The sequence below is a fragment of the Homarus americanus genome, unplaced genomic scaffold, assembly GCF_018991925.1.
Source record: "Homarus americanus isolate GMGI-L3 unplaced genomic scaffold, GMGI_Hamer_2.0 scaffold43707, whole genome shotgun sequence".
In the NCBI taxonomy this organism is placed as follows: Eukaryota; Metazoa; Arthropoda; class Malacostraca; order Decapoda; family Nephropidae; genus Homarus; species Homarus americanus.
The window spans coordinates 437240-581418 of record NW_024724449.1 but is presented as its reverse complement, the minus strand read 5'-3'; the positions used below and the strand labels follow the sequence as shown (position 1 = coordinate 581418).

Below are 144179 nucleotides of genomic sequence, written 5' to 3'. Positions count from 1 at the left end.
TCAGTCAGTGAGGGAGTGAGTGAGGAAAACGGAGGTGGGGAAGAGGAGGTGGTGGGGGGAGAGGAGGGAGAGGAGGGAGGAGGAGGTGGGGAAACAGAGGGGGAGGTGGAGGAAGAAGAAGGAAAAAGAGACGGGAAAGAGAACGAGATACTAACAACAGGAAAAACTCGATAATGATAAACAACCGGAAAAACAAGGAATAATTAGGGAAAACTAGAACACCAAAATAACTACATATGACCCCCCCCCTTTCCCCCTCCCTCACCTTCCATGCCGCAAACAAATATATAATACAACAACAACAACAACAACAAACAAACACACATTTACAAACTGTTCAAAGTATAATCCCTTCGACTATGATAATTTCCACCTCATTACCACACAGCTAAACCAGGACTCAGTACATTTAGTCATCTCATAATTCTGTATATATCAAGTGGCTTATAAAACATGATATATATATCTACATAAATATGCAAATTAGTAAGCCAGAACAACATTAAGATATAACATTATTAAAGTAGTCATCTGTGACTTAACCTAACCTAACCTCACCTAGCCTAACCTAGCCTATGTAGCTGACAGCCTCTTCTAAGCAGATTTATAATCCATTAATATCATATATAACACAACTACACTATAGCTGACCCGACCCCTCCTCACCTCGCCCCAAGGCAACCCAACGTTATATAGCTAATGGAGTCTGTCTCTCTCTCTCTCTCTCCATAAAGATCCATCCTCACTCTTTGCTCTACAGACACCAAGTTCGCCGGGAGACGCGACCTGATTAACCCGACAAAGTTACTTCCCCACACGCCAGTCACTTTCTCTTAACTACCATAACCACCCCACACCCACCTACCTACCCACCCACCCACCAACCAGCCAGCCAACCCACCCCACACCCACTCACCTACCCACCCCACCCACACCACCATCAACCAACCCACACACCCCACACCCACCTGCCTACCCACCACCCCACCCACCTACCCCACCCACCCAGCCAGCCCAGCCCCACCCCAACCTTTGCCCATCCCACCCACCAACCAACCCACCCCAACCCACCCACTTTCTCGCCCTCCATCCTTACCTTCCACACTTCCATAAATCAACACCCGGATGATTAGATACACTTCCCACAAGGAATTCTCGACGCGAACGCAAAATTAATAATCTCCTCGGCGCCAAATTACGACTCTTGTCCGACATAAAGGAATGATACTCGCGGACTCCCTACCTAAATCATTAAAACTTTCGCCCTCGCCTCCGTCATCGTCTCCTGCAGCAGCCCGCCCAGCCCGTTGTTCACACGTCCGCACAAGTTTCTGTGAGGACTACAAGCAACCATTAAGACGACCTTCGGGAGAGATGCAAGAGTCAGGACAGAAAGGTGCGCCGGTACAGTATTTCTGGACGAAAGTTCAAGGGGAAGGAAGAGGGATAGAGAAGGAGGGATAGAGGACGAGGGTAAGAGGAATAGAGGAAGGGGGGAAGAGGAATACAGAAGGTCGGGTATAGAAGGAGGGTAAGAGGAACAGAGGAGGAGGGATAGAGGAGGGAGGGATGAATACAGGAGGAGGGTAAGAGGAATAGAAGAGACGGGATAGAGGCAGATGGGAAGAAGAATATAGAAGATAAGATAGAGGAGAAGGGTAAGAGTAATAAAACAGGAGGGATAGAAGCGGATGGGAGGAAGAATAGAGAAAGAGGGGTAGAGGAGACTGCCAATTTATTACGCAGGAAGAAGATAAAGTGATTCTACAACTACACACAATTTGTAGAAGCCAATCCACATGACGCTGTGCCTCAACAATCTCTTATCTCGGAAACTAGTTAAAAATAAACAAAAACATAAATAACAACAAAAATACTAACGGAAGGGACCAACAGTACCCCCGCCCCCCCCCCTCAGTGTTGAGATGGGTGAAGATAATGCCACAGTTATCATGGACAGTGGCAGCAAATTACACCGTTGTTGTCTTTTTACTTTCTACTATTTTTCCTCCATTTTATAACAACAACAACAACAACAACAACAATAATAATAATAATAATAATAATAATAATAATAATAATAATAATAACAACAAAATGTTATCATAAAGAAGATGTGTCATCGATCAAAAGAGGGGAGTAACCCACACAATGGTCTCCTAGATAAGCCGCTATCATGGTTATCTCCACACACACACACACACACACACACACACACACACACCAGAAAACATTTAATCTACTGACAGGTGACGATCGCTTAATAAATCAATTAAAAAAAAACGAAAAAAATATTAACAAACGCCATTTTAATTTCCGCTTACGAAACTTGACTTCCGGGATTTCGTTATCAATTTCCTTTTGTTTGGGTGAAATTTATTAAACTATTTCTCTCGCTTGACGATAAAAGAAAAAATCGATGCTGTTTTATTTTCTCAATATAACATAAATACAATTATTATCCACCAAAAAAGTTACCACATATAAAATAAATCAAGAAGCAGGTGTCGCTATATAGAGGTCCCGACTCCCATTACCGTGTCTATTCATCACACAATATAGAATTAAATCGTTTATAAAAAAAATAATTGACGTGTTCACCTGTCTTGACAACATGAGATTTCTGTAACTGAGAATATGAATTTGATCAAACCCAGCGATTAATGGCACTCAGGTTAGGTTAGGTTAGGTTAGGTTAGGTTAGGTTAGAGGTTATGATTTAGAATCCCAATATTCACCAAAGGAAACCACAAATAAAAGTGTTCAATGGCTCAGGATCCAAATTTGTTCAATCCACTTGGCGTTCAAATAATTCAAATTCTAAATGTTTATCCAAGAACCACTAATAAACGTATTCAAATATTCCTCTCGACAAACTCGGTACTAAAAGCTGTTCAACACGATAAACGAGACATGTTCATCTGTTCACCACTTAAAGATGGCGTCATTAACAACCACACACGCCATTGAGGAGGTACCGCAAGTGGCTAGTTCTGTACATTACCCCCAGATGACCAGGGTAACCGAGGCCTTATTTAGAGGCGCATGAATTTCAAAGGCTTATTTAAACTAACGACAGAATTGTGTAAAACTATTCTTAAATGTGATTTAATTTGCATCTCATTTAAACTTCCGAGCCCCCCTCCCCCCCCACTCCCTCCTCCTCTGAAATTGCCTGAAGTAGAAGATGATATTTGTTCAGAGAGAGAGAGAGAGAGAGAGAGAGAGAGAGAGAGAGAGAGAGAGATACACCACTACCTGAACCATTACGCCCTTAAAATCCGGCCACACGCACACACACACCATTAAACCAATCAGGCCACAGGTCACTGAGAGCACCAATCTCACGACACCATTAAGCCACCATACATGTTGCCTTTAGGCCATTACGTCAATGGGATTAGGCACCTTTTCATATAGCCGCAACAGCACTGGGCATACCATACGCAATACACGCAACAATGTACCATATAGCCATCACACTTGGTTTCCACTATACAGTCACCACACGTGTCACCATACCAGCCACCACATCGTTACCATACAGCCACCATCACCATACAGCCATCACACTTGTCACCACATTATCACCAATATCAAGTCACCGCCACAGCCACCATTAATGCAAGGTCACCATACAGCCACCACACGTGTCACCATACGGCCACCACACGTGTCACCATACAGCCACCACACGTGTCGCCATACAGCCACCACACGCGTCACCATATAGCCACCACGCGTGTCACCATACAGTCACCACCGACCACTATCCCTGTAAGACACACATCATCGGCGACTGTCTCTCTGGTATTGTTTCTCACCTCTCTCTCTCTCTCTCTCTCTCTCTCTCTCTCCTCCACTCTCCATATTTAAAAAGTCTGTAAACAAAATAATAATAATGGGAAGAAGATGAAGATGATGAAGACGACGATGAAAAGAAGACAACAAAGAGAAGATAATGAAGAGAAAACGACAAAGACACGGACGATAATAAAGACAAGCACAGACGAAAAACTAAATAAAAATACTTACAACAAAAACATCAAAACGTAAGATACGATTAAAAAATAAATAGAAAATGAAGAAAAAGAAAAAAACCGGATAATAAAAGTGGAAGTTATGATGATTGAAGAAATGATGATAATGGTGATTGAGGCGAAGATGATGATGATGATGATGAAGTAGTGGCAGAAGAGGAGGAGGAGGAAGTGTAGAAGGAGGAGGAAGAGTAGGTGGAAGGAGAGGAAGAATTAATGGGAAAGGAAGAGTAGAAGGAGTTAAATAGTAATGAAAAGGGAAGAAAAGAAGGAGGAAGAAGGAAGGAAGGAGGAGGAGGAGGAGGGGGGAGAGGCAAAACAAGAAGTAATGAAAAAAGAAGATTAGAAGGAGGAAAAGGTAAAGGAAAGGAAAAGGTGGAAAGAAGAGAAGGATGAAGAAGAATAGAAAGAAGTAAAGGAAAAGGAGTAGGAGGAAGAGAAAGAATAGGAGGAAGAGGAGGAATAGGAGGAAGGAGGAAACAGTAGTGTGGGTGAAGGGAGGGGGGGGAATGTTGGTGTATCTCAGCCAAGGGTTTGTATGATGGAAACCCTGATTTCCATCCTGTAACCCACACCCACAACAACTCAGCCTGCCTCATCCTGTAACCTACACCCACAACAACTCAGCCTGCCTCATCCTGTAACCCACACCAACTCAACCTGCCTCATCCTGTAACCCACACCAACTCAGCCTGCTTCATCCTGTAACCCACACCCACAACAACTCAGCCTGCCTCATCCTGCCTACAAAAATATCAGCGTCCTTCCTTCATCCTGCCTATACAGTATACACCCCGACCTACCTCGCACTGCCCATATATACATCCCAACCTGCCTCATCCTGCCAATACACACCTCGACCTACCTCATCCTGCTCACCACCATAACCATCCTGCCTCTAACTTGCTCACCACCAACATCTCTCACTTCCATGTAAGAGAGAGAGAGAGAGAGAGAGAGAGAGAGAGAGAGAGAGAGAGAGAGAGGATGAAAGAAAGAAAGCAAAGAGAAAGAAAGAAAGAAAGAAAGAGAGAGAGAGAGAAAGAAAGAAAGAAAGAAAGAAAGAAAGAAAGAAATATAACCAAGAGAGGTCAGCCAGTCCAGAAGGAGTGGAGCCCCCCCTCTGCCCAACACACGCCGGGAACCAATATCCCACGCCCAGTTTCCACAGTTCCGCAAGAAAGTTTGTTTACAACGAAGGCTCCGGCGCCGCTGTCACCAGGGCCCATCTGACTAAAAGGGGACCCCCAACGACCGGGTAATACTGAGACGGTGAAGGGCAAGAGATAATGATAATGAGTGGAAGGGGTGCCGAAAGATTAGAGAGAGAGAGAGAGAGAGAGAGAGAGAGAGAGAGAGAGAGAGAGAGAGACGGGCAGATAGACATAAGACAGATAAGATAGAGAGAGAGAGAGACGGGCAGACAGACATAAGACAGATAAGATAGAGAGAGAGGGAGAGAATAAAGAAGAAGAATACAGTGAAAAGAAGAAAAACGCATCTGAAAAGGGAGAGTAAAGGAACAGGTAAGAGCGACAAACGTAACAAAAGAGGGACACAGTGGGAATATTCCAGAGACGGGAGAGAGGAAGAGAAATGGTGAGAAAGAGACAAACACAAAGGCAGGCAAGGGGAAGAGAGAGAGAGAGATGGAAGAAAAGACTGGAAGGGAGGAAGGGGAAAGAAATTAGCCAGATAGGAAGAGGAGGGAGGGAGGGAGAGAAGAAAGAACAAGGTGTGAGAAGGAAAGAAAGAGAGAGGGAGGGAGGAGAGAGAAAAGGATAAATTTTGAAAGTTGGCTACAGGAGTATAAGACACGCGGGGTGAGGGCATGACGGACCCAGTGACCTGCCAGAAAAACAAAAACCGTCAAGACCAGTTCAGGTAATCCAGGATGGTCTTGGAGGGGAGGAAGGGAGACTTGGGAAGAAGAAGTGCTTGGTTGATTAATGGGCTGGAGAGGGGAGGGGAGGGGAGGAATCTTCAAGTGATCCGATGTAAGCAAAGCATTAAATTGTTACTTGTCAGTCAAAGCACAAAACTGGACCCTTAACAACTTGTATTCATTTAACCTAACCTAACCCTTCACCTCACCCCAAGAATATTCCAAAACCTTAACGAGATGTATTCACTTAACCTAACCCGATGTGTTCAGTTAAACCCAACACGAGGACAAGGTTAAGGGGGATGATCCTTGCCACAAGATGCTGTACCTTAATCCTCTGTCTTAACTGGTGCTGAGATTATGTATCCAGTGTGTGTGTGTGTGTGTGTGTGTGTGTGTGTGTGTGTGTGTGTGTGTTACAGTCTCACATTACGAGGAATATTCACCACACGAACTTTTCAGAACATATCCAATATTGTCATCACAAGTAACAGAGTATTACACACACACACACACACACACACACACACACACACACACACACACACACACACACACACACACACACACACACACATACACACACACACACACACACACACACACACACACACATGGCCAAGATTAGACATGATAAAAATAGCACAGCTTAAAGGTACAAAGCGGACTGTGTAACGTTTGCCGCTTATCGCCCGACAGATAACAGCCCAACAGTGTGACACCGCTGGTCTCCCCCGCTGGATCTACTTCAGTATCACTGCATGTGCATTACCGTCTTATTTACACTTAGGCCATGCTTGATGCTGCTTGCGACAGACAGACAGACAGACGGACGAATGGACAGGCTGTAAGTGAGTGAATTGAGAGTCCCAACTCATTCCCCACACCACCCCCCAACACACACACACACACACTGGGAGGACCACTTGGGTGTTCACTTTGATGAAGGTCTTTCTTTTTTTATCTTTCCCAACAACGATTTCCGTTCACGACAAGTGTCTACAGGAGGAGGAGTAAGAGATGGAGGATGAAAAGGAATTCACTGTGCTGGATGGGTAAATTAAGGAAAGGACGCCCCCTTCAACTGAGTGAATGTCTCTCAAAGGGAGTTAGGCTTCCTAGACCAAGGTAGGAGTGTAGGAATCAACAACAAAATAGATCACACAGAGGCTAACAAAAAATCCAACAAAAGGACAAGGAGAGAGTTAACAAGGACAACAGCCGGAGTAGCAGCAGCAGCAGTAGCTACCACCCCAACCACCACCACCACCACCACTACCATCCCCACCACTTGTTCACATATAACCTTTACCTGAGTGGAACGCCTTTTGCCTGCTGTCAACAATGTTCTCCCCTTTCCCTTACCTGCAGTCTGCAACTCAATACATACATACATACACACACACATACATAGTAAATTAAACAGTTACATAAATTCAGATATTTTCCGGGGGATTTATTGATATATTTTAATTGGTTATACGTACAGCGTGGCGCAAAAGACAGGACACGGGCTTGACATCTTTATTCATATGGGTCAGTCTTTACGTTTGTGTCCAACAACATTTTGCATTATGACGAATTTTCGTTTAACTAAGCAATTAAAAAAATATTCATTACAATGGATATCTGTTTGAGCATTTGTTCATATACAGATATTGAGCCTATGTGTTCTGACTTTTGTGCCACCCTGTACGTATAACCAATTAAAAAAAATCAATAAATCCCTGGGGAAAAAATCCGACTTAATTTATTTTACTATTTCAATTAAAATCTGTCAAATGCATCATGGTTATTCACGGGTCGTAAAGGATCGGTGAAAACTGATACATCATACAAGATAATTTGGAGAGAAACGTGTCAAGGGTTGTCGTGTGTAAGTCAGCCACGTCATTAGGGGTCATCTTTCCCTGACACACTATAAGCTTAATTACTACCACAATAAGCCACTAATAACAAAGGCCTTTTGTGTAAACCTTAAACCAAAAAATATAAAATTTCTATTGGCATTTAAACCCTCTATTTTCTCTCGTGGTACGTGACCATAATGAAGGCAATGGTCATGGTGGGTTCCTTACATTACACATCACGAGAATAAATAAATAAGGTTAATATTTACAACAAACTAAAGGAAACACAAACAGTAAAGAATATAAGTTTACTCAGAGGTTAGGTTAGGTTAGGTTAGGTTAGGTTAGGTTAGCATTTGTGCACCCTGTAGGTAAAACATTTCCCCGTGGATGACAGTATAAAAAAAAAGTGCATTACAAGTACCCGGTTCAGTGAGAGAATGAAACACCATCCCCGGGTTTTTTCGACAAATACATCTCATAAAGGTTTAACAATGACAAAATAAATGAGTCAGCAATCTGTTCGTCAATTACCCAAAACCAATATATAGAAATGAGCGTAAAAAAAAAAATATATAAAACAAATAAAATAAAAATAAACAAAATTACCACGCCGCCCAACACTAACTGACACACAATAACAAAGACACAGACGCACAAAATCCGGATGAATGAGCTTTACCCCAAGATAAATTAGTGGGAATTAACACAGACCGAGGTGAGGTAAATTGGGATCTAAGACATTACCTGAGTATTTATGGTCCAAATGTTTTGAAGGGCGATTTAGAACCGGAATTGGAGGAGCGTGAGGGAGCGCGTCTTGCGGGCGGGTGTCGTGGGTGGAGCAGGGAGTGGGTGGGTGGATGGAATGATGTGGGTGGATTTTGCCAATGGGTGAAAAGATAAGCTGCTTTTTGCCAAGATATTTCAGAACAGACTTAAATTACCAGCGCCAGAATATGGGAATATACACGTGGCCTTCGAAATACTGGATACTGTAACATAACTAACCTAAAACGTCACAACAGGACATAAACACAGATTCCAATATACACCGATGACTGACAAACACTTGTACACCGAATTCCACATTACTATAAACCATTCCAGTGAATTCCACACCAGCGGAGATCACAGAACAAAGCCTGATGTTGTACCGCTAGACTACTCCATGGATCAGTGTCCGTACCACACAGCGCCATGGCCGCACGCACGCGGCCGCACGTACGCACATAGCACGCACGCACACACACACACACACACACACACACACACACACACACACACACACACACACACACACACCCCCCAGGATGGAAATGTACCCTCACCACAATGACGAATATACCTGGAGCTGGAGACAGTGGAGGAGAGAAAAGAGACGTATTATAACTTAATCTACCGCTCCTAGTAGTTTTATGGTACCAGTTGTATCGGAAGTGTCTAATCACCAGATATAATTCCTTTATCATAGTGTGGTCTGTACCCAGCACTGAGAGAAAGAGAGAGAGGTGACAAAGAAAAGAAAGATTTAGTGACAGTACACACAAGAACAACGTCAAGATAAGAACTTCCCCGATAGTATAGTGTGTGTGCTTGCTGGTAGGCGGGACGACGAAGTGAGAGTGTGCATATTAAGTAAATATATTCAAGGATATGGTAAAAAAAAAACATCACAAGAGCACCGAGAACGGACGCAAAACGCTCATCTGTTCGGGGCAACGGAGCTGAACGTCCTGACGACCCTGAACAACCTGACGAAGACGACCCTGAACAACCTGACGAAGACGACCCTGAACAACCCGGACGAAGACGACTCTGAACAACTTGACGAAGACGACCTGAACAACCTGACGAAGACGACTCGAACAACCTGACGAAGACGACTCTAAAATGTCCTGACGAAGACGACCTAAACCTGACGAAGACGACCCTGAACAACCTGACGAAGACGACCCTGAACAACCCGACGAAGACGACCCTGAACAACCTGACGAAGACGACCCTGAACAACCTGACGAAGACGACCCTAAACAACCTGGCGAAGACGACCCTAAACAACCTGACGAAGACGACCCTGAACAACCTGATTTCAGAAGACGACCCTGAAACAACCTGATTAAAGATGACCTCAAACAACCTGACGAAGACGACCTCAAAACAACCTGACGGAAGATGACCCTTTAAATCAACCTGATATTTAATCGAAATGAACTTAGATGAAGACGACCCTAAACAACCTGACGAAGACGACCCTGAACAACCTGACGAAGACGACCCTAAACAACCTGACGAAGACGACCCTAAACAACCTGACGAAGACGACCCTAAACAACCTGACGAAGACGACCCTAAACAACCTGACGAAGACGACCCTGAACAACCTGACGAAGACGACCCTAAACATCAGGCTGGTGAAAATAACTCCAAAAACACAAGACCAAAAAATTACAAATAGACTTTCAGATGATAATGTAATGGTGACTTTTGTTAAGGTGAATATGCACAGATAAAGTAAGAGTGAAGTCTACTGCAGCATTCTCTTCTGAGGAGGAAGAGAGAGAATACACTCTGCAGCAGTATGGCCATTTATCTGAGGACGTGGTGTGGCGCACATACACACACACACGTACCCAGACCTGACACAGCACAAACATACACCCACCAAATTCATAAATATGTACACTATCATTTATTTATTTCTCACCTATACACATCCCAACTCCCCCACACATGCAAGCCGCTCATCAGCACGCCTCAAAAAACACCTTGCAATTCAGCCAAGCGCCCTTGTTTATCTGAATAAGTGTATTTAACCCCGAGTGTGTGTGTGTGTGTGTGTGTGTGTGTGTGTCGGGTGAGAAGAGCTGGAGTAAAGGTGTTGTGGTGAGGTTCGGGGGAGAGGTGGGATGACTTGTTGTGGTGGAGGTTGAAGAGTATGGAGAGAGAGGCTTCAGGTGTGAGTTAATGAGAGAGAGGGGGAGAGGGGTGTAAGGAATGAAGGGGTAAGGGGGGTGGAGAGAAGGATGGGGTGAGTCCCAAGCGTGGGGGAGGATAGGGTGGAGAGTAGAGGAGGAATGGTTAGTAAGGGCAGAGAAAGAAGTTGGAGGAGAAGAGAATTGAGAAAAAGGAAACAGTGTTAGAGGAAAAGGAGGGGGGAGGGGGAGGTGAGATGGTGGGGGGGAGAGGGGTGAGAGTGGGAGGGGAGAGGGGGGGAGAGTGGAGGGAGAGTGGAGGGGGAGAGGGGTGAGAGGAGGGGAGAGGGGGTGAGAGTGAGGGAGGGGAGAAGGAGGGGTTGGTTGAGGCTGGGCACTCCAGGCCATAGCTTGAGGAGCCCAGCGTGTAAGCAGTAAGGTGTTAAAAGGAGAGAAGAGGTGAGGGGGGAGGGAGTTACAATAAGAGTGAAATGAAAGAGGGAGGAGAGGGTAGGGAGAGGAGGGTAGGGAGAGAGGGGAGAGGAGGGGAAGGTTGGGAAGGAGAGGAGGGAGAGAGGGAAAGTAGGGTAAATAAGTAGGTGAGAGGAGGGCTTCCCCCCCTCATCACGGCAATTTTTACATTCAAATATGACCAAGCCAAAAACTTTAGATAAATTGATTTCCTTCACAGTTAAAAACACTATCACGTCTGCCACCTTGATATGAAATAAAATGAATAAATAAATAAATAAATAGATAAATCAAAGCAAGTGTTGTGTTTTCAACTATTTCAGCGTCAGCATATCAAAAGTGCTCGATCTTTCCATACACGAGAGAGAGAGAGAGAGAGAGAGAGAGAGAGGAGAGAGAGAGAGAGAGAGGTTTGAAACCAAAGCAGGAGCTGCAAAATCCTCTCTCTCTCTCTCTCTCTCTCTCTCTCTCCTATCCATCTATCTCGTTCCTTTTATACATGACGACCTCCGTTGGCAATGTCGAGAGCCGGGTGGAGGGTGACTCTTCCTACCCTGCCCCCCCCCCACACCCCTCAGATGGCCCTGATTAGGACTTAGGGCCTCCACCTACCCCTCAGATGGCCCTGATTGGGACTTAAGGCCATGGAGACTGTTAGAATAAGGGATAAGGCAGATCAAGGCAGGGGGAAGGGACACCTCTTACACCTAATATTACACGGATCATCACACGGGGGCAGGGAGGGAAGGGGGCAAGGGGATGAGGGCAAGGAGGGGCAGGGGGCAAGGGGGAGGGGGGAAGGGGGCAAGGATGAAGTACTGTACTGTTATATATTGGTGATAATTACTTTTTGACACGATATGACGACAGGGCATTATTATTATTATTATTATTATTATTGGTCTATGAAACATCGATTTAATTCAAACACCGCCATGGCTTGTCCCAGTCCTTATAATTGTCTATTCAGTAATGATGATGACGATGATGATGATGATAGCCCATATGCAGACTAGATAGCTAAATAACAAGATAAAATAAAAAGAGAGAGAGAGAGTTATCAGTTCCAGGTGAGGCTTCAATATTGACTGACTACCTGTGTATTGCCCAGGTGTAGCGATGCAAAATCAATGAGCAATATTCAGTGAGGAGCTTTAAGCCAGTATTACCCGCAGTTAAGGTCACTGCTCAGCGGGGCTCAGGGGAACACCAACACCTGGTTACTGGTGGTGGTGGTAGGTGATGATTGTGGTGGAGGGTGACACCATTACTACCATCACGGACGGTCGCCATAACAACCACCATCAATCACGGACGATTACCATAACAACCACCATCAATCACGGACGGTCACCATAACAACCACCATCAATCACGGACGGTCACCATAACAACCACCACCAATCACGGACGGTCACCATAACAACCACCATCAATCACGGACGGTCACCATAACAACCACCATCAATCACGGACGGTCACCATAACAACCACCATCAATCACGGACGGTTACCATAACAATCACCATCAATCACGGACGGTCACCATAACAACCACCATCAATCACGGACGGTTACCATACACCCAACAGACACACACACACCCAACACACACACTACAGTATTAACTCACCAATAAGTATAGTTTACAAGTTCGGTATACAAGCGACCCCAAGTGACAAAACTGTTAGATCCAAGACGATCCCTTAAACTGCCTCGGCTAGATCCCTAAAGTCGGTAAACTAACTCACAAATACCGATGGTGACTCACTTATGTTCTTGAGAGAGAGAGAGAGAGAGAGAGAGAGAGAGAGAGAGAGAGAGAGGACTCACTCTTCCACCACCTTGTTCGGAATGGGTCTGCAAATACCTGATGAGAGACTACTGGAAGAGCTCTGGGCACTCTTAATATATAGTTGTAATGAAATGAACTGCACACCAAGTAATCATTGACTCTTTCTTGCCGGGGTTAGGTTAGGTTCCTCTGGGCCTGTACCTGAAACATCCTTGACCTTTGACCTACCTCCATACCAAAACACCATTAACCTTCAAGGTGATTTGCCCCAGGATGCTCATGTTTATGTTGAAGGTGATAGACTCAAAATGCTTGATGATGACAACTACCTCCCCACCACTTCCAAGTGGCGGAAGACACCCCCTCTCTCTACGACATTACCATCATCAACCACCGCCTGTGTTTGTATACCTGAATCACCTCTCTTGTAGTTACAATCTCCAACAAACTTCCTGAATCTCAAGTTGGTGAATAGTCAAGTGGGTAATAAAAACACAACACTGCTTTACCTGGATGAGAGCTCCTGTGTGGGGCCCCGATTGTGAGGGAACATTGGACTAGCTAACTACACCGTATACCTTTATCCTAGAGGGAACACCGATCAACCACCACCACCACACTATTAAACTATCCGAGAGGTGATTACTCATTCATACTGGTGGTGCGGTAACTGGTGTCCTTTTTCAGAGTTGTATTACATCTGTCCTCACAACTAGCAGGGGGGGAGGATATCTCATGAAGGAGGGACGGACGAGGTGTTGGTGATTCTCTTGACCCCCCCCCCCAACAACATCATACATATCACTCTGTATAAGGAGTGTAAATGTGTGTGTGTGTGTGTGTGTGTGTGTGTGTGTGTGTGTGTGTGTGTGTGTGTGTGTGTGTGTGTGTGTGTGTGTGTGAGCGCGCGATGATGATTATGAGATGAAGGCCAAACACGTTCTCTCACAGGTGTGTTGATATGGCCCAGGTAAGTCTCCTTGTATGAATGCCTTAACCACTGTCACTATGGATAATGTTTGACGTATAACTCGATAACTGATATAAAGACAGAGTTAGCAAATGACTTCTATGAAAGCATTTACACTTGACTTCATTTCAATACTTTCTTTCAACAAAATACATGATGTAATTTTTAAGTCTCACTTGGCAAGTCTGAGGGGGAGAAGGGTGATGGAGAGGTAGGGGGAAAGGGGTGGGTAGGGAGGGGTAGGGAGGAGGGGCAGGGGAGGAGAGGGGTGAGTAGGGCTAGGGAAAAGGTGGGGTAGAAGGGTGGGTAGGAGGGGTGGGGTAGGGAGGGCAGTGGGAAGAGGGTTAGGGAGGGGAAGGAGGGAGGGGTAGGGAGGGAGAGGGGTAGGAGGAGGACGGGGTAGAGAGGGGTAGAGGGGTGAGGAGGTAGGCATATAAGCAGAGGGATCGATTTGTTCTCCTGGCTAGCGGGAACACAAGACTGACCCGCCAACCTCCTCATGCCCCCCCCTCAGAGTAATAACACATCAAACAAACAAAGGTAAACACAATGAATCACTCATATTCACCCGGTGTAAACATTACTCTGGGGAGACATAAACACACCAGCTATTTTAAGGTTCCTGCTTGTTGACGTTCGTGTGGGTTAGGTTAGGTAAGAGTAGATCAGATTATAGGCAGAAAGGAATACGTTTGGTTAGGTTAGGTTATGGGCAGGAAGGAATACGTGGTTTATATGACCAATGTCGTGCTCTAATACCACAAATGTTTACGTTATGAAGAAAAAATAAACAAAAATAAAACGTAGGTCTGAAATAATCTATTTTTGTAGCGGCAAGAATTAGTCACGAAGATTAAAATCATTTACGCTCTGGAACGGCAAGATTGATTTATTACACACACACGCGCGCGCGCACACACACACACACACACACACACACTTCCTTCTCTAACCCATTCAGATCCTATAATGCAATCCCAATAGCAAATGCATCCCCCCCACCCCTTCGTTGCAAGCCTCCTCAATGTATATGCAATACGGTGGCGTGACCTATTTCCATACTGCAATACCTTCTTTATCCTCCTTCTTTCTTTCTTCCTTCCTTCCTTCCTTCCTTCCTGCTCGCTCCGGCCCAACAAGATTGCCTTCCCTGGTGCCCTGAACAACCGCCACTATCACCAACATCACCACCATTATCACCAACACCACCACTATCAACACCATCAACACCACCATCAACACCACCATCAACACCACCATCAACACCACCCCACACCATTACCAATCCCTCGTCAAAAATTTCAACACTTCTTATTTTTGGTTAATGAGGAGTACAAAGAGGAAAGGAGAACTGAAGAAGCATAGAGGAGACGAGGGAAGAGAAGACTGGCTAGAAGGGAAAGGAGAGAAGGAATGGGAAAGGACTGGATAAAGAAGAGGGACAAGGGTAGGATGTGGAAGGAATGGGATGGGAAGATAAGATAAACGACGGAATGGGGAAGGAAAGGGTGGGAAGATAAGGGGGGTGAGGAGGAAAGAAGGGGGTTGGAATGACTAAAGAGGGAAGGAGAAGGGAAGGGAGATGGAGGAGGCTCAAGGGAGAGGTGGAGAAAAGGTCCAAGGGGAGAAGAGGAGTTAGAAAGGACCAGGGAAAGAGAAGGGACCAAAGGGAGGGAATCAAGAAGGGCCAACAGAGGAGGGAGGGTGAAGAGGGGTGGAATAGGGTCGAGGGCAGAGAAATAGTAAGGCAACATAACAAAATGGCTAAAGAGGAGGGTAAGAGAGAGGAGAGAGAGAAAAGGATGAAGAGAGCTCAAGGGGTGAATGGACGCGGTAGGAGAGAGAGACAGAGAGAGAGAGAGAGAGAGAGAGAGAGAGAGAGAGAGAGAGAGAGAGAGAGAGAGAGAGAGAGAGAGAGAGAGAGAGAGAGAGAGAGAGAGAGAGAGAGAGAGAGAGAGAGAGAGAGAGAGAGAGAGAGCAGTCAACAAGAATGAAAGCGACACACACACACACACACACACACACACACACACACACACACACACACACACACACACACACACACACACCATAGCACCCCAGAGACGGCATCACACTGATGACGCCTGCTTACCTGTGTTCAATGACAGGTAAGGTGGGGTTCTGTACTCCCAGTCCATTGGTTCTGTATTCCAGTCTCTATAGGCTCTGTACTCTAGTCTGTAGATTCTGTACTTTACTCTATAGGCTCTGTAATTTAACCTCTAAGCTCTGTACTTCAGCTTTCAAGATGTGCATCCCAGCAAACAAAGCTCTATCCTATCCCAGAGGCTTTCTAGTGCAGTCTACGTACAAGGCTCTGTAATTTCAGCCTGCTGGTTCTGAAGCTAACCCCAGCCTCAAGACTCATTACTCCAGGCCGTACAGTATAGACTCTCTGCTTCAGCCTCCCACTCAACTCGGCTTACAAACAGCGGTAAGTAATTGAGTACAGTTACGCATGTTTGGTGCTGCTGCTGACCTGCCATCGATTTAGTGGGTCAGTCCGCATCTCACTTACGTCCCCCTATCCCCTCTCCTTCCCCTTCTCTCTTCACCCCTCCCATCCCCTTCTCTCCTCACCCTCCCATCCCCTTCTCCTCCTCACCCCACCCTCCCTCCATCCCCTCTCCTCACCCCACCTCTCCCTCCCATCCCCTTCTCTCCTCACCCCACCTCTCCCTCCCCTTCTCTCTTCACCTCACCTCCACCTCTCCCCTCCCCTCCCCTTCTCTCCTCACCCCTCCAGGTTTTCTCCTTTACTCGTGTTATTCCACTTCCAGATTCTACACGTTGCTGATTTCATAAATCGATCGAAAGACATCAAAACCAACCTAATTAAGAATGACTGACTTAAAAACAACTACATACACACAAACTTCAAAATCTTTAAAAACCTAACCATATTTTTTTTTTTCATGTCCATATTACAAAATTTATTAAACACATTTCTTTTCTTTTGTAGTTACAGATGAAGACCTTCTTTTACAAGTAGTTATTTCAGTCTCATGAACGGAAGACGCCCAAACACACACACAGGAACAGGTTTACGGGAGAGAATAAAACCCTTGAGATAATTCCAAGACAATACAAGGGAGTCCAGTCTGGGAGTTGTTCGCGTGTTATAGTGGTGAGGGAGGGAGAGGAAGGAAGGGGGGAGAGAAGGAGAGGAAGGAAGGAGAGGAAGGAAGGAGAGAGAGAGAGAGAGAGAGAGAGAGAGAGAGAGAGAGAGAGTAACAGGATGTCTGAAGATGTTCCCGGAATCCTGAGTCAGACGGCACAAGACATCAAGGGCAAGAGACCAGACCAGCCGTACCCTGCATCACACACACACACACACACACACACACTCACACACACTGGCTGACTCACTTTTCAACCCCTTCTCACAGTAAATGGTGTTTGCCTGGAGGTTTCCCTAGAATAGCCATGACTTGAAGTGACATTTTCTTACCATCTACCTCCCTCAAGCACCATCTACCTCCCTGAAGCATCATCCAACTCCCTGAAGCACCGGCTACCTCCCTGAAGCACAATCTACCTCCCTGAAGCATCCTCTACCTCCCTGAAGCACCATCTACCTTCCTGAAGCACCATCTACCTTCCTGAAGCACCATCTACCTTCCTGAAGCACCATCTACCTCCCTGAAGCACCCTCTACCTCCCTGAAGCACCATCTACCTCCCTGAAGCACCATCTACCTCCCTGAAGCACCCTGTATCAAACCTTCACCATGTTCAAAACTGTGGAGGCCATTGAACGCCTCCACATGTTGCTAGCCATATGAGAGACGTAACCGAGCATGGAAAATATTTAACTCTTAATTGGGCCATTAGGGTCAAATAATTTATCCGGTGTGTGTGCGTGTGCCGGAGGGGAGGAGGAAGGGGAGGGGGCAGTGTCGTAAGATACCGCTAAATGATGTTATTAAAAGAACCGAGTCGGACATTAATGCTATCGTGTACAAGACATGACTATTACTTATAGCAATACTGTGGGGGCGGTGGGGTGTTGTGGCTGGCTTTTATAGGGACAGTGAGAGTGTGAGAACATTTTTTATTATCACGAGTATAGATCTATATGGTTGTGTGAGAGAGAGAGAGAGAGAGAGAGAGAGAGGTACCCTCGAGAAGAACTCTTGAAACTAGGCGAGTGGCGAGGCTTTTGTTGCAGAGAGGCGAGTACGTGAGGAAGTGTACACGGGTTATGTCACAATAGAGGAACACGAATGCCTCGCCATCCCTTCTTAACACCTAGAGGAGCAGAAGACAGTTCTTAGGTGAAACAACTCTGGCTTATATCAAGGCTGCATCTTTCTTCTGGTCTGTATATCCTCCTCAAGGCCTGCAGGAGCGTACGGTACTCCTCAGCGTGAAGACTTGAGATCTTATCAGTTGATTCTGTCTCCTGGTCGTCCGCATCCATCCCTTCACAAACCCGTAGCATCGTGAGCCGTTTTGAGTACCTCTTTGTTCTGTCATCGTTGTGATATGATAACAAGCCGCTCATTGGTTTCCTATATGTTGGTTAGAAACTAATAACTACGTCATACCAACCAGCACAAGAGAGCAATTTAAGACACTGAACAAGAAATTTCATCATTAGGCCCAATTCATGGTGTGAACTCTCCAGGTGAGACTTTAAGACAATTAACTTTCATCTTACATTGCAGGTAATTCCACAAGACATTAACGCAGTCGTTACCTTAAGTGCGACACGAGGAGACGGGTATACATAAAGAAAAAAATACCCGAAAGCTTTCTATCTAAAGAATTCTCTGTTTCCCCGAGTTACCAAGCGAGGCGAAAAGAGAAGGATTAAAGGACGTTAGTTTCTCGTGTCCTAAAGTTACTCTCCTGTACAGACTCTACTCCTATTGAGTTATTTTCCCAACCTTCAAAGAGGGAAGAAATATAATTAATTGATAGCAGCCACAGTTAGCCAATTTGGGAACTTGCATTTGTTAAAAAAAAATATTTGAGAAATAAATAAATATACCAGTGTGTATTTGTTTGGCCCTTCCAAAATCAACATATTTCTATTTGTTCTCGACGAAATGTATTTGACCCCAGGTCTGATATATATATATATATATATATATATATATATATATATATATATATATATATATATATATATATATATATATATATATATATATATATATATATATATATATATATACTGTATATATATATATAAAATGTGTGTGTGTGGAGAACTACACATACAGGAAAGGCTTACAGACAGACGAAAAATTTGATAGATAAACGCATGGGCAAATACTAAGTTAAAGCGACAAGGCAGGTGCATAAAAAGGTGTGCGCGCACACACAGACAAAGGCATACATCGATACAGCCAACAAGATATATAATTAGAAAAACATAAGGAGACTAATATTGATAAATCCAGCTAAAAACAACCCCCCCGCGGCGTGGTGCTCTGTCAGTGTACAAAGACTGAGCTTTTCAGAACACCGAGGAGTGTCACGCCCCTGACACAGATAACCACAAAATGAGTTCACTCTGAAGGTCGGGGTCAAAATCTTGCTCAGTCACCAGCCAGTGACCACCTCCCCCAGCGGGCATGTGGTCGCCTAACTGCATGTACAATTTCGAACAATAAGTCCACGTACACGTCTGAGACTCCCAATTGTTGGCACTAATCCACGAATTACTTGACTACGCGCAAATGGCGCCGTAGTGTCTCACTTAGGTTTGGCGCAGTTTCGGGAAAGTAGGAGGACTTTAGTTCGTGGTTGTACGGTAGTCGATTCCCTGCTTGTGGCTGACCCGCAGCATGTGTTCGACTCTGCATGAGGACGAGGTCGACTATGCATGTGGTTGAGTCGTTCCCTGTGGATTTAATGCATGTTGTCGGTTCGTTGTTGGTGGTCGATCCGGCTACTGACATCATCACCCCAGGGGACATGTAATGGACCCGTTGCTTTTAAGTCGATGTAGTATAGACTCGACACATGAGAGTAAGTTGTTTGCTGTATGTGACTCACTCATTACTCATGGTGAATCAGGGGGGGGGGGTGATGCAGGGACCCTCCATCTTACTGGAGTTTGTTTAACCCCAGGTTGACCCCACCACCCACATCACTAAATGTCTCCCTCACACCCTCCATCATCATTATTTCTCCCTCACACCCTCCATCACCAGCATGTCTCCCTCACGCCCTCCATCGTTATCAACGTATCTCCCTCACTATCATCAGTACCCCTCCCGGCCGAGGTCACCACTGATACTACACCGTTCTGGACTGGTTGATTGGCACTTCACTTTCAGCGGGATCGAAAAACCAGGCACAGTACTTCAACGTCCCTCCAGTACTGGGAGACGCGACTGTAACACTCACCTTCGTACACATCATAGACACCCCCAAACAAGTGCGTCTGGCATCAGGACTATTTTCACATTTTATCACAGTGATATATGGTAATGATAAAGTATGTATAATAAAAGTAGGACATCAAAGCTAAAGTAAATTTTTCCCCGAGAGAACTGATATTTTACTCATAATAACAAAATCTCCGTACTGTGTCGAGTAGGTATTGTGTTTCTCGACAGTCGACACACACAAGTAACGGGACCTGATGTCTTGAAGCAAGTCCATTCCCTCATATCATCAGAAGCGTAAATGTGTGGGTGAACCGTGACCCCACACACAGTCGACGCCCCACTCAACCTATACGCTCATCCCACAGTGACCTCTTCTGGCCTCACCAAGTCTTGAAACAATAGTCCACTTCCCGTGTCTCACCCACACTGATCTATACCTTCCCAAACATGACTCACCTCCTCCCAAAACATGACTCGCTTAAGCCAACTTTTCACCAATCTCCCCAACATTATTACAGATACTCTCCCTCAACCGAAATTGCATGTCAAAAGAGCAAACGTTAAAACTGTGGTTTGATTAGGACTGAAATGGCCCTCACCCGTCATCCCCCTGTTCTCCTCAACCACCCATCATCCTTTTCCCCCTACCGCCCCTCCCCATCATGAATCACAAGGAAGGGGTGTGTGGGCCGCCAACATGTGAATGGGCCGCCGCCGCCACCAAACATGGCAGGTCGCACGAGTTACGCCGTTAGCGACCAAGGGGCGGAGGGAGGCATAACCTACCAGCCTGGGGAGGGCAGCCATGGTCAACGCTCCCGGCACGAGCTAATGTCGCTGTCGTCCTTACTGCTCCGTGTTGGGTGTGGCCCTCTGACCCCAGCCCTCGCCCTAACTATCCTCTTCCTCCTGCACACTGTGGGGACTCGACGTAATCATAAAGTGAAATATTCAGTCCAGGTCAGAATTATCAACGGGATCACTCTTTCAGCCCCTCCCAGCCTGGAATAAACAGAGTAATGGTAAAATTTTCAGGGATTCTCCACCAGAGAGCGCCGGCATGGAGGAGATTAATGGATTTTATACCAGCGACTAACACTTACACCGCAGGAAACATATTGATCGACGGATGACGAATATTTACGACCAGTTCTGATTCACGATCGTGTTACATCATCAACTTGTATTTACACTAAAATAAATTAAGAAATGAAAGACAGTATATACAAGGTTACAGAAAGGAATAAACGGCGCTCAAGAGAATCAACAGTACAACCAACGGAGCGTAGACACAGCTCAAGAACCAGGTGGCAAAAGAAATTCTGCGTACGCAAGAAACAAACCCGAGTTTCCGCCAGTTTCCGCTCGTCAGAAAAAGTACACAAACCAGTTCTGATCCACCGACCTCCACACCCTCGCCACAACAGCTGGGCCTCACCAACATGTTTGACCCCCTGAGTCTTTACTAAGGCTAGACTAAAACATGTAGTAGTCTTACGACAACCAAGTAACCTAACCTAACCTATCTGCTGCAGCATTGTCGACTCACAACCCCAACGTATACACCATCTGTGACTCACTCCACCCCTCCCCTGGATTACAACACGTACGATCCCCTCCCCTCCCCTCCCCTCTCCCTCCATCTATATTTAACTAAAATACATCATTAATGACATCCAACCAATAATCTAAACAACAGCTGTGTCAAAGTACCAAGCCTGTGAACCCCCTGTTAAGCCTGTGAACCCCTATCAAGCCTGTGAACCCCCTACCAAGCCTGTGAGCCCCACATCAAACCTGTGAGCCCCATATCAAGCCTGTGAACCCCCTACCAAGCCTGTAGGCCCCAGCATCAAACCTGTGAGCCCACATCAAACCTGCTTGAACCCCCTACCAAACCTTTGAACCCCCCTACCAAGCCTGTGAGCCCACATCCAAGCCTGTGAACCCCCTACCAAGCCTGTGAACCCCTACCAGAGTCCGTGAAAACCCCCTTGTCCCACCTGAGCAACAAAATTATCCCTACCAATCAGAGAAATCTAAATAATCAAACACCCCTTAAGTTGAGCCCCGTAAGCGACAAAGTGTGCATCCAGGGAGCCTATTGTATAAGAGGTTCAGATACATGTTACAGATCTCTCTCTCTCTCTCTCTCAAATCTTCCTCCCCCCTCCCTCTCTCAATCTTCCTCCCCCCTCCCTCTCTCTCAATCTTCCTCCCCCCCTCTCTCTCTCTCAATCTTCCTCCCCCCTCCTCTCTCTCCTCAATCTTCCTCCCCCCTCCCCTCTCTCTCCTCAATCTTCCACTCCCCCCCTCTCTCTCTCTCAATCTCCCCCTCCCTCTCTCTCTCAATCTTCCTCCCCCCCTCTCTCTCCTCTCAATCTTCCTCCCCCCCTCCCTCTCTCTCTCTCAATCTTCCCTCCCCCCCTCTCTCTCCTCTCTCTCAATCTTCCTCTAGTGACATACCTTGCTATTCTATCGACTTTTGTTGTTGTTCTGTATTATATCTACGGTGTATTTATGGCTGATTTAAATACAGATTGTTGTTGGTGGCCAGTAGATGGTTTGCCCTCCCAATGCGTGTGTGGCTCTTCCTATGATGGCGATCACGCCATGGTCTGCAAGAAGGGGGGCTTCATATGCATGAGGCATGACGAGGTAAGGGATCTCACAGCAAATATGTTGAAGGAAATCTGCCGGGACGTCATGGTAGAACCGACCCTCCTTCCACTGGATGGTGAGATCTTCCAACACAGGACTTCAAACACATCTAACGAAGCCCGTGTGGACGTCAGTGCTCGAGGATTCTGGACGCGGGGACCAGGGCCGGCGCTACCCACTAGGCGAACTAGGCGATCGCCTAGGGCGCCAACATCTGGGGGCGCCACAAATTCAGGGCAAACTTGGATAAAATTAAAAATGAAGGGAAAACTGTGGTGGACACTGTGGTGGAGCCGTGGAGGGTCGGAGCAGGATGTTAGAAGGGTGGGGGGTCGGAGGGAGGCGAGGGTAGGTAGACGGTAGCCGACTGTGTTTTCTTTTTTAATATTATTCGTTAACCCCCCGGAGGGACTAACCCGGGTCCTTATCTTTGGCGGCCTGGAGAACTGTCGAGCAGTGACCTGAAGGCTGACATCTGAGGAACCCTTCTCCCAACCCCACCATCCCCTCCCCTCCCTTACTGCCAGGGCGGCTGAGCCGCCCCTTCCCTGTCTTTGTCGGGATGAGGCAAGGTTACCTGACCTCTGAAGTTTACGTCAAGGATTTATTGACTTAATGTAATAACAATAATTGGTTATTTGCATGGGTGAAGTAATAAAGCCACAAGATGAAAACAATGTAGTAATGGGTTACTGTACCTACATTAGCTTATCAAAACTTTCAAGGGGGCGCACATCTAAAGGCTTGCCTAGGGCGCCAAATCATCTTGCACCGGCCCTGACGGGGACAGCGAGCTTTCTTCGACATCAGGATTTTTGATCCCATGGCCGCTTGTCACCGTAACCTAGCTCTCGATGCTGCACATAGGAGGAACGAGAACGACAAGAGAAGGGCATATGGAGAGAGAATTCAAAATGTTGATCAAGGCAGTTTCACTCCTCTAGTGTTCACAACCTCTGGTGGGATGGGCCCAAGTGCAAGATGTTTCTACGCCAGACTCGCGGAGTTGATCTCCGAACAGAAGCAGCAGCCCAGAAGTTATGTTACAGCCTGGATGAGATGTCGACTGTCCTTCTCTCTCCTTCGGTCGGCTTTGCTCTGCCTCAGGGGAACGAGAGCTTCTGCCCCTACTCCGACAACTGCTGCAGATATTGACTATGAGGCTACAGTCACTGAATGCCGCATAGATCTCGGCTCAACTAATTTAACACAGATAGGATAGCTTATGTATTAGGATATTTAATATTAAGGTAAATAAATGGTGGCGAAGGTGTGGCTATTGGGGAGGCTGGAGGCCACGTTTATTTAAAAAAAAAAAAAAAAAAAAAAAGTAGTAGTAGTTGTAGTTGTAGTTGTAGTTGTTGTTGTTGTTGTTGTTGTTATTATTATCGTCGCCATTATTCTACTCTCGTCTTTACGGAGAGTTAGTGACCACCATCTTTAACGTCCATCTACAAACTTTTCCTTCACGGTCCGTAACTTTTAAACCAGTGAAGAAAATTTTACCCAAACTTTATACAAATATCAACATTCCTGTTTTGTTTTTGTTTTACTTGGGGAAGAGGAGGGAAGGTGGAGGAGGTAAACATGTATCCCTTCTCGTTTAAACAGTACAACAATATATTTTAGGAGTAATTTTCTAAGGACGTCGCTTTTTTTTTTTACATTCGGTGCAGAAAATCCAAAGATGAATCCTGAACATAATAGGAATGGGCAACGTGTAGGAATTCATGCGGCGATTTTGTTTACACTATAGCCTACAGCTGCTACATAATACCTAAAGTAAACAATATGTGGTAGTCCTTTCTAATATGTGCAAAAGGTAGATAACACGAGGCCATAGCATGTGTTGATTAGATTCATGCCTTCCACTCTTGGTGCACCATAAAGAAGAATTGTTTACTAAATACGGATTATTGACTAAACAGCAACCACAATAAATAAAGGAAAATTTTGAGTGTCTTGACGTATGATTTATTTCAGAATGATATAAACTACAACGTCTACAGGTGTATTAGTTAACGCCAAACGCACAAACAAACAGGAAACGCTGCTAAATCTACACAACCTATGCTTCATGGGCACGCTAGACATGTGCCGGTTGCGTAAGTTGATGTATAGGCTGCGTATACCATCTCGAAGGTTGGATTGGGTTAGGTTAGGTGAAAAAAAAATTATTACAGCCTCATTATGGCCCCATTTGTCCTCAAGGTAAGCACATAGTTACCTTTCTACCCCAGTACTGTGTTGTTACGCTGTGTGTGTGTGTGTGTGTGTCGTACTACCGTAAACAGTCAAATAATGTTTATTTATAATCACAACCACTACTGAAAATCTTGATACAACTACGTCTGAATTCACAAAAAAAGACTTATTCACAAAGAACAGCCCCCAACGATGCAATACGGTCCACCACTACACAATGAAATTTCAAGTTCGGTGAAGGTAAACCCCCGTGATATACAGTGAATGAATCAGTAGAGGTAAAGAGGGCAGGCAAAGAGTAAGAGCGAGATTTATATGAGGGGCTGAGTAAAACAACCTTAGCACGCACTCCTCCTACATCCATGGGTGGTACTCTTGGCTTGGGAACAGTGAGTGAAGCGCGTGCAGGTAGGTAGGTAGGTAAATGAGTCACCTCCCTTACACACACACACAAATTGTAAGTGTTCACCACCTTCCTGAGTCACCTCCTACCCCACACCACCCAACGTCTTCCTCATGCACCTCCTCTCTCTCCCTTCCTACCACCAGTTAAAGGAGTACATTCCGCCCTTGACCTAACTAATATACATATAACATAATACAACCAAACACTTTTATTTTTACTCATACGATCAAACATAAATGAACACATGATTATGCACCCTGAGCTTATTTCACTTAACTGATCACCCTGACGCTACCTGGAGGAGGGGGGGGGGGGAGTTAGGTGAAGTTAGATTATGTAAGATAAAGTTAGGCCAAATTAGGTCAGATTAAGCTACGTGATGTTAAATTAGGTTAAATTCAGTTACGTCATATTAGGTGAAGTTATGTTAGATTACGCCATGTTAGGTTAAGGTTAGGTTAGGTTAGCACTAGGGTGTTTAACCATCATGTGACCCAACAGCGTAAACTTACCATCATCGTCCACATGAGTCAACCTATCAATACGCCCTTTAAAATAACCTTATTCAACCACCAACACTCAACCACATACAGTACCTAACCTACCCAACCAATAGTAGAGGCTCCATACAGCGTCATACACGTCATACAAATTTGATCACTTAAATCAATACTACCGTGTACCCGTGTGACGTCATGCACAGGAACCTCACCACCTGTGACGCCATAAACAAAATACACCCTTGTGACGTCATAAACCGAAACAATAACACCCTTGTGACGTCATAAGCCAATGCAATTATACCCATGTGACGTCATAAACTAACACAACCACATGACGTTATATAGTAATACAAACAAACCTCTGTGACGTCACGTAGTGCCCGACAAACAAACACACACACACAACCATAATGGCAAGTGACGGCATCTGACCTATCTATCCCCGGCGTCAAGGTCAGCTATTAAAATGTCCACACAATCCTAGAATACCACAGATCTCTTTGACCCACAACCCGTGAATTCAAACCGAGACAAATTTTTTTCCGAGTTTCTATAAAAAAAAAAAATATTTACGGTGTCGTGTCTTTTTAAACGCTGGATAAAAATACTTCCCCACCTCACAACAGTATTTCCATATAAAGACTCAGGTGGTTAAGACAGACGTTGGTGTCGACTAAGGTGACTCGTCCACAGTTCTAGTCAGTATAAATGGTTTTAATCAATAACTAACACCGGTTCTATCAACTACATTCGTGAATTTCGTAAGTATCAGATGTCCACGTGTTTAAGCCTTTTTTTCCTAATTACAAAAAACATATGAATAACGACTATACCTCTCCTTATAGAAGGCTAAATTAAGAATACAATAATTCCCCTCTCGCTGTACCATTTTTTGCACATTATGGTAGAAATGAAGAGGAAAAAAAACAGATTTATTTTTTTTTTTTGGTAGATGAAAGCTTGAGGGGTCGGTGGCCCTAGAGAACGTTGGTCCTGTTACTGGAACTGCACTTTTATTTTGTTTGGCTCTCGTGTGTGTGTGTGTTCTTGCCTTCAATCTTCCAACTGACCCCCATATTCTGTTCATACGCTCTACTTGCACTTAAATCTTAGGACTAAAATATCTGCACCATATATACACACACTCCACTGGCAATCGTTGTCAAACGTTGCCGAAAAAAAAGAACCCACTGCCTCTGGGAGCTTTAAACCAATTATTTAACTCCCGGCCAAGCTACCTCACCCGGCAGCCAATCAGCGCTCCGGTAACTGCGTGTTGTCGGTGACATCGATCCCTGCATTCCACGTGTTGCTCTCCACTCGTGTAGAAACCTTCACCTGGCTGCTTGCAGAGGTAAACCAAACTATTTGTGTGAATCGTTTACAATGAACCCTCTAATATGGCGGTTGGCCTACCTTGTGTTTCCATGTGAGAGAACATGTATGAGTACTTGTAATAACATTAATGTATAACTACCAATTAAATCACCTCAAGTAGACAAAATATAAATAGAGTTAACGTTATTATAACTATAGAGAAGCACATACTTAACGTTGGTAGCCTGTACGGTGGCTGACTGTAACAAGTAGAAGCAATTTAAATATGAAGTATGAATCCTCACCCGTATATAGATTAAAGACACCTGATTTACCACGGGATTAACCCGAGGTGATGATCACAGTAAAAACTGGACTGCACAGGTGTCCACCCACGCGCTACACTCACTACCAATTAATTCACCCTTGACCTTGACCTTGTTTATCTTCACTACAGTTCAGCTACTTATATGGTCATTAACTCACCCAACACATGACCACTTCTACTCCTATCTACCTACTTGACCCCGTAACTCTGACCTTTGGCATCAGAACCACAGCGCGGCCTGGCTAAGTCATGGCGAGTCACTGAAACCGCTGACAGCATATTCAGTCGGTTACAGCACGTACGGCAAGACAATGAATCGCCTCAGGCAACTTGCTCACAGGGATCATTAAGCGTTACCAATGGCTGATTCTCCCGTGCTTGACTCGGGTCTGTATTATACTGTACGAGTTTGTTATTTTTGTGAGTTTCTTTTGTGGCACGGGATCACCGCCTGGGATATAATGATAAGTTTAGAAGAGGTAAGGCTTTTGTGCTCTGTCTTTCATATGATGCATGAGAGTGCCCCATAAACTAGCCCAAGCCCCCCCCCCCTCCCAAACCCTCGCGGTACAAATATGAATAATCCAGGTAAGATAAGGTCAAAGGTGAAAACAACGTCTAGTTCAAACTTTAAGCTTTTAGAACCACTTTGAGGACCAAGTGGTTATTACCATGCTTGAACAGCCTCCTCAGCAGACAGGAAGGTACCATTGAACACCCACTCTTGTTAAAGCTCACACCTGGCACTCACTTCAAGTACACTTATGAACTTTTCCCGACACCATCATCATCATCACACCTCAGTAATACATGTTTATTTCAGAATCAGTTAATTACCTGAACAACAATAATTCTTCCGGTTTTGAACACACGACAGAGAGTTGCCGCTTACTGAGGCAACCTTCCTTATATTATATTCATCACAGTGCCCACAGTGCCAACCCCCATAATGTATCCGGAAGTGATCGACCACCACCTCCATTCATCAGAAGTAAACCAACTTCAAACTTTTAAACCATCTCTAAAAAAGTTGTTGTCTGCGGTATATTTGCTGGTATATACCTGTATAAATTTAAATACCTGTAATGCCATTTTATTCTCTTTTGTATTATTACTTGCCAATTAGAGTTTTAAATGCCATAGAACAATACCTACTATGCCATGTACCTATTTCCACCAGATTTGACCAAAAGCTTACCGTACTACAGTATATTTGTCATGTCCTTATTCGTTGCAGCCCGTTTATACTACATGCTTGTTTTAGGGCAGAATTGTTCTAAACGTTCTTTTCAGGCGGCCTTTTAAGCAAGCTGCTGCTCTACAAAGGTTTAGCCACGTAAAAATTCTTGTTATTGTAATATTGGCATTTTAATATTTTCCGGCTAAATAAAGGTTCGGTGAAATGCCTGGAATGACACAGTGTACCAACATGAACTATTAGTACTGTGTGGTATTATTAGCAGTGATACCAACAAAAATAATAACCGTAACATTAATACCCAAGCCTAACAGAACACCATGATTATTACTACAGGTACTCATGGCAAAACCAGTAGTAATAATGCCAAAAGAAGATGTAAATAAAAGGGTAAATATATCCGTATGTTTAGTACACCCTGGCAGGTACAGTAGTGTGATTGTAGTGTAGAAAGTTATTGACTGAACTTGACGTTACCACCACAACTGAAATATGAACAAAAGTGACGACAACAAAGCTCGGCTGCAGCGATCACTGACCTTTTATTTTCATTACGGCATTAATTTATGAAATCACTGACATATAACAGATTAACGAACATAAAGACCTGTACTATGTTAGTGCCAGGGACAACTACCACTAGGAAGGTATTAAGCTCTTCTGCATTTCGTGATGATGAGATAGTGTCAACAAGTTCCACATCTTATGCAGAAGACAAGCTTGACTAGCACAAGTTAAATAAACTGAACGGTTGTAAGGCCAAAAGCTCAAATGTCAGGTTCCTGGGTCAGCTAACACGTGAGCAGACACATCAGTATTTTACACACGAAGTAATAATGTACAACATAATATTGTACCGTAGTTTACGGATTATTATTATTATTATTAATATACAGTAAAATTTACATACTGTACATGTCTACAATTGGATAGGCATGTACAGTATATAAACAATGCAGTTATAGTTCAGAATTAATAAGAACAATGTAGGTATACGGCGCACATAGGCCGTGGGAGTATACATTTTCTATGTGCCTAGACAGCGCAGGTAAACACTGTAGTAAGGCAAGTTGACAAAGCTGCGATGTTTTTTTCCAAGGTAATTTCGAATATAAATCAGGTAATAAAACTGAAAGAGTAAATGATTGATAAATAATAAATATACACATACATAAATCTTGGTATAATCGCCCACCAACTTTTCGTAGTGTAGTATAAAACACGCACTACAACCCAGAGACCTCTTGCCTCCGTGGCAGGTCCTGCGTTGACCGACCCCGGCGGCCGAACCACCTTACCCGGCTAAAAGAAAGTTTGGTAATGGCCGTAAAAACCAGTCGTACGGGTGGACCTGCTGCCGAGTCCCAGGCAGGTCCACACTTCCGGCCACCAACACCTCCGTCACGGGGCAGGCAGTGGTGATGGAGGTAACTGTGAGGGCAATATGACAGGCTTCTGGGTCAGTAAGCAACAATTAAAAGAGTCCAAACATCCCCGTCGTGTGCGTTATCTATGTTGATAATCAGAATACCAATAGTACATAGTTTACCTACTAACGCCCAACACAACTAGAATTTGATGATCATAATGAGGCAGTATAGTAATACAACTGCATTTTTCACTGCTAATACACCACACAACATGCACAACCACCTGTAACACATGTTAATCCAACCACCTGTAACACGTGTTAATCCAACCACCTGTAACACGTGTTAATCCGAACCTACTGTAGAGAGTTCTATCTCAATTTTTTTTATGTTGTTGGACTAGTGTAATTACTAACCTTGTTACCGCTTAAAGATCGTTCTTGTTGAACCGCAGTAGTAATAACATTATAACAACAACAACAACAACCAGAATGACTCAACACAGTTTAACCCTAAACGCTCCAATACTGTCGTCACACCTTGGTAGACTACTCCGGGACCAGTGACAGGCCACCACTACACACACTAATATAATTACCAATGACAACAGGTTGCCCACTGTTGACAAGCTAATTAAAGTACATAGTAATGATAATGGCCTAATGGCAGGTGAGTATCATTATCGTAAATACAGCTATACGTTATCTGCCAATAATGTGCAATAATCCAATGAATTATACTCTGCTACCTAGCACCCGATAGATTCAAAGCTGTAAGTAATTATGAGAATTTGAAGGTAAAGAGTTATTTCACGTAGTGGGGTATGTACAGATCCTTCCATCATCTGTTCACCTGGGCGGCTGCAGATAAACAGAACCCTAGCACAGTATAGGCACCAAACACGTAGAGGAAATTAATAAAGGAGTCGCTGAAACCACTGAGAATACCGGTACACAAACCCCGGGGTCAGTGACTTGCCCTCAACAACTTCCGATCACAAGACGCATTAACCCAATCGGTGCCATGAACACTCGTATCGATCAGTTCCAACTTTATCACGAAAAACAAACACGGTGAACTGACGACATGATAGGCATTATTGAACAATTATCATGTTATATGGGACCGAATAATGGCTATGAAACACTGGACAGTCATTTTGATACAAACTCCATTAACAATATGACATAAGACTGAACAAACACCATAACAATATGAAGTGATTGTTACAACACAGAGTTCGATCTTCCATAATTCTTAATTGTTGTTGGACTAATATATCACTAACCTTACTAAGTATTTAAAGACCTCAGTTGTTGAAACGCAATACTAAACATTATAACAACGGCGTGAGACTGAACACATCAATACACAGGGGGCGATGATCCCCAATAGAATATGAGAACGGATGCCTTGTAACAGGAAGAGGGCAGGGGCGGAGGCAACACAGATATCATGCCTTGGAGTGTAGGTGAGGGAGGGTGTAACCTGACGAAGGCCACACTACCGCCTGTCACTCTCCCTGACACCTACTCCCACGTGTATTACAACACGACACACTTGCTTCCCCATGACACAAACATCAACGGGTCTCAACATAGGATATTTCTCTATTTCTCCTTGTCACAACACTCCCGACACCACCTGCCACTCGTTTCACAATACAGACTCACTCCCCCTTGACACATCCTGACGTGCCACAATACTGCACTTGACATCCCCTCCCGTTTATGACACATATAAACGTGTCACAACAAGCTTAACACCTCCTAACACGCGCATTACAAAACATCATAATACTTCCCCTTAATACAACACCTTAACAAAGCAGGCTCCTCCTTGACACTACTTTAACATCAACGTAAAACTCTGACATGACTATCGAATAACAATAGATTTTCCTGTGTGAGAGACTTACGCGAGGTGTTAAAACTCCATGACGTAATTAAAGCCTCCCATTTAACACCACCTCACGGCCCACAACCCAAGATTCCCCCGTAAACACCTCCTCAATAAGACAAAAGGTGAGCTCCCCCCTTAAACCTCCGTAACGTAACACAACACAACTGTCCCCTTCCACTAAGGTAACACTACCCGGGGGATGATCCTGAACACAAACAGACACCCGCCAAGCTATACGAACGAAAGTCCCCCGGCTTGATCAATCCCCCACCACTATTTGTAAACAATCACTCAGGAAACCAAACCTCATCGCTGTCCGGAACCAGATGATGGCCATTTTGGAACACCCGGTCAATCATACGTTCTTATGGTCATCTTCCCAATTCACTAAAAACTCATTTCATTTTAATAATATTATCAAACTGCCCTGCAATCACTCTAACTTAACAAGGATAAGGAGAGAGAGAGAGAGAGAGAGAGAGAGAGAGAGAGAGAGAGAGAGAGAGAGAGAGAGAGGAGATGTCGCAGGAAAGGGGGAGAAAAGGAGGAAACTACTTAAGAGGAAACAGGGAACAGAAAAGGCAAGAAAGGGTAAAAGGGGGAAAAGAGGGACGTAGGTTGATATGAGGAGAGAGGGTATAGACCATGGTAAGTAAGAGGAAGAGAGGGCAGGTGCATAAAGTGTAGGTGGGTAGACAGGTAGACGAGGAGAGCGATGAGGATAAGTAAGGTTGAGGAGACACCAAATCCTCCTCTTGCCTGAAAAATAGCAGCAAGAAATTGAAATCCCATGCAATCACCCGGACTCGTTCAATTTGCGGTGGTAAAATGAACGCCTCAAGCTAACACAAAATCGTAATAAAAGCTAAACTAAAAATTACATCCCCAAGCTTACAAAAGAAAATCCTTAAATCGCGGCAAATGTAGGTAATGAAAAAAAAAAGGTGAATTTATCGAAGGAAATGTTTCGTGACCTATAACGTAATGGTACCCTGAACAAACAGGCTACCCTCTACATAAACAGTCACAAATATCCTAAACTGATTTACAACTTAAAATTCTCCACGTATATAGAGTAAGTATAATGACTCATCCCAATTGTGTATACACCAGGCTTCCATGTGTGACTAAATTACACTCATGTTTTCCTTGTTCATCAGGAAGTCAGCAGCATACAAACCTACTTACCCACTTCGTTGAGTACACACTGGGCGATCTTACTTCCCTTGACCGCCCCCCGATGGACCACACATGCGGATACGACGGTAAAGGCAAATACTCAACTAGTTCCCTCCATCCATACAAGTCCCACACATCCATACAAAACATACTACCCGTGTATAATATAAGAGCCACTGACGGCGTTTTTGATAGAGTTAAATCATGGCCACAGTTAATCGGTTCTCAATTGAGCATTTACTTAAGTTTTGAAAGTGATGATTTTGAGAAGGGTTGTTATTGTCTTTGTAGCAGGCGCGAAATCTTCAGTCGAGTGAGGGATCAAAAAATCAAAATAGGTCGGGGTAGAATGTTCTCAGTGCTAAATTTAAAACAAGACAGTGCAAACGTGTTGGAGTGGGGGAAGATGCAATATATTTTCTTTAATGCATTACATATTTATTACCAGTACTTAATAATCCCCCCCCCCCCTGTGTCATGGTGTTTCCTTCATAGACATCTAGAAAATCGCCGAGTGTCGGCTTTGTGTGGGGTTTCAAAGCACGACCACGATAGCTTTATAACTGATCCTTGGCTACCATGAGTCATTTTGAGGGAAACTTAAAATGCGACCGACTACACACGGGGAAATATGGCAATGGTGTAGTCAAGCACGGAGGCGTCATTTTAACCTTGGAGTGGAGACTCAAAGGTTACGTCACCACTGAAACGACACTTATGATTGCCAGTGGCCCGTTAGCGAACTGTAACCATCGTATCGGGAACCGGCTGATGGTGAAATAGTCTTCTCACTGAATAACAATACGAGTTTCGAAGGATATAAATGTTTGAGTTAATTTGTATGTTCTAAGCCCATTTCTCACTGATAAAAGTTAATTAACGAGAAATGTGGTGAAGAGAAAAGTAGAGTAGGCAGATTTTAGTCAAAAGAAAGGAATAATATATCTACAATGACAATCACTACGAGACACTAGGGTGGTACAGTAGTCTACGGATACTAAGCGCTAGTATTAACACACGAACGTCACCATCCCCACAAGGTCATTAAAGCTCTTGCAGTCACACGACATGTGTATTCAACTACCAATGTATCCTACATTCCTTAACATATTACAAGAAGCATGAGATTGACTTTGGTTTTAAAAGTCCCAACCACATTCTATTTTTTTTTTAACTTAATGGGTTTGGCATCAAATACAATGACCCCGTGCAGCTCACAACGCTACGTGACGGCCGGTAGCGGGTTAAATACTGGGATCAAAGTCATTCCTTTTTTTAACTCTGCAACCATGTGCTTGAATTATCCAGTGAACGGCAACAAGGTAATAGTGCTGTGCCTCTTATTGTGCGCGTGAAAAATTTATACGTAATTTTCCATAAAGTCGTATCATTTAATACGACTAGAGCAACCAATATGTTGATATGGCATAGCAAACGCGTTCATAAATTGGCAATGCGGCTGCTGCCACGCTCCATTAGAGGAGTCGGGCAAGCACTTCAAAGTATGATAAACGAGGCTTCATTTTTAGTCATAAAAAGGATGGAGTAATTTTATCACCGAAATACTGTACAATACTAATGACGTCTGAGGTGATGTAACTGTATTTGTCATGCTATTACAGTGATAATCTAGCACTCAAAAAATATACAATAGTCTATTGTTCATTAAAACCAGTACACTACAGTATTGTATATATAGTTAATGATAGAATACGATGCTTATTGAACTGTTGGCGAGTTTCGGTAATTTCAGTAAGTGAGTAAGTTTAAATTACTAAAAAAATTAAATAACTATACAGTACAATTAACTTGACAGCTCAGCTAGGGCTCAATCTACCTAACTTATAAATAAGACAGATTTCAAGGTGAAATTTAAAAGACACAATGACTTCGCTTTGTGAAAACATTAAATAAACATTATATAAATAACATGCAATTGCCTGGCTACGATTGGCTGCTGATAATGATTTTACTTAACGGTGTAGAACTGACCTTGCAGCAGAGACTAGCTACACTTCAGATAAAGCATGGCATGATTAAAATGACAACATTTTTTTCCATGTCCAAAAAACTTTTATAGCAAAAGGGACCCTGTAAAAGGATATCTGAATCTTTTTATGGTTGATTAAACCCCAAAATTAATAATAAAAAAGAGAAGTTCTGTACTTACTGTAAGGGTAATTAAAATATATATATATATATATACATATACAAATGTACTATACAGTACATGTGTACAATAGCCAAGAGGAAATATACAGTACTGGTATCATTGTTAATCTTCCTAGTCAAAGTGCTACTGTATAAATTCAGTATTTATGTGTAATTTTTTTCATTTTCTATGGATTACTGCATTTCATCATCTAAGGGATATACAGTAGTACTGTAAGCAGTAGCAAGAGAAAAACATAAGGATAGCAATGTGGAATTACACTTGGCTAGGTAAATATACAGTACTGTATAATACAGTACATTACAGGTTGTAGTTTATAATTAGTTATTGTATAAAAAAATATATACACAAACAATACTAAAAGTTTTATATTTATTGATAAGGGCTGTAAGCACAAATCCGTAATTGTCTTAATATATGGTAGCTACTGGATTGCTTAGAGGATCTGCTTTGTTTTTACTTAAAATTTGCAAGAGGTTATGAGAAAACCTTTACCGGTACTTTATTGTACACGTACAGTATTTCTGACAATATTCTAAGCAGTATTTAAATACACTATTGATTTGGGATACTGTACAAACCGTTTCAAAATACCTGTACTACTACTAATTACGGTACTGTACTTACATACAGTACATGTACCGTATATACTAGCCATACCATATGGTATACAGTACACTATTTAGTAATCTTACCTATCTTAATCCCTATATTAGCCTACCTACCTACTTATAGTATATCACTTTTCTGTATAAATAAAAGTTTTCTGTTCAGGTAACTTGTTCAGGGTTTTCATCATGAATCACTACCACATCAACAATCTATTGGCCTAGAGGATCAGTTTAGCCCCAGATCTTATTTTTTGACAAGTTCTTCATGATCTATTTCCATGTATAGCACAGAAACTCAGTTGGGAATAAAGGAAAACATTAAAAATCAAAGCTGAATCACACCAAAAGACCCAGCCAAATATAACTTATAACCTAAGATTCTGGGATAATTTTGTTGGTCCAAATCTTAAGAAAAATGGCCCAAAATATTCTGATATACTCGGTACAGTAGGAATTATTTTACACCCAACATAGGCCAAGAAACATAAGCTATAAGACAAGACTTAAATCCAACTTTAATTCAAAATGCCATACAGTACAATAAAAAGTGGTATGATACTTTAGATACAATACTGTATTGTACTGTACTACATTCAATACCATGCATTATGGTAGACAATAAAGAAGGTACAATATCACCGTACAGGATACTGTATTATGTGCTTAAAAGGCCTAAAAGCAGATGCTTTGCAAATTGCTAATTCCTCATTACAGTACAGTGTACTACAATATACTAGACATGCATAGGTTGTTTTATGCTTTAGCTGCATTGGCATCAGTGTGGCCTTACTAAACAGATACAGTACAAATGATTAGGTAGAAAGGCAGGTTACCATTCCTTGCAATGAGATTCAACTTCTACTGCTTGCATATACAAGTCAGCACACCAAGATGACTTCTTAACGGGATGCCACTTTTAATTTTTTTTGACTACTGCTAGACGATTTTATGCGGCTCAGATGGGACCCCATACATAAGTTAATCCAGATACAGTATTCAGACATATACATTTCACTATGTGTAATATACAGTACCATGGCCAAGTTCAAGTTTTGCTGCACAAGATTATAAATTAAATCATGACACAGAAATACACACTGTACCAAAATAATCCTTAGCAGAATCCATCTCAAGATGTGACTTGCCATTCCTGTAACTTTAAATTTACTGCTATGAAACAACACGTAGGCCATGGCCTCTCCACCATTAGCAAATTGACAAAGCCCATTTCTATACTGGTTTTAGAAGGTATGGTATGAACCAGAGTAATACTAGTACTGTACCTATACACAGTACTCTTCAAATTTGGCAGCACTGTACTCCGTGGGTTATTACCAAAGACTATATACGAAAGATAGGAAAGCCGGAATCAGCGCCATCTATCGGCAAGGTCCAAAATAAAATTTGGCTCCGAAAGGGGTGGGGGGGTTTCAATCTCAAACTCCACCTCTGCTTCTTGTGTTATTATTCACATCCTACTCACTGCGCCTTGTTAGGGTGCCAACCTGTGGGATAAATAAAGGCCTCATCCATAGTCCATTTATTGGCGAAGATGACGGGGGGCATACACGTCCTCACAGCGAGACGTCTGAGCCGGAACCAAGCTCAGCGTCCATTGGGACCGATACAGTGGTGCCAAACCGGCACACACCCCAACATTCATATATTGTGTTAAATATGCATTATATATACACTCAACTGTTCCTGTTTTCAAGGGAATTGATGACATATAAAAATAGGTTGAATTTCTTTGGATTTTCTGCACAAGAAACACGGTGAGGCATGGCTGCCGCGTACAAACTTGGAGCCACTGAAGTTGACGTATTCAGTAAACAAACAGACATCGTTCTCACCGATACCAACGCCATCTGCCTCAGAGGCCCTTACTACACGCACACCCAAAAGCTCCAGCTTTCCTATCTTTCGTTTATAGTCTTTGGTCATCACTGCTAAAATCAGACACAGCTGTGATAGGGTTTTTTTTTTTCAAATGTGCCCAAACACCAAAGGTGTACAGGGTAGTTGAAAAAGAAAAACAAAATATACATTATATTTAGCAAAATTGTCTCGGGAAACATTTCTTTGTTAGAATTTAATTAATAAACACAATCACCTAAATTTTATCACTTCTGTTACTGTATGGTGCAAACATAAAATAAAATCTATTTACAATCTCAGGTAAATTTACTTTTTTTATCATTTTGTCTTAGACTTTGGCCTAGGTGAATGTCTTGAATGAAGCAACCAACTTACTTATAAATGGAATGTTTTCTTTATAATTTTCAATACAGTAGGTTTCTTTCCTTCCACAGAAAAATGATTGAGGTTGCTTAAGAATCGACAAGAAGTGTGTGGAATCTACATCCTCAGAGATCCCAAATAAAAACCAAGCACTATTGATCTGTTTTGATTTTAACAAGAATGAGACAGAGTCGAAATACACAAATTTGGCAGTACTAACTCAGAGATGGTTTATGTCAAATTGTCAAAGTGCTAAAGGCATGGATGATCTCTACCTACTTGCCATTTCCTACACTGCAATATACAGTAATTCGTGGCTATTCTTTACTCCGTTCTCCCAATGCAAACATTTCGGTGAAAACCCTTAAGAAAATAAACCATTAACAAGTTCACAGAGTAATTTTAGACATTTATCCAGACCAATCTGTCCTGCTCCATTTTGGTTAAGTTAGATTAGCATTAACTGGTTATTGTGGTTTCCTTAATAAATGTATTATATAATCAATGCATAAACATATAAAACGATTCGCAAAATAATAAGGAGAAATAAGACCATGAACTTGAACTGAACTTTAGCCAAATTAACATACTAAATGTTTCATTTTACCTTGATTGCTGTATGTACAGTTGCCACCATTTATAACAGGTACAGTGGTTGGTGTGTTTTGTGAGATGCGGCACCACTTCCCACCAGACAACAGATAGGAGCCAATGACGTTCTAATTGGTAATCTATATTTAAATTGTAACCATACACGAAATGTGTACATTCACATATAAAGGAGGACTGCTTCTCTAGCATCCTTGGTCTGGTTACCAATAGCGAGGGTAGTTCTGCCCATTCTGCTAGCTTTACTACGATGTAAACAAACAGTGGTACCACTGTCACATACCACGCCAGCCTCTGTACTTGTTATAAATGGTGACAACTGTACATTATACCACAATTTCAGTATTGACAAAAATAAACCAGTTCTTTAATTTGTACACTACTGTATTAAATTTTATATTTACAATAGACTCCAGCAATCAGTAAGTTGCATGCCTTTCACTAATTTCAAAACTAGCAGTCTGCTCACCAAGCCTAATGAACTTGATGTTCATAGCAGATGTAATTAAATCTGTGAACACTTCACTGCAATAACAAAACCTAAAGTTACACCATTAGGATATAATATTTAAGTTACAAAATGCTTCAACAGTCAGTAAACACATCTTCAGTAAAATACATTACGAGATGATAAAGTAACTTCTTTTAATAATGTTGTATTGTAATCTTTATCTACCACAGAGTACAAGCAAATTAAACAAATGATTGAAGAACATTACAATAAAATTTATCCAGGGTTTTATAAACATCAAAACTTAGAAATGAAAATAACTTGTGGAGATAGAGGAGGTCAATACACTTGGCTCTGGCCCTCGCCTTGGGTATAACACACATACCGGTGGGAAGACTTCCAGTCTTAATTAAAGAGGAAGTATTTTATCGATTACGACTTCGCTGATTATTTCGTTTAAGTACTTATCATTTTGACAGTTAGGGCTCATTAAGGTAATGATTTTGCTATAAAATAACAGAGGCTGTGAACAGAGAAAGATTGATCATTTGAAAAAGAGGCGGGAGGAAGTTGGAACTTGTTTCAGTGAGGATGGGCCGCGTTCAGAGCATGTGGGTTCATGTTCATTACATCTACTGTAATAAATAACGCTTCACACGTCTTACCTTCAATACAGACGACATGTTCACGGATCTGCTGAGCTAATACAGGGTCTGGAATCAACTCTATTATGTCGTAAATAGCGTAGATGCTAGGGTGGACAGACTCGAATCTCTGGATCTCTTGACGTATTGCCAAAGAACTGCTTAAATACGGTTGTACATGTCGGTTATTCATTTTGAATCACTTTATGTATCATCTCACAAAATCACAAGGCATTGTATTCACTATAGGGGATTTGGGGTTGAATTTCTTCTAGAGCTCACAGGACGTAAACACTCCCTCAAAGATGGCTCACAACTACTGGTCAGTCACACGAGCTCCTCTATAAACATTACACCCCTGCGGAAACATATAATAAAAAAATATTCCACAAACAAAAATATTAATAGAATAAATTTATGATGCTATATACATGAATATCTTATAATTCAAAATCAGTTTATTATATTTCTGAACTTTATTTGATTTCTTGTGGTAGGGCGGTCTATTCAAAACTGGCAACTCTCTATTTTCTCTCTTTTTGCTGTGTTACTTTTCATGTTCATGTTTTATGATAATTAGAATATATTTATCTGCACAACAGTTTACTATGTGGAAAGACTACAATAAGTAAAACATAACACAGGCCTGGAACCTTCGTATAGTATGCTCAATTACTTGTAAATGGATATTGTAATGGTAGTTTAAGGCGATACAGCGCCTGGGGGTTTCCTGAACAGTAATATTGTAATGATAATAGTTCAGTGCCTTTGTGCATAATTGTAGTCAACTAATCAAGTACAGACTTATTACCTGTATATTATATATATATTTTTTAAATTTATCTTTGATAATTTGTACCCCTCCATCAATTCAAGAGAAGAATCATCCTAGGTATTATAGATAAAACGAAACAAAGTATTTAAAATTATAAACTATTAATATCAGTACTGCTATTAATATCACAATTATCATACTTATTGCCGTTATCACTATTACCATAGGATGATTTCGAAACTATGTCATCTCTAATTATCCAATTAGACTCAGGGCCTCAGGACTTAATTTTTCAGACAAAACACAACATTAGGTAAGTAATGTTGGGAAATAAGGTGAACAGTAGTAATGATAATAATACTAATTATTATTATTATTATTACTACTACGCCAATATTACTACTACTACTACAGCACTACTCCTACTACTATCCAATATTACTACTACTACTTGATAACAAGAGCTCATAGGAAATAGTCTACTAGCCACGTGTGTACGGGGTCCCCTTCCTGGTAAAAAACAGAATCATCTGGCATTAGCTAAAGAGAATATTAAAAGTGGCGTCCCACCTGTGAAGGTGTTAAACGAGGGTACTGCACAATACCAATATAATAAGTAAACAAAATAACATCAAATTTCAACCATTATCTTCTGTTTTGCCATAATTTGTTTTAATTACATGAACACTTATAAATCATTATCTTTATTTACGAAGGATGCTAAGGTGTTAACTTAATAACATAACTATTAACATGACTTTAAAGACTGATAATGCTGTTATGAAAAGTTCAGTGTTATGTGTTATGAAAAGTTCATTGTTATGTGTTATGAAAGGTTCAATTTTGTGTGTTATGGAAGGCTCAGTGTTATGTGTTATAGAAAGTTCAGTGTTATGTGTTATAGAAAGTTCAGTGTTATATGTTATGGAAGGCTCAGTTTTGTGTTATGGAAGACTCAGTGTTGTGTTATGGAAGGTTCAGTGATATGACTTTTTAAGTACACTGAAGGATTCACATTCTCATGCCACAGAGTAACTCTAGGCTCCTGCACAACCTAACCACAGCCACTAGCTAAGCAATCAAGCTACTGCATGTTACACCCACTGAAGGAAAGGACAATAATTATTTAGTCGGAACAAATCATTGCCTTGTTTACACATTAATTTTAATTTTTCACTTAATATCTTCTCTGTTACACTGTTGGCAGCTACAGGACGGAGTATGTATGCCTCCCAAAAAGTACGTTACTTTTTCCGTCTTTACAATTCGAAATGCTGGACGAAATCCCCTGATTTATTCATTCTCCAGCGCATCATCGAATGTTAATATTTTGTTTATTTACAATACGTATACTGTACTGTACTGTACATTAACAGTAGTGCTTGCATAAATGAATACCGCTCTGTGACAGTCCGTCTTTAAACCTCCGTAGCAATGGTACTCCATGCCAGATGCATAGTTTAGACATGGAAACATTCACTAATGCTCTGAAAAATTACATAGATGTGTGATTTTTTCTGGGAATAAAAGAATTTGTCTCAATACCCGGAAATCTCTCAAACTCCTTAACATTCTGCACCAATTGTTCCGGCTAATGGGGATATGACAAATGGTACCATCTTCTACACTATCTATCAGTAACACTTTTTACTAAACTCTTATATCACTCTATTAAAGAAACATTCAGTGGTTTCTGTAATAGAAAATTAAAACTTGAGTGATAAAGGCTGGATAAGAGTGGCAGCAATTTGTAGACTGGTTTGTTGTGCCGTAACTAACACCACAGCAAAGACATGACCCTCTAAATCTGTGTCATATAGGTCAGATGTCCATTATGCCATGTAATGCTGGGAAAATAAAATACAGTATAATTGTTTACTTACTAAATTTTATTAATGTATCCACTTACAAAGAGTGTCTGTAGGATTAATCTTATTTATTTAAATCTCTGGCACGTTGCACCCAAGTAATCTAGGTGCATTTGAACTACTCAGGCTTAAATACCTTTTGTGATTTTTGCCTTCAAGTGAGAAATTTCATGACAAAACAGTACAATTATGTATAGAAAATTTATCAAAGACCATTAATTACCATGGATTAAGCACTTTTATCACCATATGTAATATTTCTTGGTTGTTTAGCCGACCTAATATTAACCCCTTTGCCGGCTGATGATGATATTTGCATCAATACGCGGTCCACGAGTGCTCACATTGGCGCATAAGACCTTATGTTTCCACGCACATTTTCAGCCATCCCATATCATTTACTGTATACAACTACAGTTAGTCAGATTATGTACTGCAGTTTATAATTATAATTCAATAAATAGAGAAGAAAAAATTCACATAAATTTACCTGTAAATGTAACTAAAAAATATATTCAAACAAAAATCTATTAATTTTGAATAAAACAATTTGCGTCATTGGCCAGTCTATGGACGAGATTTGGAAAGGAAGGCCAGCTGGCAAAAGGGTTACGGTAATAGTAAGCTTTTATATTCACATGCCATCATGAGTTATGGGAAGATAAAAGAACATTCCAAACTAACCGTTTTAACAATTCTTGTGTACTGTGCATATACAGTACAGTACAGTACAGTACTGTACTTTTAAAATATTAATGAAGTTAAGTGTTTCAATGAAAAACAAAACAAAAAACACATTCAAATCATTCATAAATTCAACCTATCACTTACAGCATTCATATGAAATAGAAATGTTACTTTGTCAAAATATATAAAACATTGACAGATGAATATTAATGATGCATTTGGTGATTCAACTACACTGTACAGTACTTGTACATGGGTTATTTTCAGATTTTATAAAACATGATAAAAAAATTCCTAATAATTATGTAATCATAAAATGAAATATCACAGGTGCAATTACTATAGGACTATAGTACTGTACTATAATACACACTAAACAGTATTTTGTCTTCTGATAAAGATATTTAAAAAAATACATCCTCCTTTAATTAAGCACACATTTATTTATTTTTTAAATAAAATGTGTTAACTGTAATTGTCTTTTGGATTCTACATAACACATACTTAATTCTTCCTTTAATCTGTGTATCTACAGTATATATCAGCACTCCACTGAGCCACCACTTTTAAAACCTCTACAGTATATTGTCAACAGTAACAATGGAGTAATAATCACTCAAATTCTACCCTAAATAATATATTACATTAAATAATTTTGAACGACTACATTAAATAAGAGCTAACAATCATGAGTTAACAAAATATTTTTCAGTTTGTAGAAATTAGAAACAATCAAATAACCCTACAGGAGCAAACATCATGCATGCCAAATCAATATATTTCTATATTTATAATTATGAAGGAAAAAAGGTCAAATATAAGGATTATAAATTACGTAACAGATTTTCTTGGGTAGCTTAGCCAGGTAATTCATATTACAGTAGGGTCCCGGAGTACGCGTACCCATAGTAAGCGACCCAACTTATACATGTTTAACCCTTTGAACTGCCCTTACGCTTGGGTCGTGTTCTTGCATGAGCCAACTCAGCATCTCTTGCTTGCTCAGCGTGTTTATCACTTGTCCATGCTCGTTGAGAGAAAAAATTTAAATATAATCATTACAATACCCTCACATCCCTTAGAAAAAATAAATAAAATATGAAACTACAAAATAAGAAAAATAAAGGGCAAGGCTGTGTACGTGCATGGAGTGAACATTCGTGTGGAGGCAGTGGGCCGTAACAGCATTGCCGACTCGCCACCCACCCTCATTTCTTCCCCCATCTCAACATACACACACACACACGCAAACGTCTCTGAGTCAACTGAGTGACTGCCTGGCTGAACTGTGCCGCATAGCCCAGAGAATGGTTTGAGAATTTGTTTGTGCATTTAAAATGTTCACATGATACCACAGGTTTATTATATGTGTCCATTTGTACATTTAAGGTGTTTGTATGATATCTCAGGTTAAATTATTGCCAAGGTGTCCTCTCTCTCACACTGGTTCCATGAACATCTCCCAGGCATTCACGATCATAAAGTTTTTCTTTACTGGTGAATTTTACCACAATCATGGCCCCTAAGAGGAAACTTAATGGCAGAGCTCATGGTGGTGAGAGAGAGAAAAAGATAAAAGTGTATACTGTGAGAACTTTTGAAGAAAAAGTTAAGATACTGGATTTACTAAGGAGTGGTGTAACAAACTTTGAAGTTATGAGTTCGTTACCTTAGTATAAAAAAGGGGTTATACGTATATATACTGGGGGACCCGAATACATATATGCAAATTCACACTTATGCTGGGGTCCCTGGAACATAACCCTTGTGTACTCTGGGACCCTACTGTATAGTATGAACAATAACTTGGAGACAAGTGTACAAGGGAGCCTTATCAATAGTAAATGTGATAATTAGATGCCTTATTGATATACAGTACTGTACAGTATCAAAATAACAACCTTTATAAATTTAAAATGCTCATCTTCAAATACCTGGGAATAATTTCTTTAAAACTTGTTACATGCAGTGATCACATCTATGGGATTAGACTTGATGGCAAGTACCGGTATACAGTACAGTACATGATGGGTTGTTACCTTACCATGACTGGTAAGGATGGCCTGTCACATCAACTTAAATAAAAATTAGAAAAAAATATTGAGTTTTCGTATGTGGCATTTCTTACTTTGTACATGTTATTTTTTTTAAATATTTTCTTTCACAATATCTAATTATGGTACAGTATTTTAATTTTATAAAACTAAAATACAGCCAATGGCTGCTTACTGTACATTCACAGATGCATACTTTTTTACAATGCAACCATATATCTGACTGTATGTAAGTCCACACAAGTACAGTTGCCTCCATTTATAACAGGTACAGTGACTGGTGTGTTTTGTTTGATGTGGCACCACTGCCCACCAGACAACAGATAGGAGCCAATGTTCTACTTGGTAATCCACTGTATACAGTACAGTATCTAAATTATAACCATGCAAGAAATGTGTGCATTCACAGACAGAGGGGGGGACTACTTATTAGCATCCTTGGTCTGGTTACTATAGCAAGGTTCGTTCTGCCCATTCTGCTAGTTTTACTATGATGTAAACAGCAGTGGTGCCACATGTCACACAACATGCCAGCCACTGTACCTGTTATAAATGGAAGCAACTGTCCATTGTACCTGTACTAGACCTGTCCACTGACATGAGGTTGAGGTTGAAGCAACTTTTCCTTTGTTTTGGTAGTTTTGCATGAGAAACAGTCAAAGCTAGCAGTGTTCACAGTATACTGTACAGTAATTTGTATTAGGAACGAGTATTTTGTTATACCCGAGAGCACATTATGAAGGAAAAAATAACTTAACAAATTTCTTTGGAAAATTATTAAAAAAAAGACCTCCATCAACTCCAACAACACCAAAATCAACAACAGCTACATCTCCTGCAAAATCCCCTTTAACATTCCTTGAGAGCTGCCCTTCTACCCCAAAGCAATAATTTTTCTTTTCATCAATAACAACTCCACAAGTCCAGTGTAAGTGGATACAATTATTTAAGTTAAGAAACTATGTTCATTTTCTCAATACTATTATGTGTTCATATTTCAACAATCTGTCATTATTTGAGGCAATTGGGGGGTACCGGTAAACAATTTTGGGGGGAAGAATATTGAGTCATATCTCAATTTATAACATGGATTTAGATGGAAAGTTAAAATCTGCATAACAAACAGGTTTTCAGAAACACATCATGGACTTATAGTGGACACTGACTGCACATTACCATTGTTAATGATGGTAGAATTACATTATCATGTACCCTGTAAGTACTCTCAGTTAAAAGTATATTTTATTGAGATCTTCAGTCATATTAATGGATATTAAAATTTCAAGGAACACCTAGTAACTACAGTACAGTAATTATAGCTGATGATGGGGAGGGGGGGGATAAAACACACCTTCATAATGCTAAATTTTGGGGATTTATGTGACCTTCTTAGGAGCGAATTTTAGAGCAATGGAGTTTATGCAATACCTTAATCCAGTTGGTTGTGGCCCATCTGCAAACACATGGCCTAAGTGTGCCTTGCACTGGGGAAAAAGTGAAAACCAATTAAAATCATTTAAAATCTCACTAAAAATAGAGAATATGAAGATTTGTACATATTTCAATTAAAGGCTTTTCTCATAATAAGCTTGAATGGAGACAGAATGGAAGATGGGTGATGAACAGAGTCACTGAGTAGCTGAAGGTAACATGTGTACTGAGAAATGTTGAGGTAGAGAACTTTGTCAAAGGCAAAGATGGGAGTGCACAGGGAATTTAAATGCTGACATTACAGTATGGGTATTGTGCACTATTCAGGAAAAAGCTTGTACCGTATTAAGGAAATAAAGAAAATATTTCTCTCTCTCCTTACTTGCTCTGCCTCACATTTCTAGAATAGTATTATTTGTTATCAATTTGCTCTTAAAGTCGACATTGCCTTAAAATATATTACTTTACCTTATCCATACACTTACAATTACCACAAAAAATATTGATACCCTATAAATTTTCACATGATATTCATACAAAAACTTATTTCAAGGATGAATAAATCACATTTACTGACTTAAAATGTTTTATTCTACCACTATTTAGTGCTTAGTCATATTTCCCTTACATTTTATTACCAGTTGAAATATTCTTGGTATGGATTCTACTAATATTTGAAAATAGTCTCCATCCATCTCAATCTCCCACATGAGCTTGATTTCCTCCTGTAGCTGATGTACAGTTGAGGTGTCCCGTGCTGACAGCTTCCGCTTCATCTCGTGCCATACATTCTCGATGGGGTTTAAATCTGGTGAGTTCCCAGGCCACTCCAACAATGGAATAACCCTTTCATGAAGCCCAGCTGTCACACTTTTTGACCTGTGACAGGGGGCACCGTCTTGCATGAAGACTGTGGGACTGGTGAAGTTGATAATAATCCAATAAATGTTTTTCCAAGGCAGTTTTGTAGCAATCAGAGTTCATTGTTGTGTTTTTGGGGAGGAAATGGAGGCCAGCACGACCACGTTTTCCACTGAACGCTCCCCACACCATCACACTTGCAAGATGTTTCACGGATTTAATGGCGTAACGATGATCATACCGGCTGGTGTTGGTGGACGTTCTGACTGTCCTTTTCCCTGCAGTCAGGTTGCAAGAAGTGCTTTCATCAGACCACATCACAGAATTCCATTATTCTTTGCTCCGGTGCTAGTATTTTCTTGCAAAAGCAAGCCGCTGACGGCACATTCGGTCCGTGAGAAGTGGTTTTCGTGCAGCTTGATGGGAAGGCAGATGAAGTTCCTTCTGAAGGCGATGTTGAATTGTTCGTTCTGATATGTTTTGCAGGAGGATGGGGTGTGCTTTCTTTAATTATGATGCACTCATATTAAGATCTCTCATTATCTCAAGCCTCAGTAGTGAATCAGTGCATTTGGAGGTCTTCCTGGTGATGATTTCCTTGGTGGAATAACGTTGGCGGGAAGGTTGTGTGTCGATCTCTAGAGCCTCTTAATCATTGCCGTGCCTCGTCCTGTTCTTGAAATTTCTTTCATAGCGACTTTTTCCTCTAGCAGGGCAAGGATCCAACCCTTCTCTGCCTCAGACATGTTTTTGGGAGCCATGAATATAGTTTTGAAAGAAAATTTTGGGCTAATTGTGGATGTGTCTTAATTTGCACTCATCAGCTTGGTGAGTGAAAATTAACATGCACCCTGATCGATAGCAAGTGGGGCACTGGCCAAGTTTCTACCACTTCTACTCGCGCGGGAAACACCGTAGAGCTGCCAGATGTTATATATTTCCACCTTGACAAATTTGGCAGGCTGCTTTTCGTGCGGTGAAAGCATGTATAGAAGCACAGCTAATTATGCAGAGGGGATCAATATTTTTTGCAGTAATGGTATACTAAGGGCTTCTGATAGCTGTTGCAATTATCACTAAAAACTGATATACACACTGTATATTTATTAAAAGAGCTAATAAAGACCTAGCCTGGTAGAAATTCTTGTCAATCTTATATATAAACTAATAATTAAATTTAGTTTCAGCAATATGATAATCCAGTAATTTTCACTTGCTAAAAAACTTGTCAAAAAAGTAGAGAAGGTTTTGCAATATTTTTATGTAAACAAATAGGCCAAGTATAGGCCTACTGTACTTGATTGGCTCCAGATTCAGTGAAAGAGAACTGGGCTTTCATGGTTATACAGGAAGTTAGTATTTCCATGCCTTTGCTTTACTGGCCAAAATTTTGTCGAGGTGGAGCAAGTGCTTAGCAGGCAAAATCAAAGACTGGTCCAGATATCTCATTTATGACTGAGCCTATATCAGGTGATGCATGGCTGCCTGACAAGCCTATCAGGTGAAATCCTAGGATTTAACCAGATAATGCTGACTGCTACTCATCCATTAACTAATAATTCCCCCCTCTCAGAAGAGTAGGAACCTGACTTGAGAAAGTAAGTGATTTTGAGCTACATTACTAACATTAGAATGTAACAAGTCCTCTTTCTAAATATCCATTAAAACTAATCACAGGAAGGGGGAGATCAGACACATCAGTGTGCCCACATCATCCATGTAATGGTAAACAGCAGTCATGTCTTTCACACTGGAACATGCACTACAACTCTCAATTGGGTAACCCTTATGCAGATGTAGCCGACTTCCAAACTATTTACTGGGAGGAATGACAGTATTGAAGTTGCTTAGTTATGAACTGCTTTCCCATACACTAAGGAATGATACTGAAATCCTGTTTCTTATTAGAGTCTGTGACCATATGCATCTTGTAATACAGTGCTCACCTTACCAAAGTCGTCAAGGGAGTTGGCCAAATGTGGCTAACTGTTTAATTTATTCTTAGAAAGTTAACAGTTTAGTCTTCCCCATTGCAACCATCATTTCTAAATGGATTGTAGGAAGCAATCGTATTTTAGAAGTTCAGATGAAAGGTCTGATTGTTGTAAAGATTTACAATTCTTGAATCAACATGGTGGCAGTGAACAATGAAATTATCACATAAGCTGTTTTTCAGCAAAATCCTTCACCAGTTTCCTTTACCCACCTATGGGGAGATTTCTCTAAGCAGTCAAGATTCATAGTCCATTAGCTGCACTATACAATAGTGCATGGGCTTTGCAAAAACACAAAGTACTGTACATGCCAACATGGATGTATGAGATTGACAGCCATTTCTCAGTGTCACCAAACCACTCGTTTCTTAGAGCATTGTACAGATCTCAGGGATCCAAATGCACCCAACTTCTTCCTTTATACTTTCTAAGATTTTGCACATGTTAGGCTGTCACAATATTTGACAAAAATACTTTTTTTTTTAGCATTTTCCATGCATCTTTTATTGAAAGGACTTTGCAGCATCAGTTGCTATGACATCTATGATGTTAGGACAAAAGTGTATAGAGACAAAACAAAATATCTCAAACTTGCAAATCATATCCCAAAATCACTCTTTAATAGTTTTGTAAGGATTCATGGAGCCATTTTCTTTCAGAAAAGAAAAATCTAAACAGCAAATTTTCACCACTCAAAGAGAAAGAGGCAATTATTTTCAAATAACTATCCTTCAAATTAATGGATGTAGACCATGATCCCACTCCAAGGGTCATCTTTACCTGATGAATCAGTCATTTGATACTGTACTACCATTTTTTGGTTAAAAATTATATAGCGACACCCTGATGCCTGAGGATCAAGAAATGTCACGAAACAAAATAGACATGTCCTGGCACAGCTTTTTGTTGTACGTACAGTATATATATGGAGTCCAGGGGAGAGTGATTCTGTGGATGTCTGCTCTCAATTGTGACTGGCTAGGAAATGAATAAAAGATGACAGATGTGACTAAAATAAGATAGAATCATAACTTTGAGTGTCAAGTTTGCTGATTGATCAGACATGGCTACTAATAAGGCTCCATCTCTTATGACAACAAGTGTTGTTCTAGACCACTCTAGTTCGGGTCAGTGGTGTGAAAGGATGCTGAAAAGATTGGAACCCCATCACGTTTAAAATATCACTCCTGGACAAATTAATTGGGGGATGTCTAGGGACAAATAATACTTTAGTTGCAAGCCACAGTTTTGAGAAGCCACCTTGTGTAGAGTGTAAGCCAAGAAAATTACTGTAACTCCACCACCACCTGGTCTAGGGGTATTAAAAGTACGTACTTACTTCTCTGCACAAGACCTCAGTTCGAACCATCATATGGGACATATCTGTACGCGTCTCCACATTGCTGCCTTTTTTACCCTCAGGTGTGTGAAAGGACGGCCATCCACTACCAGATTCAAACTTTGCCTTTGAGCTGAAATAATAAATAATAAGTAAAAAAAACAAAACAAAACTGGTGAGCAGCAGTACTCTGAGCCCCCTCCTCCTCGTTCTGCTTCCCTACCATCTTATCATGAGCTTTACATCATGTTCTTTAGGTACAGGTACTGTAATTTGAAAATTACTGATGGTATATCGGTAATGAGTGTATCTCTCTCTACTATATCAGGGGTTAGAGTCCTGCTTGGCATGGACGCACGAGAGAAGGGTGTTGTCCAATGTGAACTAACCAAACACCACAGGTCTTCTCCTGAACTAGCACTGGACAGACCTACCAACTCAACATCTAGTAAGCTGATAAGTGGTAAAAGAATGTGAATACTGTATTACACTATGCACAAATTGTGTATGTACGTACAGTATACCGGTATAGTAAATAACCAATTCGAAAATATAATAAACACTGATATTAATGCTCACATTCTTTATTCTTGGCTTGTTTTTCTTAAATTCTTCAGTACTGTACCAAAATTTTTATCATTATCTGAAAGGAATTTTGCAATTATCTGACAATTCTGAGGAAGATGACAACATTCTATACTTTAATTTAATTTGGCAACATTGGCATCACTTCACCTTGGCTATCAACGACTCCTAAACATAGAATACAGTTTTGTATAGTGAATATAAATTACTGTACTGTAATAATTTATCTTTTGAATACTACAGTACTAAGGTTTTAAAGTTTAAATATAACGTTATTTTACATATAATAATAAATGAGGCAGTACTGTACTGTAATGTGATTTATTGGAGGTCAAAATACATGTAGCTGTAATGGAAGAAGTCTAGAACCTAACTCAAATCTTCCCATTACTGTGCTTGATAAAGGAAGCAACTAACCCACAGGTCATGTCTACTATTGACAATAAGTATATTAAGCTTAGAGAACAAAGTAACCAAATAGAGAAATAATAACTTTAGCATAAAATAGTCTGCCCTTACCTAAACAGGTCTGATCCACAGCAGAGGCACTGGTAGATCCCCTCTCCATGGTGGTTGTAATATGACCCACTAAATGGCTGTTGACAAAAGGAATTTAAAATATTATTTTATAATAATGGACAGAAGTAAGCATATTATATGGCCAGTGGGTCATTCATCATATAACATGAGAGATCACCTGATAAATAACCCCTTGATAAAGGCTGCTTTGTTCCAGAGGATACACTGTAAGTACAATACTGTACAGACATTCCCTGATTTAAGAAAGGGTTCTGTCCCTGAAAATCTTTCCTAAATAATTTTGTAAGCTGAAGTATATTTTCCAAAAGAATCCCTTATACAAGATGTGATACATTCCTAAGGGAGGAGGGGAAAAAATAAACTGATAAGTTAACGTATCCTCCTAAATTCTCGCTGCTTTGTTTACATGGTGCAAATGCTACCATGAGTTAGCTGATGCTACACTCATGCACTCTTCTGCATTGCCAGTAATGTCCACACCTCCAAACTTTTGCTCACTTCCCAAGTCCACACTTTCTCTTACAACTCTTTACCTTTATTGTACAAATCAGCATATACTGTACAATACTGTACTGTACAGCAAAATTACATGCGAGTAAATGAGGAGAAATTGGACTATCAGTCAACTGGCCGAGTGATTGTGCTGGTGGATAAGAGTTTATTTGTCCCCAGTGAGTTTGAGGAGTTAGTTATAAGGTGATTGTAGGAGAATGATGACACACTAAAAGCTTATTTGTACACTTAATAACACTGTGAGTATTAAAAAATAATGAAATAAGTTCGTGAAATAAGTAAACATACTGGTGTAGTATAAAATTTTAATTATTTTAGCACATGAAGTCTTTGGCAGAATAAATGTCAGCAAAACTGTGCAGAGTGCCTCTGTGAAATTATCTACTACAGTTTCACTAACTGAATAGTGTCACTACATAATTACTTAATTAACTATTGTGCATATGGGTATGAAAAGGAACACCAGCTAAAGAGTTAGCTGTAACTAAATGTACGGTAGAGACCATATTTAAAAGTACAAGAGAAAGAGAGAGAGAGAGGGAAAAAAAAAATTGAATATGAGTGTTTTGACAAAGTTCCAAATGAAAAAAAAATCCCGAAAGTCGGTTAAAATATCATGTGTTTAAAGCTATAAAGACACAGCCCTTAATTCTTTTTCTGACATGTTTGAACAGCCACATAATTTCAATAACACATTTGGGGATTTTTGAGGAACTTAAAAGATTTGCATGCCAGTGCTTGGAGGATATGGTCAGGTATCAAGAACACAGTGATATTAACAGATGTCCCCCATTACACAAGAAAGATTAGATTCTTTACCAGGTTTGTCAACAGAAAATGACAAATCAAAAATATAAAAACTGGAAAGAACGTGCTATAATAAAATTTGTACATCTAGATTCAAGAAAAATGTTTCATTTAAGATAACATACTTTTTTTTATTCGTTGTCTGTTGTTGTGTTGGATTTCCTGAATCAATTTGGAGGTACAGTAATTCTTTATTCCTTTCCCAAAATTCAAGCTTTACTGTAGTTAGGATTCTGAACAGATTTAAAGGTTTTGTTGCATTACCATTACAGTACTTGTTTGTTTTTAATTCAGTTGATTTATTCTTTAAAGTTATCTGGATTAAGTTCTTTTATATCATTCATATAATTTTATCATGAACTATGCTCCTCATCTTTTAATATTCATTAACTAGTACGTACAGTACAGTATTACATTATGCATTTGTTGACAGACTTATGAGTAAAATGTAAGTCATGCTGCAGGCTGAATATTTTATCCATATAAATAGTCCAAATATGTGGACTGTACTGTGTAAAGTAACTGTTTGTAGCAAAATGTGTACTGAAACAATTCTGTTCCCACTGTTACTGATAATGTTTGTATAAAAAAATCATTGGACAGGATATTGTACTGTATATTATGTTTTACTTAATAAAATTTATATTTAATTTATTGAATTTGTTATAATGATGAAAGGCTTTGAATATCGCATGTTGTGTTTGAACTTTATCCCATAATCTGTAATGGTTGTACGAGCAAAAAACAAACTGAGGAGATTAACTGTTTCATCGAATTATGGACGCTGCCGAATGACAAACAGAATAACACTGACATTCTTGGTAGGTTTATTAATTTTATGTTACAACGAGCTAGACTGCATGTCCAAGCTGAAGGCGCCCTTTTTGATCATTTATTGTAGACTAAGCTATACATTTGTAGCACTTATAAAACATTTTAAGTACATATGTAAAATACTGTACTCTTTAACTTCAAAAACCCAACTTCATTGAACATTTTTGACTGAAAATTACCTCAGAAATAAACTCCTGAGATATTGACATAAAATCATGGGATACCCTATATAAGGAGGACTGAGGCCACCTTATCTACTACCCGAGTCCTTTAACATAAAATTATATTCCTTACCGGTTCTGTGCCGCCTTCTCGTGTTACAGAATACTGCTCTGGAGAGAGTTCCTTCTGCCAGTCTTGAGGGGTCTTAGTTTTGCAATCTTTCTTCGTGTTTGGTGCACCCGCCACTGAATATGTAAGGTTATAAAAGATAAATTACCATGGATGAACCTCAACTGGCCTGTTTTGATTATTTTAAGATTGAAGAGGGAAGAGAAGAATAAAAAAGGAAAAGATAAAAATAATGAAAGAAGAAAATGGAGACAAAAACAGAATAAAAATAAGGAAAGGCATAAAGAACAGAGGGAGGAAACAGAATGGGTGGGCAGGAAAAAGAGAGGGCGAGGAGGGGAAAAATGAATGGAATATGGCAAGGGAGGAGGAAATTAAAGGAAAAGGTAAAGGTGGAGGGGGGGGGGGAGAAATAAGAAAATATAAAAAAGGGGAAATAAGACTCAGGGAGAGTTATATGAAGAAAAAAAGTCATACAGTACAATGAAATCATCATACTTTAAGATCATACTAATAATAATTGTCAATGAAACAAAACTAAAATGTAAAGACAACAATACAGTATTCAACATTCTTTATCAATCAAAGTTTTCCATCTCTCAGGATTTTAGATGTTTCAATGAGATCTGCCCTATTGTTTCTTGTGTGAACGGTTTTTAGGCCTAAGGCCCACAATCTACTTGGACAATCTAGATTACTTAGTTGTAGAATAAACTTAGTCACTCTGTGTTGCACCTTTCTTGGGATGTTAGATCATTCTGGAGGTAAGGTTTCCATGTCTGTATAGAGTACAGTAATCCAGACTGGGATATACTTGAGATTTGTACAGTTGAAGGAGTACTTTCCTATCTTTGTATTTGAGGGTACACTAAACTGTATAATTCCTGCATAACAGAGACATGACCAACCGCCCAAGTGGCTAAGAGCCAATCAGTGGCGAAGAGGGTAAAAGTAAATTTCGATTTGCTTTTCTCACTGCTCCGCCCACTTGTTGTGCATCCTTCAGTGAATGATCCATCACAAGGCTTAGATTTTTCTCGTTATCGACAGTATTCGGGAAAATGTTATTAACAGAAGAGTTGTAATTAGGGTTGGTGTATCCATTTTGAGATAAAAATTGCATTTTTTAAGTTAAATTGAAAAGTAAACAAAACTAAAACAAAATATATAAATTTCGCACCAAAATTTTATATCTTCCTATAGCTATACAAATCAATACTGTATAGACTTCCGTAGTTGTCCTTTTCCAAATCTTAACCAATTAACCAGTTATACTACCGGTACATTCTTTTAAAAAATAAATAAATAATCCTTTCTTGGAAAAGGACCATCAAACATAAATGAACATGGCAGGTAGTAAGCAGCTACCAAACAGGGAGGTACTACTGCCTGGGAAGATATTGGAAGCATAATGTATTGTCTAATGGTAGACTTTCTGCCATATGGCATTGTAGTGGCTCCTCTCCCCTACAACTTCCAACTGAGCTCCGGCCGCGCGCCTACCAGCCAATCAGCGTACAGCCAGCTACGCCAAGAGACTAGGTCTATGCAGTGGACGTAGGGGTATGATCGCCGACCTAGTCTCGACCTTCAACCTCCAGCTCAGGATCAGAGCATTTCATACCTTACGCTTAAGCCGCTGTGATTGGCCCTCTCGCTACGCTCACCCCAAATCCTGATCCTCGTAAATTGTATAAATACGGCCATGCCTGGCCAGGGAGACCATCTACACTCGGCTACCGGACCAGCAACATCTCTCACAGCTCCTCACCACCCAGCTTCCTCAGAAACCTCCTTGCCCTACAGGACCTCTGAGCAAGCTTCTCCACCAAGTCACTCCTATGCAATGCGCTATACAACAATATATATACAAAAAGCGCATCGTGAGTTTCTATTCTACCTCATTCCTGAGTGTGAGATATCTACATGTACGTACGTTTGTGTGCCCATACTAAGATAATTGACAACTGGCCACATACTGTACGCTACAGCATCACAAAAAATTTGACCAAGTCCCAGGTTGCTGATCTGACTCTCTGCCTCATTTACACGCAATTGCAGGGTCTCAATTGTTTCTCGTACCATTGACAACACAACATACATACTGTACTATATATTGTTTCTCACTTTTGATCTTTCATTTTTGTATTTCTTTATGGTTCTTTATTATTATTATTATTATTATTATTATTATTATTATTAGTGTTATTATTATTATTATTATTATCTAAATTATTTTATTTATACTGTACAAGTACTATGAATTATTATTATTATTACATTTTCGACCCCAGGCCCCGATGTGGGTCAGTGGCCTGTGCCCGTAAAAGTGTAGTTTGATGTTGTCTCTTTACTTAATCTTTACTTAACATGCAGATCCAAGAGGTAAAAATTGTAAGTAATAACATGCGTGTCATATTCCCCATGTACCCTTTGTCCATTTCTCAAGGTAAGAAATATTTTATTTTCTATGGAGAAACTTCCTAAAATTAGAATTAAGGGCACTCCCATGTTGTCAAGTATTACCAGTTTGTGTTCCTGACCACAGTACCCTGTACGTAGAGTAGACCATTAAGCCTTTCCTTTCCTTTGTCTTGAGGTTTCTTATTTTTTTTGCTATATTTTCAGCGGTGAGTTCTGTTATGATAGTCATTTCTTGAACAAATGCTTCGTTTGATAGATAATTAGCTATAAAACGGTAGGGATCGATTTTGTCCTATGCTCAGTGTATGCTTATGGGCCGCTCGGTTCGGGCAGCTTCTCTCACGTCCATAAAAAATGAAAAAATTAAGCCATATCATAGTAAGTTCTTCCTGTTTAGTATGCCGCAGGGAAGGGGGGGGGTCCTGGAGGTAGAGCCTCAAAGCTAGAAAGTTAGGTTAAGTTAGGTAGGTTTCTTTGGTTAGATTGGTGAGGTCATCTAACATCGCTGCTGCTGCTTGTTTTCTTATCAACTAAGGTTATGTTAGGTTCAATTTAAAAATAGCCACTTTTTAACACATTTGCTCAAACTATGAGTATCCACTGCAAAACAGTGAAATTGTGGCATTTTTAGATAAATTTTCTATGAAAAAATCGACAGTGAGTATCTTGCCAATAAGTATCAATTCTAAGACACTTTTCTTCTTTAAAATTTCTCTCACAAACAACCTAACCTAACCTAACATCCTAACTGTGGGGCTCCATCCTCCAGGCATATACGAATTTAAGTCTTTTCTGAGGGAAATGTTATATAAGAAAAGTGTCATAAAATTGGTAAAGGTGTAGATAACAGCTACCACCAGAAGGAATTGTCCAAATTAGTTAAAAAAATTTCTGCTCACTCATATCATGATAGTAAACACAAAAATTTTAACGACAATGAATAGAACCTGACCTAACAGACCCATAGGTTGGGTTTGTTAGGTCAGGTTCTATTAGGGTCTATGCATTGTCGTGTTAATTTATGTGTTAAACAACTTACCTTAATATTGAGGTTGATATACACAAACAACTTCTGGTGGTAGCCGTTATCTACACCTTTACCGAATTGTCTAAACAATTGATTGCAGCCAAAAAATTCTTAAAATTATTTGGATGGCAGCAGGTGAAATAATACCAAAAATTGTCACTTCAGAAAACTAACTCATCTTGGTGTTCCTTCATACCTGCTGAGGCTGTTGTAGACCTTGAAACAATGCCAGTAAGTACCAGACAAACTATACCAACAACACCAGTCATAATTCCAATGATTGCTACTAAAGTCATTAATATCTAGCCAAAAGTTAGCAATGTATGAGATTTTAACCAGGATAAATTATTAAAGTGGTCTAAAGTCCCCCAACTTTTAGTCTACTACGCAATCAACTGATTACAACTAAGAAGTTGCTAGATGGTACAACATTTATTATGTAAGTCAGTGACAGCAAACTCACCCGAAGTGACAGCAAAACCTCTGACTGCATAACATCTACATAGAGACGGAGAAGCTGAAGAGGAGATCCTGGTTAGATATCTGCATGCCACACCAGCCATATTAACATAGATGTAATCGAGACCAAGGCAAGAGCCCCACTGGTACTGTGGGCAGCCAGCAGTGCCAGCCAACCACAGTAACTACGACTGTCACGTGGGTCACTCGTTATTATGTCCCGCCAGCATGAACACCATTTCGTGGTTTTCTACAGTATTAATATGTCTGTATTATTAAAATGTTTACCCTTCTAACCTGTTGTAATTTCTACTCAGAATAAGTTTAGAGCTTATATTCTGTAAACGTTTTGTAAGGATTTTTTTTAAAGCAGAATGATAGCTTCAAAACAGGATCCAACTTTCATATACATAGGAATTACATTAATCAGTGTTAGCTTTTATTTTCTATGGAATCAGCATGCTGTTCTTATTAGTGTCCTTGTCATATTAAATTTCCACGGGTTACAGTAGCAGCCTACTTTCTACAGACACTCACAAAGACACATGTATACTTACTTCCAGATCCATAAAGGCATTTTTCTAATGTACTGTGAATTTGAAACACCTGTAACTGGTGTAGCGTTAAGGTTACGTCTTATAATAATTATACAATTAGCATTATCTTCGAAAAAATGTGATCCAATCTGAACTACCATAACCTAACCAAACTCAAGAGCACAGTGATTGGGAGATATTGTGGGGTTTTTGGTTCACACTCAGGATGGAATGGAGAAAGGAAACTCACAATGTGCTCTCATGTATACATGTTGTATTGGATGTACAGTGCAGCTTGGTGCTGGGAAGGCAGCATGGTTACAAGCGTGATGTAGAGAGAGTTGGTTGGTGAGGATGCTCAGAGGAGGACCAGCTTGTGGGTCGCTTTGGTCGCCGGTGCGAGCGAGGGCCGCCAGCCAGGAGTGGAGGTGTTGCTTGAAGACTGGCTGTAGGTAGAAAGAGGTAGGTCACCACGAGGTCAGGTCTTATACAGTGGGGGTAGGCGTGGCTTAATAGTTGACCTCAGTCGTGTAAGGCGGCGCTGGTTGCTGACCTAGACAGGAAGGCAGGCTGGTGAAATTCGCTGGGTCGGCTATTCAGCTACAAAAGCAATTGTAGGGGAGGAATCCACTACAAGGCCACTCCCAAAATGAACCTCACCAAGGAAGTAATGAAACATGCCAAGACAGCCACTTGGGCCTACTGTACTACAGTAAAGCTCACACTAGCCTGCATGTGTAGTTATTTTTTAGGTTCTAATTGGATGTTGAAAACGGAAGCGAATTATGTTTATTTTGCATTATTTTAATTAATAGTTTGACTCAATATTCGATTTTTATGTATATGCACTTTACTAGCTTTTAATGAACGAATAAAAAAGAAAGCTAAGCCGCTTGGCTTTGGGGGGATTTCTGGCTGTTTCGCCTTCCGGCTATTTCGGCAGACTAGTGTTTCCCCTTTTCATGTGCGGACAGAATGTAAGAAGGGGGACTAGGATTGCAAAATATATACACGTGAGAGTTTTCTATGTAATATAATGAGCGTTGTTTATATTGTTATTTTGCCATAAACTAATAAAAACAACTTAAACCACAATTAGATGTCAGATATTACAAGGTGGTGGAAGAAATTTGGGCTGCAACTCCCCTTTACTGTATTTTATCGTGGTGACGTGCACGCTAGCAGATTTTAGCTGGCTTGTAACTAAATTACATTTAACCTTCAGCTGTTGGAGGTTTGAAGAAAAAAAAAAAAAAATATATATATATATATATATATATATATATATATATATATATATATATATATATATATATATATATATATATATATATATATATATATATATATATATATATATATATATATATATATATATAGTAACTAAAATATAAATTAAATGACAATCAACTCAACAAAAGTGGCTGAGAACTAAGAAGAAAACAGATGGCCACGTTAAGTACTGAATTCTTCACCAACTAATTGTGCCACCAGACACAAATTCGATGCACGCTGAATGAAAGGCTCCTTCCTATTGCTGCCAATGGGCGCGGATCCAAAATTACCACAGACGTGCTACACACCTCCAATACACAGCACATGTATCTTGGCTATTAGTGTAAAAACGATGACCCCACAGCAATTTCACTTGCAATCATTGATATTCCTTGTTCTTACTGGGTAAAAAGAGAATAAGAAATAACATTCAAAATGAACCAGATAACCCCCTGAAATGATTCTTATTGAATTATCGAGAATATTAACTTTAAAAGCAGGGGCATAGTGGGAAAATTGAGGGTCTCCGTCATGTCGTTTTTCCGTCACCAATGGTCGATTCCCATTCACAACCAAGGTTGCCAGGTTTGGCCTTTTCAGAATCTTGTTGGCCTGAAAACAAAATTCTGCAAGCCATGGGTGGTGTGAGTGAAGCTTGAGTTGTGGGCATGGGTGGTATGTCTGAGGTATGAGTGGTGTGACTGAAGCATAGGCGAGTGTGGCATGGGTCACGTGTACCTGTTACAAGCAGTGTACTGGGCCTGTTGTTGTTTTTTTCTTTCATAAATGACATCCCAAAAGCTATACACTCCTCCATACAAATGTTTGCAAATGATGCCAAGGTATTCAGGGAAATTAAGAATCAAACAGTGTGTGAACAGTGTGTTAGCTTCAAGAGTGTTCAAAGAAATGGCGGTTAGGATTCAATGTCACAAAGTTTTAAGGATGCACCTAAGTCGCACCAACAGTAAGAAGGCATATCACATATCCCAATGGGAGGAAGAAACAGCAATAATAGAGATCGGATGTTAAAAGTACCTAGGTGTGTAAGTTGAAAACGAACTGAAGTTCTCAGGCCTTTGCGAGAAAAGGGTGAATCAAACAACTAAGCTGATAGGTCTTTTAAGAAGATCCTTCAGATATTTAGATGGTCTGTCCTTCGTATCACTCTTCAAGAGTGAGGGGCTTCCTGTTTGGCCCCTAAGATATGCTAGAGACTGTCAGTTGATCGAAAATGTCCAGAGGAGGGCCACCAGACTGGTACCTGCACTATGGCACCTCGGTTACCCATAGAGATTAGAACACCTGCAACTGCCTAGTTTATATTTTAGATGGGCAAGGGGTGACCTAATTGAAGTTTATAAACATCTGAGGGCACTACTCGGTCGAGTGTCCATTCCTGGAACTAATAGAAGCCCGCCCCACAAGAGGTCACAGTTCAAGGTTGAAGAAGCCACAAGTCCAGAAAATTGTGAGGGCAAACTTTTTCAGAGTGCTAATTGTAAACTTTTGGAACAATTTGCCAGTGTTGTGACGTCAATGAGTGTGACCTCTTTCAAGGCCAGACTTGAACAACACTAGTGCAGGTTCAGATACATTCTAGAGCCAGTACATGCCCAGAACTTGCCAACAGTGGGTAACAGAGGTGAGCGACTGCCCAAGTGGCAATGAGGCGAACAGTGGCGAGTCGCCCCAATCTTGCTTTTTTTTTTAATAACATACTGTACTTTTATATTGCCTTTTTTTTTTTACAACATTCAGTAAACATATATACACACACACACACACACACCAAGGATGATACTGATAAAGTATGACAAACAGTTGGAATGAAAACCACATATCACTACAATTAGGTAACATAATGAAACACAATTTGAAAGTTGACTAATATATTTATCAATAATATTTACACTCAATCACACACTGTATACCACAACCATACACATTGCAGACGTGTGGGGCACTGCCAGGAAGGTTTATTCAGATTACTGTATGTATCAGTTGTTGATCACAATTTGGGGTATTAGGTCTGCAATTAGCTGATGGGGATAATGGATGGCAGACTAGAAAAAGGTGGGGATTATGGTATGGTGCTGGTTCAGTCAATACCTTGGTGGATGATTTAATAGTTCAATCCTAATTGTTGTAACATTCAAATAGCTATGTGAAATATATTCAATTTTCATTCTTCCTAATATTAAATCAAGATTCGACTGAATCAATAATCCAGTGTGTTAATGAATAAATCTAATTCCTCTACTGGAGCAAACACCCGGCAGTGCCTGTGTGAGTATAAAGTCAGGAAAAAAAATGGGTAAAAGGAATTAAATTATCAGGGTACAAACAAGTATATATTTTTTATGGGAAAATAGTGTTGATAGATCCTGAAGAGTAAATACCAAAGAATATAACATGGCCCAATATACCCCACATAGTTTCTATACAAGACAGGCAGAATACAGTTTCATTCTTTCACCGCTTTGTCACAGACTGACAGTTTTGGAAAACTGGCAAATGCACAAGCTGCATCACATGTATAAGGCCACATCTCTGAAGCATCAAATAAGTTCACAGTGCCTGAGAAATATGTCAGAGGTCAAATCATTTCTGGCATTAATACTCCCAATTCATCATATTACCTGTTCCTTATTTTACTGTACATGTGTGTGTCTAAGCAGATATGTGTACACACACAAGTTGTCTTAATGTACTCTATGTATATATTTACTGCATAGATATACATTTTGTCAAGCCATTTCCCACTTAATACATGTATGTATGTATGTACTGTAAGTACACATATATATTCACAGCATACTGTATTTATTGGGTGCTGTGTCAGTTCATACCCAGTACAGTAGTCTATTATAAGGGAATAAGCCAAGGAATAAAGGAGTAGTACCTCTTAATAGTCACCTCCATACTATACTATATTCCCAATTTGGAAAAAAAAGTACTCACAAAGTGTTCCCCCACCTCCCTTCCTTAACAATCATTAGTGATAGATAAAAGGGGGATCAATGTTATGGAAACTCTGACAATGGGATTGGGTTTTAGTTTACACTTTTGAGTTCTAAGTAACATTCAAATGGACAAAGTTAGACTGGGTAGTAGCATAAGAAATCACATGCATTTCAAGCTGTGAACCTGTCATGAGCTACTGCATCAACACAGAATAATCACCTAAATCACAGCTTAGGTTGATGACCATTAGGCCTTGCCAGTATCCTAGACTTGGGATTCACTGATATGCGGTGAGAGGAATGACTCCTGATTCTTTTCGATTGTATCACAATAAGTATGCCACTAGTTTAATTAGGCAAAGAAAATAGAGAAAACAATATATGTAACAAGAATTATGGACCTTAAAAAATGCTGCATGACAAATACCTCATAATTCCGAGAAATGTTTAGGTGGGCAGGTGGGTGGGGGTATCTTTGTTAGGCAGTCTGCTAATATGGACACTTTACTACATTTACAGATTAAAACCAACAAAGTGGAAGCTAAGGCAAAGAGGCAATTCTACAATTGTTTAACAATGCTCAACATGTGAGAAGATAAGTTTTCATTTATATCATAAGACTAAGACTCACTGCTGTATCATTTTTTCAGCACCATATATCAACCACCCACTTTGTAATTTACATATACAATTTCACCAATTAATCAATTCAGAATCAGACATTAATGTATTATATGAGAGATGACTGAAAAATCATTAGGCGTTGAAATGCCTATAAGTTTTTAAATTTTTGCTCGGTACATCATGATGTTTTGTTGACTGTCTCTTTTACGTAAGACTGACTTGTACAAAATGCATGTATTGTCCCAAGGGAAAAGTTTGTCAGAAATTAATAAAAATTCATTGTTAGTTAGAGAATTCGATTTACAATATCCTGAGATTAAAGACTGGACAGTATTCAATCTATAAGGTGAATTCACAATGTTAAATATTAACTTGGTTTTCTTGGGATGATCAAAACAGTACTGTTATTACTGTATAAAAAACTACACAATAGAAGTGTATTTTTACATAGGATGATGCATGACAAAATTAAAGAGCAATTTTCTAGGAAGTGATGATAAAGGAGCATTCTTCCTAGAAATAAAACCAATAATATATACAGTACTCATTGACAGCAACTAATAATGTTCCAAAGAAATGTTTATACACTGAGGAAAACAGAAGTTACTAATCCTTGACATCCGAGTTATTCTACTCATAATGTCTTGTCAAATATACAACAGCAGTATGAATTATGCCGATATGAAAATCAACAACTTAATTTTCTACAATGATAAACTATACTTTAAAGAATCATTCAGATGGTAATATGTCTAAACTGACTCATTAACATAACATGCATGGTAGAAATTGTGCAGCTTCATCTTAAAATCCCATTTGGTTAAAGGTGATCTTGAACAATAATCCCCTCACTAGATAAACCTCAATATGAACACATTTTTAGCCGTGGTGCTTCGGTAAAGTGACTAGTCAAAAAAAATCCCAAGTAACCAAACTTAGGGTGTGATTGTTGTGTTGGCGACAGCTTCTACATCATTAATTCACACCCTGGAGCTGGCCATCCCTGTTACACAAGGGCCAACCTTTATTTGGATTGGGTCCTATTTGACATTCAATCCTCCAATAGCTACTTTTTTATGACTTTTACATTTTGACACGAGTGAAAATATAAAATTAAAACAAAACTTGGGACAAGACAACCGGAGACAATTACAAATATCAACTTATTCTGCATCTAAACTATGATCTTGTAACACAATGTAATTCAAACAATATGATAAGCAACTTATTCAAAAATACCCCAAAAACAAAAACAAAAACAGTGCATTTAAACTTGATGAGTACTATACTGTACAGCATAGAACTTTATACTAAAACTGTTATGCCCTTTACAAAGTTGACATGTGCAGCGATTCTGAGCTTTTGATAATAATTAGAGCTTACTCTGCCAGTCACCACTTATGACACTTTTTTGTTGGATTATTTTTTCTCCTTCTAAAATAGGCCATTTCATTCTTCATGGTAGAAGATAATAATAATGATGATGATGATGATGATGATAATAATAGTAATAATAATAATAATAATAACAACAACAATATAACTAATAAAAAACCTCAGATGTAATTGGGACAATTTTCTTCATTTTGGAGTACAGTACAGTAAATTCTGGTGTCAGTTATGGAAGTTCCAGTGTTAGCCCTGACAATTATCAGTTTTTCTTGTATTATACAGGAGAGAAACATTTGGAGTACAAAAGACATAATGGGGACATTTGTGACCCATGAAATCACCTAATTTTGATTTTAATCCAACTACTGTATACACAGATAATTGTAGTTTTCAATAAAATACAACCCATCATTTAGTACTGCACTTGAGATATACTTCTCCTTTCAACTATTGAATTAAGTTTTATTTTGAAGTACAGTACATCACTCAAGTTTGTCTGCTTGCTGCTGTAATTCTTTTGTTCATCACTCTCATCCACGTCTCCTTTTTACCGATACCCTAACTTCACCAAAACAAATAAATCCAACAGTAAGTGGTGAATGATGAAATAAGTTCCATTAAAAACAACGCTAACATTATTTGCCTCTTCCGTATTTGTGGTGGGACATAATAATGCAGTGCAAACTTGACATTATTTTTTTTTAATAGAAGCATTTGTATATACTGCTAGCAATTCTTTATACAGTACTTAAAATGTAAATTAAAATGTGATAATCAGGCAAAAGAAACTAACAAAACAGATATAATGCAATAAAATACTGTAGATTGTTTAAGCAAAACTTTCTCCCAAAGAATTTTGTTTAGATTCAATTTCAAAATTTAAAATTACAATTTATTGCAATTGTGTGCATGTGTGGACAGTACTGGTAATATATATATATATATATATACCTGGCATATATATATACTTGAATGATTGCGTACCCATGAATACATGTAATTATAAGTATTAGCAAGTATGTGTGCATGTGTGTGTGTGCAAGTTTGTGCCAGAGTCGTAGTGCGTGTCTCAAGAGCACAGGGTGAGTATCGCCATTGGTGCCCCTCCCCCTTATTTCCGCTCGCAAATTTACATTCTCGATAGTTAGATAATAGATAGACAGATGTGAAACAAATACTAACTTGCTGTTGGTGGTAATTAATAATTGGAATAGTCTGATGTCAGCCAGATTAATATGGATAAGTGATTGCAGTCACCTAAGGGTTTCAACTACTTTACTGTTTATTACAGGCATATGGTACACAAAAACTGAGAGCCAGAGTTTATTAAAAAAAACAATCTTTATTTCATTGAACTACGGTTAAAAAAAGGCATTATTAGCTACACATCAAGCTATATAAATCTATACATATGAAAAATATACAATGATTTAAGCAAACATTGAAAAGAGGTGTTAGTAGACTACAACTCAAGCTATGCTGAATGTTACAAATAAACTTTGCGTGCTTTGATTTCAACAAACTTATCTATGATGGCGTCAGCATTAACACTTTAAAAATGACTTTTCAGAGGGAAGGGAGAGGTTTGAAAGGTGCTGTTTATAGATGATCTTAGATGGTTTTTAATTAATTTTTAGCTCGCTAAATGTTGACTAACAAGAAGCCACTGAGACTGCCACAGTTAGCATCAAAACAAGAGCTATGCAAAAATCAGGGAAAATATCTTTGCCGTCCATGATAATGACTTGTACAAATTCTCTAGTATCTTTTGGCACTACAATATGACTCTCTTGGTGATTCATAAGCCGCATGTGACAATCTATTACATCCTGATACGAGTGAATCTGCTGCAACGTCAGACAAATAAAAGCTTGCAAAATTTTGGTAACATTCTTTTTTCCGAGTTGGATTAAGACTAGAGCTGAATATATAATTCATGTTCAGCAAATTTCCAAATCTATTATGAGTCATGCAATTGGGTACACCTGCTTCTAATTTCCTCCTTCTATCTGTCAGTTACCACACGCAACACAGAACTTAGTTCTTGCTGCAGAGAGAAACCTAATCTTCCACATTTTCTCCAGGCATCAGTTTCTCCTTTCTAATTCTATGCTCTACAGTACTTTTATATCATAGACTTTGTAACTTAAAGACCAGCTGCAACAGCCTCTTCAACTAATCCTTCTCGATTCTCTTCTATAAATATGCAAAGATTTTCCGTCACTTGCAGCTCTTTCAATGTTCATCTGTGGATCTTGGAGTCTTTTTTATCTTTTTTTCGTACAATATTTAGTCTCCCAATTATCCGACTGTACTCCAAAATGGAAGCAGAACTACAAAGAGAAAGGTCAAGAGATTGTTCCTCAAGCATTCAACGTTGCTCCTCATCTCCATATTCTCTAGAGCATCACCATTCATTTCTCCAAGTATCTCGACTAGACGATTAAAATCCTGACAAATCACTTGTACAGGGTCTTCTCTTGCATTCCATTGTGTCTTAGCTTAGCTGTAAAATTTTCTTCGTTATAACACGATGAAGGAAGATTAAAATTACAGTAGATACCTTTCTTTCAAAGAAGGTAATGGTAAAATGCTCCAAGACAAGGATGGCACCGTTTTAAAAGTCAGGTACTGAGTGCATTTTGAGTTGCCTAACACCCCCATGTGATACACACACACACACCGAGAGGAATATGTGTAAATAATAGACATGGTACTTTTTTCTTCTTTAAAAATTGCCCGATTCATTCTCATGTTTATGATTAGTACAACTTCACCTAGATTTGTATCCTTGGTTTTTAGTATAAACGTAATCATCTGAAATATACACACGTCGTTTGTAACTATTATGTTTTTTCCCAAGTTTTTATTTAGAGTGAGCATGATAAAGAAGCTGCATTAAAACATGGCATCATTATTCTAATTAAAATTAGCTTTATATTATGAGCACATAAAACACTGGACGAAGTAGAAAAGCAGCTAAATAATGTTACTGATAATGCTGAGGCTTTACTTTAAAAGATTATGGGAAAATACAGTATGATGGTACACCACGGTAAACACAGTCATCTGTACGCCCCTCCTCCTTCCCCAGACCTATGTCCAGGGACAATGGCCCCCTACCTCCCCCTTGCTATGACACTGGTTTGTGCACATGTGTTACTGTATGAATGTGTTTGTGTATTTCAATCTGGGTTAATGTTTATGTGTGCACATGTGTGTGGAGGTGGATGGTATCGGTGTCACTGAAGGTGCGGATTAGTATTTGTGGGCATGTTAAATTTGGTATTATTGCATAACACATTTACTTTAGTCTAGCCCCAGTTGCAATCCAGAATTACATTCCATATACAGTACTATATAACACATATTAAGTTAATGAACAGCCAATCCAGTGATCACCCTGTAATCATGCCACATATGCATGAGCTACAATATTCTCAAGGCCTGTAAACACAACAGAAAGACCTATAACTACACAGTAATGAAAACATCATCAATCTATAAAATTCAACCAGAGCACTTCATAACCTAACACTATATAGCAGTACTCCTTGACAGCCATAATTCATTATATTGGTCAAAGATGCAAATTATCAATGCTTTTTGGTTTTACCTAATGCAACCAAAATAGTGATAACAAGAACACAAATACAGTACATGGATAGATATGAAATATTGTATAATACATTGCCAATTGATGTGAAGTTATGAAATTTTACTAGAATACCCATTAAAAACTGTCAAGGAATCCTGAAAATCACAGTTATTTTGAATCTACACAAAAATATTTTACAAATGAAATATGGTAAAAAAAATTATACTTGGTAAAAATTTATAAAAGAACAGCATAAATGTTTATAAACTTAAAACATGAGTGTCTCAATTAGCAACTTGTAGTTAAGATCCTAACAAAATTGCATGTCTGTGGTTTAACCACAACTGGCATTCTGAAGTAAACAAGGAGAGATGTTACAAGCAAAGGGTGGCATGAATAGCACTTTTGCTTGGCTCTGACTCTTCACCAGTAAAGTAGGAACCTAATATCCATGCTCAAAAGGATTACTTGTTAGTTACATCACATATCTAAGTACTGTAACTTAATTTTCAAAATGCTAATCAGTTTTTTTTTTGTTCAGAAATTCTAACTTTTTTTTAATACTAACTTCAAGCACACTATTTTTGAGTGACAATTTAAGCCAAATTTCTACAGGCAGCATTGAATACTTGTATTTAGAGCCTCAGAAGGAATATGTGATAACTGAAACATTATATGGTATGTTTATACTGCTTGCTCCTACAGCTGACTTCTCTTTGTTAATAAGTTCCCTTGAAAAATTCAAAGACATATTGATGATAATAATAACAATAATAATAATAATAATAATAGTAATAATAATACAGGGTAATAATAATAATAATAATAAAAAGCATTATCAAACTAGGTCAAGGCACACACTGTCCTAGATCGTAAGTAAACTGTACTGCAGAAAAAGTGCCATCTAATGTATTTTATTTAGATATAAAAACCTACCGTATACAGAATAATGAATAAGGGGATTACTTAAATTGAAGTCAACTGTAGAGGAGGACAAGATTGTCATCTCAAGCTTTTTGAGAAACATACACTAATACTGAGTTGCAGTAACACTGTCATCATGCATCATGTGTAATGAATAATAGGGGAATATGACTTAGTTACAAGCAACCAAACCCTTGCCACAAATCTGCTGCTTCCTAGGCAGAAAACTCTTGGCTCAAGCTTAAATAACACCCTTTGACAATTAAGCTGCAGCAACATTGTGAGCATAATCCACACGAACTCTTTTTTATTTTTTATGCAGTTTGCTTGCCCTGCTACCTAGGCACTCAAATGACTATTTTTTCTATAATGAATCTAAGAATATTATTTGCCAAGAACACAGGAGTACAATCTGCGCACTCATAAATTTTATCCCTGCTAATGGTACATCTCACTGTCAGAAATAAAACAAATACCTATATGAATCCTATGTACAAATTATTATTAAATTGCTCTTCATAGAATTTAACCATGTTAGCTGCTAATCCTATCAGCCATCTGATTTCTATTCACAATAATCTCTCATAAATAACAACCTACATGAAATATTCCATTCTAACATGGACTGAAATCTGAGGCCCCACTTTGAGGCAAGTAAATGTTTGCATGATCATACACTAGTTCTACTAAGACTAGTAACCATGACATTACTAGCATTTCTCATGCCTGTCGTTATCTTGGTACTGTCAAATGTGATGTAAATTGCCAAGTAGAACCAGTGTACAGAATCAAAACTGTAGACCAAAACACTTTCAAGTAAGAAACATCTACCCCCAAAAATGTATGAAAAGGACAATTTGTTTTGTTATATAGGCAAAGCCACTGCAAAAGCATAGCTCATTTTTACCTTCTTTTAGACTGATATATTGATACAGTCATTAGGAAACTATTTTTACGGTTTTAATAAAAACTCGAAGAGCTACTTTCAAGGAAGTTTCACTGGAGTATAAAGAGGGTAACTTTATACAATAGCTACATTACACTGGTATGGTACCAATGTATATTCACTGTATATGAAACTTCTATTCTAAACATAACATGATCACAAATATTCCATAAAATGGGAGGAACATCAAAATTAAATTCCCAAAAAATTTTCACAGACAAGGAATGTACTGTACTGTATTGATATCCAATTTAGGGAAATAATTATATAATTAATGTGATTTTGGTTTAAATACTATTACTTTTGCTTAACCGTACCAAATATAACCAAAACAATCTATATGTTCATCATAATTTTCTTCCTGGTATAGATGGAGGATTGATCCTGAATTTCTATATTCTAGTAGGGTCCATAGTCAGGTGGCTTTCAATGCACAGGCCACTTACTGAGATCAGGGTCTTCCTACTGTTCCCCATAATGAACGACATGATTGTTACAGGGAGGGTTAACACATCAACCCTGGCTTATATTATGGAGACCCTAATCTGCAAGTACTCAGCCTGTATTTCAAGAGCTGCCTGGCTTAAGACCATATGCTAGAGTGTAAACTTATGAGAATGGCATTAAAATTTTACCTCATCCTACATGTAGTTATAACAGATAGTATAATATCTGTACAATAACTATCCTGATCACCAGTGAGAAGGCTGAGTCCTACTGCACTGCCTATAGTTGATAACAAAATTTATGGTAAATAAATTCTTGATTCATTAGGCTGTGCACCTTATAACCGCAATTTGTGATACCATTAACTATCAGTATCAAATTGTGATTGTTTAGTTTAATAGCATGATACAGAGGTGGTTGCTCAGCTCTTAATAAACTGTGATCCACATCTGGTTTGCTTACTTGTGGTGGGAATGTCATTAAGAATAAATAGGTAATGAGTCTCTTAGGCTTCCTATTTATTCTTTAAAATTCACCTGACTCAAAAACTCAAAAAAGAGGGTTTTTTGGCTATTTTGTTGAGAGGATAAGTATCTAATAGATATAAGAAAGGTTCCAAATACTATTCTTCGAACATACTGAGGGTTATCAGTTTGACTGATACCCCCCACAGTTTATGTTGAAGCTTAATCCTGATATTTCAAAAACATATACCCCTGTATTACCAATTTATTAACACTTATATCCATGACCTTCAGATCTTCATTTGCTTTGTCAATAAAACCCCCACTGTAATAAGCCTGTTTCACATTCTTTAAGGTTCCGAGTATTCCCACCAGTCCTTCTCATAACCTTCGTGGACGTGTTCTAGTAATTTTCTACGGCGTTGATCACAGTACCTAAGGATACGGAGAATGGATTAAAATTATGTAGCATATACTGTTCTTTGTTCAAGATCCCACAGCCCCATCCTTACAATAATAATTGGGTTAAAAATATTCATACATCTGAAGCATCTAAAGAAGCTGTTACTATACTCAAAATTGCCTTCTATGACAAATAACTGGCTGTTATTATGAAGAAAAAAGATTAAAAATGATAAAGCACAAAAATTAAGTTAAAATCTGTACTCAAGACTAAAATGCAAACATTTATGCAATAAAGCATCAGTAATTTGCCTGTCAATACTTAGGAAACCTGGGAAAGTTTAACCTGATTAGAAAATTTTCAAAAAATTTGGTAATTCTGCTACAATAAAACTTTGCCAATGCTTTATTCTGATATAATGATCACCTCATTGTAATCACATGGTTTTTATGGATGAACTCTGGATAAATTTGGGATAGGTTTGATAATTCCAAATGATCTTACAAATTTATCTGATACATATTCTAATCACCCAACATGTAAAGTCGGAGCAAAAAATTCAAATCGTGTGCCCCTTGGAGTCACCTGGGGAGGCCATCTTGGAGAAATACTCCAGGGATGTATTCTTGTTCACCGATCATAACAAACACCCCCCTCCCTCCCCATCCCTTGTGGAGAGCCCTGACTGCCCTTCCTTAAGGCAATAGCTCGTGTCATTCAGTTCCTTTCCTTGAATTCACAGCTGAGGGTGGTGGTAAGCTTATTTAAGTGTTACACCAGCGATGGTGGCATTGTTGCCAAGTAAGACTCATTACTAGCCACATCCCCCTAACCTTCTCCCTACCAGGCTGAGGTGTGAGCTATGTTATGCTTATTTTTAAACTCTTAATTGTGGGTAGATACACAGTAGAGTTCAAATTTATTAATTTTTTTTTACTCCGTTACATGCACACACATTCATCCTTAATACATAATATGCAAAAAAAGTAAAAGAAATAACTATAAGGTAAAAGAAAAAAAAAATTTGTGCATGAGAAATAGCACATTGTCTTGCTTCAAACTGACCCTAGGTCTCAGTTGCAAGTTTTGAGTGAAAAAAATATAGCTAGTCAAGTTAGGGTAAATTTGTTGGTTAATCTGAGTCTACCTACTCTAGGCTCAAGACGACAGCATCCGCAGGCGAGTACAATATATTATACGTGTACAGTGGTGTTTTAAATAAATATGGCTCCATGCAACATGCGGCATTTCAAATCAGGAAAATGTTCTTCAGTGCAGAGTGGAAAATTCCACTATCTCCTCTGTGACACAACTCCCCATCATTATACAGTGTCAAATTATTTTGTTTAAGGATCTTTTATTGAAACAGTCTTGTATAGAATTTATTCAGGATCACTATGGTATCAAATTAATCTTTCAAACCCAATAAGAACAGATATTGTAAATAAAAGTTCATAAATTTTTTCACTAGCCGCAAATATTTTCGCTAATTCCTGCGGTCTAAATGTAATGGGAGAGTGTTTGTCCATGTCAGTTTAGACTCTATTACTCTTAGAAAAGTTTCCCCAGCACCAAGAAACATTCCGAGGATGTGGGCTAGTGTCTGTTTGAACAAGATATGTACAGTCTCTCCTTGACTTACGACAACCCGGACATACGATCACCATGGTCGTATAAAATATTTTTCACATTACGTATTTTCGAGTCCCAATGTTTGGTCGTAATGTGACGCCATATGACAGCTTGGGCTTGGCCACCTCGTGGTGTACAGCATCCACGTCGTAGCCCACTCAGTTGGTGTTTGGCCGTCATTGTTGTTGTTATTAGTGATCGCGCTGTGTACTGACAAAATTTTCGTCTGTAATTCCCTTTAAAATGGCTGGAAAGCGTAAAAGTGAGAGTTCTCGTGGAGCTGAGAAGAAAAAGAGACAGTCAATTACTTTTGAAATGAAAATGAAAATAATAATGCAATATGAAAATGGAAAAACAGTAGCAACCATTTCATGCGACCTTGGCTTCTTTCACTCGACAATATCAAAAATTTTGAAGGACAAGGAACGAATTCGAGAGGCAGTGAAAGGATTAGCACCTATAAAGGGAACAATAATAAAAAAAAAAAGACAAGATCCTTTTCATGAGATGGAGAAATTACTTGTGATATGGATGGAAGATCAGCTGCAAAAGCGTGTACCCTTAAGCCTTCTAACCATACAGGCTAAGGCAAGAAGCTTTTTCGAAAGCCTGAAAGAGCAGGCAGGAGATGAGTGTGACCAAAACTTCACAGCAAGTTATGGGTGGTTCCAAAGGTTAAAGAAATGTTACAATTTGCACAGTGTAAAGGTGAGTGGAGAGGCAGCAAGTGCTGATGTGGGTGCCGCTTAAGCTTTTATGGAGGAGCTAGATCATGTCATCGTGGAGGGAAATTATTTGCCCGAGCAAATATTAATGTGGATGAAACTGGCTTATTCTGGAAGCGCATGCCAGAACGGACATACATCCACAAAGAGGCGAAGACCATGCCAGGATTCAAGGACCGAATCACACTTCGGTTGGGGGGGGAATGTAGCCGGTTTCAAGGTAAAACCCTTCATGATATATAATTCAGAAAACCCAAGGGCTTTTGAAAATGTCAGCAAGCACACACTGCCAGTGTTTTATCGCAGTAATAAGAAAGCATGGATGACCCTAGCACTGTTTGAGGATTGGTTCCTGAGTTGTTTCATTCCACGAGCCAAGGAGTATTGTCTGCAACAAGGGGTTGCGTTCAAGATTTTATTAATTTCAGATAATGCTCCGGGACACCCACCACTCGTGGACGACCTGCACCCTGATGTTAAGGTAGTCTACCTTCCACCTAACACTACCTCTATCATCCAACCCATGGATCAAGGTGCTATTGCTGCCTTTAAAGCCTATTATTTACGTACGACCTTCGCTCAGGCTATTGCTGCTACTGAAGGTGAGAAAACGCTCAGAGAGTTGTGGAAGGACTGCAACATTTTGCAATGTACAAAGAACATAGCTTCAGCATGGGATGAGGTTACATGTCAGTGCATGAATGGAATATGGAAGAAGGTCCTGAAAAGATATGTGAACAGTTTCAAAGGATTGAATGAAGATGAAGCAATTTCTGAGATTAGTAACAAGATAGTGCAGATGAGTAAACAGCTGGAGTTAGAAATTGATAATGAAGATGTTGAGCAGTTGGTGGAAAGTGTAGCAGAAGAGCTAAGTAACGAGGATCTTACTGAACTGGATGCACAGAAAATTGCAGAGGAAGAAGAGACAAAATGTAAAAGAAGAACCTGCACCCGCCAAAAAGTTTTCAGTGAAACAAATGGCAAAGGCATTTGCTACTATTAATAAGGGGATGCAAATGTTTGAAGAAATGGATCAAAATGTTGAGCGTTTTGCAAAAGTTGACAGACTGATCCAAGATGCACTTGCTTGCTACAGGGATATTTACAATGAAAAGAAAAGGCAAACTGTGCAGTCTAAATTGGACATATTTTTTAAGAAGTCACCCACTGCTGTCTCTTCACTCCCTAAAGATGATCCAATACCTTCAACAAGCAAGTATGTTAGCCTGTGTGAAGAAAGCGAACTTGATGACCCTCCCAGCCATGTCTCCTCCTCTGTTTCATCCAATTAATGTAATCTCCAGGCTTAATTAAAAAATTATTGAGGCCCCGTGTGCATTCAGCTGACTACATTAAAGGTAAGTGCACAGTAACACTGTATTCACTTTTTATTATTGATTACTTTTACTGTACTGTATTTCATTTTAGAATTTCTATGTATTATTTTTGCCTTTTCGACTTACGACCTGGTCATCGGGACGGAACCCCGTCGTAAGTCGAGGAGAGACTGTAGCGGGATTTTTCTGGGTTTGAGAGAATCATCTTGTTACCCAGAAATCTCTCATCCCTGGAAGAGCTGTATACCATTTAGCAATAAAGACACTTAGCATTTTTTTTCAAAACCATCCTTCACTCCTAACAAACACAAGAGAGAGAAAAAGAAAAGAAAAAGTTAAACTTGTTTAACTTGTGATGGATGTAACAAAAGCTGAACTTACCTGTATTTATCTTGAACTTTTTGTTTTATATCTGCCAAATTTTCTTGAGTTATGTCACGTTCTAGATATTCACTGAGAGTTTCAGTAGCACTTTCAACATCTTTCTGGTTATCCTCAAATATCACTGACTGGTTATTCTTCCGAAGGTAATATGCAAATACGTATGTGAACATTAATGTTTGCCGACATTCACATAAAATGTCAACAGCCTTTTTGAGGAACTGAACCTGTAATGATAAAAATAGTGGGATAGATAATCTCAACACAGGTTGACTATAAAGTCTGTTGTTGATATAGTCTTTTTGACTGAAGATGACGTTGACAAAAGGATTTGAATTTAAAGATCCGAAAGATGAAATGTTATTTGGTGATTACTGTATGAAAATTAAGGCCTTTCAATAATGTTCATTCACATGAAACTGTCTTAGAGCATTATTAAGTTCTCTTAAGTTTGAATATAATGCCTCAATTTAAACCATTCTCAGTGACTGCTTTGTGTCAAGATAATACAGTAACTGGGAGTCTTGGCATGTGTTCCTATAATACAGTACAGTATATAAAACAGAGAAGGTTTAGACATCCTATATATATACTGTACCTCAATCCAAGACATGTTGTGTTGTTGCATCTCCTCCATCTTCTCTTTAACAGAAGCATACAATTTATGTTCAAATTTTAATGACTGCATGTGGTTCATGTAACGATTACAGTAGAACAAGTAACGTTGAAGAGCAGCACGAGACTTCTCCTGAGCATCCCGGGCCTGTTTTGCTTCATCTTCATCATAACGATTGCACGAGTACCTGTCAAAGTGATGGATAATAAGCAACCGAGTCACAAAATAAAAGAGAATATAATACCAAACCAGTAATTTTTTAGATTTACCTTGACATCAGAAAATTAATAATTTCACTTAACTGTTTATAATACTGTACTACTTAATTAAATATTCAAGCTATGTATTTCACAGTTAACCTGAAAAAGATGATATACAGTGATCCCACGGTTAATGAGTGCCTCGGTTAACGAATTACCTTCCATACGATTCTTCACTTCGGTTAACGAGCAATCCCTGGATTAACGAATTCCTTACGAGCGCCCCTCAACATGTTTTCGCTTGCTCACTAGCTGTCGTATTAGTCCGCCAATACAGTAATCGGTTCTAGGGCTTAAATTCCTTACCATTCTAGTAAATATCAAGAAGGTTGTACATTCAATAATTTTAAAAGTTTTATATTAATTTTTTTAGTCACTTTAACAATTATTGAACATAATTGAAGTACAGGAAACTAGTTTTATGCGCGCCAAACAGCCACTCAACACACCAAGCTTGGTGTCAGTTTGTTTACAGGTTCAGAGGAAGGAACATCTTGTTTGAGACTCTTCAACATAAACGCTTTTTTTCTGTGTTTCCAGTCAAATTATTGGTCATTTTGAAATATATTTTACATATTGATAATATATAGCGCAGTGCAGTGTTGATTTAAAGAAAATAATCTTGAATTACACCAGGTGAACTAAAATTTTATGGGTGAAATGGCGGCATGGGGTGACTTCTCTTCCAACCAGGAGCCCTACATACACATCTCAAAGTAAGTGTACTTTACTGCATTTATTTTTCGTTTGTATGTAATTTTCGGTGAGCTGGAACCAATTACCCAAAAACCCATTGAAACAATGGTTTTGGTTAACAAATTATTCGGTTAACGAGCTACCTTTTGGAACGAATTGTGCTCGTTAACCGAGGGACCACTGTACAGTAAAATCCCTATACCTAGGCCTCCAATAAGTCGGAATATGTGATAAGTTGTCACAACACCAGGTAACCGTTACATTTTCTGAGTACAGTACAGCAGTTGGCAAATTGGAGCTAAATCGGCAGCACCTGAGTCTCCCGCAAGAACTCGTCAAGCCGACCCACACGTGGCAACCCGAGTCGGCCCAGGGAGCGTCAGTTTACGTGCGCCTCTTGTCAATGATAGACCTCAGCTCGTCCAAGTTGATCTACACAGCAATTACTTCACCTTTTTGTGGATTTAAGAAGCATGTCTGCCCTGCAATGCACTCTACCACCAGGATGGTGTCTTCATACATATCAGGTGTGAGTAGTTTAAAATCTCCTCCTCCACCTTCTATGACATCAAGAAGAGAAAGGAAAAGGTTTGTGCCTTCAGCAAGAAGATATGGGGAACTTGTTCAAGTCTAAGAAAAGGATGAAGCAACCAAAGTATGAGAAGCTAGAGAAGGCTGTCTTCAAGTGGCACAAACAGGAGAGGTCTGTAGGCATACCCATTATAGATGTGGACATACAAAATGCTGCTTCTCGTTTTGCTAGGCACCTTAGCATTCAAGATTTCAAGGTAAGTGCTGGCTGGCACAAAAAAAAATCAGAAATTGGCACTGATTACATGAAAGGAAGTTGTTGGTGAAGTGCTCAGTGCCGATCTTGGCAGTATCCAGCCATTCAGGGAGTCCCTCGCTGCTCTCATTAACGACAGTGGCCTGTTACTAGCCCAGGCGCACAATGGGGATGAGACAGGCCTTTATTGGAAGTCTGTCCCTACAGACACCCAGGCAGAAGAGTGCGGCTACTGCTCCAGGCCGCAAAATATTCAAGGAGCGTCTGTCTGTTCTTCTCAGTGCAAATAGAGAAGGGAGTCATCACTGCAAGCCGATAGTTGTGGGGAAGTCCAAGAACCCATGAGCCATCAATAACATCATGGACAAGCTTCCTTTCCACTACAGTGCCAAAAAAAAGTGCATGGTTCACCAGCAGGAGGGGGAGCATTACTAAGGGTTGGAAGGGGGAGTCCCCAGCCGAGCAGGGTTGCTATGATGAGACTTGAGGGAGGCCATGCGTGACACAACCAGCCTCTACGCACATGGCCTCCACAACATCATGTTTAAACGAATTTGGTGGAGGTATGTGTATTAGTGAGCTACTTTGAACTTTGGTTTTGGAGTGGTTTTGGTGTGGGAGAGGGAGGGGGGGGGGTGGATTTAGGGGGTCCTCCTGACACATCCCTTATCTCCTCATCTTACAGTATAATGGGTTTGCTCTACACAGCACTTTCTGTACAGATACTGTTAAGTGTTATGTACAAATTGTAGGCTTAAGTTTATCAGAACAATTATTTATAGTGCCTGTAAAGTGTTACTGTTATGTATAAAGTGTACAATACATGTAGTATTAAGTTTGTCAGTATAGCAATGTTCCTTTGCTGTCCAATCCTTTTCCTATACAGCACCCAGATTGTAACTATCAGTTGCCTGCACCCATGAAGCAGTTGACTTCTGTGGAGGAATTTAAAAAACAACAAGATCTTTCTTTGAAAGCTTATGATCCTGAACAGGGTACAGTGACGGAGAATTACAGTGTTTAGGAAGTATGAAGAGTATTAAAACTTAAAGGTACACGAGTGGTGGAAGTTGAACCGTCACTTTTTGTGATCTTTTATTTAGTACAATATTTCGTTTTATTCCCAAGTTTTTGACTTTGTAGTGTTTCGAGCGCTAGTGAATACTTTAGAAGACCTGATACTTTTGAGAAACAAAAGACCAGCTATTATTATTAGTGTATAGTGCCTTTGAAATGTTGCACATGATAAAGCCTACAGTGCAGTACAGCTTATCTGCCTTTTACAAGCTCATCAAGAAATCACCTCGGTAGTGGGGCGGATAAAGGAATAATTGCGCAATTTGTGACAGAAGCATGAACTTGGCATAAATATATTAATTACTTTTTTATATGGAACCCATCTTGCCTGTCCCCTAAGTGGCCATAGCCAACACTAAATGCTTTCCACTGTCTTGTGTAAGAGAGAACACCATGTAACACCGTTATATATAGGAAAACCTTCAAGAATTGTTGCAAAGACCATTAAAGAGGGTACAGATAAATGTAATAAGACTCCTTCTGAACTAACTGAGTATTTATTATACTTTTGTTTGCCTCAGGTGAGCAAATAATAGGGGAAGTTAGGTGCAGTACTAATGTATGTGTCACAAGCAGTGAAAATTTATTTTATTACATACTGGTACTGTACCTTCAAGTCTAATATTATATTTTTATTGTACTTTATTAGTCTCAAGCTCCAAACTAATACTTTTTCTTTAATAACAGGTGCATGATGAACATTGAACGATATTGTGTAGGGATGTGCATCTTATTTAACTGGTGGTGGGCAAAAACCATGAAACCTTGTTGATCAGATGAATGAAAGCAGCAGCAGCTGCTGCATGGCATGTGTTTGACTCTCCTATTTGCACCGTTTGTTCTGGAACCACTCTGAACAAGCCCCCCCCCTGGTGGTCATTGCCAAAACTTCTAGAAGACTAGAAACTTTTCCCCACTCTGTAGTGCGGGTATGTATAAATTATTCTGTTTTGTTCGAGTTCAAAACCTTTTATGAAGTGAAGTGTAACCGCATGAAGTCATCTTGTATTTGAATTGAAATTGGGATTAAAATTTGAGGGCTCAAGTGGACGATAAGTGGGAAATTTAGGTGCAATATACGATACAGTGTATGCATAACAATATATCATATAAAAAAAGAGCTGTCCAAAAGTTTCTATGCTCTGCATATCTCTGAAGTAAACCTGGAAGTGTAATTTAATACTGCTCTGCAATTTTATGTTAACATTTTCAATCTCCAAATTTAATCTGTATTTTTAATTACAGATGTACGCTGTAATTTAGTTGTCTTTAAACATAGTATCTATGACTTCATTTGTATAAGTTGTGCTGGACTAACTTTGATATGCCAGTAACCTAGCTGTTGCACTGCATGAGTTACACCTGACATGTATATGATATCCATGGCATCCTGAATTGGGTCCAAACAAAAAATGACCCATGGCATCGTGTATCTTGTGATATTTGTTTGGTTTTAGACTCGGCACTGCTTACATTGTGTATCTGAAATGTTATAATTTAATGAAAGCATGCATGCTTGCTTGTATATATTAGCCTTTTAATATTTTAGGGCTGCTACTGGTAATCATGGAGATGGTATTTTAATGCTTGATTTTCTTAGGTCTGTGGTGATCTTTCCATTTATCTGGGTAAAAAAATTACTAATATTCTTCACACCTTATTGCACTATCTGTTGGGTCTGCAAATGTGCAATATCCTCAGTAAATTATGTCCAAACAAGATAATGTTTTAAATGATCCCAAACATTTGATTCAGCTGGACTCATCAATGGTTCAGAGTCAAATACAGAACCATTAACTAGTAGTCAGCCCATTAATTAAAAGCTGTGTGTCCTTTGAGAGAGTAAAACCAGAAGTTGATATGATCTGTACATTTTAAGCGTGCAAATGACGCTGATGCTGGATATATATACTGAATATGTAGCTTCAAATATAAAACTTTCATGAAATCAATGAATTAGTTTTCAATATAGATGTTCCGTAGCTGGATGAAGGTGCGGGTATTGAAGCTACATTTTCTGCCAATGAAGCATGTTGGCACAAGTCATGTAGCGAGAAAATAAGCAACTTATGTCTAATGAGAAAACTCAAGCAAAAGGAAGAAATAGGTAATCCAAATCCAGTAAAGACACGTTGATCTACACGCCCAGCCCAGGTGGATGAAGAGATGTGCTAAGTCTGTGATAAACCTCTAAAGAGCAGCAAATTTCACCAAGCATTAACAAAAAGCATAGATTCAAGGTTCACTTATCTGCAACAGAGTTACAAGATACTGTACCAATCTATTGAGGAAACTTGCTGCAGGCGACAGGGTAGCTTTTGAAGCCGAGTAACACGTGAATTGTTTGAGAAGTTTCTACAATCATCATCGCTGACAGCAACTCCCTGGCTTGGATGCAGAAGAAAAATCATTGAGTGGAATAGCTTTCGCTGGACTAGTTGCTTACATAGAGATGTTACGTGGTGATCAAAGCCTCAGCCCCAGACTTCAACCCTACTGCTCTTGGGCAGCTATACCAGTTGCATCTTTTACAACCTGAAGTCAAATCATCTGATCGACTGCACACTACAAGGTTAAAGAATAAACTGTTGGCTGCAATTCTGGACCTGTTTGTGCATCCTCAAGGACGAAACATAGTGCTCATGTTTGACAAGAATGTCGGAAATACAATCAGATGGCATGTGATCATGACCATGATGAGGAGCCATTAACTCACAATAAAGCAGCACAGATAATAATAAGAGACGATGTCAATGAAAAATATCTTTGAGGGCAGATTCCAAGAAAATTGTCATGATGACTGTATTCCTTCATCTCTGAATTCACTGGTAAGCATGATATTAGAAGGACCATCAATTCTAGATCAACCAGACACAAACTCTGCTCAGAAGCGTGTAACCGGCTTTGAATGTTGTGAAATCAAGGCACCATGGGATGGTATCCTCCACCAGCCGACGCTGCAATGGAGACCATGAGACACCATCGCCTATCTACCTAGCATTGAAGATACACGTGGTATTAAGGATACGTTCACTAGTTAACATGTTACATACCAGGGGTTTCTGTATCTTATATGATTGAATGCTGGCAATCTCAACTGATGTAGCAAATAGTGTTCGTCAAGAATATGATGAAACAGGGATCGAGTGTTCACCAACATCATCTCCACGACTGGAGCTGCCAATTCCATCCATGACATGGGCATTTCCTTGATGCAATACCCTAAAACACCCAAGACAAATGCCTCCCATTGATGGAATGCTCTGCAAAAACAAAAAACTACCAAATTACCAGATTCATACAGCAATGTGCCTCCTGCCATTTTACAAAAAGACAATGTTGTGATCCCTGAAGCAGGCAGGAGGGCCGGTAACTCAAGAAATAGTAAATCTCCAAGAACAGTATTACCAATCAGTTTAATAATAATAATAAAAATAATACGTAGCCGGTCATTTGTTTCTCAAAAGTGGCAGTTCTTACAGAGAATTCACTAGTGCTCAAAACACTACAAAGCCAAAGACTTGAGAATAAAAAGTAAAACTGAAGTACTACAATATAAGATCATAAAAAGTGACAGTTTGACTTGGCTGACTGGATCAAGTACAGTGTGCCTGCTTTTATGCAAAGAACACTTGGAAAAGGGTGGTAATGTAATAAAACATTTAAGACAAAAATGACACAGCGTTCTGAGTTAACATTTTTTTTTGGCTGCTCTGGTGAATGATTCTTGACTTCTTAACACTTGATGACTTAAAATTGTTCATTATCTCCTTAAATATGCAAAAAACCTAACTTTTAACATCTAAAATTTGTTGGTTTTGCAAATTACACAATGCTATTAGCAAAATGCTTTTCCTATGCAAGTCATATTGCACAAGGACTCCACTGCCAAATATCAACTGATTGTGCAAATTTTAGGCTGTGTAAGATCCCACACCCTTGTATCCACCAGGGGACACTGTGCACTGAGTTTCATATCCCAAAAGGTTCACAGCAGGTTAGAGCAGGGGTTCTAAAACTTTTTTCAACCATGGACCCCTTATATACCATGACGCATACAAATATTGTCAATAATCAAAGAATAAATCATAGTCCAAAGCATTTGTTCATTTCAACCCAAATTCATAATACAGTGAACCCTCACTTTACGCGGTTAATTCAACCCACAGGGTACCGTGGAAAGTGAGAAACGCGTAAAGTGAACAACATAACATATGGGATTAATTGAAATAGAGACCGGGCTGACCCCCAAACTCCACTTTTTGACGACACACAACTATGTTGTAGTAAAAATAACTTCTTAATTTTATGATGGTATGCACACACAATTAATAATTAAGAGAAATATCAATAATATTAGGTTTTTTAACACTTACATTAGTAGAAAAGATGGCTGGGCACACGGGGATGGGGGTTGGTTCCGAGGCAGAGGGCAGATTATTGGCCCTCACCTGTATCACTATCCACCACAGAGGCTTGCAGGGCCTCTTTGTCAAACTCAAAGTCCATATAAGTCCATATCCTCACTATAATTATCACTATCACTGACTTGGGCGGCTGTGGTGGGTGGCGGGTGAAGAACTCGGTAATGTTTTGATGACTGGGCGACCTTGTGCGCACCCTGCGCGCCGCTCTCGCGTAAAGGGTACACACATGGAAAGTGAGCATTCCAGTTTCGGCAGGGTACCACGTAAACGTGGGCGCGTAAAGTGAAAATTAATGCGTATATGTATATATATATATATATATATATATATATATATATATATATATATATATATATATATATATATATATATATACATATTGAGAGAGAGAGAATTACCATGAAGATCCATGAGGCTCCCACGGCCCAAGGCAGACCCAGCAAAAATCTGCCTTACAACTTTGGTTCTTGCACACCATATGATTACATCCTCCATCCTTCTCAATTGTCACTTTACACTTTGGACATTCCTGAAATACAAAATAATCATTAGGGTATACGTATATCCTTTTAAAAGAAAGTCTGTCTTTTTAATAAGCTGAAAAAGTAATATCTCTGCACTTCTTAACAATATATTTTCATCTCCCTATTGCAGTCCTGGACTTATTGGTTCCAGGGAGCCTATGGACTAATTCAGATATGATGTTCCCATCAAACATTTTGGTACACACTGGCAAATCTCCACAAAACACTCAAAATAGGTTTCCTTGTGGAATATGCAGTCCACTTTGTCCTCCCTTGTCTCTTCTGGTTTACACTTACACATATTTCATCAATCTCACACAAAAAAACTTTTTTTATTGAACTTTCTAATATCCCTGCACACATTTTCAGCAGGTCCATTACATCTCAATCTTACTACTAGTTATTCAATGTTATATTCCTCTGTCCTTCCTCTTCAATGAGGAAGGAGGGACTAGTCTCCTTCCCCCGGTGTGGCTCATCAGATCAACAGATTTTAACATGCTTTGATGAAGGTGATTTCCACAAGGGAGGCCTCAGTTGGAATAAAAGTGTAATTCAACAAAAGCTGAATAAAGAAACCAAAGATTTTAAAGACTTTTATTGTAACACAGTATTTTGACGAATATAAGCCACACCCTTTTTCATTAAAGAAAAAAAAAAAAAAAGTGTAATTCAACAAAAGCTGAATTTTAAAGACTTTTATTGTAACACAGTATTTTGACGAATAAAAAAAAAAAAAAAAAAAAAAAAAAAAGAGGAGGAAATGGCTACTGTCAGAAACAAATTTTAGTAATGCCTCAAGAATACCCATAAGTATTACCGTAATTCCTTGTGGGCTCTACTGTAATACCACTTCTAACCGGCCCCAACCACCATAACTACCTCACCTTAAGTCAAAATGACCATCAGTACCACCATCACTGTGCATGTCATCTACCTGTGAGTTTGTTAATGAGAATGAAGTTCAGTGAACTGTACCTACTGTGCCCAAAACCCTCAAAGTAGTAATAAAACACTAAATCATATTTACTTCACCATAATTTTTGTACAAAACTCATACTGTGGCTTATATTTGTCAAAATACGGTAGTTTGGTATTCTGGAATGCAACCTCATTTTCATCATAGAAACAACTGATTTACAATCACCTGGGTCAGTAAGAATACAGCCTGTAGCTTGGACAGGAATTACTATCACTGTTATTCACAATCTACTAACTTACTTTTGTGTTTGCAGCAATCCAATTGGAGGTTTCCGAGTCATCATCACACTTCTTAATCCAGCGCCTAAGAAGGTGGCATTTGACAGGGTCATGCCAGTTTTCACCACAGTTGAAACAAAACACATTACGGCATTTGCACATAACAGGTCGAGCATCGGGGTATTGCACCTTGATGGCATAATTACAATCAGGGTATGGGCACCAGCGTAATAGTCGGTTACACTGTAATAAAAAAAAAAACACAAGAAATTAATTAATACAGTATACATAAGATACCAGAAAAAATTAAGCAAATGCATTATTATTTAGGGACTGTTATATAGCCACTGTAAAAAAAATAAGTTACACTAACAAGCACAAAGGAGTGAATTTTTTCCACCAAGAACTAATGTGGTACCTTGGTTATATCAATATAATCAATGTCTTTGTACTGGATGACTCTCTATGTCTCAACCTAATGTTTGGCAGAAAAAAAAATTGCCTTAGCTAGAGTACAGCTCAAACCATAAGGCCTAAAAAGAAGTTGATTATTAAGAGTTGGAATGCACCACTCAGCAAAAAAAAAAAGTAAAGCTATGAGAAAACTAGAAATAGCTGTGGATACGGAAGCCACTCATGTACAGAAAAAATGTCAATGAACTTGCACCCAGGTAACATGTGTAGATTTACAGCAAGGCTGGAGTACCTTAAAATATGTAAGTTGTAAAATAATACTTTATTTCTACCACTATAATGCATAAAAAAATTGGGTCAAAGCAAATACACAAGAATTGTACATTTACTATTCAGTTGAATGATTAAGTGAAAGTAGTCTGTAGGATCAGAATGGCATTTGTTAGAGTAAAAGGGTTATGAGGGTGCATTGAAATGAATAAAGGATTGAGGCAAGAACATAATTAAATTCTTATAATTTTTCTGTTTTGCTGTTTAAGAATCATTGAGAGAGAGAGGGTAGTCTGAGGTCAATGTTCAGGAATTGTAAGAGGCGGTGAAACTGAAGGTAAAAGTTAAAAGAATAGGGTAATTGGTTTTAACCCTTACACCCCGGGTGACGTATTAAGACACCCGACTGGCGCGCCCTGGGTGACGTACTAAGACGCATGCCTTTTCCCGCCACTGTTTCAACGCCCAGCGCGGGTCATCTGGGTCCAGTGTGACTATTTGCCTGCCACGCCACACGCTCGACCACAGGGAAGCTTCCTGAACATAATTACCTACTTTTGTTTGTTTCATTTCCATTGTATGTCCATTTTATCATGTTGTATCAAAGTAATATTGCTAAAAGTAGTGTACTGTAGTTGTATTGTAATGTAGTATTACTGAAAATAATTGCTATGATTATGTTATAAATGTACAGTATTTACTTGTGAAATTATTATTATTTTATTCATTACTTGCTCTACCAAACACAAAGACAACGTGGCGACTGACTGCGTTTGTGTGTGTTGCAAACACTTTTTATGAAAAATAATGCAAATAAATATTTTAAATTAATTATTTATAGCAAATAAGTATTATGATCAGTAAATATATGCATTACTAGTCATCTCGGACACAAAGGCAAGCTAAGTGTGTAGGTGACCACGAGCGACAGCTGTCAAAACAACACTGTCCTCTTATATCCCTCCTCCCTCCCTCAGCGCTGCCAGGGAAGTTTCTAGAGGGTCAATATATAGTTTTCCTTGCTTATTTTTTAATGTTTTATCATTTAAAAAGGTAAAAATTATTTTTGGAAAAGTTTTGATTTTTCTCGATTTTCCTCCTGGTGGGGGGTACTGCCAGCGGCATCCTAACCCGGGGCTTAAGGGTTAAAGAGGAATGAATATGATGCTGTGAATTCTGGTAAGCTGTAAAATTATGATGAAGAATGAAAAACTGGAGGAAGTTAATCATTTCAATTACAAGTAGCCCTCACTTATCACAAATTTATATATCACAGTTTTGATTTATCACAAATTAACTTTAAGGAATACACATTTGTTCCTTGCAACAAGTTTTTTTTTGCAATGGTATTGTAAGAGAATAAATTGAAACATGTGGGAGTTACAGTATCTGTACTTCCATCTGGGCAGCAATCAACAAGAACCTTCTAGATGCACAGAGGTACATTTTCACTCTATCAAATATCCCTTTGCTATGCAGAGTGGAAAATGATGGCAGTCAGTTAACACACCAGGGGCGGATCCAGGAGTTTATAAGGGTCGGATTTTGGGTGAACGGAAATAAAGTCAAAATTAAAAAAAAAACGGAACAGAAAATAGTCAAAATTTTTACAATGAAAAAGTTCACAATTTACTGAAATACCATTAACAAATAAAGTAATAAAACCAAATGCAGTTTAAGGCAATTGTTAACTGACAATACATGACTTCCACAGATTGATAAACCAAATATACAATATCATGGCATTATAGGCACTGAACTGGAAATGAAAATACTTGCATCTTATTAAATGTTTCAAACAACGTAAAATAATCAAACAAAGTTTGTCGTCATACTGCCCTGACAGCGAACACTGGATCTTTTCTCACATTTTCACCACAAATTAGTTGTGTGAGTGGCATGCATGGTATTAGTACAGTACTGTACATATACATAAACCCATTGTAGCAGATTTTGGAACCATGCTTATAACTGTCAATAATCTCAATGGCAGCAGGTGTAAATAATTTATGGTTACAATCTCATAATGACCTAACACAAGGTATACACAGTTCCTCTGTGATCTTGACATCACGACGGTCTTACATGAATCGGCCAGCCAGGCCCAACTGTCAGATGTTGCTAATCGTCTTTCCAATGACATTGTAATTCTCACACACAGGAACTGTCAGAGGTATCTGCTTACTGCATCTCAGTGGTGAGGCAAGGGAAGGATTCTTGGGTCACTGAGTGATGGCCAAAGTAAACCTCAGGTGACTGTCAGGTCAGCAACTGACTGACGTGGGAACTTTAAGAATCAAAACTTCATAAAAAAATGACATATTTCTGTTACTGGTCATGTATATATTAGATATCACACTTTACTCAATATGAAACAACTTGAGTAGAAAACAGCCAAAACACCGCAAACACATCTCGGCCAAAATTTGACCATCAACTATACAAGGTGAGGTAGGGGCTAGGGGGTGACTAGAAGGTACAGTACTATTAGGTGGATAGGGGGAAGGAGGTGGCTAAAAGACTTATACTAGGTGAGGTAGGGGCAAGAGATAGAATGAGTGGGTATGTTATCATATACAGTATCTCGCCTACCATCATGATATCTCCACTATATCCTGGTTTAGTGTGTTGCTTTTGTTAATTTATACTACCACCCATTTTTTCCTTGCCGACCTCTACTACACTCTAACATAACCTCCCTCGCTTGTACAGTATACTGTACTGTTAAAGAAAGGAAGATTATGACATGAATAATCTTCCGGATACTTGGTGGTGGATAATCTCATCCACTCTGTCCTCGTGAGAATTAGGAAAGCAATATTTCGTCCATCAGAACCTGGGGGAACTTAGGTTATTATTATTACATTTTCAGCACACCTTTTCTTGCCTTCAACACTTAATACTGTATCATGTTCAGAGTATTGGAATGAAATATAAAATTTATTTGTGATAATGCCATCACGCAAGAAGTAACTCTACTGGACACGATCCATAATGTGTTATTCCATCACAATCAACTGTCACATCTTTACCAATTATATTTGGGGATACAACAGTAAGTATATACTGTACCTTACATGATTTTGGAAAAATGTAAAAATATATTTTTATATTTGGATGAAAGTTGACAAATTTCAATCATGATAACAGTGGGTAGGACAACTGTATGTACTTGGTATGAGTGCCAATTCAATATGAATAGCAGAAAACTCACAAACCTATTGCAACATGTGTTACTTACCTCAACAAAACTCTTTGTTATGAGGTGTTGGTATTTGAGTTTAACTTTAGGATCTACAATAAGCCTCATTACAGTATGGTCATCAACTAGGATAGAGCAGGAGTGAGCAGCACAGGAGATTGTTTGACCCATGCCTTCATCTATGATCTTTGTAGTTAAGTATTCAGTCCAGCAACTTGTACAAAACCGGTGCCCACACTCTATACCCGTCATCATCTGAAAGCAAGGTTTTGATAAAATAAATTTCAATAAAAAAACAATGCATAATATTATGAAAACAATATTATAATAAAAATGAACAACTCATTTTGATTTGCTTAAAAAACATTGAAATAAAAAGTTAACATTCTGACAGCACTTCAACTTGAGGTATGCATGTACTGGACTCTTAGGATTCAGCCTTAAATAATGAAGAAGCTGTGAAAGATATTACAAAACTACAGCACAGTACTTGTACACTGTTTCCTCAAAAATAAACATACTTACAGCAGAAGGCATATTAAGGAAGCATATTTCACACTCTTCCATTCCATTACTGGTTTTAACAAGTACCTGTAATAAAAAAAATATATAAGTAATAAAAAAAAAACAATCTAGTTTGATACTAACAATATACAGTACACAACTAATCTAAGTTTTATATACTTGAACAAATCTAGAAGGTATATAAAATTACAGTATGACAGCAACTTTCTATCCATGGCTTTCTTACACTATGCACTCTTCCTGAATCTTGGGGACTTCCCTCCAAGGAGTCCCCCTTCCCCAGTACAGCACTCCTAGATGGACGGTGGTAGACAGCTAAGCCTTCACCTTTCTGATAAACTGAAGTTATCAACTGCTGCTCTCTGGGTCTCAGAGTAGTGGTATAAAAGAATTAACTATTTCAGGGATTAATTTTCAGGTTTGGTTAATTGAACAAACACGTCTGTTTAGTACAATCACACAAGCCTGGGGTCCAGGTTCTGTTTTTGCAGCCCCTTTGGAGTGCCCAAGATGTACCAGTACAGTACTTAGATTATAAAATAGTTTTAATATTGAAATATGACTGCATGATCTCTGCAAGGGATATGGGGGTTCTCTATTGGAATTACAGTGAGTCCTCGTTTAATGTTGCCCCCGACAACGTTGTTTCGTTATAACACCTCTACTCTTTAGATACCCATGATTCGGACAATGTCCCGCCGATTCGGTATAAAGTCATCACGGACTACTTTATACAGTGCGTCACCCTCTCTCACCCAGTCAGAGTGGGAGGAGGAGCCAATCTCCGGGTCTCAGTGACTCTCCACCCTCCCCCCCTCCACTACCCACCACACACTTGCTCCACCTCCACCCATCAGTGAGCACAATGCAAAATAATTTAGTTTTTTTTAGTTTTTTGGATGTATGTAATATATACTATTTTCTATAAAAATTCCATTGAATTTATGTAAAGTATGTGTAATGTATTTTATGGGGCAACGGGAGGCTGGGGAACGTAACTCCCGTACTTTATTTACTGTATTTCTTATGGGGAAAATTGATTCCGTTAACGTCGCGGTTTTCACGAACGGAACCACGACGTTAAGCGAGGACTTACTGTACTAAATATTTTACTTTCAATAAAATGTATACTGTACGTTATCATCCGGATCATTCTTGTTTTATATTATTTTTTGGTTGTCTTCTTTTGTGATCCAGCAGCATAGAAATATTTTGTTTTTCTAAATAATTAAACATTTTCAAAAGTGCCAGATTTCTGATAGAGCCAGATTACAGAGGTTTTACTGTATTTTTCTAGTATAAGAGGAGACGTATACACCAACACCAGCTCATATTTACCCTTTCTTAATACTGTATGTGGAAGATTACCTGATGACATGTTTTTATTTAATGGACACTTTATGTTTTGTTTTAAACTAAAAATAACCTTGGTAATAATGTTAAAAAATTTTGTTCACACAGGAGATGCACCGTGATCAAAATAATGAAACTGAGTGCAGCCACATGTCTGTTTACATAGGGCCAGGGGCTATATTACCATCTTCATAGTAAAGCTGGTTGTTCATGATTATTAATGGCCTACTTCACAATAAGTTTATACTGTAGCATATTTTTTTTTTATAAAATATAAACTTCATTGAGAAATAAACAAAAGCCTATCAATTACTTCTGGGGAGTGTGACATACTGTACTGGTAGATAGGATTCAAGGCTTCAGTAACTAATACCCTACAGGTATATACTTTGTAAAGAACATGTGTACAAAATAACAATAATTACATAATGAATATTATTTCTTACAGTAGCTATTGTACTTACTTTTGGGGATTTACTAGTTGCTTTGAATGGACTGACGACGTGAGCTTCTGAGAACAACTTTTCTTGGTCACCATCATAGAACCTCTCCATTAACTTTTCTTTGTCCCATTTAAAATGATTCAGTAATATTCTCGTTGTAGTAACAGGAATCTGTAAAATAATTGCCAGTAGTTTATATAAGCTTGATTGATCACCAAGTACACTGTACATCACATATAGTATGACAAGATTTAATAATACTGTACTAAGAGAGCCTTTAATCTTTTGAAATTGCCAACTCCTTTTATTTTCACAAAAGGAAACACAGTACAGAGAATCCTCATTGTATAGTAAACCCTTGTTATTTGTGGGTTTGTAATTCGTGGTTTCGACTATTCGCGGTACACAGGTGGTGGGTAGCTTACGAGCCAATCCCGCAGCGCAGTGAGTCACCCCCATGCGCCCGCAGTTTCTCCTTACCATTGTTTGTGCTCAACCATTGTTTGCAACGCAGCATCTCTTGTGTTGTGCGCAAAACTTTAGTGTTTCTGTGTGAAATGGCCCCTAAAAGGCTGCCTAGTGTCAGTGCAAGTAATGGTAGTGGAGAGAAACGTAAAAGGCAGAAGTCAGTGATGACCCTGACAAAGAAAGTGAATTATTAGATAAGTTAAAAGAGGGAATGAGTGATACTGTGGCTAGTCAGTTGTTTGGTATAGGTATACAGTAGTGCACTAAGGTAGTATACAGTTGCTATTCGCGGTTTTGTCTATTCCCGCCATCCCTTGCAACCCGATCCCCGCAAATAAAAAGGGTTTACTCAGAGCTGTTTATGTTAAGGCCGCTATATTATATCTGAATTTGTCTTATAAGTCATGTACAAACTCCCTAGGAAGTGATGTCACTGTGATATCTATTAACTTGATGAGTGGTAAGCGAGTGACTGGACGATGTTGTAGTAAGATGGTACTGTACAGTATACTGTACTGTATTAATGAACTCCTGAGCCAATTTCTTGCTGCCTAACATTTTTTTTGCATCATTCTCTCATATTTTTTCAGGAAAAGGCTTCAAGACCAGTAGCAATAATAAAAGAGCTATATCCCAATTCTTGAAAGAGGAAGAAGATGCGTGCAGGAAAAAAAGGACAGCCAGCCCGATGTGATACAGCAACACAAGCTAGTAATAACACTTCTAGGTGTAGAATATTCTGCATATGGCTTATTTCCTTGACTAGAAGTTGTTTTATTTTTAGAACAATATGGAATGTCATAATATCTCACTTCAAAATATACAATACAGTACTAAAATTTTAACTACTGTACATGATTTGTTCTTACAATAGTCTTATGAAAAACTGCTTTAGCATTTAATTATCAATTTCTGTTACTATTCCACCAAATTGCGTACTGCCTTGAAAAAATAAAAGCGTGTCTGGTAGTAGCTAGATACCACTTTCTGAATGAAAGTTTCTAGAAATCGTGACATCATACATTTATGTGATTGTACACTCGCTCCAAAAAGTATCTTTAAAGAGTGGTCTGATGAATTTCAAAATGAACACCGCGACTCCTGTTGTCTCAGTAATGTTGTCAAAATCCTTCATCCATTGGGTCATATCTCACACAAAATCGTGAGACACTGTATGTTTACATCACATTCTGGCTTGTAAATAAATGCAGCTACAGCATGCTTATGATAATATCCTAGTTAACCATATTCCAGTTTATCTCTACCAGCTGCAATTTTTCTTCTTGTCAATCTAATTCTATTACAGCACTGGGTTGTAAAAGTGAAAGAGAATCATACACAATGAGACTCACTACATCACCAGTAAAGGGATACCAAGAACAACCCACACAAGCAATCTCTCCCTCTATTTCTAAAAACAGTTGGGAATCTAAAGTTTGGCATAAATGTAGCCTAATGTTACAGAAAGACATGACATTATCCTCAGAACTATCAGGTACAGTATCACTTGACTCGTCGGTGGCGTTTAACGGTTTTCACTCAGTCACGCCATGGCACTCACTGTGTTTGTTGTGTTCAGCCTTAAAAACTATATCAAAGAATGTTGTTTTTCATGCCTAAATTATTCGTCCATGTTTGTGGAACAATTAATGGACATTTTAATAATACTTTTGCAGAAAAGGTTATCAAAACAATAAACAAAAACGAACTTACCCAAAAATTTCCTATAGTAGCTAGTACATACACACGAACATCGTATTGTATTTTTGTCATTCTATAGACAATGTGGTAAAGATTCCGAAAAGGCTAACCACGGAACTCTATATTGATTTGAATATTGGGAGACAGGAAGGAAAAAAGAAAACTCTCCAGTCTCCATACTCTCCAGTGTTTTTGTCGGAAATCGATATTTAGATTTTTCTACTTTCAATTTCACTTAAAACAAAAAGAGGTGATTTTGACCACACAAAGTGGGCAGAGCTTTGAAGTAGAGGCAGATTGTGGAGTAAAAAAACATGCAAAAAAAAAAAAAAAATTACAAAACAAAACCTAAATTATTACACAACTTTAAAGAACTCGTGCAATATTTAAAAACAGGTGTCTCAGTTAAGGAGCAAAGTTAGGAAACTTTTTCAATAGAACAATAGTTCTTCAGTTTATCAAGAAAATCCCCAAAATGGAGGAGGAAATAAATTTTTGCTAAATAAAAATATCGTCTAAAGCATAATGACTCTCAAATCCCTAACATAACCTAACCACAGAAACTAGAATAACCTGACCTAACCGTCTATCTCCTACTGGTGTGTAAAACTAACCCAACCAGACAAAAGAAAAAACAAAATCACCAAACCTGAAATTGAAGTAAAAAAACTCGATATATAAATTTCCGATGAAAGTGTTCTATCTCCGTAAATACAATTAAATAAAGAGATCCGTCGTTGACCTTTTCCGAATCTTAACCGACATTTCTTGTGTTTTGTGAACTACACTCCAGAGTACCACCACCATGAATTGGATTACAAGGGCATATGAGAGGGTTTATGGGTAATTTTGTATCTAATGGACATAGAATCAACGGTAAAGGTGTAGATAGCAGCTTCCACCAGAAGATGTTTGTCGATTTCTTTATTTTTGCTTTACTTATTTTATTTATATGATTTTAAGTATATATTAAAAGACACAACAACTTTCTATTATGATTTTATTTTTTATTTTATTTTTTTACCCCATCCCGCTTCACAATTCTCTTACTGGCGCCATTTTTGTTGTTTACCTAGCTGAATCCCTCTTCAAGAGACGCTTCCTATAAATGATGGTGAACGCTTCCACGTATTGCTCCTCGACATTGCTGATGTATATCTACCTCAATATTAAGGAAAGTTGTTAAACACATAAATTAACAGATAATGCATAGAACCTGACCTAACAAACCCAACCTATGGGTATGTTAGGTCAGGTTCTATTAGGTTCTATGCATTGTCGATTCCATTTTTGTGTTTACTATCATGATATGAGTGTGTAGAAAAAATTAAACCAATTTGGACAATTCCTTCTGGTGGTAGCCATTATCTATTCCTTTACCAAAATCAGCTGTCTGCCACTTTTGTTTGAGGATGAATTCATTGTTTCCATTTATAGAATATAACGTAGCAGTGACTTGACGCCTACCGGTATTAAACATAAGAACATACGAAAATAAGGAGTCTGCAATAGGCCGGTTGGCCTGTGCATGGCAGCTCCTGTCGAGAGTTACTACCACTCTCTATCATCCATGAATCTATCCAGCCTCCTTTTAAAACTTTCCAGCATTCCAGCACTTACTACAAAGTTGCTAAGCTTGTTCCACTCGTCCACCACCCTATTTGTGAACCAGTTCCTTCCTATCTCCCTCCTAAACCTAAACTTATCCAACTTAAATCCGTTGCTACGAGTCTTATCCTGCTCGGATATTATAAGAACTTTATCTATATCTCCTCTATTGATTCCTTTCACCCACTTAAATACTTCTATCATATCTCCCCACACTCTTCATCTTTCTAGGGAATGCAAGTTTAGTTTCTTTAACCTATCTTGATAAGGAAGGTTTCTAAGTCCCGGAATAATTTGCGTCATTCTTCGCTGCACCGACTCCAGTGAATTGATATCCATCTATCTATATATATAAAACAAAGAAGTATGTCTGTGTGTGTGTGTGTCCACACGAGAATCTCGGAAACTACTTTACCGATCTGTAGTGATGATGGATGGTGTTATATGTAGTGATGATGGATGGTGTTATATGTAGTGATGATGGATGTTGTTATATGTAGTGATGATGGGTGGTGTTACATGTAGTGATGATGGATAGTGTTATATGTAGTCATGATGGATGGTGTTATACGTAGTGATGATGGATGATGTTATATGTAGTGATGATGGGTGGTGTTATATGTAGTGATGATTAGACAATAAAATAATAGCAGTTTAACGCTAAAAAAATATACTTTTCTATACCGTTGTAGTGAAAAACATGGTGGAACTTACATACACCGTTAATGAACTATTGATGGAAGAAGAAGCTTTGGGGACTGAACAGTGAGACGATGTGGAGCCTCCCGGAGGGTGGCGTCTTACCGTGGCCTAGCGAATGAGCCTTATTTCAAACATTAACGCACTGTTTTCTAGGCCGTAGGTCCGGGCTTACAAGTACCCCTAAGTCTCTTTCACAAGTCAACTTCTCTAGGTTGATGTTGTTAAGGCTGTATACAATGACAGTATTTGTTCTTCCAATATTAAGTACGCTACACTTGCTGGTGTTGAATTTCATTTGTAATTTTTCTGAATACTCCTGCAGTTTATTTAAATCCTCTTGTAGTGCATTTGCATCCTGCCCTGAATTAATCTGCCACCCTATCTTGGTGTCATCTACAAACTTGCTTTGTCACTGCTGATCCCAGTATCTAGATCGTTTATGTTGATTATGAACAAGAGTGGGCCCAGTACTGACCCCTGGGGAACCCCACTGGTAACAAAGACCAGATTTAACACCATATACGCTGACCCTCTGTGTTCTATCTGTGAGCCATGATTTTATCCAATTTAAAACTTATCACACCATGATGTCTTTATGTTGAATTCTATTTTACAGAAAAACTTTACCAACACTCTGTAATACTCCCTACCTAAGAGTGCTAATTGCTATCATATAACTGGCTGTTCAAATCATCAAGTTTCAATTATTTACAGTCACTGGCAAAAGGATGCAGAACAAATATGAAAGACATGTTTTTGATCTCTCCCTCCACTTTTTATTACTAAAAATAATAATAATAATAATAATAATAAATAAACTTTTCATTGTTTTCCCATCCTGGCTGTATACACATTCCAACACAAACAAATAAATCAGTAAAGATTCTGTCAAGAAGCTCCAAGTCCCTTTATTTAACACCTTCACCATCACTTATAAGAACATTTCTTTATCTGAAACAATGTTAAAATATTTACATTTATGAGATATGGTTTTCAAACAAGTTAACTGGACTGTGAAATGCCAGAAAGGTAGTTTAAAAACCAACCTTACACCCTATGATATGTAAGGAGACGAGAGATGTTATGTCAGGGAGTGAGGAATATACATTTCTCACGACTGATACTCACATTAACTACACTATTAACCTCCTTAATACAGTCGATCATATGTCTAGTAATATCCTCTGTTGAAAGCACTTCATAAGGGTAATCTTCCGTATCTCTATACTTGCTGCTTCCTGATTCTGCATCACCCTCAATATCGAAGTCCAGCCCCACATCATCCCCACTAGACTCATTACCACTATCACAGTCATAAAGATACTCCTCATCTGAATCCATGACTCCCAACTCCGCCACTCCAGACACTCCAGAGGGGCTAAATGTTGTAATATACTGGAACTGTTTCACTCTCTCCTCTGTCTGTTTGTAAGAATGACGTCACATAACAAGGCCTCCATCAATGCGTTCCAATGATTACCTTACTAACTATTTTTTTTTCGTATCTTCTATAATAATTGATCTTCAGCTCTGTGAATTTGTTTATATATTATTAGAAGATGTTAATAAAAATAATACTCATAGGGATATATATCTAGAACGCATCTCTAGTCTTGCGCTATGAGAAATGTTTTTGTTCGGATTTATTGACTGTGTGTATTATAAGTACTGAATGAACCTCGTTATTATTTCCTTACTATGATAACATTAATATAAAAAATGAGCGTTAAAACACACATAAATAACATTAGGTGAAGCAAAGTATAATTCTATTTTTATATGGTAGATTGTACAAAGAGAGAAGTCTAAGCATTCGGATCCAGGCAAGTGTAGTAGAAAATGGAAGATATATTACAGCAGAAACATTTATAGTGCATGAGTCATATAAGGAATATTTTAATACAATTTCTTATTCAAAGTATATCAGATTTTGATGATTATTTCTTCTTAGCTGTTAACTGCACTTTCAAGGTGAATTTGTTAAGTTACTGCGCACTGAGGGCTTGGTTATTGTAAGTGGTGTTGCAACTAACGGCATAATCAGCCAATGATAAGATCCCTGTAAGAGTGGGCAGAATTAATCCCTTTCCTGGAGTAAATGGGGCTGCTACTTTATTCACATGGTAAGAATGAGACAAATATCTTTATAGCTTTGGTGTTGCCGTTTATATAATTACATTGTATGAATAACATAGTGCAACTCAAGTCAGGCATCAGTTTGTTTACAGTATATATGTTGAAAATAGGAAGCACTTTATCCCCTTTTCTGTACAAATATTCAGTTTATTATAAGTTATTATCACGCTTGATTTATTGTTCTATATATTTGTCCCCGAGGGGGCTAGTTTATTGGGCACCCCCTTGTCATCCTGTGCAAGGTGAAGCGTAAAAACGTTTACAGAGTCCACCTGGGAAGCATGCGTAGTTCATGCTTGCCTTCATGACTTATGCATTTAGGGCGTAAAAGCCTGAAGGGTCATGGGTTTTGTCAGGAAGTTACATAAAGTGACAGAATGATGGACGCTTGATTGAGCTTCAAAGAATTTATTAGTAATCGAGGAATGACCCACTTCATGACCCTGACTTTTGCAAGCCAGCTCAGTTGTTTTGTTTTCTTGTTCGATATACTGTATTATCTCTTGACAGTGATCATTGTCCTTTGACTAGGTTGAAAGTTACAGTTACAGCTGGAAGGACATTATTTCTTTGCTCCCGAGTCTATCAATGTACCTGTGACAAAGAACTTTAACACAGAGGTGTATTTATTTATTTATTTATTTATTTATTGTTTATCGCTTTGGCGATACAATACAAAAAGTAATCAGAATACCCGAAGAAACCATGCCCCGACACGGAAATCGAACACAGGGGACATTCGTGAGATATACGCGCGTTGCCAGTGTCCCACTAACACCCTCACAACAGCATGTTGTAAAATTATTTCATCCTTTATCAACTCACTAACCGTTCAGACGGTTGGTCCGGACCTTCGTAATTTGGTTATGAAATTTATTGTCAAGCACAGGAGTACCCGGAGGAATCCTGTGGTGTTTGGTAGGGTCGCAATTGGAAAATACCCTCCCAGGCACTTGTGTCTCGGGCCAGTCTCGAATCTATGACAGAGTTTGAGAAATACGCGCGTTACTGCTGTAACCCTAGAAGTATGTTGTAACTATTAAATAGTTAACGGGTGATCGTCGGCTGGGAGAGGCTGTGTATTATTCAACGGGGGAGTAAGGGGCTCTTCTTGGTGTGAAGACTCACAGTGTATTAGTAGTGGTGTTAATTTTCTATTCAACAAATGGGAACTGCACTATTGAAATACAATTGTGTCATTCACAATTTTACAAAGAATGAACAGGAATTATACTTCAAGACGATGAAGCAAATTGAGCAGGGACAGGAAACATTCTCACAGGAAGTATTTTACAACCTGGAGGCTTACTTTAATCCCAGATTCACAGGACCCAAGTTGACCATGGAGGTGGACTCTTCATCCCCTGACTTCGTAATTTCCAAGAAGTGTCTGAAAAAGGTCTGCAGCTTGGGAAAACATCCCTCGAAAGTAGAGATCTAAATGATGGGATCAATTATGATGACTTAAAAATTTCATGTCACCGATTTTGCTACACATGATTTTTAAATAGGCAGTGATTTTCTTGGTGACTTTGGATGTCAGTTCGACTACGTCGCCAATGATATTTTCTTTCTCAATTAAAACTAAATTTTCAGGACTAAAATGTCTACCTCGCCTCAGGATTAACGCTTCAGACAAGGCTCCAGCCAGGGCAGCAAGAGTTTTAAAGTCTTGATTGGAAGTGAAACGCCCCACCAACACGAGGGAACACGAAGGGGCATAACTACAGTACACACTTGGCAAATTATCATGTAGAACGAACCTAAGGTAATACATGATCATCCGAACAGTATTGAGTATCAAAATAGCCCTAGAAATTTTATTTTCGAGAACACTGAAGGGATCCTCCACAGGCCACTGGCTTCCTTCGCTAGGCATAGTCACTCCTAGTGGGTGGCTATTAGGTAAATAGTTAAATATTTGTTTATTGAGAGAACAACATAAAACGGTTAATTTAGGCTAAAATATATTAAACATTTTATAAACCAACAACTATTTATTAAAGAATTATCTCATTTTACTTTTGTTTTATTTAATTTTTGCTTATATAAAAAACATTTTAATGCAAGAAGCATCGCTTTAATTCAAGAAACATATTTGTATCAAACTCAATTTCAAGAAACACATTTTTAAGAGGTTGGGAGGGGGATGTTTGGTTTATCACCCACACCCTGTTCCTACTGCAAAAATAAATAATAACCACAAGTAAAGAAGAAAACACGAAGTTCCCAAGCGCTTTCGTGTAATTCACATCTTCAAGGGTGAGTAAAGACTAAAGATAAGTACAAAACAAGGTGTATATATATACAGAGGAGGGTGAGACCAGGTCCACAATGGTCAGGTATTAGGTAATGACCCTACTAATCTTTAAATAGCACGGCAACGGTCGGTAGTCAGATCAGAGGGTTAGGTGACCCAACCTTCTCACCTGGTTACAAATCTTCTTAATTACAAAATTGTCCAGTTTGTACATGCCATTACTCAAATTCATGTTGAATGCTTCGGTATGTTTAATGAGACTAGATTCTATGATGTTCCTACTATCAATTGAATTACAAGGTAATATAGAGGAGGCATTATCCCAGTCAATGCAATGCTTGTTATCCCTCAAATGAACAAACAGAGCATTGGATTCCTGGCCTGTGTTAGCCCAAGCAGCTAACGAGTCGATCAGTGGTGAAGAGGATAAAAGTAATTAAGTATTATATACGTACAAAGAATATCGGATCACATCTTCACTACTGACGGACTTGTAAACGAGAGAAACCAGCTCCTCCGTCAGTTTCTTGAGAGACATCATAAAGTGCAGTTTCTCCCGACGTCCCGACACCCTTCATATGCTCATAAGGATCCCAGGTGATTCAAAAGTGTTCGTTAGGATCCCAGATGACTCAAAAGTCTTCATAAGGATCCCAGATGACCCAAGGTACTCATAAGGATCCCAGATGATTCACAGGTGCTCCTAATGATTCAGCCCTCACTTCACATTGACTTGCAGGTGTGGAAGGCAAGAAAATCGTCACAGGGGTCCATTTAATGTGATACAGCAGCACTGTTATTTGGTGTATGGTATAATCTTGGTGAAATAGTTAATCAATCATATGAAGTATTGTTATATGTAAGAGAAATGGCGAGCTAACCCCTTGACTGAGAAAAGTCTGAGTTTAGGTGAAAACATATTTAAGTTATCGTACTCGAGAGGTTGTCATTGTACTCAAGGGGTTGCTATCGTACTCAAAAGGTTGTCATCGTACTCAAGGGATTGTCATCGTACTCAAGGGAATGTCATCGTACTCGAGGGGTTATCATCGTCCTCGAAGGGTTAATTGAATTAAAATTGCCTTATCACAAAGAGCTGATGCATCACTTGAGGCAAAGTCAGACTACTGCAATGTTAACTCCAGGCCTGGGGAAATTCTGCTTGTTTCCCTGGGATAGGATGACCGAGGGGCAAGGGGAAAACCTCTATATTTAGGATGGATATTTCAGGAAAAATCAAATCCTCCACAGACTTAACTAATCTTTAATTCAATTTTACCAACATTTATTACAGTCATATGTGTCCATGGGTGAACATTTACTCGGAAAGAAAGGTTCTACTAAGCTGCTTTGTTAAAATTATCACTATAAGCGACCTTCTATTCTTCATCTACCTTAACCCTTGAACTTGATTTGCCAACATACACGTACTGATGATAATAAACCTGTTAATCAACTTTTAGAACACAGAAGGATTTTTTTTACTATATTAAACTTTGCCCCCCTTGGTGTTAGGGTTTGAAATAAGTTACGATAGGTTAACAGGATTTAAACAGTATAAGGAAGGGATTAAGTATTATTTTCTCACTCTTTCTCCCCTTATCGTTTATGCCACACTGAGATCCTGTGGCATTTATCTACAATGTTAAACTGAGGAAAGAAACTGGTTGAATATTAAAAGTGTGATCTTAACAAATACTAAATCTTTCCCTCTCTTACAGGTACACTAGCTTACTCATCAGCTAGAGTACCTCCCAGCTGACTCTGTAAGTCAACCCTCGAGGTTGTAAGTACTGTTAATTACTACACAGCTTAGGCTGGAAGACTGTTTCATAGGCCTACCACCCTCTGTGAAAGATTTTCTTATATTCTAATCGTTCTACATAACATCTTGCCGAGCTTGAAGACGTGTCCTCTCGTGTTGGTGGAGCATTACATCACGAAAAAATGGCCCGGTCTTACGTTTCCATCTGGTACGTTCTCAGGGTGAGTATCGTGAATGTTAGGTGAAATAATTTTACATAATTTTTAGAAAGTAGAATTTCTGGAACTTTAAAATTCAAGACCGTGTTCTGATTTCCAGTAGAACTGCACACGCAAAATGATATTTCTTCACAAAGCTAAGGCGAAAATAAAACTAGTTTTTAAGATACTGTATATGTATCTGAGCCTCTTGTCAAGCATTAGAAAATCAATCTCAGGTTTTCCTCTTATTCTAAGATGACCAGCCGAAATTTAGATAATGAAATATTATAAAATTAAGTAAGATACCCGTCGAAGCTCATTTTCTATTTTCAATCATAGAAAACATAAAAACGTAGGTGGGTAGCTTACACAAACATGTTTTGCACACCCGTGAATAAAATAAAATACCACCAGCCCACCACTCAAACTAGACATAATTTTATTGAAATATATGGTCAGGAGAATCACCCTCCATTTTTCAGTATTAGCTCCAAGAGGGAAGGAGGTTAGCTCATTATGTCTCGACCCATCTCTTGAACTTCTGAGATTTCTTCTTAACATAGTCAACCGTCGCATAACTCATGTATAACTGTCTGCTTGTATTACTAGTGCTGGTGGGTTTGTCCTTGGGGATTTATTTTGTAGGGTGTGGCCCAGGTGCGCGCTTACCCCTGGGTTAAAGGTCTAGGGGGTGGAGGGCATCTCACTGCTCCTTGGATCTGTACTGACGCACTTGCCGTCACTACTTTCTCCTAGTATAAAACCCACACAAGTTCGTTCCCGTTTCTCATTGAATCAAGAGTTCTCTGCGCTCTTCTGTTCTTTCTGGACTACCTTGCGATCAGGACTTATGAATATGTCCCAAAATGCTATTTTTTTTGCTTGCCGGATAAATTTCTATTTTTACTTTGTTCTCTAATGTTATCCAGGGGAGGGGCTTATTATCCTGCTTCTGTCTTAGCCTCTTCACTTCGTTAGGTGTAGCTGACTGGTTACCTGACTGGTTCAGAGCCTCTGTACAGATATCTTGAAATCTCTCTCATCCTGTTAAGTGTTTTCATACTTTCAGTTTCCTCCGACTAACTCTAAGGTACTCCATACAGTACGATCCCGACGTCCTCCCCAGGCTGTTCTCATCCTACACATCTCTCAGTCACCTCCTGTGACGCTGCCTCAACCTGAGCATAGCTCCTCTTAACTACTCCCTTTATCCTATCAGCACCAGTTTTAGTGAGGATCTAAGTACAGTATCTCTTCCCCTTATTTTCAGCAATAGCCTCGTTGACTTTTATTATACAGTTTAGGCAATACCAGCATTTATTCGGCGTCCTAAAATTACCCACATCCACACAATCCTTAGAAGACGTCTCCTCAGTCAGTGCACATCAAACTTCCTGGCGACTCTGAGGATGTACCCCCTGATTCACTACATGTTAAGTTAAGAGAGCTTAGGTTAAGTTAGATTAAGAGGGTTAGGTTAAGCTAGGTTAGGTTAGGTTTGGTTAGGTTAGGTTCTTAAAAAATGACTTCCTTTTACACAAATCTCTCCTGTTCAGCTTCAATCTTGAGTCTTTTTTAACTGATTGCTTTACTCTTCAGATGAAATAAAAGTAAATCTTTATTCACTCTTTTGATAACTACATAGTCTGGCATGATATATTGACTTTAAAATTTTTGCGTAACTTCATGAAGAAAACAAATAGATAATAATGAAATGCTGTAAATTGACTAAAATTTACTTCCCTGAGAATACTGCCACATTCCAATCACAAAACCATACGCCATATTGCTGGGCGGGGCCAGGTCTGACATTTCCACAATGAATTGATATAGTACAGTGTAAGTAAAGTACATTAAGTTTTATCATGTATAAATCATTTAGTCCAATTATTATAAAACAAGGGATACAACTCTATATATAAATGAATCCTATTACTGTTTAATTATACGACTTTCAATTCTGTTATTTAAGTGACCGCTCAATAGTATATTTTGAAATATAGTTGTGGCCAGGGTCGCTTCTAGAAATGTAAAAATAATGTCTTTTATATAAAAAAAAGATTGTTCCTTCCTAAGCCTCTTCACACATTAGAGAAGGTTTAATGAGTAAATCAAGGAGGTAGCTGAACAAAAGGTGGGAGGAGGGGTGGTGGGGAAACCTCGGGATGTGATTTAAAATTAGTGAAGCAGGAGGCGGTCTCTTGAAATGATACCGTCACACAGAGTTTAAATCATTAATGTCTGGTAATTGAACATTTTTCAATTATAACTTGTGTTTAAGTCCAGCTTACTTCCTCACGGTGAAAGAACCGAACAAACAACATTCTGTCACAAAAGTTAGCTCCCGTGTAAACTAAATTGCTTCAACGTAAACACAAAAGTTTGTTTACATTACGCAACACAAAAGACCCCGAACTCGACCCTCCCGACGCCAGGTCCACCTCATGTAATATTCTCACCTTTTTTCCTGAAATGAGAAATTTTGGTCGCTTACTCACCAAGACCGCGGGTCCTTGGGGAGGACAAGAGAATTTTCTTCGTCGGAAACGCAAACCTGTTGAATCTTTAAGTCATTACGGCCTGAAACTCCGATTCTTAAGACTTAATATTATAGGAGTGAATATTCCTTGAAAACACGACTGGCCCTTAGCGTATAATAGCTTTACAAACATAAGGTGCTATCATACGCGCCTGCTGCAAAGTAAAAAGGTCCTATTGGCCGGGTATGATAGGGTTTACTCAGGGTGGTGAAGGGACTGTGTGAGGGAAGTTGTGGCGCCCGGTAAAGGAAGGAGGGAGGAACGGTGCCACGTAATGAACAGCCGGACTTATTAGCCTTCCTGTAATACTTGATGTTAAAGCGATAATGCCAGATCTTAACCCTATAATGCTAGACCATGAATTAAACATGCTGGCTACAGAGGTAATAATACTGTTTCTTAAGTCATTGATGATAATCATGAATTAATATAACTGGAATGTGAATTAAAAGACTGAGTAGTAAACGTACTGCCTTATTATACTTGATTTAGTAAAACTGTTGATAAATAACATAATACTTGATTACTCGTCATTAACGCTTATGAACAAAAACAAGACTGGATTGAGAACTAACTATCATAGTTTGTTACTTAATAATTATGTCTTATGAATAAAATATACTGGTTGAGAGTTACAGATGACGAATATATTTAGTTCATAATTTTGGTTTATCAATTAGTGCTGGATTTTCAAAAGCATTATTAGATATTTACTTCATAAGGATGAATTTTTAACTAATAAATGAGCGTGAACATATAGTGACAGTTGCAGTTATAATAGTCTTAAAGAACAGACTAAGATACAAAACAAGGCCTTGTCTATATTGTAATGAAGATGGCCCTTTGATGCCTGACGTGCACACGGCCAAATTATTATACTCGTCTGCTAACAAATTGGGGATACACTTTGGGGAAATAAAATGCCGATACATATAAAATAACTGGAAAATAAACAAAGGGAAGGAGCGGAAGCAATTAATAAATGATGTAAGTCCGGTGAATAGAACAGTCCCAATGGTGAGGGTGGGAACCGGTACTCTAAAAGGAAGAGCCATAACAAAGCGAGGTTTATTAACGGTACTGTGACAAGATTCTGGTTATGCTTAGTATAGGAAATTATAAGATGACATTAAACTTTATATTGTTTTTTAAATTACTTTCTACTGGTTTCTTGTAAATTTTAAAAGGTAAGTAAGGTTTGGTCTCTTCAAGTATCTGTCTGTCTGTCCCTAGACTAGAGAAATATTTATATGACCCGGAATAGGTGAGATGAAGGGGGCGGAAGTTGAGTGAGGATGAAGGGTGTGTGAGTGAGAATCAGGTGTGTGTGTGTGTGTGTGTGTGTGTGTGTGTGAGTGTGTGAAAGGGTGAATAAGTTACTCTCTATGTACAGAAGTAAACAACATATTTGAAATATACCTGTAACATTCAGTGCCACAATATCCTGATCACTGGGGTCGTTTATACACACACCTTGTGACCTCTACTCTGTTATCCTTTTGCGCTACCGCCCACAGGATGAGTATGGGATGCACAATAAACTAGCTACTGTCTGTGGTAAAATTAAAATCATTTCACACACACGCCTCACCACACATACACACAGACGCCCTTATCCTCCCCCACACATAAGCCCTCAAACACACACACACCACGCCCCTCACCCACACACACACACGCCCTCACCCACACGCACACGCCCTCATCAGCGGGTCGGGCGTGTCTGCGCGTGCTGCCACCATTGTCATTATCATTGCTCCATTATCTCCATTATTATCAAATTATCTCGCTGACCAGTTATTTTCCGCTCCTCAGCCCTTCCTTCCTTCCTTCCGCTTCACCCCGGACACAGGGCTTCCGCTAAAAGACGGAATGCGATGCAACATGGAATTAAACCATTTACGATTTTTTGTTTAAGCATTCTCCGGTTTGTGTCGTGGTGCTGCATGGTGATGGCAATGTAGAGTTCTCTTACCTAAGCTCTGTGAGTCATTTTATCTCTGACTGACTGACAAGACATTTATTCTCACTGACTTAACATATTAACTTTTAAGAGTCTATTTTTGTGTTATATCTTAAGTGAATCTAATGATGATTTAACGACTTATTTCATCGGGGCAAATTTGACTTACGAGCTTTTGATAATTTACCTTTGACTCGCAGTTGGATGCGTTCTCTTACATCTTTATTAGAAACCTTTTATGAGTACAGGGTCAGATTTCATCTCTTGGGATGTGTGTGTGTGTGTGTGTGTGTGTGTGTGTGTGTGTGTGTGTGTGTGTGTGTGTGTCGGTGCGAGGCCAACAAAGACGGTGGTCCCTCTCGTCTGCATTATGCTCCAGCAGTTATGTCTCTTGTCCGTCACAAACAACTTCCCTTATGATTGCTGATCTTTTGTGTATGTGTGGGCGGCCGTGGGGTCCTCACCTGAGGGAGGAACACCCATGGCTCCATTAACCTGTGGGCGGATGTGTTCACCTGTGCACCTCTTCCTTCCTTCCCACTTCCTCTGCCTCTCGCTTCCTCTCTCTTTCCCCCTCCTCCTCCTCCCGTTGTTGCTTCCTGTCGACGCACACGTTGCATTGTTGGCGTACGAGTAGTAACCCATATCCTGGTCCCCGGCAGGATACAATCATTTACAGGGGTCCTACTTCACGACACGCTGGGAACGTTGTTAAGGTCGTAGGTCTCAGGGCGTCGTCAGGTGGGGTGGAGGGGCAACGGTCAGGTCAAGATAAAAACAGATAAAATAATCGAGTTCATGGTGTTATCAGTAGTCGTGCGTCGTGTTCTGCAGGTGATATAACCTGGCCTTAATATACGAGGCAAATGCACACTCGATTATTGTCTAAAGAATTTGAGTGATTTGTTGAGACAGATCTAATTACGGATTCTCTAAACGGGAATGACAGTAATGCCTCGTAGACCATGTACCCTACACTGAGGTCAACAGGGGTCGCTGATTGTGTGGTGACCAGGTATGAAGTTCGTTTAGTGAAAATGTATATTCTATGCCTTGAATATCACATCTAGCTGACCTTAAGGAGGTATTCATAAAAAATCCTCAATTCCTTTATAAAACAAAACCTTCTCACTTTTTCATTTCCCTCAAGAACCTCTACATCCCTCAATAACTACCCCCCCCTCCTACCCACTCCCTATGGTAAAGGTCAGCCGCCTGGTGGTGTAGTGCTCCTAACATCCCACGATAACCAACAGGATATCCCAGAGACACTCGGGGGACATCCGATCCAATCTTACCAACTTCCCGATCTTAATGACCAGTGTATTCATACGAGTTTCCCGATTGTGATGGGTGGTGCTTGATACTGCATTGTCTGTGTGCTGCAGCGACCTCAATAAAGTCCCATTTTAAACCCTCAACTTGATGACAATACCAACAAACCCTTTACATTGTAAGTTGAAATGGGAAGGTTACAATAAGTAGATGTTTCTCTTGCATATAAATTAGATTATAACAGTATCGAGGAAGCCATCTTTATTATAAACCGATTGAAAAAAAAAATACAATGGTACCTGATCAGGGAAGCCTTACATATACCTTCGCACAGGTACAAAGTCAATAAGATACCTTTACGAATACAGCCACTCTTATCACGTTAGGTTAGGTTAGGTTAGGTTAGGTTGGCTGATACACTTGTCTTATCTTTACGTAATACAGGAACTTCTAAAAACATATAAACCCTTCAGAAAAATATCTCCTTTTTGGTTTAATTGGTTTAGTAGTGGAAAATAATAGTATGGTACGTGGTGATAGAAGAGATAGTTTAGTCAGGGTGATGGTCTATTAAACCCTCTGTGTACGGGGTCGCCTCTCAACCGAATAACATCTGGGGTTAACCAAATAAAAGTGGCGTCCGTGTAGTGAAGGGGTTAATGTTTTGACTCTCTCTCTCTCTCTCTTCACCTTCGTCATTCCTTTATCGCCAAACTCTGCCTCTCCCTCCTCTCTCCTCCTCCTCCTCCTCCTCTTCCACCGTAATCATTTCTTGTACTCTCTCTACTTCCCTTCTCTCTCTCTTTTCATCTCAGTTATTCCTCTATCATCACATTCTCCCTCTCTTCACACTCTTCCTATTACACACACACACACACACACACACCTATTTCCAGTTACATTTAATTTTTTTTAACGTTCCGTATTCTTCCGTTTGTCTGTCTGTCTGTCCGTATGTATGTCTATCTGTCTGTCTGTCTGTCTATCTGTCTGTCTGTCTGTCTATCTGTCTGTCTCTGGATGGTGTGGGGTGATAACGGCTGGGTGTAATTATCTACGTGGAAGGGGGTGGAGTCGAGGTCGTCCCGGACACTAGCCTTCCTTATGGGATGGAAGGGAGGAAGAGGGAGAAGGAGAGGGAGAGAGAGAAAAGGAGAAGAAGTGGGGAGAGGTAGAGGGGGAGGGGAGAGAAAAGGGAAAGGTGAAAAGGAGAGGAGGATATGAGGAAAAGGGAGAGGAGAGAAAAAGGAAGTAAGAGGTAAGGAAATGGGATAGGAAGAGATTATAGAAGGAATGGGAAAGCAGGTGAGGAGAAAAGAAAGAAAGTAGGAAGAGGGAAGGAAGTGATTGAAGGATGTGAGGGAGAAGACGATGAGATGATGAGAGGGTGAGGGAGATATTGGAGAAGTGGGAGATAGGTGGAAAGGAGAAGAAGAAGAAGAAGAAGACGGAGGAGGAGGAGGAGAAGGGGAGATAGAAAACCCTAGAAAGGACAAATCGATATATAGAAGAGAAAAATATAATGAAAGATAAAGAAAAATAAAAATTAAGAAAAATCTGGAAAAATTAGGCTAAGAAGGACGAAGTGAGTCAGAAGGTGTTGTTAGTTAGTGGTGGTGATGATGGTGGTGATGGTGGTGGTGATGGTGGTGGTGATGGTGGTGATGGTGGTGGTGGTGGTGATGGTGGTGGTGATGGTGGTGATGGTGGTGGTGAGGTGGTGGTGATGGTGGTGGTGATGGTGGTGGTGATGGTGATGGTGATGGTGGTGGTGGTGGTGACGGTGGTGGTGGTGATGGTGAGGTGGTGATGGTGGTGGTAATGGTGGTGGTGTCGGTGGTGGTGATGGTGGTGGTGATGGTGGTGGTTATGGTGATGGTGGTGGTGGTGATGGTGGTGGTGACAGGTGGTGGTGGTGGTGGTGGTGGTGGTGATGGTGGTGTTGGTGGTGGTGATGGTGGGTGGTGATGGTGGTGATGGTGTGGTGGTGATGGTGGTGGTGATGGTGGTGGTGATGGTGGTGGTGACGGTGGTGGTGATGGTGATGATGGTGGTGGTGACGGTGGTGATGATGGTGGTGGTGATGGTGGTGGTGAGGTGGTGGTGGTGTGGTGGTGGTGGGTGATGGGGTGGTGATGGTGATGGGTGATGGTGGTGTGGTGAGGTGGTGGTGGTGACGGTGGTGGTGACGGTGGTGGTGACGGTGGGTGGTGACGGTGGTGGCTCAGGGATAAAATAACTTAATACCGGAAGCATTGGGGGGGAGTACTGAAACCAGGTATACTGTAGTACAAGTGTTCCATCCCTGCTGCACTCTCCTCCTCACTCTCCCACTTCTCTCCACTAAGTTTGCTCCCTCACCCCTGATCTCCCTCACCGGATCTCACCTGATCTCCTCCCCTGGATCTGCTCCTCACCTGGATCTCCTCACCCTGGATCTGCTCCCTCACCCTGGATCTGCTCCCTCACCCTGGATCTGCTCCTTCACCCAGACATAAGTGAGGGAAAAAACCCACAAAAAACGATTAAGTGAAGGAGGATATAGAAACACCTCAAATTAGTGAGATAATGAGGAAGTGAAGGAGATAAGAAGAGTGTAAAGGAAAAGAGAAACGAAAGTAAGAATAAGGAACAAAAAGGAAAACAGGAAGAAATGATGATAAAGACAAAGTAGTAATGAGAGAAGATAAACGAGCAAAGTACGAGGGAATAATAATAATAATAATAATAATAATAATAATCAATCAAATATATTTGTAACTGAACCTGTACTTGTGAATATACTTGTACTGTACTTGAAACCATATATATATATATATATATATATATATATATATATATATATATATATATATATATATATATATATATATATATATATATATATATATATATACCTGTAATTACAAACATACGTGTACCTGTACTTAAGACCATAACTGTACAGATACTGGTTTGTAAATTAGTTGAAATAGAAAAAAAAACCTATAAGAGGAGGAGGAGGAATAAGGAGGAGGAGGAGGAGTAAGGAGGAATAAGGAGGAGGAGGAGGAGGAGGAGGAGAAGGAGGAGTAAGGAGGAGGAGGAGGAAGATTAGGGGTGAGGTGTGACCACACAACAAGGGAGGGCCGTCCCCTGGGGCCTAGGGAAGAGATTTTCAAGAACTGGCAAAAGAAATAAGACGTCTGGTATGTGTTCCTTCGTCTGTGGGGGGACACTGTCTCTCTCTCTCTCTCCCTCTCTTTTCGCTTTCTTTTCTTTATGTCTTTCTTCCCTTCTATCTCTATTTCTTCTTTAAGTCTCTTTTTTGTTTCTCTCTCTTTCGCTCTCTCTCTTCTGTGTGTGTGTGTGTGTGTGTCTATCCCTGCTCCTCTTTCTTCAAATAATTTTTTACCTTATCTGTTCTCTATTAATTTCTCTTTCACTCTCTTTCTTATCTTGCGGTGTATGTGTCTCTCTCTGTTCTCTCTCCCCCATCTCTCTTTGCCTCACTTGTTCTCTCTCTCTCTCCCTCCATTTTTCTTTACTTTATTAAACTGAAAAAAAACATTCATACCTCTTCATCACTCGTGTTGTGACTTAACGTATCGTGTAAGTGATTCCTCGACGTGTTAACCTCCCCCTTGAAGCTCTCACTCGAGGCACTTGTTGCCCCTCCACCCAAGATTGTGGGATGTACCGAACAGGTCCCTGGGGCGCTGTGTGAACCTAGGGGGTGGCCAGATGGGAGGGTTGGTGAGGGGCTGGTGAGGGGGCTGGAGGACCCCCAGGGAGGGTTGAGGAGTCGTGTGTCGCCCCCCCGAGGCTGTCTCCGGTGCCTCGCCTCGCCCTCACCGACCCTAACACACCCTGCCTCACCTCCTCCCACTGACAAACTAACTTTACTGGGTCGTGTCCACGTTATCTCCTGCATCTGGGTAGTGTTAGGTCACCCAGGGTCAAGTGGCTCTGACCAGGGGAGGGAGGCATCGTTTGACTCTCGTTGGCCCTAACAGTATACCTTGAGGCGCCATCATTCTGGTATTGTTGTGCGGTGCCATTTTAACTATGCGTCTGTGTTGTTTATGGCCTGTCTTAACACTCACACACTGCCCTGACAACACCCTGACACTCACACACTGCCCTGACAACACCCTGACACTCACACACTGCCCTGACAACACCCTGACACTCACACACTGCCCTGACAACACCCTGACACTCACACACTATCCTGACAACACCCTGGCACTCACACACTGCCCTGAAGCAACACCCTGACACCTGTGCCACACTGCCCCAGATCACCCTGACACTACACACTATCCTGACAACACCCCTGACACCTGCTACACACCATCCTGACATCACCCCTGACACTCACACACCATCCTGACATCACCCCTGACACTCACACACTATCCTGACACCCCTGACACTACACACCATCCTGACATCACCCTGACACTCCACACTGCCCTGACATCACCCCTGACACCTCACACACCATCCTGACAACAACACCCCTGACACTCACACACCATCCTGACATCACCCCTGACACTCACACACCGCCCTGACAACACCCCTGACACTCACACACCATCCCGACATCATCCTGACACCTCACACACCGCCCTGACATCACCCCTGACACTCACACACCATCCTGACATCACCCTGACACTCACACACCATCCTGACATCACCCTCTGACACTCACACACCATCCTGACATCACCCCTGACACTCACACACCATCCTGACATCACCCTGACACTCACACACACTATCCTGACATCACCCTGACACTCACACACTCATCCTGACATCACCCCTGACACTCACACACCATCCTGACATCACCCTGACACTCACACACTATCCTGACATCACCCTGACACTCACACACTATCCTGACATCACCCTGACACGCCAAACGGATAACATATCACCACCTGAACACAGCAGCACCACACGGAAGTAGTATAAAGATTAACTCGTGTATATATGATTAAATATCTACAATAATTTACCTGATATATTACGATAAAGTGACATAGGAAGAAGAAGAAGAAGAAGAAGAAGAAGAAGAAGAAGAAGAAGAAGAAGAAGAAGAACAAGAAGAAGAAGAAGAAGAAGAAGAAGAAGAAGAAGAAGAAGAAGAAGAAGGAAGAAGAAGAAGAAGAAGAAAGAAGAAGAAGAACAAGAAAGAAGAAGAGAAAGAAGAAGAAAGAAGAAGAAGAAGAAGAAGAAGAACAAAAGAAGAAGAAGAAGAAAGAAGAAGAAGAAGAAGAAAGAACAAGAAAGAAGAAGAAGAAGACGAAGAAGAAGAAGAAAGAAGAAGAAGAAGAAAGACAAGAACAAGAAGAAGAAGAACAAAGAAGAAGAAGAAGAAGAAGAAGAAGAAAGAAAGAACAAGAAGAAGAAGAAGAAGAAGAAGAAGAAGAAGAAGAAGAAAGAAGAAGAACAAGAAGAACAAAGAAGAACAAGAAAAGAAGAAGAAGAAGAAGAAGAAGAAGAAGAAGAGCAAGAAGAACAAGAAGAAGAAGAAGAAGAAGAAGAAAAGAAGAAGAAGAAGAAGAAGAAGAAGAACAAGAAGAACAAAGAAGAAGAAGAAGAAGACGAAGAAGAAGAAGAAGAAGAAGAAGAAGAAGAAGAAGAAGAAGAAGAAGAACAAGAAGAAGAACAAGAAGAACAAGAAGAAGAAGAAGAAGAAGAAGAAAATAATCAAGGCGAGGTAGGAGAAAGACATTAAAAATAATAAGAAAAAGATGATAAAGAAGAGAGAGAAACAGAAGGACAACACCATAACACAGCCAACACATCAACAATTCCTAAGTCATTGTAAAAGTCGTGGTCTTGCCTCTCCCTATTGTAACTTATGTTCGATTCACTCCCAGATTGGATGTCAGATTATCCCTTGTCTGATGTGATTCTTACATAATACACAACACTGACATCTTCATACACTTATTAAAGACAGAAAACAAATAAAAATAAAGATAATTGACAGATGAATAAAAAGAGATATAACAAATGAGTACTTCTGTTGTTCCCATTAAAACATCCCCTTCCTACCCCTTTGAGTGATGCATTATCGGTTCTTTATCTTCGTATCTGTGCCTCAGATATCACCCCTCCAGCATGTGTGAGGTGAGGTAAGGGAGGGAGAGAGGGAGAGAGGGAGGGAGGGAGGTGAGGGAGGGACGGAGGTGAGGGTAGGTGGGTGTTGGGAGGAAGGGAGGGGAGACTCACACAACAACATCAACAGGACCGCCTCTCACCCTCTCCTTAATCCCTCATCTATCATGTCGTCTCTGATAAACCCGAGCTAGACACTGGAGCGACGCCCACACTATCTGATTCATCTTGTCTTATCTCAGCATCCTAAAGATACTCACACTCCTTGTCTGCCCTTGTCACTAGGATTAACGAGGCACCAGGGGGCTTTAAGCTCTCTCTGTCAGCCAGCAGTACAGATACATCCCCGTGTTCCCAGAGATAACTAAAGGGTCTAAGCTTACTGTCACCGGGGTATTTTTTATTTTTTATTTCTCTCGTTATTAACTTTATCTCAACATGATTGAATTTCCATCATCAATGTCAATCTGCGACCTTCGTTCTTATCCGTCACCATAATCTCCCCAGTGGACGAGGTGTGACGCCATATTACCAGTATTCAAGTATGGTCCACAAGTTACTAGGTTTCCCTCCCTCACTACGATACCCTCCACCCTAAGCCCCCTTTACTCATAGCATCTCCCCCAACAATTCCCCCTTCCACCCTCCATCATCCCCTCCACCCCCCCACCCTTTCTCCATCCCTCCAACATCTAACTTCTCCCCTTCGTCAACTGATACGCCCCTCTCGTCACTAAGCCACTTGTGTCGACGTCTGTGATTGGTTAGAGATCCAGCAGGCTCCGCCCATTGGCTTCTTCCATCTGTCTGGGGTGTCTTCAGTACTCAAGATTCTTCCATCATTTGTAGCCAAGATGCATCCTGACTGTTAGTGCCTCAGTGTTTGTTGCTCCATACTCGTCCTTCTCCCTATACAACACCTTTTAATAAACTGTGGATTTTTTTATGGCCGTCTCTAAATATCTAGGATTTTCCATCTTTTTCTAATTCTTGGTGGATTATTGTCTAAGGCCTTTTATTAGAGACTGAAGTTGTAATTAATTCTCTGCATGAAGGATGGGGAGAAGAGTGTGTCTAGTTCGTCAGTTTTGTCAAGTATCCGGAGACCTGTCAGGTATATTATGGACCTTTCAGATTTACAGAGCCAGTTTCCCGCGCCATCTGGACAAGGACTGTCATAGGAACAACAAATAATTATTAGGATCACAACGTCCCAGTCGCCTCCCGTGCATGATGATGATGATGATGGCGACGTCTCCCCGCCCACCAAAACAAAAGAGGATCGACTCCCCCGTCTGTAACTCCAGCCGTTCAATAGGCCTAATAGGATTCGAATACGCTGAGAGGGAGGATCTTAACCCGCTTTTGTATGGGATGATCGCCTCGTCAAAAGGGATGGAATGCATTCACATCAATCTATGACTGGATGAGTCGTCTGCATTCCTTTGATCTGGTGGTTTATTGTTCTCGGTAAATTCTTCCCTTGGCCACCGCGGTACTCAACACCCCTGAATCTGACCGCCATCTCCTCCAAATACTGACTGACATATATTTTACGTTTTGAGTATCAGATTATGAAGGGATTTTAAATATTAGATAATTTTCACTATATAAAAGGTATAATCTGTTTTTTCTTTCCCATTGACAACACCAGGCACCAATATTATCTAGTTGGAAGATAATGTTGGAAGGTGGTCCTGGGAGAGGCAGACATTGACGTAAATATCCAAAAGTTCGACTTCCGATTGACTTATACTTCCGGTAGCGCTACTCGAGGGCAGGGAGAAACTAACACACTCAATTAGGGAAACATATTTCAGTTAGTCAGTCAGGAAAGGTGGACACAGGGTTGACTAACAGCCTACAAATACCCCGTGACGTCAACACCAAGTCATTAGGTATCAACGGCTGGAGTCTCAATGGGTCCTAGGGTAAATTTTCCTTCTTTATGGTAGAGTTTCTTCATTCCACCCTCATCCCTCCACCCGCCGTTCTCCTCCCTCCACCCTCCGTTCTCCTCCCTCCACCCTCCGTTCTCCACCCTCCACCCTCCACAAAAATGGGTGTTTTCTCGACGCTCACTTAACAGCTGTTTGGCCGCCCATCACAAAAATGACCCGCCCATTACTAGTGAAGGAAAAACACGGGTGAGGGGAGACCTGGCCATCCTCTCCCCTCATTCTCTCCCCTCACTCTCTCCTCCCGTCTTTTCATCCCTTTTCTTATCTCCCTCTGGACTCTTTCCCTTTCCTCTTTATCTCACTGTTTTCTTCTTTCCCCATTCTCCCTTCCTTTCCTTGTCTTCCCCTTTCTTTCACTCATTCTTCCTTGCTTTATCTATCTCTCTCTCTTTGTCTCTGTCTGTCTGTCTCTCTCTCTTCATTATACAGATCCATCATTTACAATTTCATTATACCTCCTTCCTCCCCTCACCTTAACCCCCCTCCTCCCCTACCCCCACCTACCCCCATCTTCCCCTACCATTCAAACTTTTCCCCATTAGACACTGCACCTACCTCCCTCCCTCCCTCCCTCCCGCCCTCCCCGCCACGTGGAGGTAATGGCCTCTTTCTATTGGTTAATCACCAAGTTATAACTAGACTCTCGGACTTAACTGCTTCGCCACTCCTCTTTATAAATTAATGTCATATGCATTTTTATTCCTTCTGTCCCTTCCCTTCCCTCCTTCATCCCCTTCTCTCCTCCCTTCCCTTCCCTCCTTCATCCCCTTCTCTCCTCCCTTCCCTTCCCTCCTTCATTCCCTTCTCTCCTCCCTTCCCTTCCCTTCCCTCCTTCCTTCCGTTGCGGCTCATGTCCATGTGTTGATTTTGTTGTATACAAATCACGATCAATCACTTAATAACCTATCAATTAACACTTTATAATTAAGGGAACGCCTCGGTATTAATCTGATATCTGTGTTTTATTTATTTATATTTATCAAAACTGAATAAATTACAAATAATGCAGTTTGTTATAGCCAGACAGAGTAATTTAGTGAGGGGGGGTTAATTTATAGGCGGCAATTACCTTATTACCGACTATTACTGCAGTGTGATATAGAGATAATGACGAGTGTATGACATAAATTACGTAATTCGGTTGTCATTCTTGTCAATACATTCAGTAGTTCCCCCTTCTCTCCTTCTCTTTCTCCCTCTTTCTTCCTCACTTATATTCTTCCTCCCTACCTCTCTCTCTCTCTCTCCTTCACTTCTCTTTCTCACTCCTTCAATCCTTCCCTCTCTTTCTCCCTTTTTCTTCTCTCTTTCCCCTTTTTTCTTCCTTCCCTCCTTCTCTTCCTCTCTCCCTAATTATTTTCCTTCACTTCCCCTTTATATTCTCCATCCCCGTCTCACTCGTTCCTTCCTCCCTCTTTCTCTCCTTTAATCTTGTACTAGTAACCTGAGGAAACACATACCAGAGTACTAGGAGTGTGTGTGTGTGTGTGTGTGTGTGTTTCTGTGTGTGTGTGTGTGTGTGGGAGCAAGCATGAGGCCCTCAAGTCCCCACCTCGACTAACACTGGTTAACTGCACCACAACACAGCGGGTTGGGGATGCATTACCACTAGTAGGGGGGGGGAGGGCCACACAACTAGAAGGGGGGGAGGGCCACACCACTATGGGGGAAGGGGAGGGCTACACCACCATGGGGGGAGGTGTGTATTAGGCCACATCACCAGGGGGAGGAGGCCACACCATAGGAGTACCACCAGTAAAATGAAAACACACCTGTGTCAATCTAAGTGTGGGTCTATAGAGGATAATAATACTAATAATAATAATAATAACAATAATAATAATAAATAATAATAATAATAATAATACAATAATACAATAATAATAATAATAATAATAATAATAATAATAATAATAATAATAATAATAATAATAATAATAATAATAATAATAATAATAATAATAATAATATAATAATAATAATAATAATAATAATAATAATAATAATAATAATATTAATAATAATAATAATAATAATAATAATAATAATAATAATAATAATAATAATAATAATAATAATAATAATAATAATAATAATAATAATCACTGAGAAGGAAGGTGTGTTTTGGCGTCAGACCAGCACATGGATTCACAAAGGTTCACGAACAAAATATTTCCCTTCTGACTGGAATTATGAGAACACATCGTCCAACTAAATACAAATACGTCACCAATATAACATGAAAATTAACGTTGATATTACTTTAAGAGTTTGTTTTATACCTGTGCTCATTTCCATCACTAAACTGAGAAAGAAGAAATTAATTATCGGTCCAGCGTATGAATGTCTGGACACTGGCTGCGTCAAACTCCCGCCAATTAGATTTGTTGGGGAGGGCAGGAGGCGGAGAGCGAGACGGTGTGTGGCTGAAGCGGCGACGCCCGGGATAATTACAGCTGCTGTTTAGCTGTTACGTGTTGCGGGAGATGTACTGTGACCATGCTGGGTGCTAGGGGGTACTTCTGGGTGCTGGGGGTACTGCTGGGTGCTGAGGGGTACTGCTGGGTGCTGGGGTACTGCTGGGTGCTGAGGGGTACTGATAAGTGCTGAGGATACTGAAGGGTGCTGGGGTACTGCTGGTGCTGGGGTGTTGTTGGGGGTGCCATGTGCTTTACTGTTTGCCACGAGACACCCAAACGCGAGTTAAAAGAGAGATATATTCTGAGACAGTAGCTATACCAAGGTTCTTTGTTTACATTACGTCAATAAGTCGCCGAGTCGTATCTCTATCATAACCCCTTTATACGACCAGCTGCTGACACATTAACATAACAGGGGACGACCAGCTGCTGACACATTAACATAACAGGGGACGACCAGCTGCTGACACATTAACATAACAGGAGACGACCAGCTGAGTTATCTTGACACACCAAAAAGATAAACAGGATTTTTAACGTCATTATACGAAAACAATGATAACAACTATAACGACAAAAACCATGACGATCACTGCGGAGTAACTCAGGTGAGGAAATAAAACATAAAGACAGACATGAGTGACTGTCGTTGAAGTTTTTTCCTTACACACACACACACACACACACACACACAGAGCAAAAATAGTATATTGTTTACTCTGAACCTCTGCCATGATCGCTTACTCTACCAAACGTTACCTTCACACTCGTTATTATTCCAGCCACAGACAAGAGACCCACAACAACAGCTTAATCCACAACAACAGCTTAAAAGTACTACGCTTGAGTGGTTTACTTCCCAACAAAACACATTAACTAATACATATACCCAAATCTACAGTTACAATCACCATTATCACCCTGGAGTCAGTAAATCTTTCCATAAAAACTTTTCGACCACTTGTGTTGTTATGTAATGTGTATTAAACTAAATGCCATATAAATCAAGGATGTATATCACGTTAGATCAGAAATTAGGCAGGTTACAAATTGGGATAATGGTAAAGGCGTGATATAACCGTGAGCTGTTTTCAGTTCCTGTTTATGATTAGATTCTACACCTCAGCTCACACCTGTCTCTAACCTCACCCAGCCTCACCCACCCTCACCCATCCTCATCCATCCTCACTCACCGTCATCCACACACACACAGCTTAACCTCACCTCACGTAAATATATCATTCAATAACCTGACAACACCTACTTCACCTACCATATTACCTATACACTTACACCTCACAGGACACCTACACCCCACCTACATCACCCATACCACCTACACCCCACCTCCATCACCCACACCACCACATGAGTCTTCCTAAATTGCCACCTAAATTAATCCCCACAATATTGCCACCTAATCGACTACCACCCGTGCCAGCGACGCCCACCACCATCAGGAGGTCACCAACAACTTCACCCACCCTCACCACCTGTCCCTCGAGTCATAGGTGAGTAATGAGTGAATCGACGTGAGTGATATATGTACCATCGTGTTCTGCCTCGCTGCCCATTAATGAGTGTTGTAACTTTTAGGGTAAATACCGTGTGTGTGTGTGTGTGTGTGTGTGTGTGTGTGTGTGTGTGTGTGTGTGTGTGTGTGTGTGTGTGTGTGTGTGTAAGCGCCACTCTCTCTGCTCCCTTTCATTAGCTTCTATCACAACCACACCTCACAGTACCTATCTCCAATCACCACACCCCAGGGTACCTCCTACCACACACCACCACACGTGCTCCCCACCCACACACACACGCCGTCTGCCACCTGAATCATGACACTTATAATGCATATATTAAGGACACTTTAGCCTGGTAATGGCTGGGCGTGTCTAGACTGCTTATGGGATTAGCGGAGCAGAGTTCAGAGACTCCAGCAGCAGCAGCCCCTGTGACACACACACACACACTCACACACACACACACTCACTCACACACACACACACACACACACACGGGACACCTAAACTGACAGTACTGCTTTTATATCATTACATATATACTGTACATTATTTCTTTATAATGTGAAGCAAAAAATAAAACATAACTCAAGAATAAATAAGTATTTTAAGTACAGTATAACTACATGTCTGAAAATACTGTATTGCATCGTGTTTACTGTAGGAATAATTTGATATCAGAATAAATGGGACAACACCTCCACCTCCCCCCCCCCCAAATGAGGCTTCTGAGATGATGAAAATAATGAAGACAACAAAACAAAATCAAATCAAAACAAAGCATTCAACACCCTGCTTAGTTGGAGCCCGTCGACGAGAGACAACTGGGTAAGTATCGGGTTGACTAAATAATATAATCCCGGGGAAACTATCGACGAAGCAGTGTGTCTGAGTCTTGTGTCGTGGTGTACAATGAAATAACAAACGTACACACGGTGAGAAACAATAGCAGTATTATAAACAGAGTAATAAAAATGATAATAATGAAATCAGAATTGTCACACCTGCAAAGTCGCCTTCCTCCCCTCCCCTCCCCTCCCCCTCCCCCTCCCTTCATCCACCTTCTCTCCTCTCTATCTCACAGCTGATGGGAGTCAACAGTACCTGGAGGGGGAGGGAGGGGCTCGAGGGGGAGGTAGGGGCGTGAGGGAGAGGGAGGGGCGCGAGAGGATGGAGGGGCGCGAGAGGATGGAGGGGCACGAGGGGATGGAGGGACACGAGGGGATGGAGGGGGCGCGAGGGGATGGAGGGGGCGAGGGGATGGAGGGCATGAGGGGATGGAGGGCGGAGATGGAGGGGGCGTGAGGGGATGGAGGGTGTGAGGGGATGGAGAGGCGTGAGGGGATGGAGGGGTGGAGGGCGGGGGGATGGAGGATGGAGGGTGGAGAGGGCATGAGGGGATGGAGGGGTGGAGGGGAGGGATAATGCGAGAGAGAGAAGTGAGGGGAGAGGGGAGGGTGGAGGGGGATGGAGGGGGCGAGAGGGGATGGAGGGGCGGAGGGCGTGAGATGGTTGATGGGATCACATAATATACTAGTGTCCTTTTGGGGGTAATATTACATAAACAGTGATTACCTATGGCTGAGCATCGCACACAACCTGGTGCTGAGGGAGGCCAGGTGTGTGTGGGAGGGAGGGAGGGGTGTGCACTTAGCTCACCACAACACCGCTCGTAAATCCTGGGTTGGGTTCCCTCGATTTATACACCATTGTCTGGAATGGTGTGTAATCTGCAATGAAATCACAGACGAGTAAACGTAGCGATTTGACGGAGTGAAATTGTGCGAGACGAAATTACAATCACGAGGAGGTCATAAAAGTTTGGTATGAATTAAATGATAAAACATATAACATGGAAAACCGGATTATAAACATTTTGGTGTTGTTGATGTTATGATGAATGTCTGTGGTTTAAGGAGGTACTACACTATAACGTTATCGTATTATGTAAAGTAGTAAGAGATGATTCATTATATTCATTCCATCATTAACGTATATACACACATATACTTAATGTTTCTCTAGCACAGCAAACAAACTCTAGTTAGGTTCCTGATTAGTTCATTTCTCAAACACAAACTTCCTCATTTACGAATACATTTTAATATCATAATTTGCATTTTTTTAGATGTAATTATTAGAGTAATTAAACGATAAGGGAGGAGTGATAATTAAGGGAGAAGTGATAATTAAGGGAGGAGTAACTCTTCCTTTACCAGTGCTGACAGTCAGATGAACAACAGTGTCATGGTGGGTAAGACACATGGCCACATATGTGTCCCTACACCCTCATATACTGTACACACAAGTTGAATATGTGGTCATGTCTGCATACACCTTTACAAACATACAAATACATTTAATATTATGTTTACTACTGTATGTATGTATGTCTGTTTACATTTATAAATAATAACACATGATACACATCTCGTGAAAGCCACATGTATTCTGTCTTAGCCCTTGACGCACCGATACATCTTTTGTCCACACACACAAATATATTTTAACAATAAGTTCCATTATATATAAATAAAAGATTCACAGTAACGCGTATATAAACTCTGGAAATGAAACCCACACTTAAAGACAGATACTTATGGTAAAACAAAAGAGCATCGGAGCCTACAGACACTCTAGTGCGTAGTGAGTGACGAGCGTATCAGCGGCTTGTACTCCTCACTACAGGGAAGACCAGGGGGCGTGGAGGCTGCAGTGTTCTGATACAAGTTTGTCTTTTAATGTCGATTTGAGTTCCCTAATATCTATACATATAAATAACTTAATTCAAATATATGTAAATCTGTACCCGCAAACTCTAATTATCCACTTGTATCTATATTTTCCAACACACATACAGACATATCCGCCCACACCCACACATAAATCTCGCCCACTACCAGGCACACCACTGCCCCCCACCTACCATACTGCTCTAAGCTGTTCCGTCTGGCTTATTACAGTAAAAGATGAGGTTCAGAGGTAACGTGATTTCGATAATGAACAGGAGCGGATGTTGAGGGGTCCGGATGGTGAAGGGTGTGCATTAAACGTCATCATTGTGGTCATGGGCAGCAGGTTGAGCCAAGGGTCACTACTGGTTCATTTGGCGTCTGTGACACACACACCCCACGTGCCGCTCACTCCTGTGTGTGTGTGTGTGTGTGTGTGTATGTGCTTTCCTTATGTATTTCCACAGTTTTGAAGGAAGAGAGCTGAACTTTGGTAGGGAGGTGCGGGAGAACTTTGGTAGGGAGGTGCGGGAGGTCAAGAGGATGGTCGTGTACTGTCTCCTGACCCTCCACGACCTCCTACCCGCGGGCTTTTGTCCTGGATTTTATTAAATTAATAACCATAGCTAAGGAGGGGTACCTCAACTAGTAATGTGTGTGGGGTGTAGGGGAGTGGGGGTGTAGGGGGAGGTGGGGGGTGTAGGGGGTGTAGGGGAGTGTGGGGTGTAGGGGAGTGTGGGGGTATAGGGGAGTGTGGGGTGTAGGGGGGTGGGGAGTGAGGGTGTGGGGGTGTAGGGGAGTGGGGTGTAGGGGAGTGGGGGGTGGGAGGGGTGGGGGTAGGGGAGGTGGGGTGTAGGGGAGGTGTAGGGGGTGTAGGGAGTGTGGGGTGTAGGGGAGTGTGGGGTGTGGGGGGTGTAGGGGTGTAGGGGAGTGTGGGGTGAGGGGGACGTGGGGGTAGGGTGTAGGGGGTCGGAGGGATAAGTTCAGTTGTAAATATATTGTCTGCAGAACATAGCATCATTATATTCATCTTCGTTCTATTTTCTGTTCTTGTTTTGTTCTCATGTGTTCTTCAGGAAAACCACAAGGGTCAGGATGTTCATATTTGGTGTTATTCTTCCTCCTGGGGCGTCAATGAAGATCTCTGACCATTACCTTCCTCTACTCGTGTCTCTATCTCTCACCTCCTTGTATAGGCTCAGACGGGAAGCTTCTCTGATAATGTAAATATTTTTGTTGAGTTTATTACAAGTATTATTATGTTATCAGCAAGTTATAAGGTGGATTATGGAGGCACAGATGTCACCAAAACTGCTTCGTATTAATGCTGGGTTATAAACTTTTCACTGCTGTTAACACCTTCAGAGAAATGGCGTCACTCGGGTATTTTTTTTTATTTAACTTTTCGCTGATTTGGTGAAGTTGACAGTTAAGTGTGGAGTTTTATTGGTGTTTCTTACCATTAATGTTTCTTCGATTTCCTGTTTTTTATTTCAGATTATTAATAACTGATAATGATCTTGGTGAACGTAAAGCCGCTTCACAGTCATTAAATACTAAATACTATACAAAGGTTCGTGTTCATTGTGTCTCTGAAATACTTACTAGACACCTTGATACTGCAAATTGTATTGGTTGTCTGAAATCGAGTTTTCTTTTCTGTAAATAATGCGAATGTATTTTTATTTCCAAAATTCTATCTTCAACAGAAAAACTGGTTGTGTCCTTCTCGTTTTGAACATTTTCCAGGGGGGCGGGGCGGGGGCAGGTGGGTGTTAACATCCTTACGTCCTTCACGTTGGGTGTACAGACCTCCTCCGCCTCAACAGTGTCATAGGACTTGTATCAGACGCCAGAGTTAAGATCCTGTACCACTGCCGCTACACCCAAGATACCACGAGAGTTACCACACCACCATCACCTCCTGGACGCCATGCCATCAGCGCTACGCATTAACAACACCACCACCACCACCACCACTACCGCTGCTACGCACTACCACAGGCGTTAACGCAGGCAGCGAAGCGTCACTAGGTACACACAACTCAGTCGGAGCCACGCGACTTTCCTACCACCAGCCAGACGACACCTAAATATTTAACACAGTCCCCCCCTCGTCCGCGTCACGCAAACCTTGGTCCATGCGTCTCAAAGCTTTCTGCCTCTTATTTTCTTTGTCTTAATTGGATTTAATACAACTCTCGTCGTTCCGGTAGAGTCTCAACACACTTCTGATGCCCCTTTTCACCGCAATGCTTGTGTGATAGCATGAGAGGGTCAGCTACGGGTCAGCCAACAGTGGGGGGATGAGTGGGGGCAGGGGTGAGGCGTGTGCCGGGGTGGTGTTCCGCGCTGCCTCCACTAACCACTACAAACCATTAATTTTATGGCCCAATCCTGACGCAGCTCCACAAAGCCGCTAATCCACTGTAATGAGGATTTACAAATGAGACGGTGATACGGTAAGCTGTAAAAAAATAGCGGAGTAAAGTGAGTGTAAATGACGAGTTATAGATGAATCGAGATGAAATGTTGAGAGACATCTGGCGGGTAAATTTACAACCAAGATGAAGTGTTGAGTTGTGGGATTGATACTTTCTCCCGCCATTTTTATATCACTTTAAATCTATGACATCTCACACTTACAGCACTTAACACCGAGACAGAAACGAAGACAAGAGGTTAGGGTAGGTTATATTAGGTTGTGTTGTGTTAGATTAATTTTCATAACATCTTTAATAAGACTACATTCTCTCCGTAAGGGCGTCGACATTTGCCGTTATTGCCTTTCATATCTGACCATCTGCTACACACACACACACACACACACAGAGATCGCGTATATCGATTTTGAGATAATGTTAAGACAAATGAATGGAATTTGTAAACTAAAAAAACTCACTCTAGTAATCTTTTAGGTAAGGTAAGGTAAGGTAAGGTAAGGTAAGGTAAGGTAAGGTAAGGTAAGGTAAGGTAAGGTAAGGTAAGGTAAGCCTCCATCTCTTAATCGTGTTTCCTTCACTCCCACATTACCAATTCTTCTGTTCTTTATTCATCTTGTTTATCTCCTGTTCCCCTTAACTATCCACCGTTCCTGTCGTCTTTACATCATTCTCTTTATTTCTATCGCTTCTTCCTCTCTTCCTCACCCCTCACTCCTCCTCTCCCTTCACCCTCGCTTCTTACCTCACTCCTCCTATTCTCCCTCATCTCTCCGTCCCTCCCCTCACTATTCCTCTCACCTCTTCCTCCACTCCTACCTTCATTCTCACCTCTCCCTCTCTCCCCTCACCTCTCCCTCTTTCCCCTCACCTCTCCCTATTTCCCCTCACCTCTCCCTCTCCCCCCTCACCTCTCCCTCACTTCCCTCACCGCCGCACGTGCCAGTGGTCATTCTCTGTTGACTGTTGACACTGGAGTCTGGCGGGACACCTCTACTGCTATGTACTATTGTCTGGTCACAGGATCTATCCCCGCCATCACCACTACCATCACCACTACCATCACCACTACCATCACCACTACCATCATCACTACCATCACCACACCACAAGCATTACCACCATCACTACCATCACCATCACCACCATCACCACCATCCCTCACTCTGTAGTTGACTATCACCAGTACGACCTTTCACCATGAATGAGTTGACCTTTGTCCTCGTGCCCGTCCCGCCCACCCTAACCGTCACCACTGTCACCACCACCTGTGTCACCACCACCTGTGTGACCACCATCTGTGTCACCACCATCTATTACCACCTGTGATTCTTTTCCTTTCCCCTCAACACCACTCCTCCCCCTCTCAACACCACTCCTCCCCCTCTCAACGTAACTAAAGCACACAATAACACACCGTCACCTGCCCTGTGATTTCGCTGATTAAATATTTTGCCCATGTGACTGTCCTGCTGACCAATGGGAGGTGGGGGGGAGGTGTCAAGCCCTCTTACCTAACGGACGCTGGATGATGGTGGGTGATGGTGGGTGTAGGGTGATGGTAAATGATATGATGGGTGATGGGGGGTGATAGTGGATGAGGGTGGATAGTGAACATTAATAATGAGACCTGTCAGATGAACACCTTCACCCCTGGACGCTACTGGACTTAAACCCTGGACGTAAAAATAATCTTGAAATGCAATTAAAACTGAACTTGTACATAAATTCGTAACCGTAAGTGAATATATATTTAGATTCGGGTATCATAGATCTTTTGTAAATGGCTCTTAAATATATTGGAAATCATAATGTAAATTTTAGAAAAGAGAATATCCCTAAGTCTCAGTGTATAATAGGTAGAGGTGGAAGTCAAACATACATTATATTGATTGATTTTTGTTTAATAAAAGTCAAATAAACAAAATCTGTGTATCTTAGGAATAATTCTTTTAACTCCCTTGAGTACAATGCCGATAAACTTAGGGGGTTAAGACATCGTACTCAAGGGGTTAATAACGTCATCTGTAATGACAATATGTATCAATTTGGTAAAGAAAGGGAGGAGGAGGAGAAGAAAAGAAGAGGAGGAGAAGAAGGAAGAGGAGGAGGAGAAAAGAAGAGGAGGAGAAGAAAAGAGGAGGAAGAAAAGAAGTAAAAAGGAGGCGAAGAGGAAGAAGATACCACACGTTCTGACACAGGTACCATAGATTCACCTCACAGAGTCAGATCAGCCACTAAAGGACCGCATCGTTATATTTCACGTACAGTTCTGCCGTGTTGTTGTCACCAGGCGTCCAGGGAGCAGTAACTCTCAGTCTTGTTAGGAGGGAGGCAGGAGGCGGACGTATGACCACAGAACAGTAATTAGGATTGTGTCTTTGGCGACCTTTAAAGACCATTCATTCTCTTGAAGGTGAGAGTTGGAGATTTTCATGGAGCAACTCCTTCAAATTCGGACGGTAACTCCCTCTCGAACGAGCTGAGAAATCATCAACAGTTTGGCCAAATCAGATCGACAACTTTGTGTTCTTGCCTCCACCCTTAAGTCAAATCGTCAGTGGGTAGTTTCTAATGCATCGTCATCATCATCATCATCATCACCATCATCATCATCATCATCGTCCGTTATCTAGGTGACAGACGCTCCTCACTACACTCGCTCACTTTCCCTCTCCAGGCAACAGAACGGTGGCAGGTGCCCCATGAGATGTCGGTGCGTGCGGCGGAGGTCAGCATCTAAAGGTCGCGTCATTTTTGTCGAGTTACCATTGTGGTGGCTAGGGTGAGACTGGCTGGGCGCGGACATCTCACAATGGCACGCGGCAAGGGGCCTGGAAGTGAGCGGTCAACCCAAAGGTCATGGAGTCAATGAGGTCAACCAAGGAGGAGGAGGGGGGGTCGTCATAGTCCGAGTAATAGTATTATATAATAGGAATAATACTTCTATTTATGTGTTATTGGTATAAGTAAAAGAAAGAACGGGTGATATATTTAATGCGTTTTTAAAGAATGTGTGTTGCGATCGAAGGTTAAAGTTCTTTGGGTTAAAATTCCAATAATGTTTTTGTATGATCTGTTTGATGGTTCTGATGCCGATTGGTGTGTGTGTGTGTGTGTGTGTGTGTGTGTGTGTGTGTAATAATGATAATAATAATAGCCACATTAACAGCTGATCTTATAATAACATGAAACACAGACTCAGGGTAATGGAAGTCTCCCGTCATTACATACACAAATACATACATACATACATACATACATACATACATACATACATACTACCAGACCGACAATCTTCCGGGGTCACGGGGTCACTTACATCAGGGGTCACGGGGTCACTTACATCAGGGGTCACGGGGTCACTTACATCTCTCCCGGGTCTGGAATCGAACCCAGCCTGACCTTCAGGTAACCTTAATTAACCCAGTCAGGTTTGACCTACCTAAACCTAATCTAGATTAATCTAACTTAACCTACAGCTAACTTGACCTGACTACACTACAACACTTAACTTAACCTAATCCCAATCCAATCTATCTCAATCTAACTTAATCTATATCAAACGAACTTTAAGTTGATCTAATCCAATCTACAATTAACGTGACTCAACTTAACCTAACCTAACCTAATCTACACTAAACCAAAATTAACTTAATCCAATGTACACTTAACCTGATTCAACCTAACTTAACATAACCAATAACCAACCCAACTCAACTCATCCTAACCTAACCATTATATAGTAGTAGTAGTAGTAGTAGTAGTAGTAGTAGTAGTAGTAGTAGTAGTAGTAGTAGTAGTAGTAGTAGTAGTAGTAGTAGTAGTAGTAGTAGTAAGGGAGGGGAGGATCAGCTATTTCATTCATCGCGTGTCTGCCATTACTCCAGGTCTCAGTTGATGGAGTGAACCCTGGAGTTATGGAGTACAAGAACATATGTCTCTTTGCATAATACAGTGATGGTGAGGGAGGCAACATCTGCGCCCGGCTTACTGTAACACCCTGTAATACTACCCTAATACTGTATGTAACACCGTGTAATACTACCCTAATACTGTATGTAACACCCTGTAATACTCCTTGATATAGTACTTCCCTGTAATACTGTAATATCCCACTATACTGTAACACACTATAATATTTGTATGTAAACGTCTAATCTCATGCGTAAATTATATGGTAAACATTCATTTTTTTCGACGAATTCCGCTGTAAAATAATCTAGTTTCATGGCGAGGTTAAAGTAATCACCCAATACACTTTATTACTGTTTTGATTAAATTTTTTACGTATCAGGTTAATTAGAATCACCTGAAAATTAGACACCTGAGTTTATTGACCTGGTGAATAAACACCCTTAACCTAACCTAACCATCCCAATTAGCGTTTCATCATCAGGTGAAATAAGATGGAGTGCCTAATCTTCACTTGATGCTACATCCACTACAACCACCCACGCCATAGGCCTATAGCGACGATATTTTAGGCCTATGATGATCCTCTGTGACCACTGTGTTATAAAACTTCTGGGGTAAAAGATTAGCCATTGCGGTTCTTGAGTTGTCCGGTCTACCTGGGCTTTTCCTTGTTACTTTAGGTTTACAGAGATTAGTGTGTGTGTGTGTGTGAGTGTGTGTGTGTGTAGCTTCCGGTGGATGACAGGATGAGGACGACAATAACAGTAGCCAAAGACAGCACCGGTTCACGTCAACTCCCTTCTATGTCATCCACCTCTTCATAGACCACGTCCACCTGCCTCACCCACCCCCACACCACAAACACACGCGGGTGACCACAAACATCCCGACACGAGCGACCTCTACCACCAGTACAGAGAATCCCAGGGTTGACTCCCCCTCCTCCCCTCCAACACGTGTGCGTCAGGTAGGTAATGTTGTGTTGTGTTGTGTTGTGTTGTGTTGTGTTGTGTTGTGTTAAATAAAGTTAGTTTAGGTCAGATTAAGTTTGATTAGGTTAGTTTAGGTTATGAGTCACTAGATGCAGGGGTTGAGATGTGTGGAGGCTGAGAGAGAGAGAGAGAGAGAGAGAGAGAGAGAGAGAGAGAGAGATTAATAACGGTTAACAAATTTATTGACAAAGCTTGTAGTACAGTTTGCCTATTCTGAGTAATTCAGTCAGGTCTTGACACTGAGGGTGCTATTACTGTTCACTGCCACGCAGGACAGAGGTTCATATACAGTAGAGTAGAAGTCATATTCTATTTGAGGACTAATCAGTAAGGGCCAGCAGCAAATTTTGGATAAACAGCAAGAAAGTCCTCAAGCACTCCTGATTCAATGTAGTAATTACATAGTTCATAATACAATAAGTCAGGTGGCCTGAAGTCTTTGACAGTGTCACATTCAATAATATAGTGTTCAAGTGTATGCTTTAGAGGTTTATCGCAAAGTTTATATGCTGAGTGTTCCGGTATGGGTACAGCGTTACTAACTTGCCAGATGTGTCTGTATCCTAGCCTAATTCTGGCCACGACTACATCACATTGTCTGGTTCTGTGGGAGGAAAGGCCGGGAAGGGAGATGAAGAAGGGAATGAGGAAGGAAGAGGAGGGAGATGGATAGGTAGAGAGAGGAGTCAGGATGGAGGGAGAGAGGGAGGGAGGGATCCAGGGCCGGGACAGGTGACTGGGGATATCACTTGTCCGTCATTCAGAAAACGGGAGGCAGGAAGGTGAAATCAACAGCCTGCTTCCTCCCCAGCTGGTTGTACTACTCCTCCCCTACACCTCACACCCCCATTACCCCTCCACTACCCCTCACACCCCCATCACCCCTCCCTCCACTACCCCTCACACCCCCATCACCCCTCCCTCCCCTTCCCCTCACATCCCCATCACCCCTCCCCTACATGCACCTTACCCCACCCGAGTGCGACCCTCAACATACCGTATTGTGGATCATATTTCTAATGTTACAATGAGGTTAGGTTAGGTTTTGTTAAATTTGGTTACGTTAGGTTAGGGCTGCTGGGGTTCATATGTCCAGTCATCGTGGCTGCTGTAGGTCATAACTCAATCAAACATAAATGGATTCTGGTGAAACTTATTAGATATCGACGCAACCCAACGACCCTCTCAGACACGTTCCGTAATCACTCTTTTCACCACCAGACAGTGAGGTGAGGTAATGGAGCTGTGTCGTATGGGTGATGAAGAGGAAAACACACACACGACTCTCCCTTGTCAACTTGCTTCACTTCTGGCCACATCCCTGTACGCTTAGACACACAGGAGGTATCTCTCGTGTCTGTGGTGTGGAGTCGATGTTACTTCTTGGGTTTGAGAGATGTCTTAAGATTTGAACCTTTTTTGCGAGACACTGACACCCACCCGTACGACCTTCCCCACACGTCCTCCTTCCTCCTCTCCCCACCACGACTCCCCCCTCCTCCCCACCACGTCTCCCCACCTCCTCCCCACCACGCCCTCCTCCCTCCCCACCAACCCCCCTGACGTCTTATATTAATCATTTTAATAATAGATATAATCCGATTTCAACTGTCGGATTCAAAGGCGGATTTTATGTCGCAGCTTCAGGGACACACACACACACACACACACACACACACACACACACACACACACACAAAGGTATGTAAGTTCACTCGATTGTGGCTTTTATTAACTCCTGTTTTTATTTGTATAATTAAGTCTGTCTGTCTGTCTGTCTTTCTGTCTCATGCATTCAATCGCTCTCTTGTTCACTTTGTATGTATGTATGTATGTATGTATGTATGTATGTCACATAAACAGTGTCCTCCTGTATTTCCGGTTGACCTCTTCGTGTCCGTATTGCGTCCGTGTTCCTGTTCCTTCCCTTCCTTCCTTCCTTCCTCTCTTCCCTTTTATCTCCTTTCCTCTTTCTCTTTTGTTTCTCCTCCCTTCCATCTTCTCCCCCTCCCTCTCTCCCCTTTCTGTATCCTCTTTTCCTCCTCCTCTTTCCTTTCTCCTCCCTTCCTTCTCTTCTTCTCCTTCTATCTTATCCTTCTACCTAACCTACCCACTCTCTCCTCCCTCTCTCCCTTCTTTTCTTCTCAGCCTAATCTTCCCCCTCTCTCTCTATCTCTCTCTCCTATCACCTTTTCCCTCTTTCCCCCTCACTTCTCCCTTCCCTCCCTTTGATACTTCCTCTTCATCCTTCCTTTATTTCCCTTCTCTCCCTCCCCTACCTCCCCTCTCTCTAACTACCTCTGTTCCCCTCTTCCTTCCTTCTCCCCTCCCTCCTTCACTTCCCCTCTCTTCCTTCCTCTTTAGTACAGGCAGGAAGTCCCCCCCCCAACACACACTATTTAACTTTAGTTCACTGTTCATCCAAACACGCCCACATATGACTTCATTCACACACTCCCACACGCCCATATTCACGCACACTCGTACACCCTTATACGCCCACACTCACTCTTATGCACCCATTCACACCCGCTCACACTATAGTCTATACCAACTCACACTCAGCACACATTCTTACACACACACACACACCTTCACTCAACACCCATAGCAACGTTGGAGTCTCACGCCCACACACACACTGACAGCACGGCCGCCGCCCACACTACTCACACCCACACCACCACCGCCCACTACTGTCACACCCACACCACTACCGCCCACTGTCACACCCCACACACACACAGCCTCTAATCGGAAGTACATATACCGGTAAGTTCCGGTCCAAACACTGCCAGAGGTCCACTGATGCATCCACGCCGCCATCACCATCCACGCCGCCATCACCATCCACGCCGCCATTACCATCCACGCCGACATCACCATCCACGCCGCCATCACCATCCACGCCGCCATCACCATCCACGCCGCCATCACCATCCACGCCGCCATCACCATCCACGCCGCCATCACCATCCACGCCACCGCCGCCACTAACTTTACTATAAAAGTCACTATTTCCAACACAGCCGCGAACCATCACGCCCACGCTCACCCCCGACAACCATCACGCCCACGCTAATCCCTTAACACTCACGCTTACCCTAATATCTACATTACGCCCACGGTGAATCCCTACATCCGCCACGCCCACGCTAACCCTCACCACACCCACGTTGTACCTCGACATCCGGATGAATAACAGGCGTGGGTCAGTAGGCCATCTACGCCCACACGCCCACGCACGCACGCCCAGCTGATGATGTGTTGGGTGTTATCGGTCTGCCTCCGAGCACTATGAAGCCTCCTGGCACTGTGAAGCCTCCTGGCACTGTGAAGCCTGCACACACACACACACACAGGAAGAGTGACATGTTTTGTGTATGTGCGTGTTTCTCTACATTTTACAGTTCAGTACCTATTGTTGTCATATACACTAATATACAGCCACGCCCATCACAGTAAAACACACACACACACACACACACACACACACACACACACACACACACACAAAGCGTTCTTATTTATACAGTTCTAATTATATCTTTGTTTCCAATTAATACAGAAAACTTTATCTCAATGTAAACAAAAACTCTTTAATTTACTCTTAAGACTGATCCCGACAACTAGCGAACAGTTTGGACACATCTACTAGTAAAAGTTGGCCCCAGAGTCTATTAGGGATACAGCACACTGACTGCCAAACCTCTGTACACAAGGAAGCAACATGGCTGCCACTGTGCTCGACTACTTTGGTACTCATTCACAGTTGGGTTGACTGTGGGATCCACTTGGTCGCCTGAACCCAACGCCTTAAAAAAATAACACAAGAGGTTCATAATCACACCAGCTGATGAGCCACCTGGTCAAGATTAAAGGCTTTGGATAATTTGGCTCAGGTGGATGAAAAAACAAAACACCACACACACACACACACACACACACACACACACACACACACACACCTGATTACCTGCCAGTGATAAGGAAGTGAATATGATGGATTAGTGAGTTACTGAAGGGATGATCTGGACGAGCGGGGTCATACTCACTGGGCCGCCCTACGCCACCCATCACTCTACCATAACACACAGTAAAAACTAAGAGTCCCGCCCGCCCCCCCCCCCCCCCCTTCCCGCCGCCCCTCCTGCCTTCATTCATAAGTTCGACTTCCATGGGTGACATCGATGGTTCCCGAGCATGTGTGATGAACTGTCGGGAGGCAGAGGACCGGAATGTCTACAATGTTAAATATTTTCTCATTTTCCAATTTGTTTTTGTGTGTTTTTGGGTGTTTTTAATTTCAGAGATTCATCAGTGTTACAGTTTATCTATTTTGTATTATCACTATTATAAAAAAATCAATGCAGTTACAATTTATGTCTAGTTTTTTTTTTAATGGTAGTTAGTTTCCCATTAAAAGTTCCATAATTCCAATATGTATGGATGTGTATTTCTCTGTCCATAGACGCCATCATCCCCCCGCTCCTGCCAGCTGACTTACTTCCTGAGGGTTTGGGTGAGGCCGATGGTCGTGATTGTGTCGAGCCGTGAGCGCTCAGTCGCCAGGTTGTGTCGGGACAGGTGAGGTGCGCACTGCAAGTCCCCGGGACCCACCACCACGCAGGCCAGGCACGCGCGCCCTCCCTCACCACGTGCACGACCCTCCACGCCACACCTCCTCCTCCTCCTCCTACTACCTCATAACGAGTCGTCCTCACAAGAAGTCAGACTCACAACAAGTCGATCTTGGTAAAAGTGCCCACAGCAAGTGAATATAAAAACAGTTTTTTTAAGCAAATCAGGTGGACTTCGTGTCACTGGGTTGGTGTTGACGTCGATTCCTCGCAAAGTGAAGATATTCTCAGGTGGACGTAACGACACAGAAACCCTCTAGTCTGCAACTAGTCATTAAGAGAAGACGGTCAGGTGTTTGCCAGTGAAGAACACCTGAACCAGGAAGGAGTTTGCTTGTGTTGTGTGATCGGTGTCGTAAAGTGGCGAGCAACATACACACCTCCACGCAGCTCATCATTATAAACAGATGTAAGTAAACATAATCCTTTTATTTAATACCGTACAAAAGAAAGTTATTGTAATGTTACACTGTGGTCCGTTATCCCTCACCCAAGTCCGGTATTAACGTACTTAACTAAAACATAAATAAACAACAGCCTTAAATAACAAGAAAAATATAACAACAACATTAAGTTATCTCGACTTTTAAAGGTCGGTAATTCTTTATTATTATTATTATTATTATTATTATTATTATTATTATTATTATTATTATTATTATTATTATTATTATTATTATTATTATTATTGGAACACGCTAAGTAATTTCACTTGCCTGACTCATTGAGAAAATAAAATATATATTTTTTCATATGTAATTAAACATATTTTGTTACTGTTTCATATTATACAAATGTGTGTGTGTGTGTGTGTGTGTGTGTGTGTGTGTGTGTGTGTGTGTGTGTGTGAAGGACTGGGCGTGTAATGTGTGTATAACAATATAACATGCATCGCGTCGACATACATGTGTAGTTCACCCGATTTCCTGTAATTTGGACAAAACCCCAAATAAAGAGGAATGTGTTTATACTTTACCAACATCGCTTCGTTACTCTTCTTCGTGTTGGAATGGAAAGTTTGAACCTTTCTCTTTTAAGACGCTAACAAACTCTGTAATGGTCCGGTGACATTCTACTGTTATGGCATGATATTTTTTCCTGTATTTTAAACGCTTATTTTAAATCATGCCGCTGGTAGTCATAGGTATAGGATTCTCCACCATACAAGATCACGCTGACCAACGCTGACCCACACCGACCCACGCGGCGCCGACCTACACCGACCCACGCCGACCCACACCGACCCACACTTCGGCCTGGGCTTCACTTGGCGTTCTCTGAAGCTGTGAACACATACTAGGACATCTATAAGCCCGGTCGTGTTAAGAGTATACTGACACAACCAACAAGAGGATCCCGCCTTAGTTAGTGCATTCGTCCCCTAACGTTACTTTAATGGTGGATTAACAGGGATGGGACGTGGCGTTTATACTTCCACTGTCTGCCTAAACGAACACAGAAGACTCTTAACTTGTACTGAGTAGCAGAACATAGTAACAGCAGACCGCACGGAACATAGTTATCAGTGGCGGGCCTGGCAATGGTTGTTCGAGGCGTCACTCACGGCGAGGGCGATCAAGATGTTGTCTGGAACAGCGAAAAGGCGAACAGAGAAGACAGTAATATTCACTCTATAAGCAGACTGGCTTATGGAGCTCACCTGTGTTATGGTGGCATCACTGTCGTACATATCTGTAACTTAACCTAACCTAACCTAACCTAACCTAACCTCCTAGCGCTCCTCCACGACTCCCCAGTTGGTTGTTGAAGCACCTTTACGAAGTCGGGGTCAGCGGTCTACAGGAACTGGCTGGAGAAGATAAACGGGACCATCTGGTTTGACGCAAAAAACCTAGATCACAATATCAAATGATTATATCGTTAAATCCTTGAAGGGGGAACCTGCCAAGGATTACATTAATTTCCAGAATATACTATACTTTGAACACTGACGTGGACCCCAGCTGAAGCGTAAATGACAATGGTGACGCCACTGGTTCAGCCATGTTAGCATTGTTCTTATTGTCCACTCTGTATCTGAAATTTTTTCTGACTAGATAAACTGTTTCAATATTAGCATCTGTACAGGCCCCTCTGTTGTATGCGGACCCACGGAAGAGGTGTGTGTGTGTGTGTGTGTGTGTGTGTGTATGGTCATCACCCTACAGGTACCTAGGGACTCTTGCCCCTCACAAGACCCCCGTCAAGTGGAAACTCACAAACGCGTCACTCAGGAGTTTCAATCACGAGAGTGTAAATTTGGTAGTCGAGTTAATTCTTGTTTTATTACTCTATTTTATTATTCCTCATGAGTACAACTTCATCTACACTATGATTATGGTTGAGACTATGACAATGACAGTAACTATGATGATGACAATGACAGTAACTATGATGATGACAATGACAGTAACTATGATGATGACAATGACAGTAACTATGATGATGACAATGACAGTAACTATGATGATGACAATGACAGTAACTATGATGATGAAAATGACAATAACTATGATGATGACAATGACGACTTAAGGCTCCTGGGTTTAAAATATAACTTAAAGAAAGATCGCGTCCGTAGAACATGGATGCCCTGCCTGGTGTATAGACGACTGACAGCATGAACTGATAATATAAATACAGTACCTTAATTTTATGGTTAATTGGTAGTTTTTGCTGTAAATTTGTAGCCTTGACCACTTACCTGTGATATGTGCACCTAGGAGCCACTTACCTGTAATATGTGCACCTAGGAGCCACTTACCTGTAATATGTGCACCTAGGAGCCACTTACCTGTAATATGTGCACCTAGGAGCCACTTACCTGTGATATGTGCGCCTAGAAGCCACTTACCTATAATATGTGCACCTAGGAGCCACTTACCTGTAATATGTGCACCTAGGAGCCACTTACCTGAAAAAAATATGAAAAAAAATGTTAATTAAAACCCTGAAATATAATCCCTCGTAACTCATAATTTCACAAAAATTAAGAAAAACATCGATTAAGATTTCATCATATTTACGTGTGGCTCCCAGAGGTCTTTTTATCGAGAGAGCTTCTGACGTTCTCACCACCATTAAATTTCTTCATTGTTCACTAAATTTACGAACATTTTGTGACGTTCTTCAAACTTTTTAAGATTATTATTATTTTTTTTTAATTTGATGCAGTTTAATTTTATTTATCCTATTTAGTGTTGATTTACGATCAATTTTTGTATACGTATATTTGAGCGAATTCGAGCGTGTTTATGTTCGCTCATGTATACGTGTACAGTATGTTAGTGTGCGAGTGTGCGTGTCCGTATACGTGGGTACATGTATGTGAGTGCACTGTGTGTGTGTGTGTTTAGATATTCTGTACAGTCACACACAAGTCGGCCAGCAGTATAGGCAGGAGCGACCTACCCCTCTCACCTCCTGCTGTCCTGTACACTTCCACACATATGACCGTCACACCAACACCTCCCTCTCACCTCACATCACACACACACATGACCGTTACACCAACACCTCCCTCTCACCTCACATCACACACACACATGGCCGTCACACCAACACCTCCCTCTGACCTCACATCACACACACACACATGACTGTCACACCAACACCTCCCTCTCACCTCACATCACACACACATCTCAACACTCGTGAGAGAAAGTGGGAGTCACAACATTTATGATAAAATATTTTTCTTACTTCTATTACCCGTGATATTTTACTGTCAATAGTTTGGTCGATTGCTTTTATGAATCAGTGTCCAAAAATACATATATTTCTTTGTCACGTCGATACCGAGGCATTCTGTATTATGTAACCACTATTTTTGCCTTTTTGAATTTTTATTACTAAGACTGTATTAAAAGCTGCCAGAAGCGACACATTCCTGTAAAGGCTGCTGTATCATGTAACGGTTGCTGTATCAGATAATGAATTTTTGTATCACTGTGGCTATCGCTGTATGGAGTTATTTATAAGACTTTATAATCGTTGTGACTATTGTTCTTTATTTGACTATCGCCGTATTTCTCTGGTTCTTGTTTTATCGGTGTGTCGAGGTAATAATATTTTTCTATTTGTGTCTCTTTCAATTATTCTCTATCTATCGCTTTCTTTTATTCTCTCTATTGATATCTTTCCTTCTCTCCGAATCTATCTCGATTCTTACTCACTTCCTCTCTCTGTTTCCACTTATCACTCATATTTAGTGTACTTGTCTGTCTGTCTGTCTGTCTGTCCGTCTGTCTGTCCGTCCGTCTGTCTGTCTGTCTGTCGTCTGTCTCTTTCTCTGCAGCAAGAAGCATTTCGGAGTGGTCCAAGGCGGAAATGTTACCTTGTTTTGTTTACCTCTTACACTTTCCATCTGACGGAGCGTTCAACGTTGCTTCCCGACAACTAGAGCAGAATTCATTGTTGCTTAAAAAAATAAATAAAAAAAGGAAAGTCTCTCTCTCTCTCTCTCTCTGAATCTACTTATAAATGTTGTTTAGTCTAAAAAAAAGTCAAAGGAAAAAGTTTTGAAGAGTTTTGAATAAACAGAAGCCATTAAAAAAAAAACCCTGAAATGTCAACTGCGGGGAAAGAGTGCTTGTTGAAACAGATTCTACACCGTGATATTTACCCAGACAATACACTGGAGGTAATTCACATGAGAGACCTTAACAGTGGGTATTAAAACTCCTCTAATGGTCTTAATGTTAGGACTGATTGAGCATTCATCCTGATCGTCAGTACAATCTCCGGTAGAATGACAACCCCCCACCAAAAAAAAAAAATGATTTATGAACATTTTTTTGGCGGGTTTTCTCTTGATGTAGCCAAGCGAGATGGAGGGAGGGGGAAAAACTCGCCAACAGTCCTGACGCCAGAGTTGCTTATTGCGGTGGTGGTATTTGTCGCCCAGGCGTCCGTGCGTGACACAGCTACTTACGGGCGATCACAGAACCCACCAGGACCCACCCCACATATGATCAGAAGCCACACACACACACACACACACACACACACACACACACACACACACACACACACACACACATTGTTCTATAAGCCCAGTACAAAAATCTATTTATATATCGCTATATGATTTCTATATGTTATGACTATCTATAATCTACTCTGTCCTGAGTCTTTTGCTTGTGTGTGTCAGTTTATATATTTCGTTTTTTTGTGAGGTGGATAAAGATATCTCAAGAAAGAGTGAGGGAGGAAGGGGGGAGGAAGGAGGAAGGGGGAGGAGGGGGAGAGTCCACAGAATGTAACTGTTATTACAAAAAACATATTCCAGCGATCTGTCACACACACACCAACACACGTCCTCTCTCTCTCTCGGCTGTGTGTCACCCACTTGATCACCTGAGCAGACACCACGTGCAGCAGCCAATACAGACGTGATAGGACCTGCCTGGGGGAGGGAGGGAGGGAGAGGTTGAAGGATAGATAATAAGGGTGTTGTGAAGGAGAGAGAGTAAGAGTGCTGAAAGAAGGGGGTAGATAAGGAGGGTCAGGGGGAGGAGAAGATAAAGGTGAAGAAAGATGTCGAACGGATGGAGAGAAGTAAAGGGTTAAAGGACACTGCCCGAGTGTTGGGTATTTTAGGCAGGTTAAGTTTTCGGAAAAAAATGGGGGGATGATTTGGGTAATTTTAAGGATAGTGGGGTGAATGTAGAGAAAAGTCCTAAATCCGTGTTAAGAGCTTTGAGACGTCATGTTGTCCTGGTACACTGAGGGGCAGGGCCTGAGGTGTGGAGGTGGTGGCTGGGTTGTCCGTCAGGTTAGAGGAGACGATCCATGTTTCTTGAGTCCCTGCAGTAAGCCCTTTTGGCGCCTCGCGGGGTGACATTTGCCGTCCGGGTCGCTGTGATTATTGTTATAGTTCAGTGGACCGCAAAGCTATTGTTGCCCTGCGCGAACCTTTGCAAAGTAGAAAGTTATTTCCAGCTTTACGCTAAAGTTAGGAGGAAATCTGTGTCCCTGCACCAGGGAACAATACCTCGCTGGGTGGAGAGTTTCACCTGCCGGGGATTAAGAGTGACCGGGTGAGCACCGTCGCCTCGGGGACATGATCGTCGTTGCTTGCAGCTCTTGAGTCCAGCGCGAGATCATGTCAGTGTTGCACTCGCTGATTGTGTCAAGAATTTCGATTTATCTTCCGTAAACAAGATACCGAATACAGATTTATTACCTATGACAGAAAATGTTTATTTACTGCATTCGTGTTTTATATATCCGTACTTATTGTCTCGTGGGGATTGGGGTGTGTAGTGGCGCAGCACTGGTGCGAGGGGTCAGTGAAGTACGACAGGTGAGGCGTGTGCATTACTAGTGGTCCCGGGGAGTGCCAAGCGACTCCTTCTGTTGGACTTTGTATAAGGTACACGTCACATCTGGCTGACTCACCCCGCTCGACCCTTGACCTGTCCATACCTGACCCGTTGACGTTCGCCTTTCCCCTCCCGTTCCCGCCTCCTCCTCCCACGTTTCAGAGGTCGTAAGTATGCACGAGTACACACCACACCCAGTCGCACTCTCCACCACACCGATGCCCTGCGGCAACACACGCCAACCAAGTGTTAGTCAACGTCGCGACCTACTGCCGGAGGGACGTCCCAGCGAGACGGGTCACAAGTGTCGTTTTCTCTTGTGTTGTGGTAGTGTTACAGGTGTGGGGACTTAACCTGCTTTCGCTGCTGGACTTTAAGACTTCTCCACAACACACACAACTTTGATAACTAAAGGAAAATTACTTGAATAGTGAAAGTGTCGGGTGACCACAATTAACCTTAACCTAAACTTCCGTAGCCAAGAACTGTTACTCTGCAGGTATCTATGTCAGGTATTACCCCCCAGAAATTTGGAAAAATCAATTTTTAAATGCTGAGAGAAACTGGGAAAGGCGTAAAGAAAATTATAGTTCAGTGGTAGAACATCAGGGTCTTGTAGGAATATTTAATGAAATGTGCTTGTGTTTTTGGAATGTCTAAATGAAACAAATATTTTTGGACGGGAGAGTAACGAGTCCATTCTCTTTTCTTTCGCAGAAGCCGTAGTAACACTTGGATACATCACAGTTCACTCCCATCTACTGCCACGCCGGCGTCTCCTTCAGTATCAGTCTACACAATTTCGTCAAGTCACACGTCGACGCGCTGGTTCAGTATGCAGTCAACGCCAGCAGGAGGCTTCAACGTGTACCCTCGGGCACCTCTGTCTGTGGTACCGCCGTCACTCCTGACCTACCAGATGTTGGCGTCGCATCCTCCTAGAGAACCAGCACCCCAGTACCCGCTCCTGCACTCCTCTCTCTTCCTTCCCATACACCACAATCGGAGCCCTGTTTACTCCCCTCACTCCCCGAAGGCAGGGGAAGATGGGAGTAAGTCACACCTGGCGTTTTATACCCCACCAAGGTTGGAGGCTGAGACACTTGGCTCAATTAAGAATTCTCCAGCTTCGTCGCCCCAGTTGGACTCACCGCCACCAACACATGCCTCTCTCACCGTCACCGCCATCATAGACACTGAGGATGGGCGCTCCCAAGCTCATTTTGAGAAAAATGAAGTAGTCAGAGATCCAGTGCACGAAAACAACGACAAAAAAGACTTGCCACTTGACCTGACTATGAAGAGGAGGTCAGAGAGTGGCGGCAGAACCGTCACGACCAGCGAGGTCACGAAGGAGGACGAGAGGGCCCATCTAGACGACAAGGGAAGTTTTTCAGAAAAACCTGAACACACTAAGTTTGATGATGTAATAAAACCTCGTCCCCGTCAGGATCACCCGTTTCTCAGGATAAGCGACTTGCTCAAAGACTCTCCCTCGAGTAGTCCGGTGCCAAACCCGCCTTACCCGCCTGCTGAGCCACCAGCCAAGTTACCTCTGGTGTACCCTCGACCCCTACACCCCGCCGCCATACTGGACATGTACCGTAGCCTAGATCGGTCCGCTTTTATGGCCGGGAGCTGCCTCCCCTCAGCCAGGTATCCCCTCTTCACCTCCCTCTTCCCCCACGCCAGCCTCCCCTCCGTCAGCATGGCTCCAGCACGCACAGTTGGACTGGATTTCTTCAAGAGTCATATGCCTGGAGCGTCTCGTCCTTATGGTGACCTCGTTCGTCCATACAGTGACCTACTGACGCCGCACGTGGCTCGCACTGCTAAGGATCGATATACATGTAAGTTCTGCGGCAAAGTGTTCCCACGCTCGGCCAATCTGACCCGCCACCTGCGGACTCACACCGGGGAGCAGCCCTACAAGTGTAAGTACTGCGAGCGTTCCTTCAGCATCTCGTCCAACCTGCAGCGTCACGTCCGCAACATCCACAACAAGGAGAAGCCCTTCAAGTGTCCGCTGTGTGACCGCTGCTTCGGCCAGCAGACCAACCTTGACCGACACCTCAAGAAACACGAAGAAGAAGGACCCAACCCACCGGACTCCCCCGAGGCCCCAGACTCCAGCAGCGTCGCCGTCACTATCGAGAAAGTTGACGATACTGAGATGGATGTGAGCAGAGTGGAGGGTGACAGTGAGGGTGAGGTGACGGTGGACATAACCAGAGTAGCGACGTCTCACTCCCTCGACGGCTGTGACAGTGAAGCGAGTGTCACAGACGCCCACCACCACTCCACCCACCCAGCGGGCGCGGATGAACCAGCCAAGAAACGCGTTAGATTAGAATAGCACCAAATTTAATAGCACATTATACTATTAGTGTTAATTATACTATGAGACGCCATGTTGTAATATGTGTATTAAAAAATTCTCTGCAAATTCCTTTATACAGTGAGG

The 144179-nt window shown here is 40.7% G+C and overlaps 3 protein-coding genes across 7 annotated transcripts in view; 1 reads left to right on the top strand and 2 right to left on the bottom strand.

The window, feature by feature from the left end:
- Positions 1 to 42736: 42736 nt before the first annotated feature.
- LOC121864395 (peptide methionine sulfoxide reductase MsrB-like) lies at positions 42737 to 58793 on the bottom strand. 4 transcript variants are annotated; one of them, XM_042363419.1, is made up of 5 exons: positions 58585 to 58793; positions 54674 to 54786; positions 52205 to 52281; positions 51097 to 51233; positions 42737 to 46959 (listed from the first exon to the last, which is right to left on the bottom strand). In XM_042363419.1, the coding sequence occupies exons 1-5, from the start codon at positions 58682 to 58684 to the stop codon at positions 46865 to 46867; spliced, it is 522 nt and encodes a 173-aa protein (XP_042219353.1). In that variant the 5' UTR covers positions 58685 to 58793; the 3' UTR covers positions 42737 to 46864. The 4 variants fall into 4 exon arrangements, with proteins under 4 accessions (XP_042219353.1, XP_042219351.1, XP_042219352.1 ...); XM_042363417.1 differs by having other exon boundaries at positions 51101 to 51233; positions 58585 to 58790; XM_042363418.1 differs by lacking the exon at positions 58585 to 58793 and adding an exon at positions 58318 to 58516 and having other exon boundaries at positions 51101 to 51233.
- Positions 58794 to 62266: 3473 nt separating this feature from the next.
- On the bottom strand, positions 62267 to 97964 carry LOC121864393 (E3 ubiquitin-protein ligase arih1-like). 2 transcript variants are annotated; one of them, XM_042363415.1, is made up of 10 exons: positions 97635 to 97964; positions 92049 to 92198; positions 90458 to 90562; positions 90232 to 90297; positions 89746 to 89961; positions 85842 to 86063; positions 84495 to 84625; positions 76832 to 77036; positions 76234 to 76460; positions 62267 to 72187 (listed from the first exon to the last, which is right to left on the bottom strand). In XM_042363415.1, the coding sequence occupies exons 1-10, from the start codon at positions 97845 to 97847 to the stop codon at positions 72103 to 72105; spliced, it is 1620 nt and encodes a 539-aa protein (XP_042219349.1). In that variant the 5' UTR covers positions 97848 to 97964; the 3' UTR covers positions 62267 to 72102. The 2 variants fall into 2 exon arrangements, with proteins under 2 accessions (XP_042219349.1, XP_042219350.1); XM_042363416.1 differs by lacking the exon at positions 90458 to 90562 and having other exon boundaries at positions 97635 to 97962.
- A 37315-nt stretch (positions 97965 to 135279) lies between these two features.
- LOC121864399 (MDS1 and EVI1 complex locus protein EVI1-A-like) overlaps positions 135280 to 144179 on the top strand; it is a 9497-nt gene continuing 597 nt past the window's right edge. The window contains exons 1-2 of the mRNA XM_042363425.1: positions 135280 to 135798; positions 142433 to 144179. The exon at positions 142433 to 144179 is cut by the window's right edge and continues 597 nt beyond it. Of these exons, the coding sequence (XP_042219359.1) occupies positions 142551 to 144071 (1521 nt within the window). The 5' untranslated portion in view covers positions 135280 to 135798; positions 142433 to 142550 and the 3' untranslated portion in view covers positions 144072 to 144179. The remainder of the gene's footprint in view (positions 135799 to 142432) is intronic.

What these genes read in the sequence shown, in the direction of transcription:
- LOC121864393 (XM_042363415.1), bottom strand. Translation starts at nt 97,847, where the DNA reads ATGGATTCAGATGAGGAGTATCTTTATGACTGTGATAGTGGTAATGAG. An exon ending in CAACTAGTAAATCCCCAAAA is followed by an intron (nt 90,563 to 92,048) that starts GTAAGTACAATA and finishes TCAGTTTATCAG; the next exon opens with AAAGGTGAAGGCTTAGCTGT. An exon ending in GGATTGCTGCAAACACAAAA is followed by an intron (nt 84,626 to 85,841) that starts GTAAGTTAGTAG and finishes TTTGTATTTCAG; the next exon opens with GAATGTCCAAAGTGTAAAGT.
- LOC121864395 (XM_042363417.1), bottom strand. Translation starts at nt 58,684, where the DNA reads ATGGCTGGTGTGGCATGCAGATATCTAACCAGGATCTCCTCTTCAGCT. An exon ending in AGGTTTTGCTGTCACTTCGG is followed by an intron (nt 54,787 to 58,584) that starts GTGAGTTTGCTG and finishes TTACATATTCAG; the next exon opens with TGGCGGGTGCACCAAACACG. An exon ending in GAGAAGGCGGCACAGAACCG is followed by an intron (nt 52,282 to 54,673) that starts GTAAGGAATATA and finishes TTTTGTCAACAG; the next exon opens with CCATTTAGTGGGTCATATTA.